The sequence below is a fragment of the Pseudochaenichthys georgianus genome, chromosome 17 (assembly GCF_902827115.2).
Source record: "Pseudochaenichthys georgianus chromosome 17, fPseGeo1.2, whole genome shotgun sequence".
Taxonomy (NCBI): Eukaryota; Metazoa; Chordata; class Actinopteri; order Perciformes; family Channichthyidae; genus Pseudochaenichthys; species Pseudochaenichthys georgianus.
The window spans coordinates 36499651-36629644 of NC_047519.1; the positions used below are offsets into that span (position 1 = coordinate 36499651).

The 129994-nt window shown below is 42.6% G+C and overlaps 4 protein-coding genes across 6 annotated transcripts; 3 read left to right on the forward strand and 1 right to left on the reverse strand.

The window, feature by feature from the left end:
* The first annotated feature begins 25570 nt into the window (after positions 1 to 25570).
* LOC117462324 (zinc finger E-box-binding homeobox 1-like) lies at positions 25571 to 92683 on the forward strand. Of its 3 annotated transcripts, none has more exons than XM_034104500.2 (8): positions 25571 to 25823; positions 69793 to 69975; positions 78116 to 78301; positions 81822 to 82024; positions 83676 to 83802; positions 84076 to 85856; positions 86397 to 86571; positions 89430 to 92683. In XM_034104500.2, exons 1-8 carry the CDS (start codon positions 25766 to 25768, stop codon positions 90149 to 90151), a joined length of 3435 nt encoding a protein of 1144 aa, XP_033960391.1. In that variant the 5' UTR covers positions 25571 to 25765; the 3' UTR covers positions 90152 to 92683. The 3 variants fall into 3 exon arrangements, with proteins under 3 accessions (XP_033960391.1, XP_033960392.1, XP_033960393.1); XM_034104501.2 differs by having other exon boundaries at positions 83691 to 83802; XM_034104502.2 differs by lacking the exon at positions 25571 to 25823 and adding an exon at positions 27210 to 27426.
* A 5669-nt stretch (positions 92684 to 98352) lies between these two features.
* On the forward strand, positions 98353 to 103021 carry LOC117462827 (zinc finger E-box-binding homeobox 1-like). Its single transcript, XM_034105162.2, has 3 exons — positions 98353 to 98616; positions 98722 to 100246; positions 101113 to 103021. Exon 2 carries the CDS (start codon positions 99523 to 99525, stop codon positions 100243 to 100245), a length of 723 nt encoding a protein of 240 aa, XP_033961053.1. The 5' UTR covers positions 98353 to 98616; positions 98722 to 99522; the 3' UTR covers position 100246; positions 101113 to 103021.
* Positions 101452 to 128365, forward strand: LOC117462625 (keratin, type I cytoskeletal 13-like). The gene is made up of 7 exons (XM_071206403.1): positions 101452 to 101477; positions 104410 to 104590; positions 126276 to 126358; positions 126446 to 126575; positions 126652 to 126813; positions 127020 to 127081; positions 128272 to 128365. The coding sequence occupies exons 1-7, from the start codon at positions 101452 to 101454 to the stop codon at positions 128363 to 128365; spliced, it is 738 nt and encodes a 245-aa protein (XP_071062504.1).
* Positions 120887 to 123032, reverse strand: LOC117462949 (tripartite motif-containing protein 16-like). Its single transcript, XM_034105321.2, has one exon. It carries the CDS (start codon positions 122739 to 122741, stop codon positions 121068 to 121070), a length of 1674 nt encoding a protein of 557 aa, XP_033961212.1. The 5' UTR covers positions 122742 to 123032; the 3' UTR covers positions 120887 to 121067.
* Positions 128366 to 129994: the final 1629 nt, after the last annotated feature.

The window sequence follows — 129994 nt, forward strand, 5'->3', positions numbered from 1 at the left end:
CTGGGGAATACTGCACAGGAAGCATGAAACCCAACCTCTTCCTGTCCAACTGTGTGTGTGTGTGTGTGTGTGTGTGTGTGTGTGTGTGTGTGTGTGTGTGTGTGTGTGTGTGTGTGTGTGTGTGTGTGTGTGTGTGTGTGTGTGTGTGTGTGTGTGTGTGTGTGTGTGTGTGTGTGTGTGTGTGTGTGTGTGTGTGTGTGTGTGTGTGTGTGTGTGTGTGTGTGTGTGTGTGTGTGTGTGTGTGTGTGTGTGTGTGTGTGTGTGTGTGTGTGTGTGTGTGTGTGTGTGTGGTGTGTGTGTGTGTGGGTGGGTGGGTGGGTGGGTGTGTGCGCGCGGGTGTGTGCGCGTGCGTGTGTGTGAGAGAGGGAGAGAGAGTTCTTGCTTAATGTTCAAATTCTTAGCAGTTTGGTTATATGTATGTATTTGTGTATAGATGTTGCAACTATACAGAGCTTTGGCAATACTGTATGTAACTATGGTCATGCTAATAAAGCTATTGAATTTAATTGAGAGAGCGAGAGAGAGAGGGGAGGGAGAGAGAGGAGAGAGATCATATCGCATCACGTTTCTGTGTTTTAACTGTACTCTCATTCTGAAGCCACCTCATTTCACAAACCAGTAGCTTTTCTGTTTTGCAACATGGAGTTCCTTTGCGCACATTAAATCATTTTATTAATCTGATCCGACACATAATAGTTTCAAAAGCACCATATATCTTCACCAAGTCATGTGACCACTATATCAGGTGTAATCGAATCAGTGCTCGTTGTTGTTTTTAATGTTATTTAATGCTTTGACTTCAAGTTGGTTGAAGTTCGGCAGCGTGTGCGTACAGAAAGCTTCTACTAGTTAAAAATGCATTCAATGACACCGATTGTGTCACGTAGCGTAACGTATAAGTGCATAATCAACAGAGATATTAAAACACTTCAATAATTCCCTTCAGCAAGAAGCGCTTAGGTTTTCAATGTCTTTCAGCTCATTGTTTACGACAAACAATTTTACAATTTTCGTTCACTTTCACTGCTCTTATATCACGATTTTTGTGGCTTCATGCAGTTCGTTTTTATGTGAAAAACACATTCTACGCTACCTGATCATCGACCAACTGTAGACAAATACACTTAGAGACTATAGCAAACATTTAGCAGCTTAAGAGACCAACACCTCCCCTAAATAGTTGGTGGAGACCCAAATGGAGTTAAAATGAGATTGAATATTGAATTAACATTAATTAATTCATAAACATAACTCCAAATAAATAATGATGTTATTCCATATATGCAGCTAAACTTAGGTAACTTTGCAAACAAGGATATAAAAGCAGAGTAATATTGTCGGTGTGTGTTTCTGCTGCCCTCAAGAGGCCAACAAATCTGTTAATGCAGCTTTAGAGTACTGCATTTCCAATATGTGTGTATTTTAATCTTGTGAGAACTTTTTATAAACTTTAAATACATTTTTCACAAACGTTTTTGCAATGAGCTTTTTTTATCAACTCAACTTTATTTATTTATATTTCACTTTCATCGAAACAGGAAGTGCAAAGTGTAGAAATACACAACAATACAATTAATATCTCAAGACAACAATTACAAGAATCAAAGAATAACAAATTAATATAAAAATATTATACATTTTTAAATGTAGGGCTAAAAAAATCCCGCACAAAATATTGACGGTTGAAAACTAAGACTATGACAATTTAAAAAAACGTCTTGCCATGTGTTTCAAGGTGTGTTCCTTATTACAGTAAATACATGTAAGGCACTGAGTGTAACCAGTCCACGGATTACAGGTTACCTCATCTCTGAGTCATCACACACGTTTCAAAGCGATTTCATTGGACAATAAATGTTTCTCGAACCCCTGTGAACCAATGAATCTTTCACATTGATTAACATCATGACAATCCCAAGTCAAAAGGTTTTCTCCTCACGACAGCGGTGTGCATGTATGACATGCCTATAGGAAAGAAAAACAGAGACATGTGGCTTTAATGTGCAGCAGGTCTGGAGCAAGGACCTCCATGCAGCCTGGAGACCTTGAACACACACCTCTGGATGGAAACCAGCGTTGCACACATACACATTCCTCCAGCCAGATATCTCAAGTATGCGCTGCGGTTCAACTTCACCTCTTACCTGCGACAGGCTGAGAAATACTGCCGAAAGCATGCAGGTTCAGTAATGATTTCAACATGCTTTCTGTAGTGGAGATATAAGGAGACTCTATCCTTAGAGTCTGGGCGCTGGTTGTGTTTTTATCACCAGGTTCACACCAGGTTGAGTGGTTGAGTCGGTCAGAACACCACTTATGGACAATATTTTTGTTGCATTTTAGAGAAACTATTTGGTTAAAGCAACATTTCATGTAGTTCTCCATGTCCACTTGTTGCTGATGGTTGTGGTAGAGGAGCTGTAGATTTTGCATCTGTAGCATGGTCAGTAGCAGTAGCTACAGCAGTGAGAAGCAGAGGTGGGGAGAGGCGGGGCTATGTCTTCATCGTTATCAGGAAATGATCGTATAGGGCGTATACACGGTGCCGTTAGGCCCCCCAGAGTGTTTCGTCCGCAGATACCCACCTTGGGACCCGTTACCGTTTGAGGGCTCCGTTTCCGCGGTCCCGTTACGGCCTCGTGTGAACGAACCGTCCATACAATAGAGAACTGTAGCAGATACAACCCGTTTCGTGTCCGTGTGGACGGGGCCTCAGGTGATAAGGTGGGGGGGGTTACCTTGGTTGGTGATTGGCTAATGGTTACACAAGCCAAAATATCGTTATGACATCATAAAGTGGCCAAAATCTGATCAGCTCATTCAGACTTTCAGGTTTTTATAGAAATGGATCAGGACAAAAAGAGAGAGAATCTTTGTTCCTGAAACTTTTAGAATCTCTTTCCACAGAGGGGAAACATGTTGATGTAGAACAGTGCTTCTCAAAGTGTGGTCCGCGGACCACTGGTGGTCCGTGAGTATATTGGTAACATTTCACATTTTAAATAAATAAGTTAATTTAAGTTTTCCGCACTCTCGCGGGAATATCTCCGCAATGGACCGAGGTTAAGTTTCACTTTCGATTGCATGATATAGCCCAGCGCAACACCTTCATCACACATGTTGCCACCTGTTTGTACCATTTTCAGGCGATTTGTAATCTGTTCTGGAAAAACGATGTGTTTTGGGATATTTGTGGAGTTAGGTGGTCCGCGAGTGTTTTTTTATTGGTTAAGTGGTCCTTGGTATGAAAAAGTTTGAGAAACACTGATGTAGAAGATACATGAAAACGTGGATTTTGCATAACAGTTGACCTAAAGGGCAAACATAACAAAATACAATTAAAACTAAAATCATCATCAAATACATAAAAGCAATCAAAAAAGGAAAAAAAAGCCTCAAAAACTGATTATCAATAATTGATAGGATAAAGGGATTATGTGCAGGGCCACTTGCAATGTTTTGTATTTGCGTGTTTTCGTGAAGTTGGTGAAGATGCTTCGTCATTTGCATCTGTTTGGGCATATTAACATTTTGAAGCTGCAGCGGTTTCTCCTGATGGAAATGTCTTTGGCCGTTGTAACCTTTATATATACAGCCTATGGTTGTAACTAGTGCTGCGTACCGGTACGCCGAACCGGTACTGGACTTGTAAAAAGTTTCGGTTCAAGTCCGGTTTAAAACCGGAACGTCAGGAACCGGTACTTGGACTCGCAAAAAAACTAGCACTTACGTATATTCTGGTGTCTGTGGTTATTTAAACATTCCCTGATAAACGTTATTCAGCGTCAATAAATGAGTGCTAATCCCAGTGTGCTCAGTGTACAACATCACATGTCATTTCACCTTCGATTTACGGTTTGAAAACGTAGAATTTCGCCACATGCTAATGCTAACCGGAAGTGAAGAATTTTCAGAATAAAAGTTTTAAGTTAATAGTGTGAACTTTCGGTTTTTTCAGAATAAAAGTGATTTAAATTAGTGTTTTTAATTCAAAATTACGCCATATCAACATTGATTTTAATTTCTAACAGTATGTATTGTAGAGTTGTAGAAAATACATGGTGCACAGACAGTACAGTACACTCTGACTGTACAGTCACTAGAGTGTAGCCTATACTGTATATTAGGCGTGTAACAGTGTGATGCGTATAGTCTACTCTACACTCTACCTTTCAGCAACGTTTTAGGGATTTAGGCTCAGTCAGCTCAGGGACTGTTGGTTACTTTAGTTTGGTAAATGAAATAAATGTTTGAACTTTGTAGTAGTTCACTGTAGTTGCTGTCATAAGTCATTTGTAGACTAAGTGGCACATTTGTACTTTGTAGAGAAATGTAGACACAAGTTGGAAGGGAGCACAATAAACCTGATGAGTTTGAATTTGAGTTGATTATGAGTTAATTTTCAATTGATAATTAGCTCACAATAAGTTCACTTTAGTTACTCACACAACTTGACACAAGCCATGGGTTCAGGTCCGGACTTATAAGTCCGGACCTGAACCTGAACCTCTGGACTTGAGTCCGGACCTGAACCTGAATGTGAGTCCAGGTACGCAGCACTAGTTGTAACACATTCACACCTGGCTGTCGGCCACCGTACAATGCAGCTAAGGACAGGAGCACATAGACAAAAGGGAGAGGGAAATAAAGGCAAATCATTATTTATTAACTTTAAATTTAAATTTGATGAATTAGTTGTTTATCTTCTGGGGAAACTATTGGATGCATGTTGTGAGGAAAGCGTGTCTCTTTTCCCCCGGAGAGAAACTGCAGTGAGATCAAAGCAGCAGAGGTTTGAGATATGACAGCGCTATGAAACATACATGACAGGATAACAAGAGGAAGTTCTTGCTTGAGTAGAAAGACTTTTTGAAAAAAGTAGAGATGGATTGATAATGTTTAATTTAACTCAAGGGAAGTCAGATGAGCTCCTCGATGCTCTGAGCCAAAGTTAGGATGCATTTCTGCAATATAAATCAAGCTTTTATGCTCTTTTCCACTTCAGCTACGACCTCATGTAACACGTCTGGGGAGTGACCTTGTCTTTATATCTGACATGAACTTTTTTGTATATGTTTTATACATTTATTTTCCTTTTTAAAAATATATGACAGTTTTAAAAATAGTTTTTCCATACCTTTTGATATATGCTAATCTTTGATAGCCTAATCCTTCTTACTGTGTTTATGTATACACCAATTCTTTGTCCAAATAAACAACAAACATTCTGATTTAATAACGAAGCAAATAAACGGGTTTGTGCCTTTCAGATTTGTCTTTGAATTTGGAAATAATAGAGTATAAATATGAAATAATGTACTAGAATGAGTTTGGATAAAGAAAGTGAAGTGTCCTTATTCATGGGCGTTTTTGGCAGGGAATGTTCTGGTGCCAGTTTGAGAGACTGTAGAGACGCCATTATAATAAGGTCACTGTGACCGCAGGTGAGCATGGATTAGCTCGTATAAATCTAACAATATGCACTTATCTTTTACAGCATGCACTCAATCTTACCTCTTAAATCTTTTTTCTTTCCCAAAAATGTCTGCAAAAGCTTTCAGCACAACTGAAATTAAAATGCTTTTTTGTGAGGTCATTTCTGTTCGATATATTTGCTGTCCCCTGCAAGACGTGGACACTAAACTGCCATCAGCTAAACAAAGCTTTGATTGGAAATGTTGACCTGCTTCTTTCATCGAAGACTCAATCTGTACTTGTTTACAACGGTGAGCATGTTTTTCTCTTCTCTTTTAAAGTAAACATGATAGGGAAATCATTTGTTGTTTGCCGTGCAGGGTCCAATGTGTCATTGAGGATGAAAGGAGTGTGTTGCCGGTTAATATTTATATATATCTTAACAATACTAAGTAAACCTTAAACACATAAGCTCAGGGTTAATTTATGATTTATTCAAAGCAGACTTTATTCCAGGTGTTCATGTCTCGTGTGAAAACAAAAGTCATGGTTCACTTAATTTTGTATTTAAAGTTAAATAATGCAACAAATGGACCTAATTTAAGTCCAAACATGATGTTTAACTTAACTGAGATGTTCTGCTGCTTAAACATTATCCAGTAGTTTTGCTTTATTTTTGTTTTGTATTTTTTTTTTTGTTTTTTTTTTTTAATAATAATACAAAAAGAATATTAACTATAACTTTTTACTGGTGTGATTGTAATCCTGGAGAACATGAGTTTCCTTTGAAGGTTACTTTATGTTTCAGGAAGGAATGTGTTCCTTTTATTCCAGTTGCATCCCTTGACAAATTTAATTAATACACAGTAAGATATGCAAATCAAGTGAGCTTTTCAGCTCATACGAAAGAATGAAATATGATTCTGCTTTAGCACAGAAATAAATAAAAATAGTAAACTATGTTGCTAACATGAATCACATTATTAGGCCTCATATACACCTTGACTTCAGATGCATGCTCATAGGGCGACAGAGAGTCAGGCAATTGTGATAAAAAGTACCGTACTTTTCGGACTATAAAGCGCACCTGCATATAAGCCGCAGCAGCTAAATTGTCCGTCTGTCTTGCTCTCGTTCTGTCTCTCGGTTCCACTTTTACTTTGGCGCGCTACCTGTCTCACTCTTTTCCGGCCTCCAGCTTTTCCCGCTTAAAGGTGGCGGGCGCGGACAGGTCATAGAGCCCATAGAGTTAAAGGTGGTTAATGTTACCTGTAAAATCAATAGATTTAGGAGGTTCCCTAGTGGCCGTTAGCTGTACAAAGAAATGGGGGAAAAAGTCGCGGTTTATAGTCCGAAAAGTACTGTAGTCTAGATTGTTTTTAAAGTCTCTCTCCGTTCAGCTTTTTTGTATCTTCGACTTGAAACTCTGTTTTTGAGTTCAGTTTCGCCCTTTGGTTTTTATTTAGTACGAGTCTTTCTGTTTAAGGTTTCTGTTTTCAGTGCAGATACCTCCCATTTTAGCAATATTACTTTATAGGTGGCTTCCTTGATGCTATAACTCAGTATTTTCGCAGTGGAGACCATGCAGGGCCAGAGTTGTTATGTCAGTCTTGTCTAGATCCACCTCCTCCCATATGAACATAATCTGTTTCAGGTATCTCTCAGCTCTGGCCTTGTCTTTATTCAGTATATCTGTCCGTTATTTCCACCTATAAAACTGGGTACACAATATTGGCAGGATTTCTTTGCAATGCAGCTGCAAAAAGTAAGTTACAGCGTTGGCAGAGCTTCACCGTATGGTCTACCTGACACGAGGAGAGTACATTCCCCGCATGAAGTCACCTCCGGTTTGTTTCTCAACTCCGAACAGAGGTTTTTTTTTTCTTCTTCTTCTTCTTCTTCTTCTTCTTCTTCTTCTTCTGGGAAAGCACCAAATCAGGTGAACACGGAAAGTCACATATGTTTAAGTCATCCTCTGACCTAACGTAGGTGTAAAGTTTCCTGCTGTTCAAACACACGGGGAAGATTCCTCTGTGTCCAGCTGGAGACTATTAGTGTTCCTGCAGCTCACAGGAAGTCAGCCATCATTTAAGGCTGACGGATACATGGAAGGATCTCACCGACGCTCTGCTTCAGACAACAGATCTGAAATCCTTCACAGCGTCCTGGCTCTCTGCTGAAGGGAAACAGCTTGCTTTGTGGAGTTGTTTTCTAAAAGACGAGAAGTGGTCCAACTGAGAGACAACAACACTTTGTTTTTTGTTTATTTTCTCGTATTTATCCTGACATCTTTCCTGTCTATCAACCTCCCTCAATATATGCCAGTAAAACCTTATTCTCTGCTGTAACTGAAGCAGTTTGGGGTAAGCATTTTTTTAGGGATGACGATAAATTCTGCTGAAGATGACATGAATCAAAGAGATGGACCTTAAAACAAGAGTGGTGTGAAACTCGGGGTCGGAAATAAAAGAAAAAGGGCAAATGTGCGACATTTTTGCGCTAAAGAGCAGAAAATGGGAACTAATATGTATATATTCAGTTTAGGCCAATTTCCTATTCCTACATTAAGTCAGTAATTGATCTTACTTGACTTGAACGTGCCTGAAAAGCAAATAAATAAATATCTACATTAATAAATAAAAATATATTATTGATTATTTCAATAATAATACAAAATATGTAGACATATACATATATCATTGTTAATAATAATGATGCTGAAAATAATACTACAACTACTACTAATATTAATAATAATACATTATTTGTAAAACAATTAAATACAATTACAATAAAACGCAAAGGTGTGTCTTTCTTCATCAATTTGTGCTGCAGCATTGTTGTTGTTGAATCGTTATGTAAACTTTCATTGTTATGCGGATGATACTCAACTATATTTATCAATCAAGCCTGATGAAATTAATCATCTAAATAAAATTCAAGACTGCCTCAAGGACTTAAAAACGTGGATGACCTTAAACTTTTTGATGTTAAACACGACCAAAACTGAAGTTATTGCACTTGGCCCGAAGAATCTACGAAACAAATTATCTAAAGATATACTAACTATGGATGGCATTAATTTGGCCTCCAGTGAGACTGTAAGGAATCTTGGTGTTATATTTGATCAGGATTTATCCTTTAACGCCCACATAAAATCAATTTCAAGGACCGCCTACTTCCATCTACGTAACATTGCAAAAAATCAGGCATATCTTGCCTCAAAACGATGCAGAGAAACTAGTCCATGCATTTGTTACTTCTAGGCTGGATTATTGTAACTCTTTATTATCACGGAGTACCAAGAAGTCAATCAAGTCGCTTCAGCTGATTCAAAATGCTGCGGCTCGTGTACTAACCAGAGTTAGGAAAAGGGACCACATTACTCCTGTTCTGGCTGCCTTACACTGGCTCCCTATAGAACACAGGATAGAATTTAAAATTCTTCTTCTCGCCTACAAAGCCCTTAATGGGCAGGCGCCATCTTACCTTAAAGAACTCATTATACCCTACTGTCCTACTAGGGCATTGCGTTCCAAGAATGCAGGGTTGTTGGTTGTTCCTAGAGTCTCTAAAAGTACAATGGGAGCCAGAGCCTTTTCTTATCAAGCTCCACATTTGTGGAATCAGCTTCCAGTTTGTGTTCGGGCGGCAGACACCCTATCCGTTTTTAAGAGTGTGCTAAAGACCTTCCTTTTTGATAAAGCTTATAGTTAGGGCTGATTAGATTCAGCCCCTAGTTTTGCTGATATAGGCTTAGTTTGTCGGGGGACATCTTACTTCTTCCTTCTCTCTGTCTATACCTGTGTACTCTCATGTTCCGATTAACCCAGCTTCCCCACATGTCTTTCTTTTTGGTGTCGATATACGCCGGGATCCGGAGTCATGGATGATCCTGCGGTCCTGTGTCCTGGATCGTGGCTGTGGTCCTGGATCATCGGTCCTGGATGGATATCCTCGTGGATTCATCTTCCTATTATACACACATGCATTTCCAAACATTTGGACTACCTATGTTGCAAATGTATTATCTTTTCAATTTACACTCGGCATCTATTGCACGTCTGTCCGTCCTGGGAGAGGGATCCCTCCTCTGTTGCTCTCCCTGAGGTTTCTCCATTTTTCCCTTTAAACTGTGGGTTTTCTTCAGAAGTTTTTCCTTGTACGATGTGAGGGTCTAAGGACAGAGGGTCTAAGGACAGAGGGTGTCGCATTGTCATACTGATATTCTGTACACACTGTGAAGACCACTGAGACAAATGTAACATTTGTGATATTGGGCTATATAAATAAACATTGATTGATTGTTGTGTTACCGAATTCACTTCAATTGACCGATTTATTTAAAATAAATCATATTATTTAGACCTTCCTTATATAGATAATTCAGATTTGCACACTACAGAGTGACCATAATGTCACTGATGTATGCATTTGTTGTTCTATACTAATTCATTTTGTCAACCTCTGTCTTATCAGTTATGTAATTTCACGCCAAGAAAGCACCAACTGAACTGAACTGAGTCGAGTTAGATTAGTGTGTGTGTGTGTGTGTGTGTGTGTGTGTGTGTGTGTGTGTGTGTGTGTGTGTGTGTGTGTGTGTGTGTGTGTGTGTGTGTGTGTGTGTGTGTGTGTGTGTGTGTGTGTGTGTGTGTGTGTGTGTGTGTGTGTGTGTGTGTGTGTGTGTGTGTGTCAGATGTTTGTAAGAATGCTGGAAGTTACTTAACATTTTGAGCATTATTTGGCAGGCATGCACAAATATGAACATGTGCACACACACACACACACACACACACACACACACACACACACACACACACACACACACACACACACACACACACACACACACTCACTCACTCAGAACAGCATCCCTCTTCGGGAGGTCACGGCTGTCTCTTTGTATTAATCTGCCTGTAAACTCCAGTGTAGCAGAAACGGAGGAAGAGGAAGGCAGTGAGTGAGGGGCCTTGCTCACCTCATTACAATATGCTAATGAGAAACCAACCATTTACATCAATTACCTCTTTAATCGTCAACATTGAAAAACCTCTAGTCCTTTCAACTCTGTGGAGCGTGCTCACTTGTTCCTGAGACGCAGAGTACCTTGTCTCCTCTTCTGTATCCGCGTGAACCCACGGGTCCAGCTGACCAGCATCGTAAGCTGCGAGGCAAAGAGATCTGAAACATCTGCAGGACGGCGGAAGCAGAAGCTGGAGGGGAGTTGGGTTTCAAACCGAGCGAGGTTTCTTATATTACAGGTTTTTTCACGGCACACTGAGAGCACTTTGTAATCTGGGCTTCCTCTAGAAATGTAATCCGTTACCATGTAAAGAACTTTAAAGGGGTCTTAGTATGCCCTTTGGAGTTTTCCCTTTCCTGTACCGTGTGATAGGTTTTTGTGCATGTAAAATGGTCTCCTACCCCCCCCCCCCCCCCCCCTGCCTGACACGTTGGACTCCTTTGTTTACTTCCTGAACATAGTGACATCCTTTGTAACACACACGTTCCTATTGGCTCGCGCTCCAACACATTGTAAGTGATAGGCAAAGGGGCGGGACATCTCTAAGCGGTTGACCAATCACAACAGAGCCGGCCAGCTAACCAATCAGAGCAGACTGGGCTCTGGTTTCAGACAGAGGGTGAACAGAGGTGTATGAGGAAAAATAAAGAGCTTTGTGAACATGAAAGCATGGAGACGTGTCCCAGTAGAGACACTACACACTGATATGCACCTGAAAAGGAATGTAATGCATTGGTAAAACATGTTCTTTCTTGGGTTTCATTGAGGACATGTTTGTCCATAAGGGTCGGAGGATGGCAACACACATTTTTATAAATTATTACATATCAAAACTTGATTGAAAAATGCATTTATAACATCAAATTAATGTCAAGGGACACAATTAAATAGCCAAGAAAAATCAAACAATATAATTGCCGGTCTTCTCATTGAGCACTCAGTCGTCTGTATGCTTAGCAAATATCACTTTCTCACGTGTTTGTGACAACTTTAAAGATCTGTAAAGTCAGAAAAGCTTTTATCTGTGACCCTACATCTCGGCATACATGAGTGTGAATTGTTTCTACAAAAAGCACATTGACCAGATGAAAAACTGAACATAGCAACATAGTGCCGGAGCCAGAGTGCTCTCAGTGTAAAAGCTGCGCTATCTTCAAATGATAATCTGAACCATCACAGAGTCCATTCAGTCGCTCTGCTTTTGTGTCTTTGCGCTTTTTAATCAGAGGCTGGAAGGTGACAACAGGCGTGATTTGGACGTTTCATTAAAAATGCCGACGTGAGAGGAGCCCCTTAAAAGCCCCTTAAAAGCCCCTCAGTGCAATTACCTGCAAATTAAATATGCCGTCATGCTATTATCACAAGCATTACCTTCTGCCTCGCTGCATCACCATTCATAATTTAATCCTTTATGCACGTCTCCTGTTCTCCTAGGTGTTACAAACACGAGGTGGGAGAGGTGGGAGAGGAGGGGGAGGAGGCAAAGGTGGGAGAGGAGGGAGAGGAGGGAGAGGTGGAAGAGGTGGGAGAGGAGGGAGAGGAGGGAGAGGAGGGAGAGGAGGGAGAGGAGGAGGGAGAGGAGGAGGAGGGAGAGGAGGAAGAGGATCCTCAAAGATGATATTTTTTTAATTGTTTACTTTATTTGATTGCTATCATGTTGAAAGCTGTCCCGGCTGGAGGGCAGGTGCAGGACCCAGATGGAGAATATCCAAATCCAAAATGTCCATGGGCGTGAAACAGAGAGACTTAGATTCCTTCTGTAACCGACAGATTCTGAACTCTGCAGGTCGTGTACTTTCACATGAAGTTCGTCTGTTGCCATCAGGGCGTAGATATGCTCTCCCTGCTCAACGGACTAATCGCTTTTCTATATCATTCATCCCTTCTGCACTCAAACTTTTAAATTATTGAAAAGGCTTTTAACTTGATTATTTATTTATTTATTTATTATTGTGATGCTTTGAACTATTTATAGTGTGAATTGGAATTATCCACATCTGTGCTCCCGGGTGTGTCTGTGTGTTTTCTTCTGGTATGTTCCTGCCTGTGTTCATGACATAAGCTGCTGCTCACAACCAATTGCCCCTCGCGGGATTAATAAAGTTGTTGATTGATTGAAATACTTTTATTGCAGAACAAAGTAAAAGTAGGCAAGGCAAAACACAAAAATCCCTCTGAACAAAAACCTTCCAACAACATCAATAATCTCACAAAGACACACAGAAACACCAGAACTTAAATGCACACTAATCTAAACTAAACCAAGACTAGTCACACAAACAAGACACCGGTGAGGAGGGAGGAGAAACCACGGGGGCAGCAGGTGAACACAATCAGGTAATCAGGCAGGGGGCAACAGAGACAGGAAGCAACAGGCAAGACGGGGGGGGGTGAACACAGAGACAGGAAACCAAAGACAGAACTAGACATGACAAAAACACAACACAGACAGATCGTGACAAAAACATACATCAATAGAGATCAAATATATATTTTTAATTGAATTAAGTAAAAGGAAATTAATTTAAATTAAAGGTGGGGTAGGTACGTTTCAGAAACCGGCTCGAGATACACTTTTTGTTATATTCCATGGAATGCTCTTAAAATCTTTGATGAAAAATCCATAAAAAAATGTCATCTGTAGAAGCCGTAATACTGTAAAAAGTACAACGATGGCCTACCTGCCTGTCAGCCTTCCATCGGGGCACAAACTTATCTCGTGCCCTCATTGGTCATGTGCGCGTTCGTGTGTGTTGGAGGAGGGGCTCTGTGAGGAAGTGGCAGATTTTCTCCGGTTGTGTATTTTCAAATTCTAGCGATCTCGAGCCAGTTTCTCAAACTTACCTACCCCACCTTTAAGCTAAATGATTAAATACCCTTTTTTACATTGGACAGAATCACACATTGACCTTAAAGTGGTACATCTTTCAAATATTTTTTTAGAACAAGAAACATAGGAGGTTTCTACTTTCCCTGTGATGGATGCCAATCTGTTTTTTAAATGATAAAAGGAGAAATATATTCACGATTGATATAAATCACGACCTTCTTCCCTCTCCATGTACAGACTGTTTTCCAGTCGAGCAGCGAAGGCACAGCAGACAGTATCTTCCCGTTGTTATCCGCTTTGAATAAGACCCGGCAGATTAAAGAGTCATTGTGAAGTTGAGAGGAGAGCAGAGGAGGTGGAGGATGGCGGGTTAGAGAAGAAAGGAAGGAGAGGTTTGGATATTAAATATGGCTTTTATCACATCGCACTAGATACCTGTCGGAGGTGTGAAACGTGGAGCTGCTTTCGGTGACTGTCGAGCGTCAGAGTGAGTGTTGGGGTGAGCGGAGGAAAGGCGGTTTGATCCCGACAAAGTGCAATTAGTGTCAAAATAGTGAGATGGATTCTGCTGATCTGAGGGCGACAGGGTGAGGCTGGGAGAGGGGTTACCTGATGATGATGATGATGATGATGATGATGATGATGATGATGATGATGATGATGATGATGATGATGATGATGATGATGATGATGATGATGATGATGATGATGATGAATAGTGCTCAGTGGATCAAAATACAGCAATGTAACTGTTTGTGTGTGCACATGTCGAGAGCTAATGGGAACAGATAATGGAAATTGCCTGATTTTTGTCTCCGTTCTACTGACACACATGAACAAGATAAGTCATTTCCATCTAAAGCTTTCTTCCTTTCAATGTTTGCTTGATTTCCGATTTTGTTTGTATGTTATATCTCCTGTCAGTCTGATTCATTGGCCATGTTATCGTGCTTTTAAACTTCACAACCAGCAAGGCTTTATAGATGTCGTTGATTGATTGAATTTTCTTGATGATACTGAAACTTTGGGACCAGTGACATGCACAAACACCTATAACACACTACAGGAAAGGAAAACCCCCCAAAAGCATAATAGGGCCCCTTTAATGCGATGCACAACCTGTTTTTGAAATAATCTTGATCTGTAACGACTGTATAATCGACACATAAAACAGTGTGAACAGTGCAAAATACCACATGACGTTCAGCCATCTTGCACCATGCAAGTCTGTAGTCGTTAGAGTAATTTTCACAGTAATACTGCACACAGCATGAATAATATATGAGTGTTTTCTTTCCTTCCTTTGAACACCTTCCTTCTCCATTCTTCCTTTTCTCCCCCGTTATTAGTGAAAGCATGACAAGCAGCGAGTCTGGCCATCCTCTTGAATAATGTCAACGGGGAGGAGTCACAGGGACGTCTGAGCAATGACTTGTCCTCCTCTCAAATACACCGTTTCCTATCCCATCATACACTGGGGCTTCGGCAGGGTGAGGTCATTGTTAATGGGATGTGAGAACAGAGGATGGGTTAGAAGCGGCATCCTCAATGCAGACAATGAATCCTGCATAAGCAACCATGCGTATGTCTTAAGATCCATGAACACATCTTACATCGAGAGTCTCTGAAATGTGAAATGAAGTATGAAAGCCTGTGTATCATTCTGCAGCAGGAAAGCTCTCACAGAGGGCGCAGAGCCATAACTCATTCGCAGTACCGCCTGTTACATAAACCTCCGCTCATATGCATAGGAATCTCATTGGTGTGCGTACATCTTGACGGTTTAATTCAATGCAATTTGAAAGCCCACGTGCAAAGAATATTTCATCGTCCCACGCATCTTCCATTGAGCTTACACTCAAAGGTATACTTCTGTAGTGAGTCTGCAGCGAAAGGTTTAACTCACAAAGGGTGCTATTAAAATGCTGGTGCCGTTCTGAGAGTTTAATGGGATTTCTCCACCTGGAATCCTCTTTGTGCGCCAAACACTGACGTCATAGGACCGACAGCGGGGCTCAGCTCAGGAGGCGAAGAGCCAAAGCATTGTTGTTGTGGAAAACAATTTGAAAAAAGCTTTGGATCTAAGGTAAAAATTCAACTTTGGCTATTTAATTACTTTAAGGTAAGAAGCCATCAATATCTTAACAAAGACATATTATGTGTATTTAGTTCCTCTACTGCATGGGTGTCCAAACTCAAGGCCCGGGGGCCAAATCCGGCCCGCGACTTCATTTTATGCGGCCCGCAAGAGCTTGCAAAGAATATAATATACAATACAATTGTATTGTCATATGTACATGGCTACAGTGTAGTTATGACAATGAAATTCTTAGGTCACAGGCTCCTCCAACAGTGCAACACAATAAAACAGATACAATTGTGCAAGTAAATAAAATATAATATAATAGAAATTGTGCAGAATAGTCTATAAGTAATTGGAATATTGATATATATATAAATTGCAAACAGATTAATGTTATGGATGTTCTTTCAAAAGTTTTGATGTAATTGTTGAATATTTACTTTCAATTATTTGCCCTAGACTTCTGCTTTCAGACGTAGTTATTTATGAAGTTATTACCAGGACTGATAATAATCCAATGCAGAACCAATAATATAATATAAGACATTATTTTATACATATTATATATGTATATTTATATAGTCTTAAAATTGCAACCGGCCCTTTGAGTGCAACCATAATGCTAATGTGGCCCGCGATGAAATTGAGTTTGACACCCCTGCTCTACTGCATGGGTGTCCAAACTACGGCCCGGGGGCCATTTTGAATTGTTCCTCAGCAAATTCAAAAGTATAATGAAATATGGCCCACAAATGAAACTTGTGCTTGTCTTATATTGTACTTCTTAACTATAAATGTAAACATATATTACCCAGTAGTATTCATGTTTTAATAGGACACATTTTCAAATAAATTCAGTCAATTAAAGTTGGAAACATTTTCTAACACATCTTAGTTAATAAGAAAAAAACCCAATTACTTATTTACATAACAAGCTTGACATACACCCCTCATGTTCCCCCGTACTATAATCAATCAATCTGAGGCTTCTGTTTTAAGGGATGAGCTGCTAACACTCACAAGCATCATTTACATACATTTGTTTGATTTTGCTGACTCATAACTGAACTTATGAACCTCGAGTGAGTGGCCCAGCCCTTCGTATATTGTTCTGTATGTGGCCCTTTGGTGAACAAAGTGTGGACACCCCTGCTCCACTGGGACATGTCTCCATGCTTTAATGTTCAAAAAGCTCTTTATTTTTCTCATACTGCCTGTGCTGCAGCACCTCTTTTCACCCTCTGTCTGAAACCAGAGCCCAGTCTGCTCTGATTGGTTAGAATAGAATGTCTTTATTGTTATCACACATCAGCGTAACGAAATTCAGTTGGCATCCCTCACAGCAGTACATACATTAGAACACATCCATAAAAGCAGAGACAGTTAGCTCTGTTGTGATTGGTCAACAGCTTAGACGAGATATCCCGCCCATTGGCTCCCTCTGGAGGGAACACAGAGATTTGAGCCTTTGTGGACCATTTACATGCACTAAAACCTATATAATGCACTACCGGAAAGGCAAAACCCCAAAAAGCAGAATAGGGCCCCTTTAAACATAAGGTCAAATGTTTTACATCTTGATGCAGGTTAAAGTAAGTGAGGGAAAGGTTGTCGTCAACAACAACAATCGTGTGGTAAAACAAACAAGCAATCTGTGAAGGATATTGTTGTTAAAGCATTGAAACTAGAAACAAACGAAGATGCTAAAAGACTGGAAATGATATCTTACAAAACTGGAGGTATGATTACAAGGCTTGAAAACTTGACTTAATGTACTTCATATTCTAAAGAAACAATCTGAAGCGGAAATCAGTGTGTTTACTACTTACTGACTGAAGCAACAAGAGAGTGTTTTTATCTTGTGATGAGCGGCTGTGTACATTTTAAGGTCAATAAGGCGAGGAACCACTGCACTGCAGGAAGCAGAGTTTCCTAGCATTAGGCTCAAAATGGATACTGTGGTAATAAGGTCAGCGGGGTCTGTAAGCAGGAGGCTTTTGTTCCATATGGAGTTGGGGGGGGGGGGGGCTTAGTCATGTGACTTACATGTGTCCGGAGCTGCACTGCTGCAACAAATGAGGTCAGCCTCCAGGTATGGGCTCAAACAGCAGGCAGCGCCTCAGGACGAGCACACACACACACACACACACACACACACACACACACGCACACACACACACACACACACACACACACACACACACACACACACACACACACACACGCACACGCACACACACACACACACACACACACACACACACACATACCATGTATACATCATTTCACAGGGGACATTACATTGACTTATATGCATTTCCTGGAGACTTATCCTAACCTTAACCATAACCAACACATACCTAACCCTAACCAAGTCTTCACCCTAAAATTAATGATCCCCCTCATGGGGACCTCCATTTTGTCCCCATAAGGGAGGCGAGTCCCCACACGTGACTATGTAAACAAATGTAGGTCCCCACACGTATAGTAATGCTAGACCACACGCACACACACACACACACACACACACACACACACACACACACACACACACACACACACACACACACACACACACACACACACACACACACACACACACACACACACACACACGCACACACACACACACACACACACACACACACACACACACACACACACACACACACACACACACACACGCAGGCATGCATGCAATGAAAACACGTCTATGCATGAATACAGGCTTGCATACACACAGTGTGTCTGGTCCCAGTGGACATGAGGACATGCAGGATGACATCAGTCGCTCCTGCATGTGACTCAGCGGCTGATAACGGCTCATCACTGCACAGGGAGGGAGCTAGCAGGCTATCTCTGCACACATCACCTGCACTGGACATGGAGGTATTGATCAGCGGTGTGATGTGAGGAGACTGATGGTCACTGCACAGGAAATGAATGTTGTGCAAGAGGAAGAGAAGGGGTGGGGGGGGAGGTGATGGTGCGTCATTCACAGCGAGGTGTTGATTCGGTTGGTGGGTGAACATTTCGTATGTCTTTGTAAATCTGTGTGGTTTCTATTCTTGAAGTAAATACTAATATCAGTTACCTTTTTTTGGTCACTGTGATGGAGATGAAACAAGCTGACAGATATGCAGCAACACATGTAACCAGGCGGATTCAATTGGAGAGATGAAGCCACACGAGCTTTCATTTTGAGTAATGAATTCCTTATTCCCTGTTTAGTTATTGGGCACCACTTCCGGCACTGACATGCACAACAACCTATATAACACATACAGGAAAGACCCCTTCAAACAAATCAAATAAAAGGAATACAAGTTCCATAAGACCGCAGAGTTGGGTGAGTTATATCTGTCTGCACTATAAACAGCTCGCATAACAATGAACACAATGTTTAGTTTAAGGATATGGTAAAGCCAGTTCAGTTATGGGTCATGTGAGGCAGACTTTAAGACACGACAACACATGTTGAAACAATGTTATTTCATCCTATTGTTTATTTGAATAAACTAATGTGCAGACTGTTATCACACACACACACACACACACACACACACACACACACACACACACACACACACACACACACACACACACACACACACACATATACCATGTATACATCACTTCAGCGGACATTACATTGATTTACATGCATTTCCTGGAGACTTATCGTAACCTTAACCATAACCTTGAATAAACTAATGTGCAGACTGTTATCACATACAAACACACACACACACACAAACACACGCACACACACACACAAACACACGCACACACACACGCACGCACACACACACACACACACACACACACACACACACACACACACACACACACACACACACACACGCGCGCACACACCAGGTACAGTGGTCAGCTGAATGACCCCTGGTTTACCTGTCTGCAAGGCAAACAGAACACAACATCCCTGCAGACTTTGTCCCCTCTTATCTCAGGTGACGGGATGAAATGAAGCTCCGATCGAACAGTCTCAATCAATGAGTAATCATTAAAACAGTACTTTGCATGGTCGGAAAGCAGCTTTTGGAACTACCTGAGGTTGTTGTTATTGTATTAGACAGACTTGTGAGTCACCTTCTTAGTCACCAAGTTAGCCAGATCAGTGTGTACAGCTTTTAAAACTGATCTGAAGCTACAAAACAAACCCCTTTATTAACTCTGGCATAAAGTAAACACTCCTTTGTGCCAGGTGCATGCCCTTCTCTTTACTCATAATGCAGCGTGTCATTAATGGGGAGGGTGACACGGAGAGAGGATGAATGACCTCCTCTCTCCTCCTGCGTTATAAACCCAATGTGAGGACTCACCAATATCAGCTCCCCAGCCTCTCATACCGACAAGTGATTTGTGCCGCATTACTCACCCTGACACACAATTACATCATTCATCTGTGAGCCACGGCCTCTCTGAGCTCAACTAGAACAATAGAGCTCAAGCTAATTGATTTGTTGGGAGGATATGTTACTTGTTTGGGCAGATTATCATATCTGACACAGAGCTATACTGTACCTTTGTACCTTGCTTTTTCTAGCTGTAATTTACCGCTTGACAAATCCAAGTAAAACACTGAGACCCGTGCAAACACGCTATAACGGCCCAACATACTTACAGGAGAAACACGCAGCACTTTCAAAAACACATTCAAATGAAGAAATATCTTCACAACACATGGGCAGCGTTTAGAAAACATTCACCAACTTGACGAAACACACGCACACTTTGCTAAAAGTGCTTAATCAACGAAACACTGTAAATAAAAAAACGGAAACAGGGACATTTAAAAATCCTGCAAACAGCTCGGACACTTTTTGTTGTGTTTATGAGCTCCTCGCACAATTTTTAATTTGAAGCGTTTTGTTTATGCAGCGCTTTTAGTAAACCTTTCCGCATGTTTCGTCAAGTTGGTGAAGACGTTTCTTAATTTGCATGGGTTTTGACATATTTGTGTATTTTTGATTACAGCATTTTTGTAAGTGCTGTGCGTTTCGCCTGATGTAAGTGTTTTGGGCTGTGTTTGCATTGGTCGGCCACCGGACTTCCCCCGTGTGCGCCTCCTCCCTGTCATCTGTATATGAGAGCCAAACTACCAGAAATACATATAAACAACAGGTCTCAGTGCAGCAAGCTCTCATCCTTTCATCTACACTTACAGGTTTAGGGGTTAAATCCCCTGTGTCTCAGATCCATAGATGCAGTCTTACGGTAGAACCCCTACCTGACGCATGACAAAGAACCTGCTGAGGGAGGAATAAAGGGGCTTTTAGCCTGAGGGGTCACCTCTTCTTCAAAGAACAATGCTCATTGGCTGACAGCTTACTGAGAAGGATTTTCCATCTGAAATACAAATTCACTTACAAAAGAGGGGGAACAAATCCCTCTGAGCACAATATTCATGTCAATACCGAATTAGCATTTAATAATGGCCTCCATTTCCTCTTTTGCTTCACAGGCAGCAGGGCAGCTGAGGCCTGCAGAGACGAGGCAATGCAGCGGGACTCCCCAGATAGGACAGGACTTTCCTTCATATCCTGCCAGTGGGAGATTCAATTAAAGCATTACAGAGGTGGAGGTGGGGGTGGAAGGAGAGTCGGAGGTATGGGGGTTAGTTTAAGCATATAGGGTGATTGTCTTTCCACAAAATAATGTGTGTAGAGGCTGAGGGGAGAAAGGTTCAAATGCTTTATTGTCATATGCACAAAAGCTAGACTTGACTTTTTGCAAAGTCAATCCTAAGTCGCAGGGCTTCTACTACAATGCAAAAATACAATATACCTAGACATACAAATTGTGCAAGAGAACGGTGTAAGAGACAGAATGATGCAAGTAAAATGCATATAAGCAGAATATATACTGGTAAAATATAGTAAGATAACACAATATCAGAGTGAAATACAGTGCTTATTCAATAATGCATATGTTATTTCTTTAGCATAGTCGTGTACTTATCTGATTTTATTGTATTAACGTGTGCTTGCCTCTTCCTTTTATATGTTAGTCTACTGACTTTATTTTTGGCTTGTTGTATTGCACCACATGTTTTCCATCACTCATGTTGTCACCTCGAGTCAGACGACTGGAAACAATGAAGCCCTTTTGAACTAAATGCTTTAAATCTCAAGCTTTCTGTTAGATTTCGTCCCGTGTTCCTCCTCACAGTGTCGGGGTATGAGAGGAGTGCAGTTGGCTTTGAGATGCTGCAGCAGCACCTGGTGTGTCTGAACTGGAAACCTGATCACCAGCAGGTACAAGAATAGCTCGACGGGACCGTTAAAGGCCACTCCCTGACCTGCGGTGAACTGTCATTGAACTTCTGTCCCTGCTGAGGACCAACTCCTGCTCAGTGTGGGCGACGTCTGTGTACACTTTTTGGACTTTCTGCTTAAATCGTCTTGATATTTTGATAACAGATAGATTTGATGTAACATGTTGCATTTAACCGTGTTACGCAGCGTCCACACGGCAGTGTGCGTTGAAGCTTGCCGGTGGGCGTGTCTGAAGCTCGACCAACAACCAATCACATGAATCTCCCGCCCCGGACACACAAGCACACGGTTTGATTGGCTAGAGCTTGTACTGGCATATGATTTGATTGGCTGACGCTTCCGTTGAAGCTTGAAAAGTTTAACTTTTCTCTACTTTTGAAGCGAGCACCGGAGGCAAAGCGAAGCGACGGAACCACAATGCAGTTCGGCAAAGCGTGACGTCACCCCATTCAAAGTGAATGGGAAGCAGCGTTGAAGCTTCACTGCATGCCGCCATGTGGACGTTCCGTTAGGCAACAGGACACTGGAGTTGTTACAGAAACTGGGTTTTGAACTACCCGAAAAACATTATAAACCGCAAGATTGATAACTAGGCCTATAAAAAGGTCAACCGAAAATACCTCTAATAAATAGCACAGCAACAGGTGTTAACTCAACCCACCGACCTGCCACAGTTACAAAACAAGGAACATAGAGAACCGCAGTGACGCGTCCTAAAACCCGGAAGTAAGTTAGCATTTTTACCACTACCGGTTCCTTTGACAAAAAGCAATGGGATTTCTCCAGAGGGTTTTGGAAAATATCTGGAAATAAGGTCTGTGGTTGACACAAATTGAAGAGACGGATCACGTTTGGTTCTACGACATTAAATACCTCAGCAGTGACCCCACTGGTGATTTTTGAAGAGTTGACGTGTCTGAAAAACGATGGTTGTTGTTAACAAGTGGCTGAATAGGACTACAGAAGTTGTCGAGGCCGTTGTACGTCATTAACACGTAAACACTCCTCTAAGTTAGTTTGCCCTGTTCTGCTTGAAAGCAAGTACCTGCCTCCTGCAAACTGTTCAAACAAACGCTTCAACTTGTACAATTTAGAATCTGTAGTTTTGAATATGGATCTGAAGTCGGCGTGACGTTGAAGCAGCGACCCTGCTGTAGTTCCTTTATAGCATAACGTTAGCATTTTGCTTCTGGCGACTAGATTTATGATTAGAAAATTATAAAAGTAGGGTAGACATGTGGAGATTATCCGGCTGAACAAAACGTGATCCGTCTCTTAAATGTGTCTCAACCACAGACCTTATTTCGAGCTATTTTCCAAAATCCTATGGAGAGATTGCATTGGTTTTTGACGACGGAACCGGAAGGAGTTTACTTCCGGGTTGTAGGTCACTGCGGTTCTCTATATCGAGGCTTGGTCAAACCAAAACGAAAACAAGGGGTAATCAAGACTATCAGAACAAACCCAAATCCCCCCTTTGACATGTAAGCATGTGTTTTGTCCCAATTTGGCCCAATTGGCTGCTTGCAGTTTTTAACAGTCCTCTGCCCTCAGCCACGCCCCTTTACTGAACCAGGAAGTAACCTCCCCCAACGACCACGGTAACTCAAAGACAAAGAAAGTCATTAATACAAACAAACACTTGAGTTAGCTGTGCTAGAATGTGTGAACATATATTTATGATAATATATATCTACTATAATATATAATTGTACTGCGACTGAAATTAAGAAAGAACTACTGGAGATGAAGTGCAGTTTAATTGTTTTACCAGGCGTGGCTGTGGCCGTCTCAAACAGACATCAAATGCAACTTGCATCTAAATAATGGTGATAATCCAAAAAACAGAGTAACACCCCTGCTGCATAATGACAAATTGTATTTATATGTATGTTCTACTACTATACTATACTTCACTATACTGCACTATACTATACTTTATTGTAATATACTGTGCTATACTATACACTATATTGTAATTTACTTTATGTTACTATACTACACTATAGTGTACTATACTATATTTCTGTATTTCAAAATACTGCTGCTGGTTTATAAAGCACTGAATGGTTTAGGCCCAAAATACATTTCTGACCTCCTGCTAAATGATGAACCATCCAGATCTCTCAGGTCTTCTGGGACTGGTCAGCTTTCTGTCCCCAGAGTCAGAACTAAACATGGAGAAGCAGCGTTCAGTTACTATGCTCCAAATATCTGGAACAAACTCCCAGAAACCTGCAGGTCCGCTGCAACTCTTACTACTTTTAAATCCAGCAAGAAGACTTTTCTTTTTGTCGCTGCTTTTAATTGAACTATTCATATCTTAGACTGCACTGTAACTTTTATCCATGTACTTTTTCTTTTAATGTTTATTTGATTATCTTTTCTTTTTACTGACTGATTTTAAATGCCATTTTCTTAATGTCTTTCATTTTTTGTAAAGCACTTTGAATTGCCTTGTGTTGAAAAGTGTTATATAAATAAACTTGCCTTGCCTTGCCTTACTATATTTCTGTATGCTGTAGCTTCTATGCTATACTACTAATGCAAAGCCTATATTTCCTCCGATGTAGATTCCTTTGCTTTCACGTTAAAACATATATCTTCATACACACACATATAAATATATATCTTTGTTAATACATATATGAATATATTTCTTCATTCATATGTGTATCTATGAATAGGAGGTGCATTTTGTTTAATGACTAATTTCACTTTTAATACTTTTTATGTATGTTTCTATTAATCCTTCTGGACACATAAACGCAGCATTAGTACTGCTATTAATTAATCATTGAATAAGTTCATGAATAAAAAACATCTACCTCTAATGGAATACTTGTACATTTAATTTTCATTTAATACAATTTGGTATTTTTTACGTTGTATAATAGCTGCTTTAAAGAAAGCCTCCTCAATGAGATTATGTCACATTGACATTTAAATGTCCCTTCAGCTCTACTCTCTAAACTAATCTCTACATTTCGCCCTGTGGAGAGAAACCTCTCTGTAATATTTTCCATTTCTGCAGATGTCATGAGGAGCAGAGACAGTCACTGCCAATAACACTATATTATTAGAGTAATCTATGAAATAAGTCATTCTGCATAATGTGTTTACTTTTGGTACTCTGAGGAAGTTAGGAGGAGTTCTACTTATAAAAGGTATTTCACCTGTAGAATTTGCTGAATTGACTGCTTCTTCAATACTGTTAGATGCTCATTTACTTTCTTTATAATGCTTCTACTTATTTACCAAAGATGTAAACGTATCTAAAATTAAACAATGATGTGAAGTTTACTCAAGTACTGTACTTTAGTACAATTTTGAGATACTAGTAGTTTTGTATTTAATTTTGTTGCTACTTCGTACCTCTACTCAATTACAATTCAGAGGTAAATCGTATACTTTTACTCCACCACATTTATTTAATACCTTTAGTTACTTTGCAAATTTGGATTAATGATATGAAATGTAATCAACACTTAAATCAGACATTAGTTAACTTACACCTGGAGTAAATCCACCAGCTACCCTGCAGTGTACAAAGTCATTAAAACTAGCTACACCTTTACCAGCTTTGATAACACTTTATTGATCAATAATTACAAATAAAACATATTTAATATAATATTTACAAAGTGCCCATTCTGCACAATGAGTACTTTCACTTAAGTATATTTTGGTGCTAAAACTTGTGTACTTTTACTTGAGTAACATTTGCAATGCAGCACTTTTACTTGTTACAAAGTATTCCTACACTCTTTTACTCAAGTATAAGCTATACTTCTTCCACCTCTGTATTTAATGTATTCGTGTGAGCTTGTGTCCCGGGACGTCCCTGACAGGGCGGGAGGACCACAGTTTGGAAACAACACACACCCATGTGCGGCCAGTAGGAGGGGCCACGTGTTGAGGTGTTTGCAGAAGGTGATGCCGTAAAGGCGGAAGAGTGTGTCGCAAACCAGGTGTTTTTGCGGGGAGAAGGTGATGTCGTAAAGCGGACAGGGGAAGGGAGGGGTGAGGAACGGTGAGGAAGAGGAGGGGGAGACAGCAGGAGGAGGGAGGAGGTGACTAGCGAGCGGCTGCGCTTCAGACTCAGCGAGAGGATCATGGCGGATGGCCCCAGGTGTAAGCGCAGAAAACAGGCTAACCCGAAGAGGAGCAGCGGTAAGTAAAAAACTCCTGCCTAATCTTTGCTGGGTGATCCATGCGGGCGAATGGAGAGCTTTTCACTCGGTTAATTACTTCTGGTGACTTTTGGGGAGTGAGTTGGACCACGTTTCGAGGAGTTTTGTGCAGTATTATATCCCAGGGTGGTGGTGTACCGTTATACCTGGCTGCTGGCTGCTCTCTCCGCCTAGCGGTGCATGCATGGCTGACAAGAGTGAACCGTTATCTGGCACTTATAATAACCCCGAGGAGCGCTTGGTACTTGTATTATTCGTTTACTTCACTTTTCTTATCTTTGTTTCTCTACTTTTCGGCCACTTTTGCAGCACTTGGCGGCAGGTTGCGGGGCTTTACGCATAACAACGTGGCCCGTTAGAGTGCAGTTTGTACTTTAGTGCGTTTTTTTTTAGGGCGAGGTTGTTGCTGCTCGCTCGGCCCCGGACGGTGCAGTTTGTCCCCCCTGGTCAGTATAGTTCACTTTTTCTGTTTGTTTTGATGGCCGGATGGTGGATGCATTGAATTCTTTGCATGGGGTTTGGTTCTCTGCTGCTGCTGATGGCAAAGAGATGGGATGTTTATGTTATCTGCACTTCACCCCTCCCTGCCACAACTGCAGCACCACATGTTCCCTTAGTTAAGGTAAGAGTACAAAATCATATTATTAACCTTGCTCAAGTAGTTTTTTTGGTCAAATATATCTTTATGCATGCATTTCCTCATTGCCTGCACCAGTTTAGCTTTAAAAATTACATTTTGTTGTTGTTGTTTAGCGTGAGTTTTCTTTGATTGTCTTGCAAATGCTCCTATTGCACATGTGCTGCTGTTTCTTTTTGCACCTGTTAATTCGGGATATCAATGCGGAAGATTAATGTTGTTTGCTGCATTTTGGTCATTATAAGCAATGCTTTTGGTTTTGTTTATCGATTTTGCCTTATACAACTATGGACTTTTAGTATATATTTGTCTGTCAGTGTTGGCATGATCGGATCCTATTTTGTTGTATTTGTATCTGCTGTAATATAGTTGTAATAACATCACCTACAGGGAGTAGTTATTATAAGAATGATTTCAGAATAGGTGTTGCGGGGTCTGAACATCTTTTCACACCATAAACTATTTTTAAATCCACCTGTGATGAAGTAAAGATATAAAAATATAATCTAGGCGTGGTTTTTGTACATTTACACAACCCTTTTTAACAAGAGACCCTCATTGGTCGGTTCCTTACCTGTGCTCCCCCCTCTGTCATCGTATGAGCCAATAAAAAAAGTAAAGGGATATATTTATATATTTTTACACACCGTTATGAGGCATAATGTGTGTGAGCCGAGGGGCTGGAAAGCACCTTTTTTTTCTCCTTCTGACGACACGACGGTGACTGTGCGTCCGTACATGAGCCATCATCATCATCATCATCATCATCCTCATCATCATCATGTTTACCTGAACGCGGATAACGGGGCTGACAAACGGCCTAGAATTAAACAGAAATAACACCTGCGGCTCTCGATCGTTACCGGAAGAGGATTTGCTCGCCGTTCCCTAAAGCCTCTGTCTCGGTAGGAGCCAGGAAAACCGCTCCAAATGTCAACTTGTGCAGGTAGAGATGATTTTTGTGTAGTTTTTCTCCGTGTGTGCCATGCCAGCTTTGGATGGATGCTCGCCTGGTTTTATTCTCGCGGGATTTATCTCCTCGACACACATTTCTGACCCACTTGTGCACGTTTTATCTCCGCTTTTATGCTTTTTTTCTTATTGTGTATGGATTGGATGTGTGGTTCCTGCAGCTCGTGTGAGTCTGCACGAGCAATGCTTGGTGCACAAGGTGGTTATTCCTGTGCTATTCCTCCACAATAACAGTGCTTAAAGGGCTCACCGTCAAACCTCTCGTTTCCATCTATTGTGTTGCGGTAATTCGTTATACAATTTCCTGAGCGGTGTGCGGAAGGGAATGGCGGTCAGTACCATTACTGCAGTGAAGGCGGGGTTGCTGTTTTTTTTTTTTTTCCTGGACCGGAGACAGCCAGGTACGCAAGGTGATGCAACACCTATAAAGGTGTATTAAAACCGAATTCTCCGTGATATCCTTGCAAGTTTACGCCTCACATGCTCGATAGGAATATTCCTGAGCGTGACGGTGTGTTAATTTCCCCCCAAAATACCATGATGTTGTGAAAGGAGCGTGTCCGTGTAACGGGGCACAATCAAGATGGCAAAAGGTGCTGTGATTCAGTGCGCACCGCTTTCATCTTCTGCAAGTGAAAACTGCCTTCTGTTCGTTTCCTTCTACACCTGCCTCAATTCAATCATGTTTTTTATTTACTTATTATTTTCCATCCACATGACACAGACTCCTCGCTCACAGCCTATCCTGTAATTTTCAAAAGAGCTCATGTGCCCAACATTAGCCTGGCTGTGCTAAGGTACCATGACCTCCAGTCTGTCATCACCATTATGTGGCAAACAGCTGCTATTATAATCTACTCTACTGTCCCAGAAGCTGCTGGAGATCCTACACACTTTCTATTCTATTACCAATAACACGTTTTCACTTTGTGCAATGTTTGGAAAGTGAGAAAACATACTGTAGACCTTTTGTGAGAATAATACATTTTACTTGACATATGTTATTGCTTCTAGTCACCATGCAGCCAAATCTCCTAATTAATATCTTATGTACCAATTACTGTCATCTTCTCTTAATTAAATATATATAAATAAATATCAGATGATGGGTAAAAATGCCTAATATTTATATATTACAAAGAAAAGCAACCTATCCTATATTGATTTTCAAAGAAAGCTAATTATCTTCCTACATTTATTTCTTCCTACTTACATATCTGGGGCCCATCCCCTTTCCACATTTACATTGTTTGCTGAAACGTGTTTTAACATAATGGCTAAATGTGTAAACATTATAAGGCATTACAAATATTACACATACTTGTAAAGCTTTCCCCAAATTACAGCACATTAGCCACATTAATTCATTAAATAAGAAAGACAGACAGCTGGAGAATACAAGGTTAAGCATTTGTGTTTTATCTTGAACGCTGTGTGTGAAGGGCACTGACTGACATACCTCTACCTTTTGGGTCCAAACCACAGTGTCAACGTTTCACATGCATTTTATTTTCTAGTTTAGTTTCACTTTGCACAATTATGTTTTAGTAAACCAGACCTGTTAACAAATCATCAGGTATTGTTATCAGACGGATTACAACATCTTCTAGTTAGAGGCTAAAAAACACATCTAGATTAAACATTATTCATTCTTTCTGCTGAATATTTGTATCATGCATGCACAGTGCCAATCAGGTGTTGACACCAATCTCCTAACACCTATAAGACCTTTTGTTCTGGACTCCGATACTATATAATCTCATTCATATTGAGCCACACTGCAGTGTAATTAAGAGGTGACTGAGACACATATTCAGGTGTCTCGTGTTGTTTTTGTGCGCCACCCAAGTCTAAATGGCAGTGTCCTCCCATATCTAAACACCTTCCCTCACCTGTCTGCATGTTATTGATGCAGTCAGTTAGTTTTACTCCACCTCTTTACAGAGATGATTTCCCTCCAGGCAGACACTGTAAACATGCTGCTATGAAAGCCCAGTAAAGGATGAGTGTCATGGAGCTCTAGGTCTGCAGAGACCCTCAGCAACCTTCACTTTTCTCTTACACTACTTGTTTATGCCCAGACTAAACCCTTTCCACACATCATGCATTAGAGTGAGTGGTAGCAGGATGCGCAGTACTTATACAACTGTTATTCCTTTGTTATTTAAGTAATGCTTGTATGTAGGGATGTCCCGATCACCTTTTTTTGCTCCCGATCCGATTCCGATCATTTGATTTTGACAATCTGCCGATACCGATTTTCCCCGATCCGATCTTTATGCAATGCATTAAGAGAAAACAAAGGAATAAAGCATTCAAGTTGTCCCTTAAGGTTATTTTTTTATTTAAATGGCAGTACCCAACTATCCATTCTATCCAACATGGATAGCTTATTTTTTACACAGCAGCATTGGATCAGTTCAGTTGTGCAGCATTGGATCAAAACAAAATAAAGCTTATCAGTGGTCCACCACAAAATAACCATGTAAACAAATTGAGTGCAGATAGTGCAGTAACAAAACTAAAATAACTCTACTGGAAAGAGGTAGCTTGACTAGCTTCACAAGTTCACATTCAGTCACAAATAATAAAATAAAAATGTGGCTTAGTGCAGAATTCTAGCCTTAAGACTAACTAGTCTAGTATTAATGCAATGAACAACAGCAGCTTAACATAACATGAATAAACAAAGTATTATATTTCCATCTTACTGGAGTAACACAATTTAATAGTAATCAGCAGCGAACCGCTTCAACACGTGTATTTCGGTGTATTCACGGCATTCATTTTGTTATTCTACAGTATTGTTGTTTTATAGTTATTTGTTAATGTAACCCAATTTGTGTTCTTTGAAATTGAAAAGGATATCGCATTGTGTTTGTTACTTTCGTTGCAGTTGTATATGTCTTAAGTGTAATTTGGCTTGGCTTCCTATTTATGGACATGCTTTTATTTTGAAGGAGAGGTAGCGCTGTTGACAGGAAGTTGTTGTTGCTTTGGAAACAACGTGACAGAGATTAACGGAGAAAAGTAATATCTACATATAAAGACGGAGAAAGTAAACGATACCGTTTATGGTTAAGTGTTAGCACCCCCCGAAGAGGCACAAGCTCTTACGTTGATAATCGAGATTTCAATAAATTCAGTTTGAAAAAAAAACGGGGGAAAAAATGAAAAAACAAACAATCGTATTAGATTGGTCGTGTTGAACGTAGCTCTGTTCTTTCCACCACGCAGAACCTCCTTCTTGCAAACATTGCATCTGGCTGTTACACTGCCTTCGCTTTCAATTTTATAATACTTCCAAACTCCTGACATTTTCTCTGTCCCGACTCCCGAGTCACCAGCTGAACGTAGCCTCTCGTTAGCTTACTGCTACTATTAGACACTGCGCCCACTCTGTTGCCAGCTTTGAGAGAAATAAGCAACCAGGTCTATGAAAAGCCCAAAAGCAGCAACACATACATGATGTTGTGTAATTTTAAACCAAAACTAAGGCCTCAGGATGACTTTAAGACGTGAACACGGTCATTTTTGTTTTGTAACATTAAATAAAATAATTTTTTTAAGGATTCCCGATCCCCGATCTTTTTCTCCCGATTCCGATCTTTTAAAAATCACGTGATCGGCTCCGATCGGATCGGGACATCTCTACTTGTATGGAAATCATTGCAGAGGGGAAGTCGTGGATCTGTTTTTATTCTCAGTGCTTGATGAACTTGTTTTTAGCTCCACCTCATGTTGGTCGTCCGCAGTAAATGGCAGGTGTCGGCCCTCCATGCGCCGCCTGTTGCTGCTGCCACTTTGGTCACCGCTTCGTCATCCAACGCCTTTCCTCTTGCTTTAAAGTTCCCCATGTGTGTGTATGAGTGTGTATGTTTGTGTATGTGTGTGTATGTGTGTGTATGAGTGCGCACTCAGCTGGGCTGTAATCTTACACTGCAATTTAGGGACTACAGGAATGCAGCCTGGTGTTAACATACCTTGACAGGATAAACACAGTGGCTTACAGCCTGCCAGGCCTTCAGCAGTGCCTGTCCCCCGACCTAATATGGTTTTGGTAAAACATCTGATTCAGATTACTTTAATGTCCGTTAATTAACATAACATGGACATTTGTGTTAGTACTGTAGAGTTGTCATAAGTCAGGACATTAATTGGTGTTTAAAAGTCTCATGTGGAGTTATCTTTAGTTATTCATGTGGAGTTATCTTTAGTTATTCAGAGTCACTAAAAGTTGCCTTGTTTGTAATCTTGAGGTCAAAAAAACATGTTGAATGCATTTCCTTCGACATGCAAAGATTAGTTTTCTAAATATTGCATTGTTTAGATTTAATGTACACTATAAGTGTTCTTCTTCTCTGCCTTTGCCGTCCCTTTCCTGCTGATCTTGGCATCTTACAGCCACTTCTAGATCAGTTGAATAGTGTGAAACCCCTGGCAAGAATGTATCTTGCCTGTGTACAATTACAAAACAGGGACCTGTTCATGTAGCTCCATAGCCTTACAGAAGGGCAACACATCCACAGGAAACCTTCAAGCTTCCCTGTTATGGTACCAATTACTGTTCTGGAGCTAATGCTGTGCTAACAATAATTTGCATAACAATACAATGCTCAAGCCGAGCAAATTGCAGATTTACATTTGGTTATATTATATGGAGTATTCTCACTGGTCGGGGCATCAACAGACAAGTGAAGTGTTTACCAAGGACTCTGTTCACTCATTGCTGTTTTATATAACTGTCATCAAGTCAGGGAAATTGATATGAAATTGCTTTGAATGACAGTTTTAAAGGAACGCTCTCTTCTCTTTGGTGATAGTCTCTTTGATCAGCTTGCTGTTGTTTGATGCAACAAGATGAGTAGCATGTCCTCTGTGTGCCGGGTTTTATTCAGCTCCCCTCTGTAGATGCTGTAATGCTCTATTATTGCTCTGCATGTTGTACAAGCAAGCTTTGCATCATCTTATAAGGACCGAGCGTACTGCTTCGTATCAAGACATAATGTGGGCGTCTTGAAGGGTAAAATATGTCTTGTTTGTTTGATCTCTGTCTGGATGAACCATTTTCGTAGGGTCACCCTTAGGTGCTCTATTTGCAGCTGTTGTGCCGCAGAGGAGTCGTGTGAGCGTCCTGCCTCTGAGGTATTATTCAGCATTTATGTGAAGCCAACAGGTTTCGCCATCGGCTGGGTTCACTCCGGTACACTCATGATTATTCTGATAACAAAGAATAGATGCTAGTCATCACATTTAGCAAATGCTAGGAGGCAGAATCTAACACAGGGTTCTGCTTATTAATAGCCAAATGTATTTTATACACGACTGCTCATTCTTGAATTAGGTGTTTTGTTTTAATGTAATGTGAATATATGTATGCACAAGTATGCGTTGTTGTGTATTAGTGAGATGGCCGAGGGAAATGGTCCTGAGTGCTATTAGTGGTGGTGGTCAACAGTAGCTGTTAATTGATCCATGACCAGTGGTCATTCATGTTACTTTCTCCTTGTGCTGAAGAGCCTGGGGCTGCGTGTGTGTGTGTGTGTGTGTGTGTGTGTGTGTGTGTGTGTGTGTGTGTGTGTGTGTGTGTGTGTGTGTGTGTGTGTGTGTGTGTGTGTGTGTGTGTGTGTGTGTGTGTGTGTGTGTGTGTGTGTGTGTGTGTGTGTGTGTGTGTGTGTGTGTGTGTGTGTGTGTGTGTGTGTGTGTGCGTGTGTGTGTGTGTGTGTGTGTGTTTCCCTTGCACAAATAGGCCTGTGGAATGACAAAGCACTACAGGATGTCTTTAGCGAGTCAGCATTAACCCCTCCCATCGCCTTTTACGGTCCAGAGGGGGAGGTGCGTCCGAGCTACTGATGCTGCTGCTGTGATTAATGGAGCAGTGAGTGTGTGTGTGTGTGTGTGTGTGCGTTAGTGAGAGTGTGTGTGTGTTGTGTGTGTTTGCATCAAGGTGGGAAACTGCTACTTTCCTCCAGGCTTTGCATAACAACAGAGGCCTGCTTGTTTGGATTTACATGCATTAACACGGTGGCTGTTAGGGAAAATCAGCGGCTCCTGCTGATGCTGTTGCATTTAAATGCATGACGTCGGGCGATAAAGGCACCTTGGAACATGAAGCGTGGAAATTTGAGGCAGGTGACCCAAAACAGTCTAATAAAAGCATACGAGTACATTTTAAACACGGTTAAACAATACAGCCTCGAGCAGGTTAAACTAAATAACGCACTCAGAGCCTGGATTATTTCATCCATCATGCACTATACAGCAAGCTTTAGCATGATTCAACTGCGTGTAACGGAAAGTGATATTTAATTAAACAAAGATGAAGAAAACCGTATCAATTTAACAAGTATGTCTGATGGATTTTAAAGGCAGACAGCAGGAGAGTTTGTCAGTATAGAGACACAGTGACATAGATGTTCACAGCACTGATAGACTTTGTTACTCCAGCAGCCACACTCACTTCGGTAACTAAACATATTCAGAAAGTAGCCCTCATCCAACGAGTGAAAGCAGCAGCCTGCTGAGGCGTGCTTGTTGTTGTGCAGGTGGGATTTGCCTCTGCTACTCATGAACACTCAACATGGGAACTATTTTTAGTCGAGGTGGAAGGGAAATGGTTTGCTGCCCTCTGATTTGATACGAAACTGAGAGCAACCGATAGTGTCGTACAGCGAGGAGTCCGACTACATCTGAAACACACGTCGCTAAAAGCTAAGTGGCTTTTGAAACTAAAAGTACAAGTTGTCTTACCACCAGAGGTTTAGAGGAATACACAATCCCCCCCAAACAAAGCCACACAGCCTCCCAGTCCTGCACAGAGAGGTCAGAGGTCAAAGGAGCAGCCCTGGAGCTGCAACACCACAAAGCACATGTGCTGAGGAACTATGTGACAAGGAGATGCTCAGCAGAGTTTCACAATGTGGCATATTTTATCAGCGTCGTAAAGAACACATGCAATTAAGTTCAACAGTTTCCCAAATTGGTAAAATGGTACATCGAAACTGATCCAATGATAATGAACCATAGAAAGCTTTGTGTGCATCGAATCACACACAACAAGGAAAGCTAACTGTGTCTTTACGGCAAATGTTCCTTTTTCAAATATAAATCTACAATTTTGTACATTTTAATCATTAAGTCACCCAAAGGTCAAGGGCCAGCATGAGCACCTAAATCAATTAAGAACACTTTAATTGTGCAAAGTTTACAACACCAGAAGAGAAGTACAAACATAACGGCAGGTGGATTTTGAAGACATCGAACACATATTGTTACCCAATACAATAACAAATATTAGAGATAATGTGAAACCACAAGAAAGAGTGCTTATTGTCTGTGCTTTGGTTAGAGAACAACATGGCTGCCTGTGTGTGGCTATGAATCAATGAAATGCATTCAGAGTGGATAGACCTGTGATGTGCCATGCTGAGAAGAGTTGTGTAAAAGATCCGCTTTCTGTAAAGTCTGCCATGGTGGATTAAAATAATATCACAGCAAAGCCAAATCCTCCTTTTAACTCACAATGCCGTTTAAAATTGAGAGTTTGCCACTGCCACCTACGCTGGAAAGAAAGCCAAATGTGGAAGCAGAACTGAAATGTACCTCCAGCGCCACTCGTGCCTAAAATCTCAGAGGAACTGCCGAACTCGTATTTTTCTTAGAGGCGGCCTATCCCATTTCCACAAGTCACCTGCTCTGCTGTTGCCTTCCATCATTCCCATTCTACCACCTGCATATTCATGTTGTTGGAGAGGCTCCCCTGAGAAGCTAACAGCTAACACTTTAATCTACAGTGTGGCGCTAAGCAAGGCTGAGCTGTGAAGACTGCCGTTTATTCTGCTGTTGACCACCATCACACCTCACACCTTGCGTGTGTGTGTGGGTGTGTGTGTGGGTGTGTGTGACATGTGTTAAAACCTCTGTGTGCATATGCGTTAGTATTTAATGATGACTCAATACCCATTTGTGAGATAGTGTGTGCACATCCCTCTGTATATTTTGCACATTACTGTTCATCGCTATCAATTTCAAAATCTGAAATTCTAGTATTTTGTCATATTCGTACTTTAGTTTTTGTGTATTTATATTTTTTGTCAAAAAAACTCTTAATTTTATTTTTAACATTAGTTCTTTTTTTCAGGAATCAGAATCAGAACTCCTTTATTTCAGGTTTTTTAAATAGTTTTTATATGAGTTTTTCTGCTCCTTTTGTACAACATGAACCATTATACTCCAAAATAAAATCCTTTTATGTGTACTTGGCTGATAAACCTGATTCTGATTCTGATGCAGGCCAGAGTGTGTGAAAAGAAAGAGTCCCATTCAAAGTCCTGTGTGTGTGGGAGAGGGGGAGCGCTCTTTCACACCCAGCCGGTGGGAAACTCCTCTCCCTCTCCTTTGGTGGCGGTGGTACAATTTGCATATCCTGCCATCCTCCATTCTCTTTTCTCTCCTGCCGCCTGAGAGGCAGAACAGAGGAACTCAGTGGAAAGGCAGCCCGAAGCTGCTGCCTGCGGATGTCGTACTGCAGAGACTAAGTCAAGCCCTAATCCTGCGCATGTTGGTCATTGAAGTGCCGCTCGTCTGTGATAGGCTACTCGCTTTCATTCACTTCCATACAAATTGGGACACATCTCAAAGGTAAACCGGGAAAAAAACAGATGTAGAAAAAGCTGCAACTGAGAAAGGAGTGGAAAATGAAATGGATTTAAAATAAAAGGAAACAGTACGTAGCTAAAGCCCAGTGTCACATCACATTATGAGCTCTAGTTTTTTATTTTAGAAATAGTTTCTTCAGGCATTCAGTGCCTTTATTGAAGAGTTGAGGGAGACAGAGGGGAAGTGAGTGAGTGCAGCGCTGTGACCCCTGTCTTTGTTGCTGTAGTGAAATATTAATATATTTAATAATAATAATAATAATAATATATAATAAAGCCATGTCTATATTCACTTGAAGAACAACACTGAGCTTTAACAACCACAATGTACACAGAGAACAATTCATGACAACTAGCTGGGGATCAATAAAGGTCCATCTCAGCTACGTTGGTAATCAATTCATCTTTTTAACCCTTGGATGCAACGGTGTTTCAGGGCCGCTTCGGAGCTGGAGCTTGAAAAGCACCGGGTTTTCCTGTTCACACCGCAGCGGAGCCGCCTCTTAGCTCCGGAGTCCGGTTCGTTTCAAGCACCAAAAAATTGTCCGGCCAGAGCAAAAGCACCGCATACGTCACGCTTACGTCGAGGCGGGGGCAGAGGCAGATCAACTCCTGAACAACAACAAGAAGCCGGCGTTTTATCCAGTTTGTACACAACGATGGAGAAACGTAACAAGCAGCAGTGGTCCACTGAAGAGACCAGCTACCGACTGGGAATCTGGTCTTCCGAAGAGGTACAGAGGAAGCTGGAGCACAATCGGCCATTGTTGTTGTTGTTGTCGGTGTGAGGGGTTTCCGCCGGTTTGGCTTTATGAAGCAGCAAACGGTTACGTCATGACGCAAACGATGACGCAATGACGCAGCACCAGTCGGACTCTGGGCTGTGTGAAAAGAGCCGGAGCTAAACCGAAGAACCGGTTCTGAACCTGAAGCTTGAACCGGAGTTGCGTTGGTGTGAATGAGGTATGGCTCAAAAAGGACCCGTATTAGAATAATATGTGTTTTTATGCCATTTTTGTCATTTTGGTTAAGAAAAAATCACTTGTATAATAAATGTAAAAAAAAAATGTAAAAATTCTAAATAGTGAAAACTTAAATATAAAATATTTCTAGTGTGAAACAAAATATAATACTAATATATATTTTGTTTCACACTACAAATATTTTATATTTAAGTTTTCACTATTTAGAATTTTTACATTTTTTTTTTACATTTTGAAAACAAAATGAAATTCCATAGAAAATGCCGGCGGGTCATTTTTGACCCACTTATGGAAGCTTGGGGTAGTAATACAAAAACTACAATTTGTGAATGGCATGATATCCAAAACATGTTTTTTGAGGAATAGCTGGAATACGAAATGATACAAAATGTAATTACAAAGATACTTCAAGAAAACCACCTCACGGGTCAAAAAAGACCCACTTATGCATCTAAGGGTTAAGCAATAATTAAAGGTATAAATCCTTAATATTTATATCTTTCTTCTTTTCTGGTCTTAACTAATAGAATATTGAATATTTGGGGTTTTGGTGTTTAGTAGAAGTAGTCTTTGAAGATATCATATCATGAGGCGACTAAAATGGGTATTTTTAAAGTGTTTTCTGACAATTTATAAACCTAAAATGAATTGATTATAGGGATGTAACGATATATGGAATATCGCGATATTGCGGTAAATAAATGTTTCGTGAGACTGACAAAATATACCACGATTTTTTTTTTTTTAAATATATATATTTTTTAATATATTTTTTTAAACCTTTATTTAACCAGATGGTCCCATTGAGATAATCGATCTCTTTTTCAAGGGAGACCTGTCCAACATGGCAGCAAGTAGGTTACAACATGAACATAAAACAACAGATAACAATAAAGGACATCGTATTTACAGGGCTACATGTACACACCTAGAGACATTGGTGGGGTAGGTAAGTTTCAGAAACCGGCTCGAGTGCACTAAAATTTGAAAGTACACAGCCGAAAAGAATCTGCCCCTTCCTTCAGACTTCCTTACAGAGCACCTCCTCCGACACACATGAACGCGCGTGCTTTTTACAGTACTACGGCTTCCACAGATGACATTTTTTTATGAATTTTTTGTCAAAGCCCTTCAGATATTCATTGCTATCGGGATGTTAAGAGCATTCCAGTTTCTGAAACTTACCTACCCCACCTTTAAAGGAAATTCAACTTTAGTTACTTGAACTCTCAAATAACTTTGAACGATTCTCTGGTTGGATTTCTTCAGGCTGTGCTGTCTCTGCCAGGATATTCTTCGAACCGCTTCTTAATCTAAAATAGCACACACTCAAATTCTACAGAATACAGTAATGGAACATTTTTCTTTAGGCCTGTTCCATGACATATCCATTTTGGAGCGTACCCTGCTCGAATGCCTCTTCACGGGAACACGATTATTTTCATTGGAACATTATGTATTCAAATAACTGAAAGAACCACAGCGGGTTATTTATCCCGATTCTACATTACATTACTTTAGCAAACCAAAGCTATATAAAACCGCGGTCGAAACCAAAGGATTCTTCAGAGAGTGCACATTATTTATGATTGAATGATGCTTAAAAAAGAAAGGTACGAGGCAAACTCCCAGCATCCCTCAGTGGTCTCAGGAGACATAAATCAGGAGCTGGACAGGTGGGTTATGAGGCTTCTCTAAAGACCCCCCAGAGACTTCAATGGGCACGGCAGCAGCGGGACAGGTGGGAGGGGAATATACCATGAGATTAGAAGCACAGTAGAGTGATTTATTCTCCTCTTTAACACTGTAAATACTCCACTCGGATTATAAAAGGAGGAGAGTGGCTCAGAAATTGCAGTTTTTTTAATTAAAATATCTGAAAGAATGAACATTTGGACAGAAGAGATAATATATAGCATGTCGCACTATAGAAAGAGGCCTAATAACCACACTCTCTGCCAGCAATCCGTATTATAAACCTGATACTTATACATTCAATCAACCCACACCCTCTGCAGGTCTTTCCTTACTCAGGTCTTTTTAACAATCACCCATTCAAAGATACAAGCCTTTTCTCCTCGTTAGCACGCGTTTTTATTACATACTTGATGGTTTCCTCCCATCGACACTTTACTGGGGCTCAACCAAAATGATTCTCTGACCAGGTCTGTTTCCATGCTTTCTCATCCAAGTCTTTACAACTCATTAAAGTCACATCTCAGGGGCAATGGGAAGCTGATTCCTTTTACGCAGTTAAAGGTGGGGTAGGTAAGTTTCAGAAACCGGCTCGAGATACACTTTTTGTTATATTCCATGGAATGCTCTTAACATCCCGATAGCAATGAATATCTGAAGTGCTTTGACAAAAAATCCATAAAAAAATGTCATCTGTAGAAGCCGTGATACTGTAAAAAGTACATCCAATGGATGGCCTGCCTGCCTGTCAGCCTTCCATCGGGGCACAAACTTATCTCGTGCCCTCATTGGTCATGTGGCGTTCCTGTGTGTTGGAGGAGGGGCTCTGTGAGGAAGTGGCAGATTTTCTCCGGTTGTGTATTTTCAAATTCTAGCGATCTCGAGCTGGTTTCTCAAACTTACCTACCCCACCTTTAAGTCAAAGAAGAAGATACTATCTTGTGTTTATGTTTTCCAAAGGAGCGTAAACTAAATAATCTTTCTCTACTGACTCATTTCCCTTTGCTCACTGACTATTCATTTCTTTTCTTTACACCAGTAGTGGTTGCAACATGTTTTTGCTCGTTCAATTGATCAGCTTCTTGATAGTTCAAGCTTCTTATATAATTTCATTTTTCAGCATTTTGGGAGCTTTTTATAATCCAAACATAAATCCATACATTACACGATAATGAAATGATTGATAAGTGCACGGTCAACTGTACTGGCTCCTGATTGGTCTAAACATATATCATTCAGTTTGATCACTTTTTAATAGATGTTTCCTGCTGTCGGCTAGCATTGTCCTGACCGTAGAGAGTGCTTTTACCGTTGAGATGTTCACATTCTGTCAATAGGGTTCTCTGTATTTATAGGGATATTGTATTTGTTTCATAGTTCGACAGAGACAGAGCTGCTGCCTCTCTGTTGCCGGGCGCACGGTGAGTGAACCCATCGAAATGGAACAGGGGATTTGATTAGAAGCTGAGGAGAGACGAGCAGTGCGTCTCCATCCTGTGTCCTGTGGGCTCCACACAGAGTAACTGATGGTGAATGAAGCTTGTAAAAAAGGCCACTTGCTCACAAACAAAAAATGTTTTCAGAGGCTTTAATAAACTGTCAGCGTAGATTTAGATGTGTTTGTTGATGCAGGAGAGCATTAGGAGTCGCCCGTTTTAAGCTAACTCACGGTCCAGTGAAAGAAAAGAGCTGCAGAGGCTGGAAGAAAAGGGAGTGTTGTTATTGAATTACAGGTGATGGCTGCTAATTGGGGCCTCCAGACGTCGTGTGTGTGTGTGTGTGTGTGTGTGTGTGTGTGTGTGTGTGTGTGTGTGTGTGTGTGTGTGTGTGTGTGTGTGTGTGTGTGTGTGTGTGTGTGTGTGTGTGTGTGTGTGTGTGTGTGTGTGTGTGTGTGTGTGTGTGTGTGTGTGTGTGTGTGTGTGTGTGTGTGTGTGTGTGTGTGTGTGTGTGTGTGTGTGTGTGTTTATGTGTGCGTCCGGCTCAGGGGATGCACAGTTGATGAAGCTGTTAGGGTAAAGTGCGGGCCCCAGTGCTCCCAGAGTGCTGTGCTTCAGAGTCTGTCCTGTCCCTGCGGAGGAGCGCTAATGGAGGCCACCCAGCCCTGATGGATTACGCCCCGGCTGGACGGGCGGATGGAGGGCGATGCTGCTGTAATTGAGGCGGCTGTTGAGCCTGAAGAGTGCAATGTTTTTGATGAGCCGTAGACATGAAGCAACACGTTTGAACCGAAGCAGTGACAACGACCGCGTTAGCCCCACTCCGATGTGGGCAGGGCCTCGAAGTCACAACTGAACACATGCTATTCTACTATCTCAGATCCATCCCGTCTTTAGCAGGTCCTTATTATTGTGGAAAGGTTGTACTTTACAGTTGAAGTGCCTGTTTAGAGTAACCAGCAGTAATAGTTCAAGTTATTCTTAAAATATATCCAAATATGAACTGGTTCCAGGTTCTCAAATATCCAACAACTGCTGTTGACTGAATATAATAGTTTAAAATTCTTCATCGGCCCACCCCTTAACCCATCACGTACAATGTGTTGTAGCGCTACCCAAAAGGAGTGTGACACAGTGATGTCACTTTGTTCCAGAACTAAGCAAAGGAGTCCAATGGAGGCGTTTCAGGCAATGTGGAAGAGAACATTTGAGCCTTTGCAGAACATTTACATGCACAGAAACCCATCGAACACACTACTGGAAAGGGAGATCACCCAAAAAAATGTTCATGCCTATTTTGACACTTGTGGTTCATACTTTTTGGTTAAATCCTGATTGTGAATGAGCTCTCTTTTTCCTGGTAGTGATTTGGCACACAAGTTTTTACAGGGTTGAAATTACGTTCACATTTTTGTTGTGGTTTAGTTTCCTTGTGGAGTTTAGATCTGAAACTTTATATCCCTTTGTTGATTAACATACAGCAAATCCAGCTAATTAATTATAAGCATTCTCTGTTTTTCTTTGCTTGATGCGGCAGTGAATTGATTTAGCTTTTAGACCGTTATCAAAGGAGACGATATTGAACACATCATGTGGGCTGTGGGAAATTGACAATCATTCCATCGCCCACACAATTAGTCGATTGATGAATACAGTAATACGCAGATTAGATACAAATGAGCTTAATCACTAGTTGCATGGGCAGTGCAAATGACTAATGGGATAAAAACTATAATTTATTGTCACATTCAAGGATCTTTCCCTCTGAGTGCTCAGGATCCCTGCTGTCCCTGAAGATGCTGCTTATCCACTTTGGTGATTTTGCTGATCAAAGCATGTTTTGCATTGGTGATGCGGCTGCAGTGTGATAGTGGAGGTGTCAGCTGTTCGTCGACAGGACACTTGGACACACTGCGGGCTTCTCATCGTTTTGTTACGTGTGTGTGCTGCTGGAGGGATTCTGGCTCCCTCTGCCTTCACCTGTGGGGTAAAGACACCTGTGTGTTCACTGTCCACCTGTGTGAGAACATCAACGCAGGAAGACCAACTGCAATACTAGCTTTTGATACAAATATATAAATGCAGAGTATGTGCGATCCAAGTGTGAGGCCTGTTATTTAAGATTGACAAGACTGAATTGTCTGTTATGGCAGGAATTGTGTGTGTGTGTGTGTGTGTGTGTGTGTGTGTGTGTGTGTGTGTGGTGTGTGTGTGTGTGTGTGTGTGTGTGTGTGTGTGTGTGTGTGTGTGTGTGTGTGTGTGTGTGTGTGTGTGTGTGTGTGTGTGTGTGTGTGTGTGTGTGTGTGTGTGTGTGTGTGTGTGTACATGGGTTCCTCTGATATAGTGCTGTCTTTTTGTGTACTTAATTAAAAAATAAACTGCTATTTTTTCACCTGCCCTTTAGTTGACGCTATTTATCCAAAGCTACTTACTATGAGCGCAACCATCCATGAAGATCCGTACATGCAAGAAACGTGTAAGTACACAAGCTTTAAAAATAAACCAAACGATGTTAATTCCTGGTGCATTAGAAATAGACCAAACCGTTGAAGTATTAAAACATGTGTAATGTTAGTTTTAATAGCCACGGTGCAGTTGAAGCAGGCAGGTTTTCAGCTTGCAAGAAGATGCGTATACTTTCAGCTGTCCTGATATCATCTTTACTATCCGCCGTGAAGTACAAACATCAAATGTCAAACCACATAAACAACCACATTACAGTTTATTTTAACAGCTTACAGAGAAGATTAGATAGCATTCAGAGCAATGAGGGAAAGTTGCGTCTATGGGTGGTAACCTGATTTCATTGTTTCAGGCTGACATTGCTGAAGAGAAATACCTCTCTTCTTGCCATTGACCTGGTTCATTTTAAGATTTTGACCTTGGTCTTTAAACGTCGAGGTAAAGCGACGTCTCTCCAAATTAGCTGTTGACTTTTGGAAACTATAAGCCAGTGAAGTCGATGGGCAAAAGGTTTAATTTCCTGCCTTCATCAGGTATGTAACCGAAGCAGAAGTCTGGCGGAGCTGCTGTTTTCCTTTTTGGGTTATCGGTGTAACAGATTTGGCACAGGTGCTGCTCCGAGGCTGCAGCTTTTACATCTTGCCGGGGTTTCATCATGCAGCAGGCATCTTAATGTGAGCTCAGAGATACTTAGAGTTAATCTCACCAACCTGTGTGGAGGCTCGTTAGTCCCCCGTCTCTCTGCCTCTTAAAGTCCAACAAAACTGCTTCTTCCTCAGCAAAAGACCAGCAGATTGTATTCTGTGCACACCAAGCTTCAAGATTTGGGTGAAAAAGCTTTACAAATCAAAAATTATGAATGGTGTCACAAGTAGTAAATACTTTTTTGAATACAGCAAGTTAATAATGTAATGTTCAAGGCAGAGCTGCGAGTGTACAGCATGCACATACCAGAGTAATCTTGAATAACATCTTCAAAAGAGGGCAACAAAGCAAAGTTTGAGCCTATTTTAGATTAAATTACTGGCAGTATAAGTAATACTACCTACCTCACTTCACTTTATTGGTCTTTAACAATGTGACAAACTATAAAACTGAAACAATAAGTTATTTAATTGATTGGTCAATTGACAGATAATGAATCAGTTACTACTCTGCTACAGGATATCGCAACAGAAACAAGCAATGTTAGAGATTTCATATACAGTACTTTGTTTTGGAGAATGGCCGTTTTTTACTAACTATTTTATAGACCAAAACATACATGTATGAACGAGCTCTTAAAGTAAATGGATGCTGATATGGAAACAGGCAGAAGGTACAGGTAAAACAAATCATTTTAAATGGGTATATCAGGAATATTTGGGACTAAAATGTTCCTTCTTTGTCAGAAAGAGGCAAAGAAGTCAAGGTTTTGTGTGTGTGTGTGTGTGTGTGTGTGTATTTAAGAGACAGTGTGTGTGTTTTGGCCATGGTTAAAGGCTCTCATGTTTATATATAGCACACTGTATATACATGTAGCAGCTAGGTCCATGCAAGTCAAATTGCACGATCTCCTTTTAAGAAAACAGGATTGTCCCAGAAAATAAAATTTAAAGGGGCCCTAACCGCTTCTTGGGCTTTCTCTTTCCTGTATTGTGTTGTCTCGGTCTCCATTGGACTCCTTTGTTTACTTCCAGAACATAATGACATCACTATGTAACACTTGCGCTTCTATCAGCTAGCGCTCCAACTCATTGTATGTGATAGGCTAAGGGGCGGGGCATTTCTAAGCGGTTGACCACTCAAAACAGAGCCGGCCAGCTAACCAATCAGAGCAGCCTGGGCTCTGGTTTCAGACAGAGGGTGAAAAGAGGTGCAGGCAGTGTGAGAAACATGAAGAGCTTTTTGAACATTAAAGCGTGGAGACAGGAAGTAGAGACACGATATGAACCTGAGAAGAGCATAGGATGGCCCCTTTTAAAAAACAGCACACATTAGAAGTGATAAGACACAGCTTGAGAGAAAGCATGTGCTCAGAGCAGCTTGGTGTGTTCAGAGGTTCTGGGCAGGGGTGTAGCTTTCCTCCCCTGAAGTGTGCTATAATATAATTGTGCTGAAAGGCTGCGTGCTCACGCCACAGGAGGAGGGTTTTATATCGCCGCCTGCCTGCTGTAACGGTGTCAGGTGGTATTTATGAGACTTGTAATGGGGCTGAAGTCCAGGCACACCTGCTACACTGTGAAGGGCACACACACACACACACACACACACACACACACACACACACACACACACACACACACACACACACACACTTTCAGAAAAATTAAGTGTGCATCAATTTTCTTGGTTCAAAAAAACAAAATGAAGGTCGAGGTGTAATGGATTTTAATCACTTTTTCTTCTTACTAGTGAATATGCTGCATTTTCAGCTTGACGGTGTTGGACTGAAAGTATTTGTCTGGCATTCAGATACACCGGTGCCGTGTTCTCCTGTTTAGCTTCTCTGCTGTCTCGCCTCCGTGACATTTCAGTCGACCGGCGATCTGAGCGTGCTTGACATTTTGCTAAACTGCACTCGGAAAGGTTCCTGCCTGTCCCTGTGTTTTCCTTGCCCTCCTCCCTGCATTGTGTGACTGGGTAAACACACACACACACACACACACACACACACACACACACACACACACACACACACACACACACACACACATTGAAACACAAATGCGTACATCCTCTCCGACTGCCTATACATCTGGGGAGTTTGCTTTGTACGCCTGCAGGTTTTGGATCAGGCCTTTGTCTTTCCTGCCTACGACGCACAATGCAACCTTGAGTTTTTGATGTTTTCCCTAAACACACCTGTAAAGAAAAAGTAGGTTAGCATCTCATTATGCTCTCTAAGCAGGTCATTTAGTTCTCAGTCTGTACATTGAAGTTGTCTCTAGCTGAGTGCAGAGACATTTGATGCACCAAATAGGGCTGTTTGATCGGTTTGATCAAGATAATCAAAGACCCTTACAGCGCCGTGAAGACAACAACGTTTACTGCATACCAAACCCACTGCTTTCGAGTTCGGGGAAAATATCACGCCTGTGTTGTGAAAATGGTGTTATGAGAGAAGCTTAAAAACATGAGGTTTTTCCTTAAGTTAGTTCTGAGTAACGAAGCTTTATGCAGGAAGGAACAAAGCACTCGGGACTCACTTCTGCCATGTCGAGATAGAAATCCCCTGTGACTTTCATAATGTCAAGCGTACGCCAAATAGTGTCAACTTGATGCCAATGTGATGTCAGCTTTTACGAGTGGTGCAGTGATGACGTCATTTCGTAGGCTTACCTGGCAGATGGCATCGCCAGGGCTCTCAGCAAAATGTCCCGATTGGATTTCCATGTATTACAGAAAGTAAGCTCTGTGGCAAACACACATTTATAATATCAATCTATAATCTTCACATATTAACACCACTTTAGGATTGTTGAAGCGTAAAAGCAATCGCCCGAAGTAAAAAGCACTATGTTCGGCTATAAAGCAACAATATCACGTTCCCATGGCAGCGCATCACCACCGCTAAGCTACAGGCGACTAATGTTTGGTGCGATGACGTTAAGTCGTTTATTTAATTATTTGTTTGCAATCCACGTTTTTATGACACTTGAAAGACATTCACAAGTGGGTTATTTACTGATGTATATTATGTCGTTGAAAATCTCTTAACTCCAGATCTTATTTCAGGCCTCTAAACAATACATATTTTTAAAAAACAGCGAGACGAGGGAACGGGAAGTTGTAAAATGCGTACTCATTTCCAGTTTTAGGACTTATTCGTGCACCACTCTATTTTTAATAACAGAATTTCCACACCACCTGTCGCTGTGCGTCCTCCATCAACCCCAGAGGGTCAGTTTGAACTTTGAATCCAACGTCTGAGAGCATATGGAGAACCTTGCTCTGGTTCTGTGCCACTCAGACACGAGTCTCTCCTGCTCGGCGGTGCCCGGGCACACACTCATTTCCCAGCGTGACGCTCCCATCGCTGACAGACTTACAAAGCGAGCTCGCTGGCCGTCAGACATCCAGACGGCCGCAGCATGGTCTTCATTTACTGAGGACAGAAGCGCCATGCCAGCCGGGGCCACGTGCCAGAGAGAGACCTGCAGAGCTGCCACCACCGCTGCCAAATCCTGACATACAGGAGATAGGCCGGTGGTGCTGGAGTGCCAAACATGCAGCGGTGTAATTAAATGGTAGGATTTAAGACGATGGGCTAGTGTGAAGTATCCTGCTGGATCCGAACGTTAAGATATTGTCATTGAGCAAAGAAGGCTCACCACCTGTGTTCTCATTGTGACAGTTGGCTGTGTACTGGTTTTATGGCTCATTTGACTGGTATGCCATTACGATATCGGAGCGATTGATCATTTTTGCATCAATATTTTTGTTGTTGTAGGATTTGTAACAAACATACATGTTTTTTGTTAAACCTGTAACATATCCCAATTTGTAGGCCGGGATATCTCTGCTGCTCTACAATACCTAATATCTATACAATTTATATTAATAATAGTGCGGTTTGGTTTCTTAATGTGGATTTATATAGTACTCCACCCTGCCCTTAAGGAATATGCATAATGTGTCTCCAAGCGTGGATCCAAAGGTGGAACAAGTACTTAGACCTACCCTAAAAGTAGTAATACTCGATTGTAAAAACACTCATTCTGCATTTAAAATCTTAATATAGTAAAAGTGCAAAAGTATTAGTATCAAAATATAGTTAACATACCAAAAGAAAAAGTAAATATTGTGCGCAATGGCCCCATTTCAGAAGTTAAGTACAGATACCTCAAAATTGTTCAGTACTTAAGTAAATGTACTTTGTTACACACCACTGTGTGTGTGTGTGTGTGTGTGTGTGGGTGTGTGTGTGTGTGTGTGTGTGTGTGTGTGTGTGTGTGTGTGTGTGTGTGTGTGTGTGTGTGTGTGTGTGTGTGTGTGTGTGTGTGTGTGTGTGTGTGTGTGTGTGTGTGTGTGTGTGTGTGTGTGTGTGTGTGTGTGTGTGTGTGTGTGTGTGTGTGTGTCGAGGCTCATATCTCATTGATAAAAGTGTGTCTTTATCTTCAAAGCACACACTTTGATTTGACCTTATAGCTGACCCCAGTTCTCCAGACTGCAGGGTCAGCGGTGTTATCCAAGAGTGTTTGTGACGGCAGCAGACTGTGTTCTCCAGCTTGTTCACCTCAGAAGCTCCGGGCAGATCCACAGCAGGCTTGCCTTGTTTAGTGTTAAGCTCAGTTTAGCGTAGCGTAGCCAAGTGAAGCATAGCTCAGATACTCAAACTGCTCACGGCGATACACTCTTCCCCCACAGGCTAGCTTGTGTTGCAGAAGCAGCTATCTCCAACACAGCTAAACACACACGTCATGTTTTCCACATCACAACGCTCAGATTTTTCTGATGCTAAGCAGCTCTTTATACCCGGTGGAAGTTCTCCAACCTTTTTCCCAAGGAGTTTTCTACCAGAGAATGTGTGTGATATGAATACTGAGCAGGTAAGACTAGGAGCCAACTGTTTGCTGGTAGTGAGTGTAAGATCATGACCACAGCAGTGCAGCGGTACCTGCTGAGGCATTAATCAGCCACACAGAGAGTGCTATTGATGAGATGGAAGTGTTTGTATCCTGTTTGAATCTTACTGTGACCAATGTAAGGAAGAGGAGAGATTATTTCTGCTGGCAGGACATTAAAGCAGGTTTTCAGGCCGAAATTAGAGACATATTTTCTTCAAGCACGCTTCTTAAAACAGGCAAATAAAAACCAACACTATTGGCTGAAGTGAAGCCAACCTTACATTTGAATTACATTTCTGATATATCGCGGGAAACATTTATTTGTGAGGAATAAACAGAAAACATCTGACTTTTAATTAAAGAGGAATGATTTTTAAATGGTCACATGACTGATATCAGGCATCAACCATTCAAACAGTGGTCTCGTCTCCACAGGGAACGAAGACATGGTCAATACGTTGAGTTGGGTGTATGATTCGCTGAATGCTTCTACGTTACCTGATTGCATAAACAAACCGGTAAAAGAGAAAGCAAAGCCAAATGGATACTAAATTAATCCTTGTGCAAATTGAAAATACACCATGAATTGCAACTAAAGCATGTATTGGAAATCAGGGTGTGGATTGAAACACAAGATGTGCTGGAGGTAACAGAAGCCTCCAACCTGCACTTTAGCTGTCTTCTCATCGCCTCGAAGATCCACCTCCAATTCCAATGAATCTCAGGGAGTAGAAAGACTGTTATTTGGGATTAACGGCTTAATATGTGAACATCTCCAAAGCGATAACCCCAACAGTCTTGAGAGTAGTCGTAGAGAGTAGGTTCTCTCAACAATTTCACTGACAGCAAAGAGTCCAACGTTCCTGGTGGCTTTTCAAGCATGTCCTCCGGTAACTTCTAAGATCCTTGGGTTTTTCTCTCAGCACCCAACGATGAAGCACGGCTAACTAGAGAGGATCTTAACCTTGTTGCACCGACCAAAGATCAACCCCCACTTGCAGGGTAGAGCGACAGGAAAGATGGAAATCAGAGAAAAGGTTGTGCTAAAGGTCACGGAGCAGCTCTGAACCCAAAGCACGTGGAGAGGGCATGGACAGATCCTTCCTGTCGCTCTGCTTTGTGATATTGTCCAATCTAATACTCCATGGATGTCCGTTAGAAATCCTACCTCGTGCACATGGAGGTCGCAGGGTCAGACACAGCCTCTCTGGAACACGCACGGATTTACTGTCAAGGACGCTTCAGCAGGTTGGCTGAGTCGAACCCCGCGGTTTGGGTTTAAGAGTAGTTTCACCGACAGAAATGTTGAGATTTATGTTGTTTTTTGGTTGTATTGTCTTCCACTTCCTGTTTTGTCACTCACCGTTTACCTGTCATTCCAGACTCATCAGCACCAGCCCCGGCCCCGATTGTTTTCACCTGTCACCCCTTCTGTGTCTCCTGTGCTCATCAGCGTCAGCCCCGCCCCCGATTGTTCCCACCTGTGTCTTGTTACCCTGTGTTTAAATTCCCCTGTCTCCTAGTGTCAGTTCGTTTTTGTCGATGGCCATGGTCAGGTCTTTGCGCTTGTCTTTTGCCACAGTCAGGTCTATGCTCTCTATGTGCTCTCGTGAAAGTGTTGATCCTCACTACGTGAGCATTTTCATTTTGTTCTCCATTTTTGTTGAGACCATTTTTTGTTGTTCATTTTTGCTGTTCTTGAAAAAATAAAGTATCTTACAAATACTTTACCTCTGTCTCCCGGGTCGTGCAATTGGGTCCTACCTCCTAAGTGTCTGAGTTCTTAACAGTAGTCCATCAAACCCCTGCAGGCCATGCAAAGTGGTCCTGAAACCAGGCTGCATTATTCATTATTCACTGATTTATGAATGAACTATTTGCTCTATTAGAGCTGCAACAATTAGTCTATTAGCCGATTCGAAAGGGAAAGTATTTTGATGAAAGATCAGTCTTTACCCAGTTACTGTCTCTTCTTTGTGACGATTTGCTGCCTTTCTTGGTCTTACGGCCCGTCTACACTACAGGCATCGAAAAATGCTTTCAACGCTTCACCCATTCACTTGAATGAGGTGACGTAGAAGATTTTTAAACTTCGCCGAACTGCATTGTGGGGAGCATGGCATGGCTTTGCAAGCATCACGAGCATCTATCGGCATCAAAAGTTTAACAATGTTCAACTTTTGAGGCTCGATCAGCCAATCAAATCCCGCGTATGCAAATCTGACAGTACAAGCGCTAGCCAATCAGACCGCGTGTATGCTGGGAGAGACTACGCAGGTCATTTCCTCATATTCAAAAAAATGGAGCGGTAGTGAATCACCCGGTGCTGTATGATCAGTCTCTGTTCATCTACCGGGATACAAACCGGAGGAGCGAGGCATGGAGGGAGGTGGCAGAGACAGTGGGTGGAACTGGTAGGTTTTCGCCTATTTGGGGATTTTATATCCAGTTTACTTCGTTTTAACATTGCTATTGCTTTGTATGCCGGGGGCGGACGGGAGATTCCTGATTGGTTGTTGGTTGTTGGTCGCCTTGGGCGCGAAAAATCGCCAAGCCTCAGACACGCCCAGCTTCAAGATTTTTTGATGCCTGTAGTGTAGATGGGCCGTTATCGTCTTTTCATGGTTGATGGACAAAAAGACTATTTGATGACATCTTACACTTTAGGAAACGTTTAAGAGCATTGTTAAAAAAAATTGTAGACCAAACAATTAAAGGTGGGGTAGGTAAGTTTGAGAAACCGGCTCGAGATATACTTTTTGTTATATTCCATGGAATGCTCTTAACATCCCGATAACAATGAATATCTGAAGTGCTTTGACAAAAAATCCATAAAAAAATGTCATCTGTGGAAGCCGTGGCGCTGTAAAAAGCACGACCAATCATCTGAGCCGGCCTGGCTAAAGTAACTGGGTGGCCTACCTGCCTGTCAGCCTTCCATCCGTGCACACACTTATCTCGTGCCCTCATTGGTCATGTGCGCGTTCGTGTGTGTTGGAGGAGGGGCTCTGTGAGGAAGTGGCAGATTTTTCCGGCTGTGTATTTTCTAATTCTAGCGCACTCGAGCTGGTTTCTCCAAAATTACCTACCCCACCTTTAATCAAGATAATGTTTTGCTACCGAAACTGAAAGTAGTTGTCAAATCCCATATCGACATGTTTTTAATAACTTATCCAAACAACAGTCCTAAACCCTTCAGGAGATGCAGACGACCAGCACACCATTACATGTTTTGGACAGGTGATTGTTTTGGTTAATTTTAGCTTGAACATTTGACTACAATCAATCCCCAAAATTATGTAGCAGATATATTTCCTGGCAGTCTACGATTCAATTTATTGTCGAATCATATCAGCTCTAGTGAAAACCCTTTGTGCTGCTGTTTCTAGTTCTTCTAATGGTCAACAATATCTGACAAGAGACAATAAGCTCATCTGTCGTGCTACAGCAGCACTATTTTAAGAATAACAATCACTTGAATGACTAAGTATGTAAAAGGAGGTAGGTAATTTGCCCAGGAGAGGTGTATTCACTGTCGGCTAGTATAAACAGACACTAAATGACAAGCAGAAGAAAATAACTGTAATTTAAAGTAAAGCATTGGCTGGATCTGCACAACCGATGCATGTTGCTCAGTGTTCACCATGGAGCCGGTCTGGATCTTCCTCGCTCAAACTGTATAAAAATGCAGCAATTGTATGACATTTATTTAATTAAAACCCTGCTGAGTGGTACACAATATATTCCCCATGTAATTACACGTTCTCAGCTTCCATTTTCTCATGTCTTTTCATGCAAACGGAAAGTATTGTGTTAAAGACGAGGGAAGTTTACTCAGCACAGCAGATACAGCCCACTTCAAATTCAAACACTTGGACCTGGAAACAGCCCAGTGTAATCACACTCTTCAGCTTTTTCCACAAACTGGGAACTACAGGGAAGTTTATTCCCCGCCAAAGAAAGGCATGAAGAAGTTTAAAAAGGCGTGACAGTGCTGTCAAAAATAGTACAAAAGAAAACGGTGTCATCTGCATGGAAGGTCATTTCTGTAGTACTGCTTCACACGCACCTTTTGAGGACGTATTACAGCCAGACATGAACGGCCCATCGTCATCCACTTCTCTCTGAATATTCTTTTTCTTGTGAATGTGAATTCTCAATAGAAGAATGCCGCTGACAGACTTAGCGATGAGGACAGGATTTACCGCTCTGTGGCTGGGAATGTGAACGCATTTGGAAAAACCACCTTGCTGAGAAACAACTGGGTCAAATGCAATTGCTGAGCATCCAAAACAGAGTGAGGACCTAGATCTGCTCCCACCAAGAAGCTGTCACTCCAGCAGAACAACAGAGGATCCTAAGAGGCTGCAAAAACAAATAACAAATCCCCAGAACCTCCGCCGCTTTATGAAAGTGTCACCCGCTGCATGTCGCTCGTTTCTTGTTTGTTTTGTGGATCATAAGGCGCTCAGTCTGTGAACGGCTGGGAAAGTGTTGCGTAGGCGCGTTGCTCAGGAATCTGAGGCTAGATAATGAGCCGGTGACAGGACATCCTGCTCCAGATGTGTCTGACAGATGCTGGAGAGATGTTTGTTTTTATGGGGACATTTGAAGAACTTAGTTAACTTTCACAAAATGATTGATGATTGATCTGGGTTCGGTTCAGAGAGAAGAGTTGATCTGTATCTAGTCATCAACAGCAAATCTAGCTGTATTGGTACAATCTGTAAGCATCTAGTTTGGAAAGTGAAACAAACTGGCATGGACTGTGTTTGAGACGAGGGCCTTTTTACTGTGTTTCAAAATTCGTCTGGCTTGAGAGGGTCCTTAAAGTTCTTTGAGAATAGATCAAACGAGCTGAGACCTTTTCTGATAATTGATTTATCATTTGTTCTTGGTTCATTTATCATTTTTTCGAGCTGAAATGCCAACGATGTGCTGATTGCAGCCTCTCAAAAGTGAGTGTCTTTCTTTTCTCTTTGTCTTAAAGGACCGTAAGCTCAATATCTCTGGGTTTTAAACTGTTTTATAACTACATACTTGATTAAAGATCTCAGGAGGCAACATTTTGGATAATTGGAAGATAGATACATCAATCTTTAGCATGAACACGGACACAACTGTTACAGTCACAGGACTGTGCCATTAGAAATAGTATATTCATAAAGAACTAAGTTATATAACACTGATATATATTTGCATGTGAGTTAACAGCCTTGTGTTGATCTGGCCTTGTGTTGATCTGGCCTTGTGTTGATCTGGTCTTGTGTTGATCTGGTCTTGTGTTGATCTGGGGCCTATACTACGAAGCTGGTTCAACCTGACCTGGATATGTTTGAGTTAGCCGGTTGGCCTAATCCAAAACATACGCGCTCTCGCTAAACTGTACTACGACGCGGGTTATCAAGTGGATCGCTCAAGCCAGCCGTGTCCTATCTAGTTAGGTGCGCGTTCACATGAAAGGGGTGGTATTTGGAGAATTCGACCAATCACAAACATGGAGAAGCGTACTGACAGCGCAGCGTCATACTTCCTGAATGAAAAGTGAACTTTAATACTAGTCAAAAATGAAGAAGTTAAACTTTAAACATCCATGACTTAAACACTTGATCCAGGATCAAAGCCACATAGCTGCACCTGCAAGGTGAATACAGCTGGGAACAGAACAAGTGTTTGAATGCGTACATTAACAGGTTTATGATATCACTACCCCGTCTAAAACACGATCTGACTTCAATTACATTTGTCTCGAGTGTTTCGTCAACTTAATGTGATGCTTAAAATAATACTTCTGTATACAGTATGTGACACTGTGAGTGTTGCACGGCCAGATACGGCTCAGCTGACTCAGATCAGGAGATATATGATACATTATGAAGTGATATGCCGTGGACTGTACTTAATGTACTCTGATCCGGTTACTTATGTTGTGGCCGATATTTAAGTAAGCTTTCTTAACGCTAATGTTATAATAGTCAGATTGCTCTGAAGATGGAGGTGATATTCTATTCATGTTCACGTTCACACAGTCGGTGATTTTGGCCGGCCGTCTTTCCTGCGACGGCAGTTTTTCTGTATTTCCTTTCTCCTGTAATATGACTTGATCGCTTTAAACTCCGCACACTGAGCTCTGATTGGTCAGCAGGCGGTGCTTTCACTGAGTTGAGCTCTTAGCCTGCAACCTAACCTGGTCCCGACCAGGTTAGCCGCTAAGCATATATTACCATGGAGATCTAGCCTGCTAAAAAGAGAACCAGCTTCGGATGACCGGAAAGCCGGAGTTTTCCCTGAATTTAGCCGGCTAAGCGAAAATCCTGCTTCGCAGTATACCCCCCTGGTCTTGTGTTGATCTGGCCTTGTGTGATCTGGCCTTGTGTTGATCTGGTCTTGTGTTGATCTGGCCTTGTGTTGATCTGGTCTTGTGTTGATCTGGTCTTGTGTTGATCTGGCCTTGTGTTGATCTGGCCTTGTGTTGATCTGGTCTCGTGTTGATCTGGTCTTGTGTTGATCTGGCCTTGTGTTGATCTGGTCTTGTGTTGATCTGGCCTTGTGTTGATCTGGTCTTGTGTAGATCTGGTCTTGTGTAGATCTGGTCTTGTGTTGATCTGGTCTTGTGTTGATCTGGCCTTGTGTTGATCTGGCCTTGTGTAGATCTGGTCTTGTGTAGATCTGGTCTTGTGTAGATCTGGTCTTGTGTAGATCTGGTCTTGTGTTGATCTGGTCTCGTGTTGATCTGGTCTCGTGTTGATCTGGCCTTGTGTTGATCTGGTCTTGTGTAGATCTGGTCTTGTGTTGATCTGGCCTTGTGTTGATCTGGTCTCGTGTTGATCTGGTCTCGTGTAGATCTGGTCTTGTGTAGATCTGGTCTTGTGTAGATCTGGTCTTGTGTTGATCTGGTCTCGTGTTGATCTGGTCTTGTGTTGATCTGGCCTTGTGTTGATCTGGTCTTGTGTAGATCTGGTCTTGTGTTGATCTGGCCTTGTGTTGATCTGGTCTTGTGTAGATCTGGTCTTGTGTTGATCTGGCCTTGTGTTGATCTGGTCTCGTGTTGATCTGGTCTCGTGTTGATCTGGTCTTGTGTTGATCTGGTCTCGTGTTGATCTGGCCTTGTGTTGATCTGGCCTTGTGTTGATCTGGTCTCGTGTTGATCTGGTCTTGTGTTGATCTGGTCTCGTGTTGATCTGGTCTCGTGTTGATCTGGTCTCGTGTTGATCTGGTCTTGTGTTGATCTGGCCTTGTGTTGATCTGGTCTTGTGTAGATCTGGTCTTGTGTTGATCTGGCCTTGTGTTGATCTGGTCTCGTGTTGATCTGGTCTCGTGTAGATCTGGTCTTGTGTAGATCTGGTCTTGTGTAGATCTGGTCTTGTGTTGATCTGGTCTCGTGTTGATCTGGTCTTGTGTTGATCTGGCCTTGTGTTGATCTGGTCTTGTGTAGATCTGGTCTTGTGTTGATCTGGCCTTGTGTTGATCTGGTCTTGTGTAGATCTGGTCTTGTGTTGATCTGGCCTTGTGTTGATCTGGTCTCGTGTTGATCTGGTCTCGTGTTGATCTGGTCTTGTGTTGATCTGGTCTCGTGTTGATCTGGCCTTGTGTTGATCTGGCCTTGTGTTGATCTGGTCTCGTGTTGATCTGGTCTTGTGTTGATCTGGTCTCGTGTTGATCTGGTCTTGTGTTGATCTGGCCTTGTGTTGATCTGGTCTTGTGTTGATCTGGTCTTGTGTAGATCTGGTCTCGTGTTGATCTGGTCTTGTGTTGATCTGGTCTCGTGTTGATCTGGTCTTGTGTTGATCTGGTCTTGTGTAGATCTGGCCTTGTGTTGATCTGGTCTTGTGTTGAGGCTCTCTCTTGCTCAGGGTGGTAGTTTGGTACCTGTGTGGTGAAGCTACTTCTGGTATACGGTTTGTCCCACCCATACTCTTCTGTAAATAGTTACCCAAAAGCAATGCTCACTGTTTAATATTTGTTTGGGGATTGGTGGGAAGACCAAATACAACATCTAAAGCTCCCGTGCTGAAGACCGCTTTTGCTGCTCTATAAACGGATTATTATTCAAATGAATGGATTCAGCAGCAGCTCAAACTCTGCGCATTCATTTCAACAAGATAGCTGCTGTGCTTTCTTCTCTCCTCTAGTGTGTCATGTGGTTAAAGGCCATGTGCTCAGAGTTTCTCCTCCCCCCCAATGACCTCTCCTCCCCCCCAGTGACCTCTCCTCCTCCTCCTCCTCCTCCTCCTCCTCCTCCTCCTCCCCTCCTCCTCTCCTCCTCCTCCTCCTCCTCCTCCTCCTCCTCCTCCTCCTCCTCCCCTCTCCATGCTCCAGTCTCTGCTCGTTCCCAGTCAATGGGCACCACTGGTCGGGGAGTGACCTTTCCGACCTCTTTAGCGCTGGTTGGTGCAGCATGGTTGTGGGCTTCGCTGCACTCTCTCCCCTCTGGTCTTAAATTCAAACATGGCCGTCACTTTCTTTATACAGTAGGAGGTAATTACCACTTGTCTCATTAACTTGCCTACTAGGACGTTGTGTTTTCGGTTCGGTGGGTTTGTGTGTTTATCGGTCTGCCAGCAGGATATCAGAAAATAAAAAGAACAGATACAAATACAGTTAAAGTACCGGATTGATGAGCAGTATCGTTAAGAGTTGGAGTACCGTTAAAATGTTAGCCTAACAATCACTACTCATTAGGGATATCAAATTCAGAGGAGCTTTAGTGGCATAAGATAAGATAACATAAGAAGTACTTTATTGATCCCAATTTGGGACATTTTTGTCCCAAATTGGGACATTTGTCATATATCAAATGTCAAAAACATACTATTGCCAAACATAGTATTGCCAAAGCAATGTGTAACAACAACAAATAGAAAATAAGAACACTAAGCATACATGTTAACGATACATGTGGCACGACAGCAACGCATTAAACATACAAGCCAACTATAACATGTAATATATATCATACTATGAGCTAACCATCATTAGCATATTGAGAACATCTTTAAATGCAAGGGTTTGGTTTGTGCATTTCATAAACTCTGGTTTTGCTGCAGTCTCGGAGCATAGAATATTAGTATACAATGATGTAATGGGAGATAACTGGTATTCCCCCAAAAAAGCACAGACACAGGTGTAGAGTAGGACAGCCGAACACTGCTATGGGACATTATTCACAGGCTATGGGTTCTGTTATGGCCTCTAACAGGCAGCGTGTCTCTAAATGTGTCAAATAAAAGTCAAACTTCACTACACTACACTGAGAGGAGGGTTAGTCTTAGCCCACAGGCTGCAGACTGGAATGCTGGTGCAACAGCGAGAGGCAGGGAACAGGGAAATGCGCGTGGAGAAGCGTTTTAAGTGAAGCTGTTTACCGTGAGGCGTGCAGCGCATACACTGCAGTCTATTTGTGCTCAAAGACACACACACACACACACACACACACACACACACACACACACACACACACACACACACACACACACACACACACACACACACACACACACCAATCAGTTAGTTAGCAAGCCAACAAGATTTAATGTCTAAATCTTGAGTCTTGTGTCTGCCAAAGTGGCGTAAAATGGAAATTACAAAAGTGCTAGTATTGCAGTTTCTCTTGACACACACACACACACACACACACACACACACACACACACCACACACACACAAACACACACACCACACACACACACCACACACACACACACACAGTTCTCCTGTCTCCCTGAGTACAGTTGGGCTTCTCTTAGGTAAATCGAATCATTGCTCCCGGTCTTGGGTGGCCCCTGGCATGGAAACTCGAGCTATCAGATTGATTTTTCTCTCTCTCTCTACCCTCCCTTCTCTCTCCTCTCTCTCTCTCTCGCTAGCTCTCTCTCTCTATCGCTTCTATCTCTCCCTCTCTCTCTCTCTTCTCTACTTCTCCTCTTCTCTCTCTCTCTCCCTCTCTCCCTCTCTCTCTCTCTCTCTCTCTCCTCTCTCTCTCCTCTCTCTCTCTCTCTCTCTCTCTCTCTCTCTCTCTCTCTCTCTCTCTCTCGCCGTCGGCTTCTCCCCGGGCTCGGCCTAGTGTTTCAGGGACGGTCTGACCAGTTGATTGCCTCCTGTAGAGATGAAAGCTGGGAAGGTTGCTAACTGGCTGACGGAGCCTCATCTCTCTGACTCACATGTGTCACCAGCAGTACGTGTAGGAAAACGGGGTCAGACCAACTGCTCTTAATCGCTTATATTTAAGGCAGCCCTGAGACAGCACACACACATTTGCAAACACACATTACTTCCTTGAGCTATTTTCTGCCTGACTTCAGGTCCTGCCCTCAAACCAGCCCTCTATCAGACTCTCGTTCATTACATTGCATTTAGCTTTTATCCAAAGCGACTCACAATAAGTGCGTTCGACCAACAAAATACAAACTTGAAGAAAACAGAATTATAAAGTGCATCAGGTTTCATAGAGCCAAACATTTCAAGTGCTACTCAACTGGCTTATAAGTGCTTTGTTAATAGTTCTATCGCTCGAAGTGGAGTCGCAAGAGATGAGTTTTCAGTCTGCGCCGGAAGGCCTCTTGGTCCTCAGGCTGTTTGTCAAACTGCAGGGAAGTAAGACGTCAGGCAGACTACATCACTGTGATTTGCCGATAGCCTCTTACTCATTGAAGTAAGAACCAGCAGAGACCCTTAAAGATACACTGTTGACTCTAATAGTGTTTTTAAAGGCCTGAGACTTAAATTAAGTATGAGTGGTCTGTTTATTTATTTAGTGGTGTATGTTTTTGCTGTGTGTATCTGGCTAAATTACATGTAGCATGTAGCATGTAGCTGAGGTGCTTGAACATATATTGGTTACTTGGTGTTTTTGTTGTTGTTTGTCCTTTGTGATAATAAACTGGTTTCTCAGACAAAACAAGACGAGTGAAGACGTCCCATTGACCTTTTTAACAACGTTACATGGTTATAAATATGCTTTAGGAGTTTAGTTTCGACAGCACCAATATTAAAGCTTTAAAGAAACGCCCATCCTTAGTTACTAGTGTCTTTAACGAAGCAAAAAGAGATTGTATGACTGTTCTGTAGGTTTCCTTAACATAAATATTGAAAATGCAATGATGGCAGACACACACACACACACACACACACACACACACACACACACACACACACACACACACACACACACACACACACACACACACACACACACACACACACACACACACCATGTATACATCCCCGACTTATCCTAACCCTAACCCTAACCAAGTCTTCACCCATAAGGGAGGCGAGTCCCCACACGTGACTATGTAAACAGATTTAGGTCCCCACAAGTATAGTAATGCTAGGCCACACACACACACACACACACACACACACACACACACACACACACACACACACACACACACACACACACACGACGCACGCACGCACACACACACACACACACACGCACACACACACACCACACACACACACACACACACACACACACACACACACACACACACACACACACACACAGGTGAAGAGTGGTTTTGTGTCCTCGTAGTGGATCAACTCCTTTCTCACTTCTGATTCACGTCTAGGAAATGAGCAGCACCAGGAAACCCCCCCGCTGCCCGTCCAGCTCTGAGAAATGCATGTGAGGAGAAACAGAAGTACTCACTTCAATATAAAGAGTACCGGACAACCCTTACACAATGTGTGTGTGTGTGTGTGTGTGTGTGTGTGTGTGTGTGTGTGTGTGTGTGTGTGTGTGTGTGTGTGTGTGTGTGTGTGTGTGTGTGTGTGTGTGTGTGTGTGTGTGTGTGTGTGTGTGTGTGTGTGTGTGTGTGTGAGGAACAGAGCAGGCCGGCATTTAATCACATAACCTGCACCGTCATACTCATAAACTCCCTCCCACTCACACGGAGACACACACACACACACACACACACACACACACACACGCTCATCCTCACTCACGTAAGCACTGTGTCTGGGCGTTTCCACATCTACCTCCGCCACAGTGGCTGCAGAGGATACTGTAGCCTACATTTAATGTTCACAATACAAAAGATGCATTACTCTTCTGCATCAGGACACACACTTACTGTACACTAATCTTCTCGGCTGGAGGCCATCCGTACCAGCTCTGCACCTGGATTAAAGCGGTTTAAACAGTAATCTGTCATGGATGATTTATGGCGCTCGGCTACTGTTTGAACACTGACATCTCTGCGTTTTACCCCGTGTGGTCATCAAAGCGTGAAGCTGCAAACACAGGAGGACAAGGTCATTGCTAAAGGGACGGCTGCACACAATTCATTATTTCAAAATGAGCTTTATTAGTTTTTAAAAGAATAATCAATATACTTTAAGTCTGGAATACATTTGAACATATAGTGAACAAGTAGCCCTGTTATGCTTTTTGGATGTGTCCCTTTCCTGTAGTGTGCTATTTAGGTTTTTGAGCATGTAAATGGTCTGCAAAGTCTACATCCCTTGCGTTCCCTCTCCCGCTCGTGAAACGCCTTAATTAGACTCCTTTGTTTACTTCAGGAACATAGTGACATCACTATGTAACACTCGCGTTTCTATTGGCTAGCGCACTAACACATTGTATGTGATAGGCTAAGGGGCGGGACATCTCAGCATTGATGAGGCAGGATGAGAAAAATAAAGAGCTTTTTGAACATTAGAGCATGGAGACATGGGACACAGAATACTAACATTCAGCATTATAGGGCCCCTTTAAATGCCCAGACTCCATGCTGACCTTTTGACCCACATCCTAACCCCCTCCAGAAATAGAGGAAGTCATCTTCTAAATTCAGATTTTCCGCAGGTGACATTTTTAAATAGATTGTAACCAGTCAAATATTTCCAGTTTCCTCTTATTTTGTATTATTTACCCCCATCATCAAAACAAAGCTGATGATAAGACACTCGTTTTTGGAGTGAATGCTGAACATTTAGTAAAGCAGAGTAGTATGAGAGTGGAGGACGGGGTACAGAGAGATTCGACAGGCGGAGGGAAGGTGCTAAGGTAAACAGGAAGTGACCACTCACCACGTTAACCCCCCACTTCCCTATATGTCATTTCCTCTCTGTGGCCTTACGAGTGCTCAGGTTGAATGTGGCACCAAGAGAGTGAGAAGCAGAGGTGTGTGTGTGATCTGACATGTTTCATTAGCCTCTGGTAAGTGGGTCGAAGCTGTGTCTATACTGTATGTCGATGCACATGTGTGTGGGATTGAAATCCTAACAGTGTTAGCGTGTGACCCAGTTGTTGTCAGAGAGAGTTAAATCCTGCTGATCCTACACTTGTCACACACACACACAGTGGACAGAGTGTGTGTGTGTGTGTGTGTGTGTGTGTGTGTGTGTGGTGTGTGTGTGTGTGTGTGTGTGTGGTGTGTGTGTGTGTGTGTGTGTGTGGTGTGTGTGTGTGTGTGTGTGTGTGTGTGTGTGCGTGTGTGTGTGTGTGTGTGTGTGTGTGTGTTGTGGTGTGTGTGTGTGTGTGTGTGTGTGTGTGTGTGTGTGTCTGTCTGCTTCTCTGTCTGTCTGTCTGTCTGTCTGTGTTGTGTGTGTGTGTGTGGTGTGTGTGTGTGTGTGTGGTGTGTGTGTGTGTGTGTGTGTGTGTGTGTGTGTGTGTGTGTGTGTGTGTGTGTGTGTGTTGTGTGTGTGTGTGTGTGTGTGTGTGTGTGTGTGTGTGTGTGTTGGTGTGTGTATTGAGGCAGGTAGGACAAAGTCAGAGTGGCAGATAAATGTCAAATGTGCATCTAGTCTGCAGATCGCTTTTCAGTTTCAGTTTCAGCCGGAGTTGTAGAAAGAATAGAGCTGGACAACATAACTATATAGAGTCAAATATACACATGTGTGTCAGTGTTTCCGCCAGAGCAGGGCTGAGAGGGCGTCCACCCGAGAGAGAGTCACGTGACTTGCATTTTGAATTGAGCCGTCCCTCATAGTAGATAATATCTCTTTACATTAGTGATGGGAAATTACGGCTCATCTGTGTGTATCGTATCAAGCTTGTGGAAAGAAGATAGATGATTTGGTGTTATGTGGGGCCAGCGTTCTCTAAATAAAGCACTCGATTTGCGTCTTTTCACAGCGCCCGGATCTAACACGTTGGTGGAATTAGCATCGTAATGAATTATCTCTTCAACTTGAAACCCGACTCTAATGAGATGGAAGGATATTTATATAAACATGTGGCCCTGAGCAGCTCTAATCCATACCTCCTAACCCGTTAGTGTTTACCCACTGATGATCTCCCGTTGGTCTCACAGAAGAGACGCTTTTTTTTTCTTCTTCCAGGCAGCTATAACAGTACTGAGAACGCTATGTAATACTCCGGTGTACCGCCACCCCCCGCCCAGCATGACTCATCACACACACACACACACACACACACCACACACACACACACACACACACACACACACACACACACACACACCACACACACACACACACACACACACACACACACACATTCTTCCTCATTTACCTGACGCATATTATCGCTCTGAAAATGTACTGTTCTTATAAACTTTAAAAGACATACCGGATATTCACGGTTGAATTTATTTATATTTTTTTATCATCTTGATTTTAGATATACATATTCAGTTACTTAGTAGATACATATTATAATGTTAATTTGTTTTACTTTCATGGTTAAAGCACTCGAGAAACGTGCATTATCACTTCCATTAAAGCACACTTAAAGGAGCCCTGTTATCTAATTCTATATTTGTATGTAGTGCCTCCATCTTTACATATGACACACACACATCCAGTTAGGTCCATTTCTGAGCTGAATACACACATGCAGTTTTTCAACACACTTGGTGTCAGTGGTTTCTCAGGTGAAGTGTGAGTCACGCCCTCGTCAGCTTGCAGTAAACCAAAGCTGTTGGGAAACGACATCAGCCACGGTGTCAGACCGCCTGCTACCTGTAAGTCACTTCATAGCGTCTGGGAAGTTTTCAAATGATGTCAGAGTCACTTTCCTTGCTTTTCAGAGCAGCTTGTCAGAAACTCTGCCAGAAAAGATTCCCATGAATGACCTTTTGGAAACATTCAAATGCCCTCTGAGAAAAGGACTGCTGGCACAAGGTCACATGTAGTGGATACTATAAGACAGGGGTGTCAAACTCAAGGCCCGCGACTTCATTTCATGCGGCCCCTCAAGAGATTGCAAAGAATATTATACGGTTACATGCCGATTTACAGAAGCACGTTGCCCATAAACTACATATCCCACAATGCATCTCAAATTTGACTTTTTTCTCAGAACTTGACTTTTTTTCACAGAACAAGTTTTTTTCTCAGAATTTGACTTATTTTCTTCAAAATATAAAAATGTTCTTAGAATTTGCCTTTTTCTCATAATTAGATTTTTAAAAATCATTTTGTAACATTCTCAGTGAAGAGACTTGCAATGATTTGCCCTAGACTTCTGCTTTCAGACGTAGTTAATTATGAAGTTATTACCCTATCCGATAATAATCCAATACAGAGGCAATGATGTAATATAATACATTATTTTATATATATTAAATATTTATATATATATTTTGATATATAGTCTTAAAGTTACAACCGGCCCCTTTGAGTACAACCATAATGCTGATGTGGCCCGCGAAGAAATTGAGTTTGACACCCCTGCTATAAGAGTTATGATTCACCTGAAAGGGACCGTGTTGAATTTGAGTCTGCCGCTGTATGCCTACTCTCTGCATCGTGTATGTTTCATGTAGACATGGAAGTTTGATTATGTTTGAGTGGTAAAGTTGTTTTTCATATATTACATGTTAGATGGCAGAATCTGGTGTGGTCGAATGATAACACCGAGTGCTGGTTTACTCAGGCAGTAAGTCCTGCTATTGGATATGATATTTAACAGCCAGTGCAGCATCTTGAGTTACTGTCAAGCAGCTGCATGCTCAGGTAAATATATTTAGTTTCATTTAGACACCAATGTATAGTAAGTGATCAGATGAACGGTTACTGCTCTGAAATAATGTGTGTTCCCATTCTCACCACTGGGGTATGCGGCAGCCCATCATGTTTAACTTTGATGAAGACGAATTTTGATATCTGAAATGAACCTTAGACGGATGATGGCACTCTGGGCCAAAACACCGGTGACACGGGACCACTAATCGTCATCATGCTGACCATTAGCTGGCGTTAGCGACGTGAAGTCATGCGGCTCTAATGAAGTCCATCTGAAGTGTTAGCTTTTACGTACGTTGCGTGCGTTTACAAAAATACTTCATTACGGCACCTCTCTATAATTAGGCACCTTCAGGTTTACTTTAGTTCCTACTGTTGTCTGTCGAAGGGCCAACCCTGCAAAGAGAGAGACAGGGGTCTGATGAGGTCTGATTGAGCACCTGGGCCGAGCAGGAAGCAGCTGGAGAGTCCTGATTACTGTGGACGCACACACACACACACACACACACACACACACACACAAAACACACTTAATACCTGAAACACGTCAGGCTTCAGTAACTTACCAGGCTGAATTATAAAGATTAACTGTACAGTTATTAATCACACACATGCCCACTTCGATTTTCTCTCTTTCTCTTCCACTGTAACACACACAGATACACACACACACACACACACACACACACACACACACACACACACACACACACACACACACACGCACACACACACACACACACGCGCGCGCGCGCGCACGCACACACACACACACACACACACACACACACACACACACGTGGCAGATGCTCTGTGTCTTCAGGCGGAGGGGGGGGGGAGTCCCTGGCCTCTGGCTTACGTTGCTGGCGGCAACAGGAGGGGCTTTCCTGTGTGTGTGGAGATTATGCATGTATAGCTCTGCAGTGTGTGTGCTGGTCCAGAGGTTGCTGGCTGTGTTGAGGCGAGATGGAAACCCGGTGCAATGTGCCAGGGAAGTACGTGACCACACCCCCCTCCCCTGTCTGTGCAGATGACAGTCTTACCTCAACAGAAACCTCAGAACTATGACTCAGGGCTATAGTTTACCGTCCTGCAAGCCATATTTTTAACTGGAAGGCACTCGAAGGTGGAGGCATAATTAACACGAAAAAATGATGTCTGCAGAACGATTTTATGGTTCATGTCAAATGTCTTCACTTTGCAATCTTAAGAAGCGCTCAACTTAAGATCATTTAATTATGTATTCATCTGTTGATTGTTTTAAATAGTCTTATCTATGGTAAGAACATGCACAATAAAATCTCCCCTAATTTGGATTGGCTGTGTTTGACTAACAGTCCACAAGCTGTTCAGCTTACTGTCATACACATATATATATATATATATATATATATATATATATATGCTACCGTTAAGGGAAAGAGTAGCTCCCATAACAGGTTCTAAAAATATGATGGAGGGGAAAATGTCTGACTCTCTCATTAAGAGGGCCGACTCTGCAGCTGCTCACCATGTTACAGTCTGGTCACATCTAGTAGCAGACAGAAAGCGATGTTCACACACACACACACACACACACACACACACACACACACACACACACACACACACACACACACACGTACACCACACATGCATACACCACACACACACACACACACACACACACACACACACACACATACACACACACACACACACACACGTACACCACACACGCATACACACACACACACACACACACACACACACACACACACACACACACACACACACACACACACTGGTGTAATTGTCTGTTAGGGGCTTGGCAGAGGTCCCGTGCTGCACAGCTGCACCGGGTCAATACATGCACAGTCACACACACACACACACACACACACACACACACACACACACACACACACACACACACACACGCGCACACACACACACACTAGCTGCGGTCGTGTCATGCCGTGTGATGTTTTGCTCACACGTTTTTCTATGGTCGGGACGCATCATAAAAAGGAGTGACTTCATTCATGCTCAGAGTGATGATTGTTTGCTCAGCCGTAGGAGGTAATAATTACAAAGTGTTTGAGTAGCGATTGATGGTGATGAGTTTGAACCTATGTATTAGTTATTATCTTGTATTGCTGCTAACTTCAAATGTATCCAAAGCCAAGTGGAATGATGAGAATAAACGTGCAAGTGAGATGGCTCCGGAGATGTCAGTTTGTCGGCCACCACTTTGATTAAACCGTAAACATTTTAAAGTTCCATATTTCAGGTTCAGATGTGTATCTACGGCGAGATGTTTACATGCTTCAATGTTCAACAAGTTCTCAAAGTAAAACAGAAATGGAAAACCTGAAAATCAGAAAGTGTGGTTTGTCGAGCTTTCCCTGTGGAGCACCATGCAGCATTAATACAGCTACTTTCACCTTGTCTACTTGTATACTGTATTTACTGTATGTATTTATGGAAGTCTATTTATAGCTTGTCCTCTCTCCCACCCCCTCTTCCCGTTGCACAGCAGCCGACCTGTGACTCAGAAACCATGTGGTCGAGTCCGGGTTGTGTTGTGGCGTCAGACGCACATCACTCCCCCTCCAGGGTCACGTGTCCGGATGTGGGTCTGCCTCTGTACTCCGTCTGTTTCTTATATAAGAGACACTCCTTTCCCCCTCGTCGAATGGTTCAAGCAAGACACAGAGTTCAGTGGATACACCCGTACAAACAGAACAGAGATGTGTGATACCTGTTGATTCATGATGAAAATGCGACACGGAACAAATGAATAAATTAAAGTGGCAGAAATCCAGTTAGTAATCAGAAGGAAACTCTGAAGAAATATTAGTTTGGAGGAGTTATGAAACACATTGTTAATTAAAGTGATAGATGGCAAGACGGGAGGAATGCCACAGTCTAGACATTTCTCTTCCTCTCTTAGCCGGCCTCTCCTCTCCAGATCTCCAGATGGAGGATTAACAGTTCACTTGACTCATTGTCTGGTTGGTCAGACCAAGCTCCCAAACTCTCTCCGGATCGAAACACACACACACACACACACACACACACACACACACACACACACACACACACACACACACACACACACAGGGAAGTTGTCGTAGGACTTCTACGTATGGAGATATATACAAGGAGACAGATTAAAGGAACTTGGGAGAAATACATAATAATAGGGGCCATATCAGTATTTAGTGTCTCTACATGTCTCCGTGCTTTAATGTTCACAAAGCTCTTTATTCGTCTCATACTGCCTGTGCTGCAGCACCTCTTTTCACCCTCTGTCTGAAACCAGAGCCCAGTCTGCTCTGATTGGTTAGCTGGCCGGCTCTGTTGTGACCGCTTAGAGATGTCCCGCCCCCTTAGCCTATCACGTACAATGTGTCGGAGATCTAGCCAATAGAAGCGTGAGTGTTACATAGTGATGTCGCTATGTTATAGAAGTAAACAAAGGAGTCCAATGGAGGCGTTTCAGGCAGGGGGGGGTGTGTTCACTTGTAGTTTGAGAGAGAAACTACCTCTGGAGGGATTCTCTGGGAGCCGTACGTGCACAGCAACGTAGATAGCACGCGGCAGGAAAGGCCAAACCCCCTAAAAGCATAATAGGGCCCCTTTAACCCCCCGATGGCCAACAGGGTGTGAATGAAAGTCCCGCAGCAGATGGCCCCTTGTGGGGTCGTCTCTGCCTCTGTGTGCATGTGGTGTGAAAGAGAACACAGGAAGTGCAACACAGAACCAGAACGCACAGAAAACACTTCAGTCCAGTCCACACAACGTCTGGGGCAGATGCTCTCAGAGACACACTGCGTGTTGTTTACATCACATGTGGTAGGAGGAAGCACTTCTCCTTTCCTCTGTCCTACTCTGCTCAGCAGCGCCCCCTGTCTGTGGTAATGATAACTGCACATGATGAAGATCTAACCTCAATCTGTCCTATTATCTGTTGACATCTGTGTATCCATCATTATTGTGATTCATGTTAATCATTCTTATCTGTCCCACCCTGTGTTTCGCCCGTATTGCCGTCGCTGCTACGACACGGGATCAAAACAGAGTAGTCCTATCTTTTTTATTTCAAACAGCAAACAAAGTGTTTCTCTCCGTCCTCTGGCTTATAAATGAAATCACAAACTAGATCTCCTGCATACAGACATATTACTCTCTCACACACACACACACACACACACACACACGCACGCACGCACGCACGCACTCACTCACTCACTCACTCACTCACTCACTCACTCACTCACTCACTCACTCACTCACTCACTCACTCACTCACTCACTCACTCACTCTCTCACCACACACACACACACACACCACACACACACACACACTCACTCACTCACTCACTCACTCACTCACTCACTCACTCACTCACTCACTCACTCACACACACACACACACTCCAGTCAGAAGTCGAGGTGAGGACGTTTGGAGCAAATGATAGCAGAGAACGTCAGATGTGGTTCGGAGTTGGAACAGTTTTGATTGTGGCTAGTTAATTGGGTATCGAGATGTCTTCTTTCTTTGGTGCAAATATAATAGTACACAAGAGACGGGGTCCGTGCCTCGTGTACTCTGATGCAGCAGGAGTGCTTTCTGATCCACGGTGGCCTTCAGTCCTGCTTGGCGTAGGTGGGCTAATTGAGGCCGTGTCGTGCTGCGTGTTGCAGATCCACCTTTCTCTAATTGGTTAGCAGGGTTATGTTTACGCTTGTAGGTCGGGTGCGGGGCTCTCGCCTCGAATACATTTCCATGAAGATAAACACAACGTTATGGCTTTCATGTTGGACACATTTTACTGTAACATTTTCCGTGGCAGGCTCAAATGGCTGGTGTTGTATATATCTATTACGGCGTTTAAATTAGAGAGTAAGATCCCACAATGCCTATTTTACATTAATTAGCTAAACGACATGGACCTCATTGTGGATTCTTAAAATGTCAGTAAGTTAAACATGTTTTTTTTTGTATGTCCTGAGAAGCCACCTCTGCTAGAAATGTATAAAGGAGAGACACTTCGGGGTCTAATCAGAGCCCCGTTGCTTTGCGTTGCCCCTGCAGCTCAGATCTGATCACGCTGATGTCCTGCTTGTCAGTAATTGCAGTTAATTGCCTATAGTCTGTAACCCAGATGTAAATCAGACACTGATTGCAGCAGCAGGGGGCTTCTCCCCGTCAACACGGGGACTCAGCGTATCCACCCCATAATGCACATCATGTGACCAACATATTGTTATGTTTGTATATGCTGAGAGTCATGTTCCTCCCTCTGAGTATTGTACACATCTCTGCACAGCCCTCCACTTATATTGGACGGCTTATATTATTTTTTATTTTATTTTGTAAATAAAGATTTTGTGTAAAACTTGTCTTTATTTCTTTTTCATGCAAAAATAGTTATTTAAAATATTTTCTCTTTTTTATTCGATATATATTTTTGACCTTCTCTTACATTCTTATGTTGTTTATTTTTCATATGGTTGTGGTTTTTATACACCAAAGTAAAGTGCTTGTAACGTACTACCTGGCGATAAATCGTAATTTGTGTTACAAGTTTGATAATCTCCCGTCTCTCTGTGCGTCTTCTCCGCAGTGACAGAATTCAACGATGGCGGATTGGAGGCCAGTTCAGACTCTGATGACGAGGACAAGCTGCACATCGTGGAGGAGGAAGGCCTGCTGGAGACCGAGGCCCCCCCCGCTGAAGGGGCCAAAACGCACGGCGGCCATGACTACGCCACCAAAGTATTACCCCACAACGGCTCCCTGAACGGAGGTGAGGCGCCATCGCGCACACACGGCCATTGTTGGTTCATCAGATGGATAGAAAATTCACATTAGTGGCAAATATATGCAAATTCACAATAAAAAGGACACCACTCGAGTAGATAATACACAATATAACACCATTTGTAGTAAAACAAATCCACCGTTGCAGTAAAAAGACATGAACGTTGAATTGAGATATTAGTGAAATAACAATTTAATGAGTTTTCTAATTAGCACTGCGGGGACTTTTAGTGGCTGAGCTGAGTCGGCTAAACTGAGTCTTGTTTGTCGGTGCAGACAGATTTTTATTCGCACTGCATGTCCACTTGTCGATGATCAGGTTCAGTCCTGCAGGCCCGCATCACGTCGGCCTTATTTAACTCGCTGTACATTTCCTGCAGTCCTTCCTCCTTTCCTGCCCATGTATAGCTTCACCAGCTGCAGGACGTGCAGACTTTGGACAGTTTGATCTCCGTGTTTCTTCCTTGAATTCACTTCAATGGAATAGGATTCATAGCAGGAGGATATTGTGGTGAACGGGTGGTTGTTTGTATCTCTGTCTTTGATTTTTTTCATAAAGAGTCGACATGTAGTTAAATATTTCATGTATTCAAGGTTTCAGGTTTTCTCTTTTTTGTTTGCCTTCGGCTCACCTGTGGAAACGCCCTGACATCACACGAATAGCCACTGTTATCCATGGAGAAGGGAGAAATGTGAGAGACGTGTTTTAAGTCTGCGTTTTCTCGTTTGAGGCAGTTTGAGAAAAGCTTTTTCAAACTCCAAACCTCAAGATAACCGAAGAGTAAGACAGTTTGCAGGATCAGCACACTCTCCAGAACACGACTCCCCTCAGCATGCGAGCCACACAACACCACCAGAGTGAATAGGCAGAAGCCGAACCAGCAGGGTCCGATTGGCTTGTGTCTACGCCGCTTCTCAGTGGCCTTTTAATCCTCGATTCCCCGCAAACAGCTCAGCCTACGCCAGCATCTGCCTTCATCTCCACAGCAGTCAGTTACAGCCAAGCAGGAAATACTAAAACCATGGCGACGGCGAGAATGTGACACTGAGAGATATTGCTCTCAAGTCTGGTTTCATTGTGTGTGGATAAAGCCTTACATGGTGTGAGCGGGGCTCTCTTTCACCGTCTCCCTCTCTTTGCTTTCCTTTCACCTCGTTGTATTCTTCTCCTTGTTTTCCTCTCTTCTTCTCCTCCTCGTTTTCCTCTCTTCTTCTCCTCCTCCTTGTTTTCCTCTCTTCTTCTCCTCCTTGTTTTCTTCCCCTGCTCAGAATCCAACTACAGATTTGGTCTGGAAGCCTCTCCTCAGTGTGTGAAGGTGGTGCTCCGACTTTGGGTATTATTAGCCCTTAATTATGCACAGAGGGTTTGCTGAGCTTGTTGTTGTTCGGTAACATTAGCATCGCTGTTTTTTAGACGAACCAACTTCTCTAACTTTGTAGGCCTCTCTTTGCTCTAGCATGTAAACAGTGCATTCAGCTGTTACATCAGTCAATGCCCTGTATTACTGGAAGACTGTAGCTGATAAGTAACACACATGAAACGCCTCCATTGGACTCCTTTGTTAACTTCCAGGACAAAGTGACATCACTTAGTAACACTCGCGCTTCTATTGGCTAGCGCTAACACATTGATAGGCTAAGGGGCGGGACATCTCTAAGCAGTTGACCAATCACAACAGAGTCGGCCAGCTAGCCAATCAAAGCAGACTGGGCTCTGGTTTCAGACGGAGGGTGAAAAGAGGTGCAGGCAGTGTGAAAAAAATAAAGAGCTTTTTGAACATTAAAGCATGGAGACATGTAGAGACACTACGTACTGATATGAACCTGAGCATCAGCAGGAGAGGACTCTTTAAAGTAGAGACACTACATACTGATATACACCTGGACATCAGCAGGAGAGGACTCTTTAAAGTAGAGACACTACATACTGATATACACCTGAACATCAGCAGGAGAGGACTCTTTAAAGTAGAGACACTACATACTGATATACACCTGGACATCAGCAGGAGAGGACTCTTTAAAGTAGAGACACTACATACTGATATACACCTGGACATCAGCAGGAGAGGACTCTTTAAAGTAGAGACACTACATACTGATATACACCTGGACATCAGCAGGAGAGGACTCTTTAAAGTAGAGACACTACATACTGATATACACCTGAACATCAGCAGGAGAGGACTCTTTAAAGTAGAGACACTACATACTGATATACACCTGGACATCAGCAGGAGAGGACTCTTTAAAGTAGAGACACTACATACTGATATACACCTGAACATCAGCAGGAGAGGACTCTTTAAAGTAGAGACACTACATACTGATATACACCTGGACATCATCAGGAGAGGACTCTTTAAAGTAGAGACACTACACACTGATATACACTTGAACATCAGCAGGAGAGGACTCTTTAAAGTAGAGACACTACATACTGATATACACCTGGACATCAGCAGGAGAGGACTCTTTAAAGTAGAGACACTACATACTGATATGAACCTGAACATCAGCAGGAGAGGACTCTTTAAAGTAGAGACACTACATACTGATATGAACCTGAACATCAGCTTAATAGGTCTTCTTTAAACAGATTTGCCAATATGAAACTGGTGATGAGTGAGGTACACATCGTGTGGTTACAATATAAAGGAAATGACATTCAAAAGTCATGAAAGCAATGCCTTCCAGGTACTTCACCATGAGATAACCAGATGTATGAGTATGTTTTGAAAAGACTAAAAAACTAGCTGGTCCTTTTGGTTTTTGGCAACAAAGATCTCTTTATTTTTATAGTACATTGTTTATGCTGAATGACCAATTCCAACATAACATATATTACATCATTAGCATACGGAAGGTTTAAAGTAGTGCCAGTAATAGCATGGTGTTGTTGCTGTCAGCACTTTTAGTACAACATGCTGAGGCTTGAGAAGAATGTGCCGTGTTGAGCAGAAATCAGTGAAAGCAGTGTTTCTCAACCCTTGACCCGCACTATCAGCCGCCTCTCACAGGAAGCACACGCTCTGCACAGACAACCCTTCTGCTCAGAAAATGAACGTGTAGTTCACGAAATTCAGGGAATCTGACGTTTTTGAGTCATTGAGTGTATCAGTGATGGCATATGTACATTTCCCCGAGTACTGTAGTCATATTTTGACATATTTGTCCTTTATTTGAGTTTTTCCATTTCATACTTCTACTTACATACTCAGAGGAACATATTGTACGTGTTCCTCCCCTTTATTTATCTAACGCTCATAGTTAGTAGTTACCTTTTAACAGTGGCGAACCGTCAGGACCTTCAAGGTATTCAGAGAATACCCTGGAGCACTCAGCGGCGGGCGTGTGTGTCTACAGAAGGTCCAGTTGTGATAGACACGGTTCGCCACTGCCTTTTAATATAAAATATATGATATAATTATCTCATATGATGCAATTTGGTACTACCAATAAACCCTGCATTTTCTGTCAAAAACTTGCTCCACATTGACCAACTAAACATTAAATATACTCTTAAATGTGATTAAAAAACAAGGTAATATAACCATAATGCAATGCTTTTAAAGAGACATTTAATTACATGTTACTTTTACTTTTGTACATTTAACGGATAAATCTCCTGTACTTTATATTATTCTGAAACGGCCATTTTGTAGAACTTTTTCTACATTAAAGACGACAGACACTGCTTTGGATATTGTTACTATGCAAGGACAAGTACTCAAAGTGGTTACCTGTTATAAATACCTAGGTATCTGGCTTGATGATCGTCTTACTTTTAAACTTCAGGTCATTAATCTGCTTAAAAAGCTGAGGGTTAGACTAGGTTTCTTTTTCAGAAACAAGTCCTGTTTCTCGCTTGAGGCCAGGAAAAGGCTCTGTGACCTTTGACCTGTGCTGGACTATGGGGATCTGGTCTATATGAATGCACCTGCCCATTGCCTGGACAAGTTAGATGCTGCCTATCACAGCGCCCTGAGATGTGTTACTAACTGTAAAGCACTCACTCATCACTGCACCCTGTGTGCCAGGGCAGGTCTGCCTTCACTAACTGTACGGAGGCTCAGTCACTGGTACACGTTCATCTATAAAGCCATGTTGGGTAAACTACCTTTTTATATCTGCTCTCTGATCTCTCGACGAATTGAAAGTACGTATTGCCTGAGATCTCATGATGCTGTTTTATTAAATGTGCTAAGTGCTAGGACTGTCTTAGGGAAGAACGCTTTTAGATGTGCAGCTCCACTAACTTGGAACAGTCTGCAAACATGTTTAAAACTGAGCACTTTGGTTCCCCTGCATCACTCTGAAACTCGGCTGGGTGCCGTGCTGTCTGATACTCACGGTACCTGCCACTGCAAACTGTACCCTGTACATCATGTTGTATGTCATCCTTATTGTTGTTCTGTTGTGTTTATGTTACATGTGATCTCAAGGGGCTTCACCTGGTTAAATAAAGGCTACAAACAAACACTTTGTTACTTAAGTAAACATTTGAAGTCAGGATTTTAAGACCATGTTATTTTACGTGAGGAAAGGATCTGAGCACCTCTTCCACCTCTGACCTGGCTTGAGTCATGCATTACGGCGTTACTGTTCTTTTACAGCTGCAACTGCAGTTTCTCTAGAAAACATGAAGAGCCCAGGGAGGAGTAACGTCTTCAGTGTGTGTGTGTGTGTGTGTGTGTGTGTGTGTGTGTGTGTGTGTGTGTGTGTGTGTGTGTGTGTGTGTGTGTGTGTGTGTGTGTGTGTGTGTGTGTGTGTGTGTGTGTGTGTGTGTGTGTGTGTGTGTGTGAGCGAGCGAGATGCTGCAGCGTTGAAGGGAACAGTCATGAAATGCTGCTGTGGAGCCGCGTCGGGAACCCTTTAAAGTCTTCGCCCGAAATGTTTTGGATTGTCTCAACTTTCACTCCCTTCTTTCCTCTGGTGAGAGATTAGTGCTCGCTGCTCCCCCTGCAGTCTGGGCCGCACTGCAGCTCCAATCCATCCCGCCTTATACATTCACCACCGACTCACAGTGACAGGTTCTGGCAAGGTATAAGAGTGTGTGTGTGTGTGTGTGTGTGTGTGTGTGTGTGTGTGTGTGTGTGTGTGTGTGTGTGTGTGTGTGTGTGTGTGTGTGTGTGTGTGTGTGTGTGTGTGTGTGTGTGTGTGTGTGTGTGTGTGTGTGTGTGTGTGTGTGTGTGTGTGTGTGTGTGTGTGTGTGTGTGTGTGTGTGTGCACCACATGATTTCCTGTTTTCATTCCAGTCTGATATCCCACATGTGTGTCCTGGACGTCATTACTGTGCAGCTTTTTGTGAGGCATTATGTGTAATTGTAGAGTGTGGTGGGAAAATATGCAAAAGGGGGTATCAGAGTGGGGGGGGGGGCGGGGCTGATGGAGGGAAAGGAAGCAAGGAAAGGAGGGAGGTGAGGGGCAAAAACTAAGGAAAGGCAATGGAAGGGATTTAAATGAAGGTGCGCAGACAAATGAAGTTACAAGAGAAAAGTAGGAAAGAGAGAGAAGTTTGCAAAATGGAGGACAACAACATAAAGGGGGGAGTCGGGTAACGAGATCCAGAGCAAACCTAAATCATTTTCTAACTGTCAGTCCATACGAATGTACACAGACACACAAAGTGCACGAAAGATAACCTCTGTGTGTGTGAACAATCATGGAGGGATTTCTCAACGGTTCGTTCTTCCAGCTTTTCAATATTAAATATTTGCTTTTTTTGTTTTGTGAGATTGTGAACTAAATATCCGTGGACTGTTTTTCAGCGCTGTGAAGTCGTCATTTGGTCTTCAGGAAAGGCATTTATAATTAAACAAGTGGTTATAAGAGGAAGGGGGATGAGTAGGGAGAAAGAAGCATGGTGACAGTGAGATGAGTCTCTGGGGGGGGGGGGGGTGGGATTTGGAAAGCTTTTGGATGAGATCATGGGAAGTTTTGTGTCTTTAAAATAAAGCTTTACAGGGTTCGGCCTGGTCCCGCCTATCCTTAACACACACACACACACACACACACACACACACACACAGCTGCACCTGTCCCTGACAAGGCTCAGCAGGAAGAGGCCTTTGCCTGAATTTAAATTGCTTGTTCTCCATGGCAACGCTGGTCGATGTTTAACCTCACCTCTTGTGCTTATTCATGTTTTCACACACAGGAAGTGAAGAAACGTCTCTACTAACTGCTGTTAGATATCTTTAGCTAAAACAACAAGGCAACAGACGCCATCGACTACACGTGGTGACGTTCTGATCCGACTGTAGCTTTAGACTCATAACTAAAACTCCTCGTGTGACTGTGTGGATAAGGTACCGTTAGTTTTGTTGCTTTAATGAAGAGTCTCAATTCCAGTTGCAGCGTAATACAATCCATGTGTTGTGTGTGTGTGCCTCGTAGAAGTAGAGTGAGTCCATATATTCCATTAATTGATCAGTACTTACAAACACGTGCGCTTTGGTGATCAAACACCATATGCCTTGCTGGGGTTAAACACTCAATCATGTGACATGACGCAGCTTAAATACCTGTTCCTAGGTAACAGGACAGCGCCACCCTGTGGCACACAGAGCAAATAACACACAATTGAGACGGATTAAACCCAAACATGGCAAACCATGATTAACCTAGCTCCAACACATAATGAATACTACATTCAAAACAAGGTGCTGTGCATATACAAAGCAAACATAACAAATGTAAGACGTCAAACTAAAAGTATAATTTGAGGTATCGGCTTTCCAAATGTACAAGGTATGGATGAACTATCCCTCCTCTTTTTTTCTTTCTGAAATGCTATTTGGAAAGAAAACTAAATAACTTCTACGATCTAGCTTTCTGCTTCTACTTGAACAGAAGTGTGGGTATTTTTCCTTTAAGTAATATTGCACTCAAAAGGGTCAGGGGAGCAAGCTGTGACTTAAGTGGTTTATTTCTTGTGTGCTTTTTCAAATGTTTGCACTCGGTTTCGTACAGAAAGATTCAGAGATACGGGATCAAGAGGAGACGTGAGCTCTGAGTCATTTAAAGTGATGCTACTTCCAGCGTTCCTCATTCACAGGTGTTGGCCTCTTTTGGAGGTGTGAAGCGTTTTAAACATCTGGCCAATAACTAGCTATTGCATGTGACTTGTCAGAGGCTTTTATCCAAAGCGACTCACATACTCAATACTGTGGGCAATCCTCACAGGAGCACTTTGGGGTGAAGTGTCTCAGGGCCCCAACGACATGCAGTGGGGTTTGAACCTGTGACCCCCTGATCCTAACACCAAGGCTATATCCACTGCGCCACAGCCTCCCTAGCTATCAACAGTTGTTTGCGATTCATCTCTTTTTTTTTACAAATATTTTTATTGGTATTTCGTTTTTTCAGCATAAGACATTGTACAAGTATATATCCCACAAAGGAAAATCAAAAACAAAATAATACAAGAAAGAAATTTAAAAAAATAATAAAAAGAAAGACATACATACACAAGTGGACATGTGGTAAACATTGTAATTTAAACATTGCAAGTTACAGGGCCGGTAGACAAGCAGCCATATCACATCCAACCAATATAGAGGACAAGGTCAATTAGGAGGCACATTTATTTCCAGAAACTCCAAGAATTCCCCCATATTCGATGGAACACTTCAGGCTTTCCCTTTATGGCAAATGTCAATTTTTCTAAGGATAGACAATGAGAGAGATTTTTTAACCAGTGATTGATCGAGGGGTTTTCTGGGTTTGATTCGTCTCTTTTTATTCCATCCTGTTCACTTCAGACATATTTCAGAAAATAGGGAGACACCAGGAATATTGAATAGGTCCTTCAGAGCCATTTGGTTCATTGTCAAATAAACAAAACATGTTCTCAACTTTTGGGGGAAGGGTGTGTTCTCCTTTTTTCAAGAGTTTAAGAGAGGGTTTAAGAGAGGAACAAGACCCGAGGCGCTCTCTGGTGGTTCTCCTGCAAAACAACATCACATCTAGCGGCTGATTCAGTCATCACGACAGAGGCCGTTTAGTAAATATCTACAGTACCAGAAGGATGGAGACTTGTTGTCGCCGGTCAAGAAGTCCTTCACCCTGCTCCACTCCTCAAACCCACTCCTCAAACCTTGTTTTTATGTGTGTGTTTTTAGTGAAGGAGGAGTATGTGTCCGAAGAGGAGGAGGACGACGAGGAGGAAGAGGAGGAGGAGGAGGAGGACGCTGAGAAGGACTCCCTAGTGGATGATATCCTCCAGCAGGGAGACACCCCCGTCATCTTTCCTGAAGCCCCCGAGGATGAGCAGAGCCCGGCAGAGACAGGAGGCGCCGATGAAAACGGTAACATTTAAAAAAACTCATCTCTGCTTACTCACTCAACTTCAAAGTCCAGCTCCTGCACTCCACCACTAGTAGCTCATGCTACATTAGCAGCTTGTAAAGCCAAGTTGAAGGCGACTAACGTTAGAGAATATCAAGACATAACATGAGGACACACAAATCAAATCATTAATGGTTATGAACAGGACCTGTAAAATCCCATTTGTTGTTATTTCTTGTATTTGTAAAAAGTAATTTCTTTCTGATTGTTTTGTAGAAGAAAAAAAAAAGATTAACAAGACAAACATGTCGCTGATGACGATGACCTAATGTTTTATAAGAAAAATATATGTTAGAGGGGGTAGGACCAGAAAAGTTTTTTTTAAGCTTCTTCTTGCCCCTGTTGAACATGAACAGAGACTATCTGAAAATTATTATTATTTTTATTTATTTTTTGGTTTGTTATTATTTATGTTTTTTTGGTACTTACTTTTATAATTATTAATCTGAGTGAAAAAAAGAGAATATATATATATATATTATTGTTATATATGTTTTTGTTTCTGACATGTTCAATAAATTGACTAAACTAAAACTAACTCGCCAGCAATCACAACCTAAAATAGCTCCAGACTGTCAATAAATCCATCCATCCATCCATCTTCTTCCGCTTATCCGTGGTCGGGTCGCGGGGGTAGCAGTTCCAGCAGAGAGCCCCAAACTTTCTTTTCCCTGGCGACATCAACCAGCTCTGACTGGGGGATCCCAAGGCGCTCCCAGGCCAGCGAAGAGATATAATCCCTCCACCTGGTCCTAGGTCTACCCCTTGGTCTCTTCCCAGCTGGACGTGCCTGGAACACCTCCCTAGGGAGGCGCCCAGGTGGCATCCTAACTAGGTGCCCGAACCACCTCAACTGGCTTCTTTCGACGCGAAGGAGGAGCGGCTCAACTCCGAGTCCCTCCCTGATGACCGAACTTCTCACCTTATCTCTAAGGGAGACACCAGCCACCCGGCGGAGGAAACCCATCTCGGCCGCTTGTATCCGCGATCTCGTTCTTTCGGTCATGACCCATCCTTCATGACCATAGGTGAGGGTAGGAACGAAAATGGCCCGGTAGACAGAGAGCTTTGCCTTCCGGCTCAGCTCCCTTTTCGTCACAACGGTGCGGTAAAGCGACTGCAATACCGCTCCCGCTGCTCCGATTCTCCGGCCCATCTCACGCTCCATTGATCCCTCACTCGAGAACAAGACCCCGAGATACTTGAACTCCTTCACTTGGGGTAAGGACTCATTCCCTACTTGGAGTGGACAGTCCATCGGTTTCCTGCTGAGAACCATGGCCTCAGATTTGGAGGTGCTGATCCTCATCCCAGCCGCTTCACACTCGGTTGCGAACCGATCCAGTGAGTGCTGAAGGTCGCAGACCGATGAAGCCATCAGAACCACATCATCTGCAAAAAGCAGTGGTGCAATCCTTAGTCCACCGAACTGCAGACCCCCCCCCCCCCCCACGACTACGCCTCGAAATCCGATCCATGTATATTACAAACAGGATTGGTGACAAAGCGCAGCCCTGGCGGAGGCCAACCCTCACCGGAAATGGGTCCGACTTACTGCCGAGGACCCGGACACAGCTCTCGCTTTGGGAGTACAGAGATTGGATGGCCCTGAGTAGAGACCCCCTCACCCCATACTCCCCGCAGCACCTCCCACAGTAACTCCCTGGGAACCCGGTCATACGCCTTCTCCAAGTCTACAAAACACATGTAGACCGGATAGCGTACTCCCAGGCCCCCTCCAGGATCCTTGCGAGAGTAAAAAGCTGATCCGTCGTTCCACGACCAGGACGGAATCCGCATTGTTCCTCCTCAATCTGAGGTTCGACAATCGGCCTGACCCTCCTTTCGAGTACCTTGGAGTAAACTTTCCCGGGGAGGCTGAGTAGTGTGATGCCTCTGTAATTGGCACACACCCTCTGATCCCCCTTTTTGAAAAGGGGGACCACCACCCCGGTCTGCCACTCCTTCGGTACCGTTTCCGACTTCCACGCAACGTTGATGAGACGTGTCAACCATGACAGTCCCTCAACACCCAGAGCCTTCAGCATTTCCGGGCGGATCTCATCCACCCCCGGGGCTTTGCCACTGTGGAGTTGTTTGACGACCTCAGTGACCTCCCCCCGGGAGATTGGCGTTGATCCCCCGTCATACTCCAGCTCTGCCTCTAACATAGAGGGCGGAGTTGTCGGGTTCAGGAGTTCCTCAAAGTGTTCCTTCCAACGTCCCAACACTCCATCAGTTGAGGTCAACAACGTCCCATCCTTACTGTACACAGCTTGGATGGTTCCCTGCTTCCCCCTCCTGAGGTGTCGGACAGTTTTCCAGAACAACTTTGGTGCCGCCCGAAAGTCCTTCTCCATGTCTTCTCCGAACTTCTCCCACACCCGCTGCTTTGCCTCGGCCACGGATGAGGCTGCTGCCCTTCGGGCCTGTCGGTACCTTGCAACTGCTTCGGGAGTCCCCCGGGATAACAAATCCCTGAAGGCCTCCTTCTTCAGTCGGACGGCTTCCCTGACCACCGGTGTCCACCAGGAGGTTCGAGGGTTACCGCCCCTTGAGGCACCTAAGACCTTGAGACCACAGCTCCCCACCGCGGCTTCGGCAATAGAGGCAATAAATCATTCAATCAAATTGTATTTATATAGCCGAATATCACGAATTACACATTTGTCTCAGGGGGCTTTACACACGACCCCCCCTCTCCTTCGACGCTTGCATCATACAAGGAAAAACCCTCAAAGAAACCTCATGTTTAATGGGTACAAAATGGTAGAAACCTCTCCTAATGTGTCCGTATTTAAAAGCAAATGAAGATGCATCCTGTCAACAATCTTCTGGGTGCTGCCAAAAGTAGTTAGGTGGACATCAGGCGGCACCACGGCAACAAGCACAGCCACGACTCATGATTTTAACCTTTTAATACTGACAACCTGCCAGGTGAGAGACGCTCAAACTCCGGGGAAGCCGAGTTAGTAACATGCATGTCGTCTGTTTCAAAAGCTATATAAATAAACTTGCCTTGCCTTCCAATCTGAGAGTAACAACTGTAGTGGTGAACATGACAGGACGTCTGATGACCTGGAAGAGCATCAGGACTGTTTGAGGCATGTGATAGCTATGACTCAGCCTCTATGGAGATAGACATATGACAAGCATGCTCATTTCTGACGTGGAGCTAATCTGAAGTAAACATTGCATACTGCTTTCTATTCCTCCATCTTGAGACTGTGTGAGTCCCTCTCTTGGATATCAGCATGTGAAGGACACTGCTCAGGAACTAGTTGTACCACATGCTCTGTGTGTGATGACTACTTCCATTCTTGCAAGGATAATAAATACATGTGTCCTGATATTGAAGCTCAAGCCGGTGACGAGTGATATTTTCAAATAAACGATCTAAAAAAACACTTTTGATGAAGCAAAGTGTAAGTCCGATGATTGATGGCAGAATTGAACCTCTCCTTGTTGCCTCCCTCCCAGGCACCCCAGACTCCTTCTCCCAGTTGCACACTTGCCCCTACTGCTCGCGGGGCTACAAGCGCAACGCCTCGCTGAAGGAGCACATCAAGTATCGCCACGAGACCAGCGAGGACAACTACAGCTGCTCGCACTGCAGCTACACCTTCACCTACCGCTCGCAGCTGGAGAGGCACATGATCCACCACCGGGGCCCCAAGGATCAGGTAACCGGAGAATTTTACTATATTTTTAATTATTTCTAATATTTTTTCATGTTATTTCTTATGTATGCACCATGACATCAAGTCAAATTCCTCGTACGTGTAAACCTACCTGGTAATAAACCTGTTTCTGATTCTGATAAACTGTGGGCTGTGACCATTAACCGGTTTTACGGAGTCTCAAATATAAAGAGAGTCTGGTTTTTAAGGCTGGAAAAATCTTACTATATAAGGTTTATTTGGTACCACTTTACAATAAGACTACCCTTATAAAGGATTCATAAAGGGTTTATAATTAGGTTATCAATTAGGTTGTAAACACTTTATTAATCATTAAGAACCATTTATAAACCAGTTCTAACATAGTTTTCATACATCAACACAGGCTCACTATTTGGCAAGATGACTAAGCCTTATATTGGCTACTTAGCGAGAATCAACTCAGTGAACAACAGATACCAAGGATGCTGGCTGATGAAGAAGACGAAGTTAGCTAGGTAGCCAATATAAGGCTTAGCAGCACAGATAAATGTGGGCTCACTATTTGGCAAGATGACTAAGCCTTATATTGGCTACCTAGCTTACTTCGTCTTCTTCATCAGCCAGCATCCTTGGTATCTGTTGTTCACTGAGTTGATTCCCCCCCATCCATCTTGATGTTTCTTGGCATCTCTTTATGACCATTAATTTACGAGTTACTAACATGTATAGTTGCCAAAAGGGAGCCTTGTTGTAGAGTGTAAAACACATTAATGAGTTATTACCATTTCTAATAAGGCTGAGCAGCACGGATACATGTGGGCTCACTATTTGGCAAGCAACCGGTCACAGTCGCCCTGTTTATCGTGTCTTATAAAAGCTTATTAATGATTTATAAAGTGTTCACAACCTAATTAATAAATTACTGACAAACTATTCGTAAACCGTTTATAGGGGTAGTCTTATTGTAAAGTGGTACCGTTTATTTTTCTCTGGAAATCTTATATTATGGATTGTTTATTTGTATTTCCTTTTTTGTATTCAGATTACAAGTTTTTACTATTATATCTCCTTTACTTGTACTTTGAATTTCCAATTCATATTCATGACTATTAGCTGTGTTTAAAGGGAGATTTGGTTTTGTAACTGCTGGTCACCTGACAAAATAATCTACGTTAATATTATTATTTTGAGTATTGTTTTACATTAAAGTACAGCCTGATTGTATTTCACTGCTTTATATAAATATTCAATAGAAATATGAATAAAAAAAATAAAAACAATGTCAAAAAGATAATCAATGTTCCTTTTAAACTGACACACAGTGAACATGAATACAATCTAAAGGTCAAAGCTTTTACCACTCTCTTACATTTGATTCTTTACCCCCATGAATGCTCTTGCTAACAATAGACAAATTAAGACTCTTTCTATGTTACGGACACATCTGGTCACATAAAACTTCTTTACTGCTTTTTATATATATGTGTGTATACATCCCTATAGTCCTCATAGTGTGAAGACATCAGTTTGATTATATCCGTTTAGATTTACATCCTACTTAAATATCGCTGCTTGTTTTGCACTTCTGGTTAGATGCTAACTGCATTTCGTTGTCTTAGTACTTAGTACTATGTGCAACGACAATAAAGTTGAATTGAATCTAATATTACAGCGCCACGTTTCCCAGTCGACAGGTGGAACAGGAGGAACAGGTGGAACCCGCAAGTTCAAGTGTACCGAATGTTCCAAGGCCTTCAAGTACAAGCACCACCTGAAGGAGCACCTGCGCATTCACAGCGGTGAGCTGCCGCTCTCTCTACTTCACTTAAACGTCACCTATTGTGCAAAATCCACTTTTTCCATGTCTTTTACACATACATATGTTCCCCAATATGTGTTAAGAGATTGGGAAAGTTTCAGAAAAGAAGACCCGCTCTCTTTTTGTCCTGATCCATCTATATAAAAATATCTGAAAATGAGTTTATCAGATTTGGCCACTTTGTGAATCAAACACATTTTAGTTTTGATAGAGCACATTTTTTAAACAAAGATTCTCTGTCTGCCCCTGTTAGGTGAGAAACCCTATGAATGCTCCAACTGCAAGAAGCGATTCTCCCACTCAGGCTCCTACAGCTCCCACATCAGCAGTAAGAAGTGTGTGGGTGCAGCACCCCCCAATGGCGTCGCTCGGACCTCGATCAAATCCCCCCCACCCACCACCCAGACAACACCCATCGTAATTGCTCCAGCGCGCAACATTCTTAAAGAGAAGACTGAAAGCAAACCCCTCCAGGAGCAGCTGCCCATCACCCAGATCAAATCTGAACCTGTGGAGTACGAGTGCAAGCCTGTGGCAGCGGCAACGGCAACTTCAGCCGCTGCCAACGGGGGGACGGAGCAGCCGGCTCCAATTACTACCCTGCCCCCGGGGGTGGCTATGGTCGTACCCACAGTTGGCCTCATGTCGCCCATCAGCATCAATCTGAACGACTTGCAGAATGTGCTCAAAGTGGCGATGGACGGGAACGTGCTCAGGCAGGTGCTGGGGACAGCTAACGGGCTGGTGACGCAGGGGAAGCATGGAATTGTACTCCAGCAGCCCCAGCATCAGATCATCAGTCTGCCGGCCTTTGTGGATCATGACGGCACCACGAAGATCATCATCAACTACAGCATCAGCCCTGCAGCCGCCACCACTGCCACTACCCAGCCTGCATCGTTTTTTGCCAAAACCAATCCTGCTCTCCTTCCCACTATCATCACTGCCGCAGCCCCCACCCCCACCAGGACAGATAGGCCTTCAACCCCAGAGGTGACCGACCTCTCCATTGTTAAAAGAGAGCCAGAATCAGTGGCCATCACACACATGGAGACAGAGGCCGTCAAACAGACAGAAATTACATCAGCGATCCGATCAAATCCAAGGCCAAAAGTCAGCAGCATCAGTACATGTTTACTCTGCGATGACTGCCCCGACAACCTGGAGGCGTTACACCTCCTTCAGCACCGTAAAGCAGCCAATGGAGAGGCTGTTGACTCGGCTGCTTTGGACCCCTCGTTCGCTGCTCTGCTGAGCGAAGCGGGAGTCACGCTTGAGGAGCCGCCTGTGGACGATCTCCTCTCACTCCTCAAGACGTACTTCGCCTCCGATGCCAACCCCAGCGACAAGGAGCTGACAAAGATCTCAGAGTCTGTCCGTATTCCCGTTGATGTGGTCAGAAAGTGGTTTGTAAAGATGAACTTTGGGAAAAATGCGTGCAGATATGGAAATAAAACCACAGCAGTTTCAACAAAGACTCAAACCATGAATTCGATCTCAGAGGATCAGAATGGAGAGGCGGAGAACGACAGCTCCAAAGAAACATCCAACCAAGCCTCATCACAGTCTGGCAACTCTTCTCCATCGGACTCTTCACCACTAAGCCTCAACACCGGGGACCTCGTCATCGTTAAGAGCGAGCCAGAAGACCCAGAAGACCCAGATGCCCTGGACTCCCAGGCCGAGCCGCTCGACCTCTCCCTCCCTAAACATATCGCCGCAGCATTAGAAACGAGCAGGACTCCTGTCAAGCTGCAGGAACATCCTCTGAACCTGACCTGCCTGAGGAAGGAGCAGCTAGAGGGGCGGACCATCTACATCACCACGCCTCAGAGTGGAGGATCTGTCAACGTCATCACTGCCGCACAGCTGCCCACATTGGTAGCCATCGCCAGTCAGGGCACGATGGGCTGTCTCAGCGCCATCAACACCACCACAAAACGCACCATCCTCATCCCACAACTCACCTACACCTACGCCACTACGGCCGGCAACGCCACTGGAGCCAAGACTGTCGTGCTCAACGGCCATAAGGTTGGTAGTGTTAAGATAAGATGAAATATGATTGACCTTTATTAACCCCCGTGGGGAAATTCAGTAGTTTAACAGCAAGAATGAAAATCAGGACAACACAGATTCACACAGATTAATACATTCAAAGATAAGATATAATACAATTATAAAATAAGAAATTAATTATATTAAAATGAACATATTGGGTCATATATACATATTAGATATATTTACATGTATGTGTGAAAACAAACATTATTACTAAACATTATGTGTTGTATCTGTACCACTACCACTAATCTGACCACAGATCAGCTCTGCAAAGACAACTTAGTCGTAGAAAAGCCTTAACATTCACAGTCATGACCAGAGAATCCATTTAAACAGGGATCCTAATTTGTGTCTGATATGTGTAATATGTAATGCGCTCTAATAAATGTAATTAATTATTATTATTATTATTAGCTCTAAACTAATTATGGTCACTTTAACTTTATGCCCCTACACATGGCGATTGATAACGTGACCACACTGATAAATGTAATTTTCGTCCATACACAGCTGGAAAAGAAAGTGGACAGCGGGTCGGACGGCGTCTCCACAGTGGAGGAGCAGAATGACTCCGATTCACTGATGAAAAAGCGACGGCTGGAAAACGGCTTCTACCCATGTGACCTTTGCTCCAAAGTCTTCCAGAAGGGCAGCTCCCTGCTCAGGCACAAATATGAACACACAGGTATGTCTTAACATTGAAAGTTGGCTCACACATGGTCACTAAATATACTCAAATGTCAAGATTACGAGATTCAGGGTGGGTCAGAGTACAGGAGAGTAGCAGGGAACATCAGGCTGAAGGTATCGGAGCTGAACACGGACAAAGTAAGCAACATCAGGCTGAATCATAGCAGCTGGTAGCGGCTGGGAAGCAGACTGGAGGCGAGCAGATGCCAGGCTCTGAAACTCAAGGGGAATTGTCCGGAGTTAAGGCTGACTGCTGAAGGTCGGGGTGAAGGATTGAAGCTAGCTGACAATGACATAGACCAGCGGTTCCCAGCCTGTGGGAGGCATTGCAAGTGGGCCGCCAAATAATTTGCAAAACATTAGGATTTGTGTGGAAACATTTTCATTATTACATTTTTTTATTTTATTCGAACCTCCTTTGCTTTCTCTTTCTTGATCCTCCTTAGCAACGGTCATTACAGTCCTTGACGGCGGTCTGTACTACTGGATTAACAACGTGTCACATGTTCTGAATTGACCAATCAGAACTTTATTTAGCATCCATGTTGTTTATGGTTGAATGCAGGATGCGAACATTTTTTAGATTCTTAAGTGGGCCCTGAGTTTAAAAAGGTTGGGAACCGCTGATATAGACACTAACTTACTAGTTCGACTAAGTCTAGTTTCATTTATTCGTTTTCTGTTTTCCTTTTTAGCCCAAAGATATTTCTAGTTCTCAAACCTGTGACTTTACATTTTACATCATCTCTCATTAGATGGTATACTTTTTATGGGACAGCTGGCCTGTAAATATAGCAGCTCAGAAGGATCCTCAGTATTTATCAAGATGAGACCCTTGAGGTGAATTAACCCGATCCCTCAAGCTCCAACTACACTCACATTGGAATGTGTTTCTTATTAAAGTCTGTGAACGGTTATCTGTGCGCCACACTACTGTGCATAGGTGTTGGTTCAGGCATGACGTCGTCCACATAAACAGAAACCACAGACAACTTCCCACGCCCTGTCTAACAAACTGTTCTTCAGGGCATTGTTTTACTGACTGACTTACTGGGCCAGCTTTCATTTAAAGAATGAAAAACACTCTTGTTTACCTGCATCCTGAAGAACTTAACACTCCTTTGTCACCTTAGCAAAGATGGAGAAAGGTTCTTTAACCAGCATGACTCTTATCTTTATGTAAAAGATATAAAGATAAGGTATTTACCATAAAGCAGTGGCTCCAAAATGTTCTGGTTTGAATGCTCTTAAAACTTGACCCCTTGTCATCTGTTGAAAATTGAGGCGGCATCTCTCTGCAGTGTTTCCCCTAGGTTTACTGCTTTGGGGGGGGGGCTGCCAGGGCGGGATGAGGGCAGTCTGATGATGGCGATCCGTGCAGGGTGGGGGGGAGAAAGTTACTTTGGTTTAAGAAGTGGGGGGGGACACAAAACTGGGTTTCTGTGGGCCCTCCGCAATGGAAATAGTTCTCGATTTGAATCCCTTTTCTTGCCTTTCTAACAAAGTATTTGTTAGGACTATGGTGCAATCCAAGAAAATGTGTAGTTTATAATGCTTGGCAAACTTATCTAATATCCTCTCCATGTGAGCCTGCTTTATTTGGTGGACCTCACATCCTCTAGGGCAGTGGTTCCCAACCTGGGGGGCGCCAAAGATCGCAGGGGGGGCGCCAGGCCTCAGATGATTTGAGGCCAAATATCATATTTAGACTTTTTTTTTTTGTACATATAATTGTAAGGCAATACATGATTGTCACTAAAAGCCTTGTCTCTTCATTACAATAAAATATAAAAAATAATTGATTAATTAATTTTAATAAAAATTCAAGTTAGTATTAAAGGAATAAAAAGACAGAAATGTATAATTCTTTCTTTAATATAAATGTTTCTTCTGCCCGTAAAGTGTCCAAACCGGGCTTGTCTGGATAACCGCATTTTAAAAAAATAGTCATTGTCCATGCCGGTTTCAGTTGGATTATTTGTCACTGTTGCTCCGATCAGATCGGTCTCCTCCATGTTGTATATTATTTATTTACTTCACATTCGTCCAGTTTGTGACCGTAGTTGTAGCATTTTTGAGACTTTTAAACTTTAATTATCGCTGTTGACCCCCCCCCCCCCCCTCGTGTGTGTGTGTGTGTGTGTGTGTGGGTGGGTGGGGGTCAACAGCGATAATTAAAGTTTAAAAGTCTCAAAAATGCTACAACTACGGTCACAAACTGGATGAATGTGAAGTATGTTGTTAAAGGAGGATGAAAGCGTAATTAAGGAGCACTATTGGAGTGACTTTGATGGTTATTGGACTCAGGATTAATTAATTTGGATTCCCGCTGTATGACGAAATTAAAGGACGGAAAACAATAATAATTAAATGCATCAATCTGGTGCATTTTGAGCACAAGTTAAGAGATTTGTGGATACAGCTCAGTGGCATTGAGATATATATTTTTTAAATCCTCTGGAGCAGAGAGAGGAGCTGTGGATTATTTTTATTGATTCATGCATCAGTGTTTCTTAGGGTCAAAAACACTAAACTCACAACTTTAAATGAAAGCATTTAGTTTATTTAATAAAAGAGCACATGTTCAATGTGAAGAGTGACAGTAGATATAGATTAGTTGCAATTTGGTGCTATATATATATATATATATATATATATATATTTCAGGGGGGGCACAGGGCTCCGTTGGGGCTCCGTTGGCGGGGCGCAGCGCCCCTCCAAGACAATGGTAGGGGAAACACTGCTCTGTATATATGCCATAAATCACTTTATAGTGACTTTAATCTGACTAGTCTGTGTTATATTGCAGGCATAGGCAGTTTGAGTCTGACTCTTTTTTTCTATCATCTGCAGGAAAACGGCCCCATGAGTGCAACATCTGCGAGAAGGCCTTCAAACACAAACACCACCTGATCGAACACTCGAGGCTGCACTCCGGGGAGAAACCCTATCAGTGCGACAAGTGCGGGAAGCGTTTCTCTCACTCCGGATCGTACTCCCAGCACATGAACCACCGCTACTCCTACTGCAAGAAGGACGGTCCAGACACCGGCTCCGGCGCGGGGCCACGCAGTGTTCAGTCGGAGCTCGGCAGCCCCGGCACCGGACTGCAATCGGACAGCCGGACCACGACCCCGCCCTCCCAACTGGACTCAGACGAGAGGGAGAGCGAGGAAGAGGACGACGACGATGAGGCCATCTGTATGGACGACATCCGGGTCGTGCAGGTGGATGACGGCGAGTGCGAGATCTACGAGGGTAACTTTGACGATACCGACGACGAGGAGGAGGAGGAGGAAGAGGGAGAGGAGATTGTGGAGGGAGACATGACAGAAGAGGAAGAGGCGGAAGGAGAGAAGACGGGCAAGGAGCTTGCGTCTGATGTGATGGAGATCGAGGTCGGGGACCATCACATGGACGACGAAGAGATGGAGGAAACAACCGAAGAAAAGGAGGAAGCAGCAAGTGAGGATATAGAAGAAAGTGCCGACTGTGAAGCAAATACGGACAAAAGCGTCAGGGAGGGGTCAGAGAGCGCCGAACCCGCAGATGAAGTGGTGACAGACGCCAAATAAAGGAGAGAGAAATGTCTTGGGGACAGCTCGAATGCCTCGGTTACTGAAGTCGAGTTATCTAAGACAAAACCGCAGAAAAATCCACAAAGTCACGGCGGTTGCCTGATCTTAACGGTCCACTACTGTGTACAAAAACCCAGGTGTGCCTGAACTTGAAAAAAGTAAAACAGTGACTTTTTTTTTCTTGTGGAAATGAAATAGCCTATCAGTGTTAAAAATTGTTTATAGAAGTACAGATTTGAAACTCACCCATCAACTTGTTAGACGTGTTACTGAACATCCCAGGTTGTTTTATTGTTTGTTTGTTTTTCATTTCGTCAGTGTTACTAATCTTGTTTTTCTTTGAAAACATTTTAACCTGTAAAGATGAGAAAGATTTCTATACCTTTTTATTGCCAATGAAGTTTCCTAAAATCAGTATTTTATTGAGTTCTACGAACAAAAACCTCTGCACTACAGTATTCCTGGTTTACCTACGGATACATGCCTCATGCATTGTATGCCCTTCAGTGTTATATACGTACACTAGCTAGCGAGATGTTGTTTGTGTTAGTGTTAGTCTTTGCTAGCTAGCATTACTTTTGTTTTCAGTTTGACTGTTAGCCTTAAGGAAAACAAAGTATTATTGGGGAGGGTTGTGGGCGGGATGGGGAGTCTGGGAGCAGAAGGTGGCTTCCGTATGCCATAACCAAATGTTTCCTATCAGGGAAGGTGGAGTCACGACCTTAAAGCCAGCATCAGGCGCTCATGTTTAGCAACCCGGCGCAGCCTGAAATGGGTGGAGTCTCCAGGTGAAGATTGAAAGGCAGCCTCCACCTCGATTGGCTCAGCTGTGGTTCCAAAAACACATGCGCCCACTCTTACCGAGCTTCTCCTTATTTCTGAGTCAGTGTTTCAGTGTTACTAGCTTATATATGAATTCATACTGTATGTGAAGGAACAGGGCTGTTCCCTGCTCCACCCCAATGCCTCCAGCCTTATGCAAGACCTGTGTGCTGTTAAAAGTGCCATTGAACAGTGTTATCATTTTCTTTCCTCACACATGTAGCCAGTATTATGTCCCTCTGTTACTTACACAAGACCCATATTGACTAATGTTTGGCGACTTGCACAGAACAGCTGATTTGTCACAATTGCTCAAATATACTTCCTTGTGAAATGAATTGAAATATTTTAGGGACTTAAGGAGAATTGTGGATGACACATGAAAACTTGGAAACAGTATTAGGGTTTTAACTAACTTCAAGTGACATTTATATTGGATTTATTAACACTTTCTTTTTCATAAAGTTACAGAAAATAGTTTAAAGAGCCCAAGATGCAGTCTTCAGATGTCTTGTTTTTGCCGGAAAGTAATGTTAACATTTAAATATATTAACTTTACAGTTATATAAAACGACAAAAGCAGCAAATCATCACGTAAGACAAGCTGGATATCAATCCATGAGTTTACTAAAATCTTATAATATGTGGAAAAGTTTGCGAAATACAGTCCAGACTGAGCTAACCTGTGGATATAAAATACCTTGTAAATTTGATATAATCAGTTGATGTTTAAAGCTTTTTTTTTAAAGAATATGTTGGACTTATGTCACAAGTCAGTTTAAATATGTTTACATAAATATACAAAACCATTAGTGATTAAAATGAAGGATTTTTAAATTCAGCCAAACGTGTGCACTTGTATTCAGATGGTTAAAAATAAGAAGGAAGAGTTATGGCAAGCTGTCCCGCACTTCAGGTAACAAACGTTAGTGAATGTGGCCTATGACAAAAAGTGTTTTCAGTTGCTTTTACCGAACAGTGTTTATAATATTTGTCTGTTTTAATTTCTTTGTTTTTTCATGTGTGTCCTCTGTATGTTTTTTTTGTTTTTTTCAACAATGGCAGTATTAGAACCCTTTTCACAGATAAAAAAAAAATGTACCCGTTTAGTTTTTAGAAAACCTTTTTATATTTATGTGTCTTATTTTTATATTTTCTTTTATGGTTATTTATTACACATTGTAGTGTACATTACTGTAGTTTGAATTGATACAATAATATATTTTAGTATGAAAAACAATCTCAAGACAAACAAAAAAAAAGCCCACAATGTGGTTCTGGGAGCTGAAGTTTGTTCTAACAAAAAACAAAAAAACATGAGAAAACTTGTATTCTGTAAACATGACTTCTGTTTTAAGCTTAAGAAAAAAGACAGGAATGAAATGAGAAATAGAAACTGTTGTGCATCCGCGCTTTGCGTCGTTCTGAAGCTACTGAATTCTGAACTCTGTGATTTTAAAAGCATGAGTAGTTGCCGTTTTAATGAAGGATCTTGTTATGAAGCCTCCCTTTTTATTTCGAAAGCCAAATTAAGATTGTCCCGCCACAATGTTTTTCTGTTCTGTGCCAACTTGTTCCATTGTACTGTCGAAGGCTGCATACCGTTTGTTCTCACCCTTTGTAAATCCACTGTCTTTTTTGTATTGTTTATATTTTAGTTTTGCTCCATTTTTATGACTCCCCATCACAATAAAATATAAGAAAGTATTTCCGAGTTACTTCTTTCCCTTTGTACTTGGTATTTAAGCAATTTTCCACAAGGCTGCGATGTTATATTTAAGGAAGGACGGACATGTGATAACAAGCAGTTACTCATTCTTGGGAGTCCGGAGGGCTGATAATTTATTCCGGCAAATTACCCAGACCTACCAATTGACCGAACAGAAGTTATTGAGTCTATGTAAGTTTACTGCTTGGCTCAGATCCACCAACGTCAGCAAAATCTCACCTCTATTAACTCCTGGAGAACCAGGCTCAATTAACTGCTGTTTCAATTAAGACGACCCGCTAAATCTGTTTAAGCGATCCCGAAGGATTTTGATATCAGTAATGAGGTGTGGCCCTACCTAAGTGTGAGTGTGGCAGGGTGCAATCTTACCTTTGAAGCAGGAGAGGAGAGCGCAGATGTCTTTTAAGTTGTCCCAGTCCAAAAGGTGGGATCAGTTTATTTGAAGAAAAATTAGTCCACACTTATACAGGGCTTCTACCTTCTCTTGTTACAACATGACAATCCTACAAAACATATCATGCTGTGGTCATGTTCTAATATGAAACCTCAATTCACAGTTTTACATTTATTACACTAAATTGTAACTTCAACTGCCCAATTCAGTTGTGACATTTAAAATCGTCCAACAGAATTTAGAGGCATCCCTCATAAATGACCGGTGATAATAAAAAGCACATTCAAACTGTCATTCAACGAATCAATTCACATCAATTCCCGCATGAATTCGGAGGAATTTCCTCACAGGTGGCAGGGTGCTAAACTTTCAAATCCACACCAATTCATTCCGCATTCAACAAATCATTTCGTATACACATCTAGTCCCGCAAGAATTCGGAGGACCTTTCCTTACAGGTGGCAGGGTGCTAAACTGTCAACACACATCAATTCATTCCGCATTCAACAAAGAAATTCAAGCGATATTTACCAAGTTTGAGAGAACCTTACCGAGGCAAACCCCAGCTCTCTAGGGAGAGAGCATACCAGGGGAACCCCCCCCCCCCCTCTTTCGAGTTTGCTCCCTCTCTGCTAGTGTTTTTATGCTCGAAACAGGACAGAAAAACCTAAAGACACCACTTCCATACCCATATTTGTGGAAATTGGGCATGGCCTCTGATGTACAGGACTGGACGTGTCCAGACATATTCTATGGCTATATGGCATAAGACACACCTTTTTGGGGGCTCAGTCTTTCTCCAAAAAGTCAGGAGCCCCCACCCTGTGCACTGCTGTGGGGGAAGAGGGAAGAAACGGTCTCCTCTCTCTTATCAGACACCCATAAACCATAATAAGCCTTACACACTCAACTTAACAAACAACTTGTGTTTTGTTTATACTGTAAATAAAGAAAATCATAAAATATGAAGCATTTTCATAGTGGGTTATACAAGAATATAATTGATTATAACTAACTTTCGGTTTAAGTATTTAACCTAATATGGAGATCTCAACATATCCTTGGAAATCGGACATAACCTACTTCATTTTTTATGTCAATTTTGAGCACGTTGGCCGTTATTCCCCGGGTGTCTCATGCAGAAACACTGACACCAGGTGGCCGGCATCAAACAGAAAGTTGACCTCAAAAAGCAACAGGTAAGGGAAATTACATATGCTTCAGCCTGAAGATATACAATTTATTTTTTGAATACAATTAATTAAACCAGTATTAGATCATGGTTGTGAAGTGGTTGGACCAGCAGCAAATGTATCTGAAAAAGTTAGACAATGTATCTACATATCTATATCTATATCTGTCTGTCTGTCTCTAAAGCCCTCCATTTATATATTTGAGCTCTAAAATGAGCCCATTATATGTTGTTGAGAAATGACCCCGAGGAATGCTTTTGTTAAAGGTCCCATGTCATGGCCATTTCTACTCATCATAATTCCATTGGTCAGGTCTACTAGAATAGATTTATATTGTGCAATTTTCCAAAATCACATTGGTTTCTCATACAGCATCTCTGTATAGTATGTGTATTCACCAGGTACTGGACTCTCTGTCCTAAACGGCTTGTTGGAGCTCCTGCACCCCATCCCTGTGAGCCCAGTGTGCTCACAGGGCTTCCCTCCACTGGCTTCCTGTCCATTTTACAGTTCATTTTAAGATGTTATTGTTTGTTTTTAAATCGCTTAATGGGCTGACCCCTCGGTACACCTCAGACCTTCTACAGGTGTACACTCCCTCAAGGGCTTTGAGGTCGGCTGATCAGCTGCTGCTGGTAGTCCCAAAAACTAGGAAAAATACCAGGGGAGACCGAGCCTTCTCAGCGGTAGCCCCTAGGCTCTGGAACGACCTGCCCCCCCATGTCAAATTTTCGCCCACCCTTCAAACGTTTAAGTCCCGCCTGAAGACCCACCTCTTTTCCCTCGATATCGAGTCAGTTTGAGTTATGTTTTATCGATTGTTATGCTTTTATTTGTCTGTCCATTTCCCTTATGTGCCTTTTTATCTATTCTTATGTGTGCCTTTTATCTATTATTGTAATATTATATTTTATTATAATATTATGTCTGCTGTGAATCACTTCGGTAAAACCCTCTGTTTGAATATGTGCTATATAAATAAAGTGGATTGGATTGGATTGATTGGTCGGGACGTTGCGAGGCTCGCTACTGCTCGCCGCTGCTGCGAGGAGCGGACAGGTTTCCGGGTCGGCGATACAGCGAGACACAGCGAAACTCATGAGCACACACTCACAGCCGAAGTAAAAACAATAAGTGTGGCTTGATATTGAGTAAGTATTGAGTAATAAATAACATTTGGACTACCTATGCTGTAAAATGTATTATCTCTTCAATTTACACACGGCATCTATTGCACGTCTGTCCGTCCTGGGAGAGGGATCCCTCCTCTGTTGCTCTCCCTGAGGTTTCTCCCATTTTTTCCCTTTAAACTGTGGGTTTTTCTCCAAAAGTTGTTCCTTGTGAGGGTCTAAGGACAGAGGGTGTCGTTTTTTCTCATTCTGATATTCTGAACAATCTGTGCTGTTGTATTTGCTGTAAAGTGTCTCTACTGTAGGCTATTTTTATTATATGTACAGCACTTTGGCTCGACCAAAAAACGTTTATAAATGTGCTATATAAATAAAACTTGATTTGGAAAAGGTTTATAACGCTGTGAGAATGGGTCTTCGGAGAGCATTTCTCCGCGATCCCAACTCGTCTATTACTATTATTCAGGGAGCTCTATGCAAGTCAATGGGGACTCCCTGTTAGTTTGCCAAGGGATCCTGGTGTGTGAGGTGCTCTGCAAAGATCAACAAAAATTACCGGATTGGTCCATTCCGGTAATTTTTGTTGATTTGGGTATTCACACATCAGAGAACCCAGGAAGCAAACAATGGAAAATGAGAAATCTCCAACGAGGCGTTCTGGGGCAGCACAGACAGGTCTTTTCTGTGTTAGAGTTGTACTCGCTACAGGGTGTACTTTGAGGGTTTGTGACTCTGCAGACCGTTTACATGCAGAAAAACCTTCATAACACTGGGTAATAACCGGAAAAGCATGACATGGGCCCTTTAAGGATTAGGAGACTGACCCTAAGCATCCTCCTGACATTTTTAAGAAGTAAAACTGCATGAGTTGTTCATCATATTAAAATGTTCTCCTTTAGTTTTGTACGACACCATGAAAATAAAACAGAAGATTTTTTTGTTAATTCAAGAATCTTTTTTTAATTTTGCTATATATGAACCTTCAGTTTGTTCACACATCTTGCCAGTGAGATATCTGAAATGACTCATATTCAGTTATATAATAAGCATAATCACAGCATTTGATTCTCAGCTATAAAGGAAATAAATAATGATCTCATAATTATTACTTTTGTGTACGTCAGATATATAAAATAAATGTGATTAAAGATAGTTTTACAAACATCAGTCAGAATTCAATTTCTTTATTTACTTTTAGTTACAAATCACTTAGAAATCTCGTGGCCTTCCATACTGTGCAGTGAAAACATTAAAGGTAGGGTATGTAAGTTTGAGAAACCGGCTCGAGATACACTTTTTGTTATATTCCATGGAATGCTCTTAACATCCCGATAGCAATGAATATCTTAAGTGCTTTGACAAAAAATCCATAAAATTCCATCATCTGTGGAAGCCGTAGTACTGTAAAAAGCACGACCAATCATCTGAGCTAAAATAACTGGATGGCCCGTCAGACTTCCATCTGTGCACACATTTATCTCGTGCGCCTTCCTGTGTGTTGGAGGAGGGGCAGATTTTCTCCGGTCGTGTATTTTCAAATTCTAGTGATCTCGAGCCGGTTTCTCAAACTTACCCTACCTTTAAATAAAATCAGCAACAATCATGAACAAAATAAATAAGGTAACATTTAAAAAAAAAAGAAGGTTTTAATCAACTTTCCCTTAAAGTAGGCTACTTATCTGATTTAGCAAAATCCTGAACAAAGAGGGTTCAGGGTATATACAGGAATCCTGAAGTCAAATGTAATACCTTTTAAGACCTTTTTTAAGACCCTTTCCATACATTTTAAGACCTCATCGCAACTTCGAGTTCTAACCGGTTACATTGGCGACACACTTTATCTCACATTTACTATTGATTGTAAGATAGCACAACTAAACAGAGTGCAGACAGAATACTGAAGCCTCCTCTCCACATGAACTTCAACCTCTCTGTGAAGGTCAGGGTTAATGCAGCATGCTGCTTTGTTGCTTCTGTGTTCTTTCATTCCAGTAGAACCATCAGAAACCATTAGAAACCAGTATTTGACCAATAAACAAAACAATTGACAAAACTTTGAACTATGAAATATATTAAACTTCATGAGCTTCAGCGGGGTAATGCCATATAGGAGCTCCCTCACAAATACCCAGGGGTTAAATTGGGCTGGGGCTGTCCGGGGCTAAGCCCGGCACAGAGGACGATGCTCTGACGTCATCCCCCTCACACATTTGTCATATGTTTACAAAAAACAATATATATGTTAAGACTTTTCTCGTTCTTAATATAGACTATATTTAGGGTAGATATGTGTTGACCTTACTTTAAAATAGCAGATCTCTGTGACCGGATATAGTTTGGCTTAGAGCCCGGCCCCAAATGCAAAAAGTAGTAGGTATGTAGTACATATGCCAGGCCTGTAAGTGGCGCTGCTGCCGCCACAAAATACACCAAAAGCAGCGAAGAAGACCCCGGAGCATGGTTGTCATGGTCGCCCTTCTGTTTATTCTCCGCGGTGGACGGCGTGTTCTCCTGCTGTATATTTCTCAGGTAGTCCACCAGCAGATTAAACCCCCCCCCCACCCCCCACAGAGCGGAGCAAGGCAACGAAACTTCAAATAAGAAGCAGCATTTTATGGCACGCTATGCATGGGGCCGCCGTGAGGGGGTTTCCCGACATGTTATCTCAGTAAATTAAAGGGTGTTTCATGTTGTCGTTGCTGTGGACCTTCTTAATACCTTGGAAAATGCCGTTTAATACTTTTTAATAGCCTTAATTTTCGCTAAATTAATTTATCAACTGTTAATACTTTTTAAGACCCCGCGGACACCCTGCGGGTTAGTAGTAAACGTGGTGCAGATCTTCTCAGTTCTGGAGACAACCTTAAGAAAGCATACCGTTGTTTCCCATGATGCTTTGCGTGTGCTCACCTTTGTAAGCAGGAGTCAGTTTCTCCACTCTCACCCATGACTCTCACCTGGAGCCTCTCTGACCTCGGGGACGCGGCATTGGACTCCTTCACCCGGCGCGAGATTCCTGTCTGCACCGGTAACCGAGACTCCACCGGATACATGACGTTAGCGCCACGTTGCTGACTGTGCAAGGTAAACAACGGCCATAACCACACCTGAAACTACCTGTGAGTCCTCCACAGCACGCGGAGCTGACGTCAACATTCCAGCAAACTGAGAAACGCCTCCCAGCTCCTGCACTGGTGAGGTTAACTGGTCTTAATATAACGTAAAGGGCTGCTTGTGTTGATTTAACGGCATTCATTGGACTTTTTTGTTGTGATATTTAAAAACAGCATTTTCTGCAGGTCTGCTCTGCGGAGTCACTTCCGGTCCATGCTGTCTTCCCAGGACAGGAAATGCACGCCAGTATAGTTTACAAAATAAAAACGTGTAGACACTTCCGGTAGAAGCAAAAAATGGCCCAGGGATTAATTGACAGACAGGCCCACTTAATGCCGGGCATGTATCGGCCGGCCAGCAACGAAAGAATGTTACTTAACAAAAAACCCTATGCATTTAATGTTATTTTGGACCATTATTCATATATTAATCACATTACCTGAGCCCTTGAGTTGCCTAGAGCAAAATAGTTACAGCATATATTTAGTGATTTTAATGTTAACAGATCATTGATGCAATAACATTTGGACCCAATTTGCCTGACTTGACAAATGGAATAAATCATGGGCGTAGGAAGCATCCTCAATGTGGTTGAGACAATTTAACAGGGGATTTTTAAATGTTGAAGTTAAATGGATCAATCTGGTGCACTTTGAGAGCAAAATTAGGGACTAAATCTATGGATACATCTCTCAAAAACCATATGAAACAGAACTGTAAACCGATTTACTTTTTCATTCAACATTTATTTGAACGGCAAGTGGAGGCAAAAGTGACTGCACCCAAAACAATAAACCTGCTAGCTAACTAGCCTAAACTCAGTAACAGAATGTTCTTCTCCACAGCCGCGTGATCTCTGAGTCAGATGTCACTTCCCCCTTTTCTATCCTACTTTTTCCTATTGTCACCACCGCTGCACCCCCACCCCTACCAAAACAGATAAACCTTTAAACTCTTTTTTTAAAATACACAAATCAGTAGCCATCATGGAGGTATTTGGAGCTAAGAGGCCAAAAGTCCACAGCATCAGTTCATGCTTTCTCTGCGATGACTGTCCCGACAACCTGGAGGCGTTACACCTCCTCCAGCACTACAAAGCAGCCAACGGGGAGGCCATCGACTCGGCTGCTTTGGACCCCTCGTTCACTGCTCTGCTGAGCGGGGCAGGGGTTGTGCTCGAGGAACCGCCTGTGGACGATCTCCTCTCACTCCTCAAAACGTACTTCGCCTCCAATGCCAACCCCAGCGAGAAGGAGCTGACAAAGATCTCAGAGTCTGTCAGTTTCCCTGTGGATGTGGTCAGAAAGTGGTTTGCAAAGATGAACTCTAGAAAAAATATGGGCAAAGACGTCTCGAATAACAATGGACATGCAGAGGAGGACAGCTCACAAGAAATATCCAACATAGCCTCATCAGCAGATGCCCCGGGCTCCCTTCATAAACATATTTCATCACAGGGAACCACAGGGCCTTCCTCCTCGCAGCAGGAAAAGATCCTAAGGGGTCAAACCATCAACCCCCCTCAGATTGGTATCAACGTCATCACTAGCGCACAGCTGCGCTCATTAGCAGTGCACCATAAGAGTGCTTCATGTTCAGTCAAAAAGGGGAAGAAGAGACGGCTGAAAAAAGATCCGTACCCATGTGAACTTTGCTACAAAGTCTTCAAAGAGGTCTCCAGTTTGCTCAGGCACAAATATGAACACTAAGGTAAGCCTTACATTTACATTTGGCTCATGCATAGTCATTTATTACTCAAGTAAGCATATTGTGACTTAAAATAACACCGTTAAAATCTCTGAACTGAATAAATGCTGGTGTTGACTTCATATATATATTTATTAGGGCTGTCAGTCGATTAAAATATTTAATCGCGATTAATGGCATGATTGTCCATAGTTAATCGCGATTAATCGCACATTTTTTATCTGTTCTAAATGTACCTTGAAATTATATAAATATTAGGGCTGTCAAGTTAACGCGTTAATAACGCGTTAACTTGACAGCCCTAATATTTATATAATTTTTTTAAAGAGCAGATTATGTTGCAAGACTGATCTGTAATGAATGCAGATGAAGTAAACTACAGTATATACATGTCAGAAAAATAAATAAATACAATAAGCTAAATAATACAGAGAATGTTGTAATGACCAAGTAATCATATTTTATACTCGAGCTTTTTTCTTATAAGAACTACTGAACACACTGAAATAAATTGTAAAAAATGCTCACCACATTTTCCCAAAGCCCAAGACGATGACATTCAATTTATTTGCTTTCATATGGCCAACATGCCAAAACCTAAATAAAAATGTAAAAAAACTCACATTGAACAGTTATTTTTCTCTCAATCAACTAATGAGTGTATCAGGTAATTGTTTCCGTTTTTTAATGTTTGAATAATTTCTGGGGAAATCTACATGAACACAAGTTTGGGTATCAGTCTCCTATCTTATTGTGTTCAGTTCTAGTTATAGGTGTTTACTCTACTACTTAATTTTGTCTCAGTTTTGTTGGTGTTGTTTTTCAGACAGGCACGCTATGAGTCTGACTCTTTGTTCTCCTATTTTCAGGAATAGCGAGAAGGCCTTCAAACACCAACACCACCTGTTCGAACACGTGAGGCTGCACTCCGGGGAGAAACCCTTTCAGTGCGACAAGTGCGGGAAGCGTTTCTCTCAGTCCGGATCGTACTCCCAGCACATGAAACACCGCTACTGCCAGCACAACTCTAGCCGCAACTCTAGCCGCTGCACGAAGATCCGTTCTGACTCTGACCCAGTTCGAGACCTCGCAGAGTGTCACTCCTCAGACCTGCATGGACCGCAGTTTGACACTTGGACTACGACCCCAACTGGACTCAGATGAGAGAGAGGGAATAAGAGAAAGTTCACGACTTCTTCTGTAATGCTATGGAGATCCAGCTGGAGGACGACAGGTGAGACAACGGCAAAACCTTGAGAGGAAGAGATGACAAACGGCAAATTAAAGATATTCTTTTGGAGTAAAGTGGAGCTTGAATGAAGTCACCGCTATCTACAAAAGTCACATGTGCCTGAACTTGAGAAAACAAAACAGTGAGTTTTGTGGTGGCAATGACATTTTTTTTTTTTAATAGGGACACATGTTTTTCAAGCAGAACTTACAAAGTACCTTATTAAACGTGTAACTGACACAACCCCAGGTTGTTTTATGTGTTTTTGTTTTTCTCATTGGGTCACTCTCCAGATACAAATTAAAGCCTGACTCAACCACGACTGTTTTAAAATGTCAAGCACCAAAAAAACGAGGAAGAGGGTCAAAAGCAAAAATAAGAATGTATCACCGGGTGGCACTAGAAGACCACCCAACTCTGAAGTGAAGTCCGAAGACCACAATCAGCACTAATCATTCATAGTTCATTGAGTTATGACTGAGCCAGGATTATATATTTGCAGTGTTGGAAAGTAACTAAGTACAATTACTCAAGTATTGTAATTTAGTACATATTCAAATCAAATCAAGTTTTATTTATATAGCACATTTATAAACGATTTTTGGTCGAGCCAAAGTGCTGTACATATAATAAAATTAGCCTACAGTAGAGACACTTTACAGCAAATACAACAACACAGATTGTTCAGAATATCAGTATGAGAAAAACGACACCCTCTGTCCTTAGATATATTGATGCTTGTACTTCACTACATTTAAAAGAGACATTTAAAAACGTGATTAACTTGATGTAAAAATGAAATTAGTGGAGTAACTGTTTAAGGAACAACAAAGTAAAAGTATACAATATATATCACAAGACACTCTAAATATCGTAAAGTGTATCAAAATGTTGTTTATCTACAACTGTGAGAACCTGCTTGATGCAGCAACATTAACAATCTAATGTCATACTGTATATTTAATTATGTATATCGCATATGGAGAATGTTTTTTATACTTTAAGTGTAGTGGCTGTCTGCACTTTGTCAGCAGAATATACCATGCATCTGTGTTGAACTGTAATTCTTATGGACTTTTTAACAATCTAATGTCATACTGTATATTTAATTATGTATATCGCATATGGAGAATGCTTTTTATACTTTAAGTGTAGTGGCTGTCAGCACTTTATCTGCAGAATATACCATGCATCTGTGTTGAACTGTAATTCTTATTGACTTTTTAACAGGAATGAAATTTCTTGTCCCAAATAAAACCAGTAGGTGGCAGTGGAGGTCTGACCTGTTGCTTTTATTAGCTTCAGGTTTGTTCTGAGAACCCTGTCTCCAGTGCTCCAATGTTTCAGACCGTAATGGATTATTACTAAAGGAAGACGCCAACTGCCTTTTATCAAAGAAGTGCTTTAGTTTAAATATGAAAGTGCCTGGAATAAAATAAAAGAAGAGCCATTATTTGTTTGGAGAAAGTGCTCTAGTGGTACATTTTACATGCCTGATCCTTTTCTTTAAGTTGTTGATGTTTAAGTTAAGAAGAAACTTTAAAGCTGGTGTTAAAAAGCCCCCTTTATGATTTTTGGGGTTTTCCCTTTCATGTGTTATAGGTTTGTCTGCAAAGGCTAAACTCCCAAAGTTGTGCCTGTCTCTCCTCCAGTGTTGGTATCAGCAGTAGGGGGAGCCAACGGGAATTGTAAACTTGCAGTGACTTCTAGTCAAGTAAAAATGATCCTTGACTTATTAAAGGTGATATTTACCTGCTGTTTGTTCGTATATATAAGTAAATGAACACCCATTACTATAAAGTTGTGAATTTAATATGAACACACACATTAATGTCATGAGATGAGCTTGGTATTTGTTAATGTTTGATCTCATGTACGACTGTTAGAAGTTTATGACATAGAGTCCTGAGAGCTAAATGTTAAATATTAATACCGAGACTCTTTCTCTTGGTTTATAAAGTCCACTCCTTCCTCGTCCATTCAGCACATAAACTAAAACATAACTTTTTATTTAAGTCAGACAGAGATATACAGGCTGACCAAATAACGTTTCCTTTAATTGATGTTTTTGTGTATCATGTAACCCTCTAAAACACACTTGGTGAACTTACAGGTGTTTCCACTTGTACTTTAAGTACATTTAGTCCTCAGAAGATGGCTTATCTAACTGTTTGACACTTCAGGGTGAGGAAACTCCCTCTCAGTTCATGGATTTATTGACATGTGACTACAGATACGCCTAACTTCAACCTGACGACTGGTTTAACCGGCCAGAGGAGTAGAAAACATTCTTCCTCCCTAAAGAAATATTTCAAGTCCATGCAGTACAGTCTGTAGCTTTGAGAAAGGCCTGCATGGATCTTGAACAAGTATTAGCCTTAAGTCCAGCTTCCCGCCTAATGGCATCAATTCTATTTTTGCACAAACTAAACTAAAACTGTATTCTTGTGAACTGGAGAGTAAGAAAGGCCAACTGTTTCAAGTGAAATGGAGGGCTGTCTAACCTTAAAGGGGCACTGATATGCTTATTTTCAGGTTCATATTTGTATTTAGTGTCCCTGTCCTACTGCAGTGTTTCTGAAAGTGGGGGGCGCAGTGGCATGACAGGAACAATTGTTATGACTAAAAAAAATCAAATTGCTTTGACAATTCCGACTCCCCTCCGGGGGGGGGGGGCTAGTGAATTGTCCCACCGGGAAAACTCCCGGTATTCCCAATGGCCAGTCCGCCTCTAGCTGTCGCGAGGGAAAGTGTTGTCGTGAGTCTTTGAGCTCAGAGAGGAGATTAGGGTGTTCTTGGATGCATGAAGCTGCAAGCAAGTTCAGTGATGAACAATTTCGGATGAAACTGGCCTATCTCAGCGATGTCTTTGGAAAGCTGAATGAATTAAATCTTCAGCTTCAAGGCAGAGACAAGCACATACCTCACCTGGCAGACAAGATCAGTGCATTCACTCGAAAGCTGGAGATGTCGGGCAGGCGCCACATTGTCCATGCCTGGAAAAGGCCAACGGAGAGCTGGAGCTGAATATCAGACAGTTCCTGGAGAGCAAGAACCAACTCGAGGGCCACAACAGCTCTGCTTTCAAGGTTCCCATCAAAGACCTGCAGGACCAGGTGAGAACGGAGAGACAGGAGTGCTGCTGTTTGAGCTAAAATGCAGAACATCAACTCTACTTTACTCTGAATCTAACCTCTCAGATCTGTGTGGGACATTCCAAAAGTGAGCACTCCAAGAATCAACAACAGTTTTCCAGCCTGGGTAAAATAAAACATTGTCAACATATTATTTTGTGCCACAAGAAGCAGAATATTTTAACAGTACTTTGAATATATTTGTTGTTTACCTTTATCAGACCTCTCAGGCACCCACAACCAGCGTCGGATCGGGTAAGACTAATTAAAAATGTAATTATACCATGTAGGTTTGAATTTGTGAATATGAAATCAATAAATACCTGTATGTGCTAATGACACTGGCATTTGATCAACTGCACTTATTTCCTGGGTAAAAATAGAATGGAGCACCAACCCCATTCCAGGAAGAGGTCCAGTCTGCCCCGGGTCAGAACAACTTCTATAGGTAAACGATGTTGACAGTTGCATCGTGACACAGTTGTTTGGTGTGTATCTTTATTTGTACATTTGTTTGTTTGTATAGCCTCCAATCACAGTGGGTAACATTGCCAGGAAGTAGAACAATTATACTTTTATACATTTCCAAATGACACCCACAACATCTTACATCTTAGTGAAGACGATACAAAAAACACCCACAATGTTTTCAAAGATCAGATATTGTTTCTTGCATCCATTTCAAATGTGTACATGGATTGTGCAGGAGTATGCCAAAAGTGCTGTTGTCAGTTTAGAACCCAATGTGTTAAAAAACAAAACAGGAAGAGGATTGACATCCTTTTGTAAATATGACTGTCATGCATATATTATTTATTTGAAAGTAATTATTCAACTGTCTTCTCACTGCAGCAACTACACAAATGTGTATGCACCTATCATTATTGATAGCCAGTCTGAGACAGAAGACACAATGGAGCAAACTGCAGAGGAAAGGTATTAATTGTTACTATTACCACTTAATTCTTTTATTCTATACTGTAAATCTTATTACTAGCTTCATTTAATATTACAATACATCACTTTGTCTTTCCCAGCACAGAATACCTGACTGCGGAGGACATTGTTGCAGAACTCTCTGCAAAAATAACAAATACATCTTGCAGCAGGTTCAATATTAATAGAGCCAATGTGTGGGATGGAGCAACCGCGGCTTCAAAGGTGCCTCATTCGACCCCTCTCGTGAGATGTCAGTTAAGTTCACTGAGGATGAGGGACAAACTGAGGAGCGAGTGGACACTGGTGGTCCCAAGCGTGAGTTCCTGACCCTCCTTATGGAATGCCTGAGAATAAGAAAACATCACGTCAGCAACTGTTTGTGCCGCATGGCGGTGTGACTTTCCCATCCGCTCACTGTCTCAAAGTCTGATTCTAAATGTATAATTGTCTCTATAAAGATAGAACAAATACACAATTATTAATATATAATATAAGCTGTTTTGTGTATTTAATGCATTGGTCTACAATTTAATGATGGTTTCTACATATTTCACATAAACAGACAATGGAAAAACGTGTCCTTCATTCTGATAACTAGTGTATGCATCTGCCAATTAGTATTCTAAACAGAGTAGTGTGTTGAATCCTTATTTCTTGCATTTGAAACAGTTACAATAAAAACAAAAAGGTGAACTTACTGTTGTGTTCAACTTCTGCCAAAAACGGTACATGTTTGCCACAGGAGCCACAGAACACTTGAACTGTCCCCAGATGTTGGCCACAGAAAGGACAAAACATGGCAGCCTGAAAAGACATACCTTGATGTCGTAAATCCATTTAATCAAGTCAATCAAAAACACATAGTCTAAATAGTGGTTAGCTAAATAAATAGAAAGATACATCATGTTTGCCGTTTAATCTGTGTTTTAATAATAATAATAATAATCCTTATATTTATTATAGCGCTTTATCAATGACTCAAAGCGCTTTACAAATACACATTACATACATGTAATGCTCATGTACTGTGGACAATACCCACAGGAGCAAATTCGGGTGAAGTGTCTTGCCCAAGGACACAACGGCCTGACGCAGTGGGGCGGGAGCGGGTTTCGAACTGGAGTTCCCCAACGCCCCCTTGATCTGATGATCAAACGCACAGACCACTGCGCCACCCGTTTTGTCCCTCTCTCCTTGAATGTCTTCTCTATATTTGTTCTGGAGCATGTATTAGACATTGCCACTATTACCACTTAATTCACAAGTGCACACTATTATCCTGTCATTACTTTGTCCCTCTTCACATTTTGTCACTTCTCTCACGACTCTGTTCTCCCATGTTATTTACCTGCACTCGATTTGTCATCTCTTTTAACAATGTTCTTCTCTCACTTTATCTTCTCTTCACGTGAAGCTCTCCTCTCCTCAGCTGGTGTAGTAGTTTGGTCATTCCAGAATTGGAGGACATTTCATGTCCCCCATATAAAAAATCTAATAATCCATGCCCAAAATGCTAAAACATGCACTTGTTGTGTTAAACATACTTGTGTTGAGACAAAATGTATATAAAGTTGTAGAAAAAGTGGTTTCAAAATATTATTTAAATGATCAAATAGCTCTCGAACATTCCCTAAAATGGCATTTTTCTCCCCGCTTCTTGGTGACCAACTTGCATGTCAAATATAACATTTAAAATAGTGATTTTATTTACTTTTTTTGGTATTATTCTATTGATATATGTCTCTTGTAATGGTAAAATCAATTTATTAAATCATAAACGTATTTTAAATAACAGTCATTTTGCACAGAAGGTGTGTCCCTCAACATGCGTTCAACCCTGTTAGCCACACCTTTTTAGATTGGCACAGGAAGAGAAACAACTGTAAGTCAGATGACACAGTGGAAGTGACATCAGCAAGCCATGTGCTAGTGCCATGGGTAGACCAAAACTAAGTCCTCTCTTTTATTTTTCATATTTTTACAATCTTTTCAGTCTTAAAAGAGTGTGGCACTCTGACCCACTCAACCCTGTTACTGATATTATCAGAATAAAGCATATTCATTTCAAAGTTATCTTTCTTGCATTAGATATCCAAGTTTGTCCTTGCCTTGAAAGTAGCAGTACATACATCCAGCAATAATTCCTGAGGTTAAAACTCAAATTAGCATTGATTTTCAACCCTGTTACTATAATTAGAGTAGCAGGGGTAATTCTTCATTGGAAAATATTAATTTGATGCCTAGCTGGGCAAATCACTTTTTATGATGGTTTATTATCTGTTTGGTTTATTATCGGTTCACGTGCTGCTTAGATCCTTCGGTCTTGGCAGCCCGAGAAGAGAGAGCGAACCCAAGGCCGAACAGGCTTTCATACCAAAACAAACAGGAGGGGTTGGGTCAGCTGGTCATCTTTTCAGGTCATCTCATTTGGAGATGCAAAAGATGCTGTGTCACAGTGAATCAGCGCGTGCCAGCAGAGAGCTTCAGTTTGAAGCAAAACACATCTTATCATGTAGCTTATCACACAATAGTCATATGTTTTTCTTTATGAAAGCCATACTTGTTGGGAATTTAACAGTCATCATCTCATGACCTCCTCAGGACCAGCTAACCAACAGAGCTTAACTGTCCTCATACCCCCAGGCCCTCTCTGAACTTCCATCCACCCGAAGTCAGCTTACCCAGAATCAGAAGGACCATTGTCTCTCTTAACTGAGTGACTCAATTCTCAAGGCCTGCAGGATGCGCATCATTAACTTAAGAAGAATTTAACCATTATATCTGGGGAAATGTCCCTCGCAGTTCTCTTGTTAATTTGCAAAGCCTATTAAAGGTTAACCAAGAAAAACACTCAAAGGGGTAATCTGTTCACTCAAAACAGAACTCATAAGTAATTCTGCATTTTCCCTCCTCAAAAATAGCCTAAAAACACCCTTTTGGCAAAAGGGTAAAAGTGAAAGAAAAAGACTATTGCGCTAATCTACTTTTAAGAAAAAGGGAACATTGTTTCAGGAATCTATAAAAAACCTCTCTATATTTAAGAGGAAAAATGTACTTTGTTCCTTCAACTATTAACACACAGGAATGTATAAACCCACACATATATTAGGGATAACATGATGCAATACACCTCCTATATATGGGTGACATTAAAATGAATATACCAAAAATATGCTGCATCACATTTTCTGCATAATACCTTACATCAATTTCCACAATTGACGGCTGTGATGTTCACTCTTTTGACAGAGCACCAGTGGACAGTGAGGACTATGGAAGAGAAGATGTGATGGCTTTGTGTGGAAAGCTGCTGACGCCAGCCTGTGTCCCTCATCAGTCTCTCCAGGCAGCACCCAGCTATTCTTCCATCTTGCAGATGAAAAGACTTTGATATGTGAGTAATAACTAACTTGTGTCTAACATAATATTGAATGTGGTTTAGTAAAGTATTTAAAAATACCCCACATTGTACATGTACAGGACAATCAGACCTTGTTCAACAAAGATCATCAGACAATTGTTTTGTCTTTGAGGTACAGCCGCAGCAGAGAGTCTGAGTTTGAAGAAAACACTAACATTTTATTTAGTGTTTAATCAATCAATATTTACTGGTCTTGAATTTCCTCACTGGATTACAAAATGCTCGAATCTTATTGTACAGGGACATTATGCAGATTGTATCACCTGAAGATGAAAATATAGATTAAGCATGTACCATTTTAAGGAAATAAACTGTTAGTGGTATTGACCGAAGCTCCGCAGCTGTAGCTAGGCGCTGCTAATGAAAACTCAAGTGCTCAATTTGTTGGTTTTTCTTTTTTATTAAGACCAAGCATATCTTCCTCTTCGAAATCCCAGTTGTACTTCGCTAACACGCAGTGCCTGGGAGGGTGCGTTTAATTGTTCCCACCCTTACCTCATGTATGGACTAGGTCATGTTAGACAAGCAATCCAGTGGTTAGTTTTAGGGTAAGCTCCATTGTTTTTATTTTTATTTATTCACTTTAAGAGAAAGGGATTTCAGAAACAAGTCTCACAAGTTTGGCTCGTGGTAAAATTAACAAAAGCTAACTGTTGTTAGACTATGTTCCCCCCTTCTAAACTTATAAAATAATTAATGCCCTTGGGATGCTCTCAATAACGTGTGTGTGTGTGTGTGTGTGTGTGTGTGTGTGTGTGTGTGTGTGTGTGTGTGTGTGTGTGTGTGTGTGTGTGTGTGTGTGTGTGTGTGTGTGTGTGTGTGTGTGTGTGTGTGTGTGTGTGTGTGTGTGTGTGTGTGTGTGTGTGTGTGTGTGTGTGTGTGTGTGTGTGTGCACTTCAAAGGTCCATCATACAAGATTTAGGGGATCTATTGGCAGCTGCTGAACATCCATCATTATGGTTTACTAATAGTTATCACTTCACTTCCTCCTCCAGCTCTTGGACACAGCAGGAACCTACGCCAAGATCCAGTTTGTGGTCTTCAGCTCCGCCTTCAACACCATCATCCCGGCTCTGCTGCAGGAAAAGCTCTCCCAGCTGCACATGCCCGACTCCACCTGCAGGTGGATCACAGACTTCCTGTCTGACAGGAAGCAGCATGTGAGGCTGGGGAAACACGTCTCTGACCCCCGGACCATCAGCACCGGTTCCCCTCAAGGCTGCGTTCTTTCCCCTCTGCTCTTCTCCCTGTACACCAACAGCTGCACCTCCAGTCACCAGTCTGTCAAGCTCCTGAAGTTCAGACGACACCACCCTCATCGGACTCATCTCTGGTAGGGACGAGTCTGCCTACAGGTGGGAGATGGACCATCTGTTGACCTGGTGCAGGGAAAACCACCTGGAGCTCAACGCTCTCAAGACAGTGGAGATGGTTGTGGACTTTAGGAAGAACGCTGCCCCACCCGCCCCCATCACTCTGTGTGACTCCCCATCACTCTGTGTGACTCCCCAGTAACTGCTGTGGAGTCTTTCCGCTTCCTGGGCACCATCATCGTCCAGGACCTCAAATGGGAGCAGAACATCTGCTCCCTCATCAAAAAAGCCCAGCAGAGGATGTTCTTCCTGAGGCAGCTGAAGAAATTCAACCTGCCAAAGACGACGATGGTGAACTTCTACACCTCCATCATCGAGTCCATCCTCACTTCCTCCATCACCATCTGGTACGCCGCAGCCACAGCCTAGGATAAGGGCAGGCTGCAGCGTGTCATCCGCTCTGCAGAGAAGGTGATCGGCTGCAATCTGCCCTCCCTCCATGACCTGCATGCCTCCAGGTCCATGAGGCGGGAAGATAGTGGCCGACCCCTCCCACCCTGGACACAAACTGTTTACCCCCCTCCTCTCTGGCAGGAGGCTGTGCTCCATCAGGACCAGAACCTCTCTCCATCAGGACCAAAACCTCTCTCCATCAGGACCAGAACCTCTCTCCATCATTACCAGAACCTCTCTCCATCAGGACCAAAACCTCTCTCCATCAGGACCAACACCTCTCCATCAGGACCAGAACCTCTCTCCATCAGGACCAGAACCTCTCTCCATCAGGACCAACACCTCTCCATCAGGACCAGAACCTCTCTCCATCAGGACCAAAAACTCTCTCCATCAGGACCAGAACATCTCTCCATCAGGACCAAAACCTCTCTCCATCAGGACCAAAACCTCTCTCCATCAGGACCAAAACCTCTCTCCATCAGGACCAACACCTCTCCATCAGGACCAAAACCTCTCTCCATCAGGACCAACACCTCTCCATCAGGACCAGAACCTCTCTCCATCAGGACCAAAACCTCTCTCCATCAGGACCAACACCTCTCCATCAGGACCAGAACCTCTCTCCATCAGGACTAGAACCTCCCTCCATCAGGACCAGAACCTCCCTCCATCAGGACCAAAACCTCTCTCCATCAGGACCAGAACCTCTCGCCACCTCAACAAGGCCCGCCCCCCCCCCCACTGACACTTTACCTCAGCCACAACGCAGACTCTATGCATTACATAATGGAGATCACATGATGGTAAATAATGCTATGTTTAAATATTGCTTACTGCACATATTTTATATTCTATAATTTATTGCATTCTATTTCGATGTAAATTACTGCTTTATTTTATTGCATTCTTACTATATTTTTATTACAGTGTTCTTAATATAGTACTTTTTTTATTTTTGTTTTTTATTTGTATGTATGCACAACGACACCTAGTCAAATTCCTCGTACGTGTGAACCTACCTGGCAATAAACCCGTTTCTGATTCTGATCTTTTTGTCTTCTAGGTTGCGCTGCCACGTCTACAGTAGCGCAGAATGGACAGAGGAAACATGATTGGGCCTCAATTTTTTTGCAGCCAATATTCATTCTCCTACAAACTTGGGATAGGATGGTGAGTGAACAAGCTATCCATTGGTTGGAACCTACCATTGTTAGACATACTAAATCCTGCACACTGCTCCTTCAAATTGACAATGTTATTTTCGGTTGAGAATAACTATAATTCTACAAATATTTTTATATTTTAAGTTTTCAGAGTAATTGTTTCCTACAGAACATTTTGTGATGTCATTTTATTGAACCTGTTTGATTGGAAAATGTTAGAAAAAAGCTGTAAAATATATTCTCCCTGTAGAACTTTAGGTTCTGTATTTATTTTAGTGTTTGATCATACAAATCTAATAAGAAAAATGCAAAAAACTGTTTTTCTCATCAGAACTTTATTTAAGGTATTTGAATGTAACATTTTAAGATAATGGATTTTGAAAAGAGAGGAAAGTTTCCTCTAAAATCTTTAAGGACAATTTCTGTATAGCAATTGCTTTAGCACTTTATTTCAGTTAATGTATTTTTACTTTAATGTTATGGTTTTTGTTTGGCAGCCGGTGCTGGCAGTAATTTGACCGTTTTTTTACAGGTTTTTTGCCCGTAGAAGTTTTAGTGCTGTACTGTTATTAAAGGTTATTGACTGTAAAAAGGGAGGATACATCTGTACATTTGGAGTATTTGCCCGTAGAAGTATTAGTGCTGTACTTTTATTAAAGGTTATTGACTGTAAAAAGAGCAGATACATCTGTAAAATTACAGTATTTTCCTGTAAAATCTTTAAGGACAATTCCCGTAAATTAATGGCTTATTCACTTTATTTGAGTTAAAGTATTTTACTTTAATTTAAGGGTTTTTGTTTGGCAGCTGCTGCTGCCAGTACTTTGACCGTTTTTTTACGAGTTTTTTTTTACAGTGTAGTGGGATAGCGTCGTGCACTCTCTCCCTGTTCTCTTTGAGTACCATCTGTCTGGATCTGACTAGCCTCTATATTCTCCTCACCATAGGACTGTACACCCACATTAGGCTCTCTCTGATTCTGGTTCACCATTTTTGTCCCTACTGGTGTTGTGGGAATAGTTTCTCCATAAGTGTCATCATCCATATTATGATTTGTCTGAGTCTGACTATCTGCGCTACTCTTTGCGATACATTTGACCAACCTATGTTTCAGGACTTTCCCTGTCTCAGGATAAAATACTTGGAATGCTGGGCTATATTTGTCGTATCCTACAAAAATACCCTTTGCACATCTAGAATATAGCTTCTTCTTATCCTGCTTATACCCGTAGCATTCAGAGCCAAATATGTTCATGTTGGACGAGTTGGGTGTTTTGCCAGTAAAAACACGGTATGGTGTCTGCTCTAGACGCTTACAGTAACACCTGTTACGTATCTGTGCTGCTGTTTGTACAGCATATGTCCATAACTGCTTTGGGAGATTACTCTCTAATACAGTGTTTCTCAAACTTTTTCATACCAAGGACCACTTAACCAATAAAAAAACACTCGCAGACCACCTAACTCCACAAATGTCCAAAAACACATCGTTTTTTACAAATTGCCTGAAAATGGTACAAACAAGTGGCAACATGTGTAATGAAGGTGTTTATCTGGGCTATATTATGCAATCGAAAGTGAAACTTAAGCTCGCTCCATTGCGGAGATATTCCCGCGAGAGTGCGAAAAACTTTAATTAATTAATTAATTTAAAATGTGAAATGTTACCAATATACTCACGGACCACTAGGGGGCGCTCACGGACCACCAGTGGTCCGCGGACCACAATTTGAGACTGCTCTAATAGCATACGTCGTGACATCTCAAATAAGGTCCTCCACCCTCTCTCAGCAGTACCGTTCTGGCGAGGTGAGTATGGGGCACTTGTCTCGTGCCTTATCCCTTTCGTCCTAAGTAAAGTTTGAAACTCATGCCCGGTAAATTCAGTACCGTTGTCAGATCTTATGCACTTAATGTGTCCATATGGAGCAGTATCCGCTATGAATTTTTCAGTAGATCTTTGCTGTATCACTCTTTACTTTGATAAAGTAGAAAAAAATCATCCCACTATAATCGTCAGTAAATGCTATTGCATATCTGTACCCGTCTTTATCTGCTGGTTCTATTGGACCGCATAGGTCTGTATGTACTAGCTCTAGTATTGTCTTAGCTTTTGCATCTGCCTACCTGTTTCTGCTTCGAGTACATTTTCCCTGCGTACATGTTTCACAGTTATGGTTAGACATGTCATGTTTCCCTTTGATCGACATACCTTTAACCACTTTCTCAAGTTTAGACACATCCTCAAAATTACAATGACCAAGTATTCTATGCCATGTCTGGATGTCATGACAACCATTACACACATCATCAGTATTTTCATCCTCTACTGTGCTAAGGTAATATAGCCTACCATACACATCCATTTTAAACTTGGTACCATTTTGATGAATCAGCCAATCATCACCGTCCTTGAAGCGGACCTCAGCTCCGCTGGCTCAGCTTCGCTACTTTCACGGAGAAAATGTCCTGTGGAAAAGATGGGATGTAAAGCCCTTATTTGAGCCTCGTTTTCACTTGCCGTCCCTCGCTGTCGAGCAGAACAACTTCGGCTTCTCCTCTCATCTTCGCCATCCCGGTCTTTTTCGTTCCATCTGCCAGCTCTATCACATGGTCCTCGGGTCTAAAGCTCTTATCGATTGTCTTAAACTTTGCCGGGCCATTAATCATGTGTGTCGTGGCACCACAGTCGACCATAAGACCTCTCTTATTTCCTACTTGATTTTGACAGTCACTTATTTTGAAAAATAATGATGCACCAGTATCATCCTCCGTGTCTCCGTCTTCCTTCTTCACCTGATCACGGCCCAGCCCTCTGCCTCGTCCTCGGTGTGACGTGTCCCACTGTCGCCCCTCTCGCCTCGCTTGGATCTCGTTAGGGCATGTCCTAGCAATATGCCCCATCTTTCCGCATGTGTAGCATTCAGTGTCGGCTAAGTCCATCTTCTTCCCTCTTCCACGTCTTTGTGTCCTCGCCCCGCTAGTCCTCATAACGCCGTCCTCGTCGGCATTCATGTCACTCGTCCTATATTTTTCAGTGCTCTCATAGCTCCGCAGTTTAGCTTTGAACTCACCGAACGTTAGACGGTCGTTGGTTTGAGTGACGTGCACGACAAACGGGTTGAATGAGTCCGGTAACCCCTTCACTACCATGGCAATCTGCATCCCGTCACTGATATTTTCTTCGGCCCTTCTCAAAGACGTGAATATAGTTTCCGCTCGGATAATATAATCAGTAACAGTCTCGTTGCTTGCTTTGTGGAGAGAAGAGAGTTCACAGTACAGGCTCACGACTCGTGGTTTGTCCTTTCCTGCGTAGTGCTCTCGGAGTATTGCCAACGCTTTTCTTCCATCTCGTTTCGCGTCTCTCATTGTGAGTGATAAACTCTTATTATCTAGACACTGCACTAATTCAGCATATGCTTCTGCATTCTTTGTTGCGTCTTCTTCAAGTGCTTGTTCGTCGTTGTAGTCTATCGCTGGCTCTTCCAGGATAACTTCACTGAGGCCGCGCAGTTCCATGTGCGCCAAAAAAAAAGTTGTTCTCGTCACCGTCGAATAACAACTTAAACCACCTTTGGCCTCCTTGACTGGGCCCATAACCTGTTGCGTAAGACATTATATTCAGCAGAAGTCTCCACGTTTGCAGTCAGCCAAAGTAGTTTGTAAGTATGCTAACGGACAGAAAAAACACACATTACATTACATTGCATTTAGCTGACGCTTTTATCCAAAGCGACTTACAATAAGTAAATTCGACCAGGAAGACACAACCTTGAAGAAAACAGAATCATATAAGTACATCAGATTTCATAGAGCCAAGTATTTCAAGTGCTACTCAACTGGCTATAGATAAGCCAGTCCTTTATTAGTATATAAGTGCTCTGTTAGCAGTTCTTTGTTAGTAATTCTATCGCTCGAGGTGGAGTCGAAAGAGATGAGTTTTCAGTCTGCGCCGGAAGGTGTGTACGCTTTCTGCCGTCCTGATGTCAATGGGGAGCTCATTCCACCATTTTGGAGCCAGGATAGCAAACCCACGTGTTTTTGCTGATGAGAACTTGGGTCCCCCTCGCAGCGAGGGTGCCGTGAGTCGTTTGGCTGATGCAGAGCGTAGAGCACGCGCTGGGGTGTACAGTTTAACCATGTCCTGGATGTAGGAAGGGCCAGATCGATTCGCAGCATGGTACGCAAGTACCATTGTCTTGAAGTGGATTCTAGCAGTTACCGGAAGCCAGTGGAGGGAGCGGAGGAGCGGCGTGGTGTGGGAAAATCTAGGAAGGTTGAAGACCAGACGAGCCGCTGCATTCTGAATGAGCTGCAGAGGTCGGATGGCACATGCATGTAGACCAGCCAGGAGGGAGTTGCAGTAGTCTAGGCATGAGGTGACGAGAGCCTGGACCAGAACCTGCGTCGCTTTCTGGGTCTGCTGGGGACGTATCTTCCTGATGTTGTAAAGCGTGTATCTGCAGCAACGATGTTTGCAGTGAAGGACAGGTTGTTATCTAGGATCACTCCCAGATTCCTTGCAGTCTGGGTCGGGGAAACAACAGAGGTGCCGATGTTGATAGTCAGGTCAAGAGTGGGACAATCTTTTCCCGGAAGGAAAAGCACTTCAGTTTTGTCAAGGTTGAGCTTGAGATGATGAGTGGACATCCACTGAGAGATGTCAGCTAAACAAGCAGAGATGCGTGCGACGACCTGGGTCTCTAAGCGGGGAAAGGACAGAATTAGTTGGGTGTCGTCAGCGTAGCAGTGGTATGAAAAACCATGCGGGCTAATGACAGATCCGAGCGAGTTTGTGTACAGGGAGAAGAGGAGGGGACCAAGAACAGAGCCCTGAGGGACCCCTGTAGTTAATTGACAAGGGTCGGACTCGGACCCTCTCCAAGTTACCCTGTAGGTACGGTCTTTGAGGTATGAGGTGAGGAGGGAAAGTGCAGAGCCTGAAACTCCAAGTTCTTGGAGAGTGCGAAGGAGGATCTGATGGTTCACACGACCACATCGCTCAGAGTTTGGCCTGGTGTACGGGCCGTTTATTGTATCTGCGCATGCTCATTAGCATCACCACGTTTCAGGCACATTCTGATGATGTCATACACATGAACTGAAACATGACTTTGTTATTATTCAAATATGCTTAACAGTAATGTTTGAGCGCTAGCCAATAGAAGCGTTACACAGTAATGTCGCTATGTTACAGAAGTAAACAAAGGACTCAAATGGAGGTGTTTCTGGCGGGGGGGGTGGGGGGGGGGGAGTGGAACTTTGAGATTTTAGCCTTTGTAGACCAGTTACATGCACACAAACCTAAATAACACACTACTACAGGAAAGGGGAAACTCCAAAAAGCACAATAGGGCCCTTTTTTGTTTTAATAGCTTAGTAGCACACTGACAGGTTACGTAAATTCAGCCTCTAGGTTAACTAAACTAAGGTTGTTTTATTTTACATGATATCACTGTGGACAAGTTTCTACCCTTCTGTCAGTGAGAGCTATTATAAACTCTCGACATGAGCTTTAGTATGCAGTCCGACCGGTTGACCTGCTTCTGTGGTTTTGGTAGTCATAGCAGAGCCAGCAAGACAAAACAAGATTTTACTAACTAAATAATATTTAAAGTGTATTGCATGCATGTGCTCCTATGGTTAAATTGGACTATGCTTTAAATGATTTAACACTGTAATACCTCCCCACACCTTGTCCTTTTTTCTTGTGAGCATTGTCTTTGTACTGTATTGCATTATTTCTTGTTATGTTTATCATTAAACATTTAAAATGTAATGTAAATTATTATGCTTGAGAATGCTCCATATTAATTGTGTGCCATTTGTTTTAAAATGTTATGTTACACTTTGTTTGGACAGGGAAACGACTCGACCTCCACAAATTAGGGATTTTCAATACACATGATTCTCCTGAAATGAAACAGAACATGTTGCCTTGGATCATTTTAAAGGGATACATGATGAATGTATTCCTACAAAGATGTTCACCTTCAGCAACATATTCAGCTCCTCTACAAACCACACGCCTCCTCTTGAGCGAAACAAAGCACAAACCCCGTCAGAGCTGTAATAACTGGCAGTAATTAAAGCTCATTTCACACCGCTGCAGTTTGTGAAGCTGTGTGCGTCGAGCTATTCGTCAAAATGAGTTTGGACACTGAGGAGCAAGCACACCTGTCAATCAAAGCACGACCTCTCTGGCAGTGTTGGAAGAAGTACTCAGATCCTTTACTTAAGAACAATTACAAACACTATGAAGATGTACTTAAAGTACAAAAGTAAAAGTACTCATTCTGCATAATGACCCGTTTCATAATAGTACAATTTACAGAAGTACTTTCAGCTAGGTGCACTTCAAGTACAACGACTCCATATGCAGAATGTGTGTTTTCACGGTATTATTATGGTTATTGTTTTATCCTGTTTTACATATAAGAGCATTTTAATATTGTAGTTGATAAATGTGGACGAAATGTAGACACTGTGTATAGATAATAAGTAGCCTACAGTACTGCATTATACCATATCACTCAGCATATATGTTTTATGTGTACAAAGCAACTGTGAGTTTCATCAGTGTTGTATGGCACCGTGGAAATATTAAAACATCCTTTGTTTATTTTTGAAAAATCCAAAACCTTCATTCATATCTAAACATTTAATTTGATCACACATACCAGTGAAGTCTGTTCAATGACTCTTGTTCAATGATTTCATGATCAGATTCACTTCATCCACACAATCAGGATCTCAGCTATTTAAAACAGAATAAGAAATGATTTACTTGATTATTATCATGATATTTACAGTTTTCTAAAACATCATAGTAGTTAATGTGTACAACAACAACCACAGTAAGTCTGCAATAAGAAATTATAATAATATTAAAAAATCCCATACAAAGACTCTTGAATATTGACAGGAGACTTATTGATCCTGACAGTAAGTAATATCATTTAAAATAAACACTTTATGATTAACTACATTTTAAAACATCTGCATTCCTCATTTGTTACTTAAGCAACAATAATATTTAATCCGTCAAAATAATACATGTAATTATAAATGTCTTTATAAAAAACGTTTTTTTTTACATAGTAGTGATAACAAATATTGAGAGCAAAGTTTTCATGTTCATGCAGAGAAATATGAGTTGAGGTTAACAGCAACCCTCCTGAGCAGTGACAGCCTCCGTGGCTACACAGACACAGGAAGGAGCGCCGCCTGAAGAAACTCCAGCATCCCAGAGCTATTTAATAGAAGAGTTACGACACCGGAAGTCCAAAAACGGTTATCGTCACGTGGTTCATGTAGACGAGGATCGTTCCCCGGAAGTTCATGGCGGGCAATGTGAATGCATTGATAACAGGAGATAGAACTACGATTTTTGGTAATTATTAGTGAATAAAGGTTTTGATTTGCAATATTTATACAACAAATCGATATGTGTATGTATTTACATCAATATGTTTTAAAAAATAAAATCGAATTTGCTAATATTAAGTGATAATATTAGGATTAGTGTGAACAACTAGTTTACATGTTACTAACAGTGCCTTGGTTAAAGAGCCTGTTGCTGTTTATTTATAGCTTTGAATTCTTTCAAACCAATATTATCTTCTTAAACTTGTATGGTAGTCAGGAGGATCACTTTCTAATGTTTTTTGATACATTTAGAGGGAGGGGATCTAAAGTAATGCTTTAAAATTCAGATTGGATTCATTTCTACCATTTTCTTAAATTCATGGTAGTTTCAGTAATCCCCTGGTAATTGAGGACACAAGTTATCTAAATGACTAATGTCGTCTTTATGGCTTTCAGAAAGGACAGGATATGATGATGATGATGATGATGATGATGATGATGATGATGATGATGATGATGATGATGATGATGATGATGATGTTAAATGTGTTGCTTTAGGAACATCCATTGCAAATACATGGAATTCAATAAACATAGAAGAGCATATCATGCAGTTTGTCGGTGCCTTTTCCTCCGTGTTGTCCTGGTTTGCTGTGCTGCCTCCAAGTCGCCACCATGGTTTGCTGTGCTGCCTGGGGATGCTCAAATCGCTCAGAGAAAGGAGTACGAATGTACGGCTTCCCCACTGACACAGAGCGGAGGAAAAAATGGCTGGCTCAAGTCAGCAGGAGCAATTTCACGACCAACAGCAACAAAATATGTGATTTATATACAAACACTGCATTTGCACTTTTTCACAAAACGAAAACCACACCATTGGGAGAGCTTAATGTTTTGTTTAAACAAAAAAAAAGGGAAAGGCTTGAAAAACACAGAGTTGAGACTCAGGGTGCAGGGTGAGGGTCTCAGTGCAGGTATTCAGGCTCCATTGAATCCCCCTCTGGTTCTTGTGCTGAGAGAGGGAGCAACAGACAGGAGAAAGGGTTATACACACCTATATAGCACACCTATTGCCTTGGGGAGGCACTTAAGTCCCTCTCCCTTTGCCATCAATCCAGAATCAGCTGGGCTGCAACATTATACATAATCACAAGGACACAATATGGCTCTGCTAAAAACACTCACTCTTACACGCACCAAAGTTATATTTATCTAATATTTAACTCCCTCCACCCCCACATACAATCCCGTTTAGAAGCCCCTCTTCTCTAATTCAACATGTTGGACGAAATGACATAGAGAGAACGGAATTTACAATTAAAAGGCTGTTCAACATGTGTTGCTAACTTGCTTCGGTATGCTAGTTTAATCTGTTATCTGTAAACGTTCCCTAAATCTACTAATTTAGGGATAATCCACTGACATCCTTTAATACACATGTTCATTTGAATCAGATGTACTGATAATATCCGCAATATACATCTTTAAACTTCTTCTTACCTTTAAAAGTCCGTCACGAACGGTGTATTATGCTGCAACTCCACAGCTCTGCCAGCCTTGGTGCTAACTTCCGGGGAACGATTGAGAGGCTCCACGATCCGCCATTGCTGTAAAAAAGTGGTCCATTGGAGTGAACGGAGATGTCGTAACTCTTCTATTAAATGGCTCTGGCACATCCCATAATGTTTGATTGACAGCTGATCTCTGTGCAGTGAAGACATGAACACTCAGCTCTCAGCAACAATGATGGACACAATGAGTTTAAGAAGTAGAAGAGTTCCTCAAATGACTTCAGGCTATTTCAGTTTACAAAACTCAGCTGTGGCTCCATGATCAAAACCAAGCCAAACTCCAGCATGTAGCGGCCGAGTGAATGTGGTCTGGACTCTGTGGAGGAGAGTCATGGTTTCAGAGATGATGCTGTAGAAGGACAGAACACCTGCTCTGTGATCCAGGTACACTCCTACTCTGGAGGACGGAGGACCTGAGATGTGAGTTTTGATGTTGTTGTGACGAAATGAATAACTGTTATGGAAACAAAATAAGGACCAAGATTTGTCATTGAATCCAAATCCACATTCATCCCCACCTCCTGCTCTGCTGATATTCTTGTATGCGACTGCTACATAAATTACTGCCGCTCTCCGCTCCACCTCCCAGTAACAACGTCCAGTCAGACTCTCTCTACTCAGGACCTGAGGCCATCCAGTGAATCTGTCTGGATGACTAGAATAAGACTGTGGTCTTTTCATGTATGTTGCTCTTCTGCCCCCCTCAGATAATACCAGCTGTGTGTATGCTGTGTTTGGATCCAGAGTGATCTCCTGTGAATATTCTAAGAACCCAGCTCTGGTGGCGGGCTCTGCTGCTGACAGTAAAACATTCACTTCAGTCGGTGAGACGTTTGTCCATTCCTCTCTCAGGACGTCCTGTAGTTTGTCTCTGACTGCTGACAGGGCCGCCGTCACGTCCTCAAAGTAGCTCAGAGGACGGATGTTGGTGCTGGAGGAGTGAGTAGCTTCACTGAGGGCTGGCAGTGAGGGGTAGCTGAGCAGAAACTGGTTGTGGTCCTCTGTGTGAGACAGCAGCTTCAGCTCAGCGTCTCTCCTCTTCAGCTCAGCCATCTCCTGCTCCAGCTTCTCCTGAAGCTCTCTGACTCGACTCACTTCTCTCTTCTGCTGGGATCTGACCTGCTGCTTCACATCAGAGCTTCTCTTCTCCATGAGACGGATCAGCTCAGTGAACGTCTTCTCACTGTCCTCCACTGCTTTATCAGCAGAGCCATTGACGGCCTGCACCTCCCGCTGAAGCCGCTTCACCTCCTTCTCTCTATCGTGGATTCTCTGCTGGATGTTGAGTCGACTCCCCTCCAGCTCTCTCTGCCTCTCAGTCCTCTCTGCTGCAGCTGACACCGTGTCGTGGCCTTTGTGTTCGTCCACAGAGCAGAGATAACAGATACACTGCTGATCAGTGCGGCAGAACATCTTCATAACCTCATCATGACGAGAGCAGATGTTCTCCTGGAGCTTCTTGGAGGGCTCCACCAGCTTGTGTTTCTTTAATGGAGCTACGTCATAATGAGGCTGGAGGTGTTTGTCACAATAAGAGGCCAGACACACGAGGCAGGACTTACAGGCTCTCAGTTTCCTCCCAGTGCAGACATCACAGGCCACGTCTTCAGCTCCAGCATAGCAGAGATCAGCAGGAGCAGCTTGGAGTCCAGTCTTCTTCAGCTGCTCCACTAAAGCTGCTAACATGGTGTTTTTCAGCAGGACAGGCCTCGGTGTGAAGCTCTGCCTGCACTGAGGGCAGCTGTGGATCTCCTTCTCATCCTCTCCGTCCCAGTGGGCTTTAATACACTTCATGCAGTAGCTGTGTCCACAGGGAGTAGCCACCGGATCCTTCAGTAGATCCAGACAGATCGAACAAGAGAAGGTTTCCCGGTCCAGCTGAACTCCTTTCTGCGCCATTTCTCCTCTCAGTAGCAGAGAGTGTCTGAGTTTCACTTCCTGAAACCTGATACTATGTGAGCTGTGATCTGAACAGGATGTGTGTGTGCAGTGAATGTGGCCTATCAGCTCTTACTTTACCCACATGTTGATTACACCCTTCCTCCTCAGTGTGGATCTAAAGGAGAGGAGCCAGGAAACGCAGAGTGGAGCTGGCTGTGTCTGAGAGCAGGAAGAAGAGGGAGGGCTCATCAAACTCTGACTCATTCCAGGAGGAGGAGCAGACACTCTGAACTGTTTCCTCATTTACAAACGGTGCCTCGCTTACTACCTGCTCACAACAGCTTTTAGTTTTAAAATATTTCTTTGCACCTTAGATGAAGGCTCTTTATCTCTGTAACTCCTGTTTAACTTCTGTTTGCTTCTCTTACAGGCTGAAAACAGCTGACTGACGATAGGGTGAAGTACGTTTAACAAAAGAGTTCAACATCTTAAAACTTTCCTGATATTTCTTAGACAGCAATGCAGTGTAGAAACGTGCGTCTGAATACATGTAAGAATTCTGCATAACTACGGCAACACTGAAAGTACAATACATAACTCAAAGCACTGTAATTACCCTTTTTACCCACTAGGTGTCCTTTTGACCTAAACAACAGGGCAACACACTCCCCACCTGATATAATGCATTATAACACTATTCTCCTTTCAAAAGCAAAACAACTTCAGAGACAGGTTTAGAGTACACTTTCTGAGTCCCCTCCCTGACCACCTTAATGTTCACTTTACGAACTTTCTTGTCTTGACTTGGAATGGTGTTCACTACCACTCCAACAGGCCATTGGTTCCGATGGACCTGTGGGTCTCTCAAAAGCACCACATCTCCCTTTTTCAGGTTTTGTTTGTCAACATGCCACTTTCGTCTTGGTTGAAGAGTCACCAAGTATTCTTGACACCAGCGTTTCCAGAATGCATCAGCCAGTGACTGGAGATGCTTCCACTGTTTGTTGTAGAGGTCTTTGAGATCATACTGTCCTGGAGGTGGTGACATGGTCTCGGCTTTCTGCGTTAAGAGCATGGCAGGCGTGAGGACAGCAGTCATATCTGGATCGGACGACACTGGGACTAGAGGTCTGGCATTCATGATGGCCATTACTTCGGACATGAGTGTTCAGAACGTCATGGGACAGATGAAAGGTGTTTGTTTTTAGCAGTTCAGTATCCTACGAGCAACATCAACCGCTTCCACACTCCACCCATGTGTGAGGGCGTGGGGAGGGTTGAACATCCAAGTGCTGCCTTGACCTTGAAGGTAATTTGTCAGTCCAGGGTCCTCAGATTTTATCTTAAGCTTTTTGCAGGCCCCGATGAAGTTTGTTCTGCGGTCAGAACAGACAAACTGGTCTGTCACGATCTGTCTGTGCTTTGTTTTGTCTTGTTTTTTTCTGTCTTTGGTTTCCTGCTTTATTTTGAAAAGTGTTCACCCCCTGTCTTGCCTTTTGCTTTCTGTCTGTGTTCCCTCCTGTCTGATTACCCGATTGTGTTCACCTTGTGCCCCTGTGTTTTCTCCTCCCTCCTCACCTGTCTTTTGTTTATTTGATTAGTCGTGTGTGTATTTAAGTTCTGTTTTTTCTGTCTGTCATTGTTAGTTCATTGTGTGTCTTGACTGTGTTCACGGGGAGAAGTTCTGTTTTGTTTCCATTTGACCTTGGAATAAAGGAATTTTCTGTGGAATCTGCATTTGGGTCCTGTCTGCTTCGCTCTACCCTGACAGAAGGAACTAACTAAAAATGGGCCCAGCAGATCCATTTGAGGTGGATTTACTTAATTTTACCTTTTCATTGGCTTGCTACTATGGTAGGTGGAGGGGAGCGTCCAGTGTTCAGGAGAAAGAGGATGCTCTGGCAGAGGCGCACCAGGTGGCAACAGAGGAGCCATGTTTAGTGAAGTTCTTACCTGACTGGATTTTGGACTTTCTCTCGACATGTGATTCCCGGCATGCTAGCCCCCTGCCTCCCCTACCTGACACCATACGTCTCGGTTTGTTCTGTCTGGAGTCAGCCCCTGCTTCTTCCCCATTTCCTGCTCCTGTCCAGGATCCGTTCTCAAGTACTCGTCTGGCTTTTGGAGGTCCACGGAGCCTCCAAAAGGCTCCTAAGAGAAGGAGTCGCAAGTCCAGGCTAGCAACCCGAGCCCCAGAAGCCATGCTTTGGGATCCAGTGCAGGCCCACACAGCCATGGTTCCAGCCTCAGTCCTGGCCCCAGCAGCCATGGTTCTGGCTCCAGTTTCGGCTCCAGTACTGGCTCCCCGGCTGACACCTAGCACCCCGTGTCATGTCAGTGGTTCGGCCCACTCCAGCCCCTCGTCACCTGTTGGCTCTCCGGCCGACGCCAGCTCCCTGTGTCCTGTCGGCGTACCGACCGACACAAGTCCCCTCTTGAGTCCCTTTCCAAGTCCCTTCTCAGGTCCCCTCTCGAGTCCCCTCTCAAGTTTCCTCTCAAGTTCCCTCACGAGTCCCCTCTCAAGTCACCTCTCGAGTTCTCTCTCAAGTCCCCTCTCAAGTCACCTCTCAAGTCTCCTCTCGAGTCTCTTCTCGAGTCCCCTCTCAAGTCACCTCTCGAGTTCCCTCTCAAGTCCCCTCTCAAGTCCCTTCTCGAGTCCCCTCTCGAGTCTCCTCTCGAGTTCCCTCTCAAGTTCCCTCTCAAGTTCCCTCTCGAGTTCCCTCTCAAGTCCCATCCCAAGTCCGCTCCCCAGTCCCTACTCAAGTCCCTTCTCTACTCCCTACTCAATTCCCTACTCAAGTCCCTACTCAATGCCCTGTGCCGTTGGGGGTCCCGCCGACTACTGTTCTGCCGGGGGTCCTCCCAACCCCATGTCCTGTTCTGTTGGGGGTTCCATTGGGAGTCCTGCCAACTCTCTGCCCAGACCTGTTGGGGGTTCCGCCAACACCTGTCCGGCCGGGGGTCCCGCCAACACCTGTTGCATTGGGGGTCTAGCCGACACCTGCTCCGCCGGGTTTCCTGCCAACACCATATCCTGTCCTGTTGGGGGTCCCGCCGACACCTGCTCCGCCGGGTTTCCTGCCAACACCAGCCCTTGCTCCGTCGAGGGTCCCACTGACACCAGCCCATGTTCCGTCCAGGGTCCCGTCTACGCCTGACCCGCCAGGGGTTCCACCAGCTCCTTCTCCCGATCCCAGTGCTCTGGCGATCCAGCTGACAATGGAGGGGTCCCATCGCGGCCTATGCCGTCTTCCTGCCCGTCCTCCGGAGCTGTCCCGGCGCTGCCCGTCCTCCGGAGCAGTCCCGTCGTCGCCTTCTTGTCCGTCCTTGTGCACGGCCCCCTGAGTTCCCCAGCCGCAGCCTTCGCCCTCGAGCCCGGCCCACTGACTCTTCCAGCCGCTGCCTTCGCCCTCATGCCCGGCCCTCTGAGTTCGCCAGCTGTGGCCTTCGCCCCACCATGAACTCTGCCTTGCCCCCAGGCCGTCAGCCCGAGTCCCCCTTCTTGGCTTCTGCTTTCCCCCGGGATGTCCGTCTTTCTTTTGGATCTTTCAGATAAACTTCGCTGCTCGTGGAAACGCCACCCTTGTCCTCGCCATCGATAACGCCCTGCTGGCCGCCGAGGACTTCAAGATGAAGTGAGTGAGAGACTATTTTTCCTTCAACACTAAGCATAATACAACCTGATTTAATCTGTTTGAATGTTAAACTCTGCTGTGCTGCAGGTATGAGAACGAGCTGGCCATGTGGCAATCGGTGGAGGCCGACATCACCGGGCTGAGGAAGGTCCTGGATGGGCTGACCCTGAGCCGCGCCGACATTGAGATGCAGATCGATGCTCTGAATGCCGAGGAGGTGAGACCCTGAAGCGACACAGAAATAGCATTTAAAATGTTAAAAGACACAAGTCTAAATTGCCGTTTTCCTGCAGGACCTGCTGGTTCAGTGGCAGCAGATTAGAGGTCAGGTGAACGTGGAGGTGGACGCCGCTCCTCAGGAGGACCTGTCCACCGTCATCGCCCAAATCAGAGAACACTACGAGACCGGGGCGTCAAAGAACCGCAAAGACCTGGAGTCCTGGTTCCAAACCAAGGTGAGAGCTCATTTTACACCACCAGGACTTCCTGTTTAAAGTTTATAAACTATTTGTTTAGTTTTTTCACTTTTATATTTTATTATTTTGTTTCGTTCTTTCATAGTAGTTCAGGTCTTTCATTTTTAAGATGTTTCTTTCACGTTTACATTTTTTAAACATAATATCAAAGTCACTTATGTTTCAAATTTGTTTTATTTGCACAGAGATACCGTGACGAGATCCTAAGGCCCATTGTTGTGCCATTCATCCACGACCATCACATCATGTTGCAGCATGATAATGCACGGCCCCATGTTGCAAGGATCTGTACACAATTCCTGGAGGCTGAAAACATCCCAGTTCTTGCATGGCCAGCATACTCACCGGACATGTCACCCATTGAGCATGTTTGGGAAGCTCTGGATCGGCGTATACGACAGCGTGTTCCAGTTCCTGCCAATATCCAGCAACTTCGCACAGCCATTGAAGAGGAGTGGACCAACATTCCACAGGCCACAATCAACAACCTGATTAACTCTATGCGAAGGAGATGTGTTGCACTGCGTGAGGCAAATGGTGGTCACACCAGATACTGACTGGTTTTCAGACCCCCCAGACCCCCCCAATAAAGCAAAACTCGTTTCAGAGTGGCCTTTTATTGTGGCCAGCCTAAGGCACACCTGTGCAATAATCATGCTGTCTAATCAGCATCTTGATATGCCACACCTGTGAGGTGGGATGGATTATCTCGGCAAAGGAGAAGTGCTCACGATCACAGAGCTTTTCAGATTTGTGAACAATATTTGAGAGAAATGGTTATTTTGTGTATATAGAAAATGTTTTAGATCTTTGAGTTCATCTCATGAAAAATGGGAGCAAAAACAAAAGTGTTGCATTTATATTTTTGTTCAGTGTACATCCATGTTGTAGTCCGCTGTATAGAAAACTGTAGTTTCCATAGTTTCCCCACAGCAGCAGACGCACATTTATGACGTCCCCTGGCGCATCATAAACACGTCGGATAGTGAAATTGCAGTCGGATTCTCTAAAGTACTACCGCAGTCTCTTCTCCTAAGTCCTTTTGAATTCTCCTATCCACTATCCCTTAACCCTGTGACGTTTCACTCAGAGGTCAAGGAATAGACGATAGGGTTAGACGTTAGGAGCTGATTTTTTCATTATCCGACCGCAACCAGGGTGCATCTGAGGTTACTGTGGGCATGCATTGCTGACGTGAGTTAATCATTAGGAAACATACTGTTGGTCATCTGAAATAAGTGTTAGCATGCTAACATGAGCTTATTATCAGTAAACACAAAGTGTAGCTGAGTTCGGTGTTAGCATGCTAAAAGTAGCTTATTATCAGTCCACACTAAGTGCAGCTGAGTTGAGCGTGTTTGCAGGCTAACATGAGCTAAAGAAAAAATAAATAAGTAACAAATAAAGCTGTAATAACTGAATTATGTTCTTTCCCAGCCCCGTCACCACTACCAAGACCATCACGAGCACCAGGGTGGTGACCATCACGCAGGAAGTGGACGAACACGGAAATGTGATCAACAGTAATTAGCTTCAAACTCTAAACAGAGTCTGTCTGAGCTTCTCCAATACAAATAAATGGTAACATTGTTCCTGAGCTTCATTTGTTTTACTTTCACACTGATGATCAGCTGCTGCTGTGACATCATTAAAGAGTCATCTCGAAACATTTGGAATATTTTGTATCTATTTTCTTGGCACACAATATCTTTCAATATTATTTGATCACCAATGAATACATACATAATTTAGTTGCGAAATATACTAGGTCTACCATATGTTTTGAGGTGTCCTTAAGTGCCAAACAATCCATGGCACAGAGTTATTGTAATAATAATAGCAGCTTACTATATTCCTCTGTTATAGATCCGTGTAGCACACAGATTTATTAGTGAACACAGCTCACTTGATTGCACAAGGATCCGTTAGAAAAATGTGTAAGAAAAGATTAGTGATAGAAACCACTGATATTTGTTTGCCCCCCCTGAAGTAGATTCACTAGGGGTCACTGACCCCCTGAATACTCATGCCATAGACCTTATAAAAGAAGTGAATTTGGTCAGCTTGATGCATCAACTGCTTTATGGACTACGACTTTGAAACCTTGAACTTAAAGGTCCCATGTCATGGCCATTTCCACTGATCATAATTCCATTATTGAGGTCTACTAGAATAGATTTATACTGTGCAATTTTCCAAACTCACATTGGTTCCGCATACAGCATCTCTGTAAAGTATGTGTATTCACTCTCTCCACTAAACGGCTCGTTGCAGCTCTTGCCCCCCCCCTCCCTGTGAGCCCAGTGTGCTCCGATTGGTCGGGACCAGTCGGGACGTTGTGAATCGCGCTAAGCTCCGTGGAGGTGTGATTTCCTTGTTTAGCAATACACAGCGAAACACAGCCACACTCACCCTGAGCACACACAAAGTCACAGCCGAAGTAAAAACAATAAGTGTGGCTTGATATTGAGTAAGACAAAGGTTGATAAACGCTGTGAGAATGGGTCTGCAGAGAGACTTTCGCCGCGATCCCAACTGTCTGTTATCAGCCTGCAGCCAGGGAGGAGAGATCAGCAGAGCTGCCTGCAGTGTGTGTGTGAGGAAGTCCGTGGATTGGTCAATTTGGACCAATCAGCGGGGGCTTAACGTAACGGCTCCGCGGACGTAACATAACGGCTCCACGGATTGGTCCATTTCGTTCCGGGGACGACATGACATCATGATGTCCCCGGAAGAATCAAATGGACAGTGACGTATCTCCAACGAGGCGTTTTGGGGAGGTATTTTCTGTGTTAAAGTTTTACTCCCTACAGGGTGTACTTTGAGGGTTTTGACTCTGCACACCGTTTACATGCATAAAAACCTTCATAACATACAAGGGGACGGGCAATAACCGGAAAAGCATGACATGTCACCTTTAACATTTTTGCCGTTGCCATCTTTTATTTTGGTCGTCACCAAAATTTGGTGGAAATTAGCACAAGATATTGCTAAACAAGATATTTTTAGGCAACTGAAATGTTACAATTTTGATGAACTTAAAACAATGTCAATCACAAGGTGGTCCATACGATTATCCATTTTATGTATTTCCCAATGTTCTATTTTATACTTTTTATCTTGCACTCGTTAACAGTAACATTTCACTTTCACTATATTT

Excerpts from the sequence above, each read along its gene's own strand:
- LOC117462827 (XM_034105162.2), top strand. The coding sequence starts at position 99,523 with ATGGAGGTATTTGGAGCTAAGAGGCCAAAAGTCCACAGCATCAGTTCA.
- LOC117462625 (XM_071206403.1), top strand. The coding sequence starts at position 101,452 with ATGGAGATCCAGCTGGAGGACGACAG. Across the intron at positions 104,591-126,275 it reads TCAAAGACCTGCAGGACCAG|ATAAACTTCGCTGCTCGTGG; the intron begins GTGAGAACGGAG and ends TGGATCTTTCAG. Across the intron at positions 126,814-127,019 it reads AGTCCTGGTTCCAAACCAAG|AGATACCGTGACGAGATCCT; the intron begins GTGAGAGCTCAT and ends TTATTTGCACAG.
- LOC117462324 (XM_034104500.2), top strand. The coding sequence starts at position 25,766 with ATGGCGGATGGCCCCAGGTGTAAGCGCAGAAAACAGGCTAACCCGAAG. Across the intron at positions 25,824-69,792 it reads TAACCCGAAGAGGAGCAGCG|TGACAGAATTCAACGATGGC; the intron begins GTAAGTAAAAAA and ends TCTTCTCCGCAG. Across the intron at positions 78,302-81,821 it reads AGGAGGCGCCGATGAAAACG|GCACCCCAGACTCCTTCTCC; the intron begins GTAACATTTAAA and ends CCTCCCTCCCAG.
- LOC117462949 (XM_034105321.2), bottom strand. The coding sequence starts at position 122,741 with ATGGCGCAGAAAGGAGTTCAGCTGGACCGGGAAACCTTCTCTTGTTCG.